Source organism: Heterodontus francisci, chromosome 21 (genome assembly GCF_036365525.1).
Source record: "Heterodontus francisci isolate sHetFra1 chromosome 21, sHetFra1.hap1, whole genome shotgun sequence".
In the NCBI taxonomy this organism is placed as follows: Eukaryota; Metazoa; Chordata; class Chondrichthyes; order Heterodontiformes; family Heterodontidae; genus Heterodontus; species Heterodontus francisci.
In genome coordinates this window covers 32743914-32888092 of record NC_090391.1, presented here as the reverse complement: position 1 = coordinate 32888092, position 144179 = coordinate 32743914, and the positions used below count along the sequence as shown (strand labels likewise).

Genomic DNA, 144179 nt, shown 5'->3' with positions numbered 1-144179 from the left:
AATGCAATAACTACTTGCAATGCAAAATCGGCATGCCATGCAATAGCTGCTTGTGGCTCCAAACTATCTTACAATGTGATGGAGTCTGAAAACCAAATAACCTCTTGCAAAGCAAAATACATTTGCATTACAAAAGCCCTGAAAAACACAACCTCACCTGGAGCACAATGAATCTGGTCAATGAAAAACTACTTGAAACGTAAGGGGCCTGGCAATGCATTATCTTGATGCAGTGCATTAATCCCTTCTAGTACAATAGCCACAGTCAATGCAATAGCACCTTGCGTTACAATAAGCGCTGGTAATGCAATAGCCGCCTGCAATGAAAATCCTCTCACAATGCAATACTTCCTTGCTGCCTAATAGTCAGTGTAGTGCTATAGAATTTGTAACCCATGAGACCCCTGGAATGCTGAAGCCTCTTTCAACGCAATCGCCCTGTGTATTGCAAGTGCCTCGTGCAGTACAATACCACCTTGCAATTCAAAGGCCTTTGGCAGTGCAGTTACACTCACATTGCAGCACTTCCTTTCAATTCATTAACCCAGGTACTGAAATAAGTAGCCCCTTGTAGTACAATTGCCGCTGGCAGTGCAACTGCCAAAAGCAAGGGAACATCCATTTGCATTGCAATAGACCATTGCAATGCAATAGTGTCGTGCAGTGGAAACACCCACTTACAATGCAATAGCCACTGACAGTACAATAGTCCCTTCTGGTGAAATGGTCCCTTGCAATACAATAGCTTCTTGCAATGCAACAGACACTTTGAAATATAACTATCACTTACATGGCAAAAGTCACTTGAGTGCAATAGACAATTTGGAAGGAACAATCCTGTTTAAGTGTAATGGCAGCTCGCAATGATAATATCACTTGCAGTGCAATAGCCTTTTGCAATAGAAATATCAGTTGCAATGCAAATCTCCTGAGCATAATGCAACCTTTCAATGCAAAAGACGATTGCAATGCAGGAGCCTACAGTGCCTTATAATGGAAATTATACTTTAGAAAGCAAAAGTCGATTGCAATGTAATAGCACCTTTGAATGCAACTTTCATTGCAGGGCAATAAGTCCATGCAACGTGAATGCCTGTTGAAGTGCAAGAGCCCCTACTGAACAAAATCCCTTGCAGTTTAGCAGGGAATTTACAATACAATACCTCCTTAAAGTGCAATCTCTCCTTGCAGTTCAATAGCCTCTTGGAATACAACAGCATCTTGAGTACAATAAAATTGTTCAACTTAAGAATGACTGAAAGGTAATGGATCTTGTAATGCTGTAGCTCCATGAAATATAATACAAGCTAACAAAGAAAAGCATCTTGCCATGTAAACGTCTCTTGCAGTGCAATGGCCAATTGCAATTTAATGGCCATTTGCAATGCAGCATCCGCTGGCAATGCAATAGCGCTGAATAATGCAATAACTACTGAGCACAGCAGAGCCTGGCAAAGCAAAATATTCTTTTAATACATTAGCCCCTTGCAGTCCAATAGATCTGCGGAGTGCAGTAGCCCCATGCAATGAAATAATCTGATGCAGTGCATTCCTCTATTTCAGTTTAATAGCATGTACAATGCTGTAACATCTTGCATTGCAATAGCCAGCCGCAATGCAATAAGCCCTTGGAACTCCAAAGTCTGTTGAAATGCAACACCCCCTTGCAGTGCGCTAGGCAGTTGTAGTGGAATAGTGCCTTTCAATGCAACATCCAGTTGCATTACAGCAGGCTGAACAGTGCAATAGCTCATTGAGAATATCAGACAATGGCGATGGAAAGTGCTCTTGCAATGCAATTACCCATTGCAATGTTTTAGCTCCTTGGAGTGCAATAGTACCATGCATTGCAATTCCTGCTTGCAGGGCAAAGGCATCATGCAGCGCCTTTGAATTTCTACCGTACTCAGATGCAATACAATACACAGTTGCTTTGCAAAATCCTCTTCTGCTGCTATATGCCATGCAATGCAATATCCCCTTTCATGGCAAAAGCCATTTGTGGTGTGGAAGCGCATTTGAATGCAATTATCACTTGTAATGCAACATCCACTTGCAATGTGTCAGGCAAGCCCCCCACCTACCAAGACTGAGGCACACATTATTTTGTCACATGAACATTAAAATTTATAATTGCAAGCCCTTGACTGGAAAGACATTTGCATAGTAACAGACAGTGCTGGAACAATGAGGAACCAGTCCCCGCCCCAATACACAGAAGAAACATGGTCAAACCAGTAAGTCACGTGGCCAACGGCTGGACAACTAGGGGAGTTTTAAATTGGAAAAACAGAACTTGAACTCAGAAAGCCATGTGCTCCCTGTTGGAACAGAACCTCCTCTCCAGTCTTGCCTGCCTCCATCTCTTTCCCACGGTACTGACTCTTGTGAAAACAGTTGAACCTCAAAGAGAGAAGCTTCCCACGTGAACAAGCTTTGAGAAGAACCGACAAACAGCAAGACTACATATCATCAAGTAAGCTCGAAGCGCAGCAAAAAAATGTTAGTGACTGCCTCAAACCTTTCAACTTATAATGACTTCTTCTCCTTCCTTTCCCTATCTGCATGTGTATAATGCATGTGCATGCTTGTGTGGGTGTGTTGTATACCAGAGTTATCAATCGCATTAGAGTTTAAGTAATTTTAATAACTTTCATTTTTCTTCTTTAAACCAAAGAAAGTCTGTTCAAGCTCATTTCTTTGCCTTATAATTGGAAAGCTGTGAACGAGGATTGACAAAGGGGAGCTCAAAACACAGTGTGTTTAAAAATTTAAGCCCTGTTATAATGAGACCAGGTGAAGACATCAAAAGACCCCTAGACAACTTTGTCACCTGTTCGTAACAAATGCAGCACAGACTTTAGTGCCCTAGATTTTTTTTGGTTTGCCAGAAACTCTGGAAATGCAATATACTTTGCAAAATAACGGGCTGTGGGCGTGCAATAGACCTGGCTGTGCAGTATCCACTCCAACTGAAGTAACCCCATTCAGGGCAATAGCCCCTTGTAGTAAAAAAGATCTAAGCAGTGCAATAACCACAGGCAGTGTTGAAGCCCCTAGCAATGCAACATCAATTTGCTGTGCAATAGATCCGTTGCAGTGTAGCGACTGTAATACTGAGTGACAGCTCATCGTGGAAAATTCCAGAATTTGCAGAGCGATCGCAGACATTTTATTTTATAGCGACCAATTGCAGTGCAATGGCTGTTTGAAGTGCAAGTGCCCGATCCAATGAAGCACATTGTGATGTAATACCTTGTGATGCAATATCCCTTTGTTGTACAATAGCAACCTGTGATGCAATATCCCCTTGCATTGTCGCAGCCACTTAGAATACAATAGCCCGGTGAAGTGCAATAACCTGTTGTAATGCAAAAGCCTTTCGCAATGCAATAGACATTTTGGAGGTCAATTTTCACTTGCAATGCAACATTCCCTTGACCATTGCAATGCAAAATACCGTTGCAATAAAATAGGCCCTTGAAATACAAAGCATCTTGCAATCAGTGCAGCTGCCCTAGCACTGCATCCTTCTATCACAATGCAACACCCCCTTGAGTGTAATAGAAAGTTTCAATGAAAATATCACTTGCATTTCACTATGACTTACAATGCAATAGCCGCTAGAAATTCAAATACCTCTTCAAAGTAAACACATATTGCTGCACAATAACCCCTTGCACTGCAAAGTCGTTTGCATTGCAACAGCCACTTGCAGTGCCACATCCACTTGCAATAATACCGCTCACTGAACACAACAGAGAATGGCAATGCAACAGACTCTTGCAATACTGTAGCCACTTGCAGGATTTTAGCAATATGTAGTGAAAGAACCCATTGCATTGGTATATCGTGATGCAATGCAGCAGCACCTTGCAATCAAATATGCCTTGCAATTTAGTAGCCCCTTGTCAAACAGAAAGCGATTTCAAAGTAAAGTTCTTGTAAATGTAATAGCCCGTTGTCTGTTATCGTGGAGGAGCCACTTTAGAGTAAAGCCTGGCTACCCAACCTGAACCCGATGACGTGTTGGGTTCGGATCGGGTCGGGTCGCTCTTTCGAGTCTAGCATTCGGGCTCAGGTCAGGTCGGGCTGGACAGTGCTGCATCTGGGAAGTAATCTTCAAAGCAACAGTAAGGTCAAGGCGCGAAATGTGAAGCCCAGACTCTACACTCTGGAGTGAAAGTCTCTATTTTTTATTTATTTTATTTAGAGATACAGCACTGAAACAGGCGCTTTGGCCCACCGAGTCTGTGCCGACCAATAAACACCCATTGAGACGAACCCTACATTCCCTATCACACCCACACCTTCACTCAATTCTCCTACCTGCATGAGGGGCAATTTATAATGGCCAATTTACCTAACAACCTGCACGTCTTTGGCTGTGAGAGGAAACCAGAGCACTCGGCGGTCAGAGAGAGAACCTGCACAGGCAGAACCCAGAACTGAACGCAAGTCACTGGAGCTGTGAGGCTGCGGTGCTAACCACTGCACTACTGTGCTGCCCTAACCATCATCATTTAAAATCATTGCGTTCATGCTGTCACTTCCATACATTAAAAGGTGATTCTACAGGACAGTCGACTGTTGATGTAAAACGAATGCTTTCTACTGGAGAATGTTTAGCAGTGGAAAACACTATAGCAGATAAAGGTAAAGCTTCCACTTGAAAACATTACAATGTTGATGTTTTCCACCATGCTGAAAGTACAAGTAGATTTGTACAATGCAAATCTTGCAAACTTCTAGTAAATATGAAAGCAGAAAGATGGGAAATTCATCTTTGCAGCGTCACACTGAAGAAATGTGTACTCGACGCGCTTCAGGGCCAAGTCAGTCCTACCTAACCTCATTTGTATAGATGAGCGAAAAAACATCCTCACTCACAAGAAATCAGAAATTGCAGACAAATGTGTGAGTCTCTGTTGCAAAGGTATTCGACCATTTCAGCCTGTCTCTGATGAAGGGCTTATTGAGCTAGCACAAGAGCTTATCAAGGAGGGTGCTACATACGGTCAAGTATCAGCATCAACTGTGTTATGAAATCCAAGTACAGTTTCAAGAAGGTGTCGTGATGTGGCCAAAGAAAAGAGAAAATAACTAATTTCTCAGATTACTGACATACTGAAGGATGTGAATGTGGGAACGGCAACTGACATGTGGACGGATGACTACAATAAAATCCATTATATGTCGGTAATTTGTCATTACATCACAGTAGATTTTAAACTTAATGTCAAAGATTTAACAACAGCAATGTTTCCACTGGAGGACGTCAAAACTGGTAAAAACATCAAGCAGGCGATTTTAAATCTGCTCGAAAATACATTTGGATGCGACCCAGCAAATTTACATAAACTAGTCTGGGTGACAGATCAAGGCACTAACATAGTGTTTGATCTTCGACCATATCGACTTCTGGATTGTCAGAACCATGTATATAACACGGTCCTTCAACATTCACTTGATCCAAAGGAATTAGCATCTGAAGCTCCGGATGTTGTAGAAACTATACATCATGCCAAAGACTTGGTGACATATATTAAACAGTCTGGTCTTGCTGCACAGTTGTCGAAAACTTTAAATCCAATGGAAGAAACGAGGTACAGTACTGTGTATCTGACACTGAATTCAATTCAGTCTGTTTATCATGAGCTGTACGAGAAACTGGAACAGCGTGGGGAAAGCTACAGGCTGGAAAACATCGCTCCTGATGTCTTGCAGTTTTTGGTGGATTTCCTCCGACCATCTTCTGAAGCTCAGAGGTAATATAATGTATAATGATATTTACTGAGACTTCTGGCAATTGCTGTGTTTATTTTAAGCAATACAGATGCTGGTACAGTGTGGCACAACTCCATGGGTTTCTGTTTAAGTCATGACCAAACAATCACTGACTTCGCGGCTCCAATCTTCATCTTTTTAAACATCCTTTCAAGTCCGATTAATACTGTGTTTGTCCGACCCGAGCCCAAGAGCTCGACCCGGAAGAGTGACCGACCCAAACCCGACACATGTTGTCAGGTCCTGTTGGGTTCGGGTCTGCAAGCAGGCCTTTAGCAGGTACTGGTCCTGGGACATGGAGTGAGTCGGGGGGAAGAGAGAGGTATTTCTCAGGCAGTGTCTGGACAGAGCGAGAGAGACAGAATGAGAAGAACTCACTATTGAAAATCATTGCTGCTTTCTGTCTCCAAACTGTAATGAATGTTCCTGGTTCAGATCCAGAGTCTCACTGTTCAATGTTATTGGACAGTGAACAGCAGAAAAAAATGGCTGCACTATAATGATGCGGCGGTTTTTTAAAGACTAGGTGAGATGTTTAAGGACACATTTTAAACAGTGTCTGCTTGTTTTCCTTTCAACAGTAGGACTTGGAAGTAGAAATCTAACTTAAAGCCTGGCTGCCTGACCCAAACACGACTAGACCTGACTACATGTGTTCAAAGGTGATTTTATATTACTGTACACTACGGATGTAAAACAAATGCTGTCTACTGGAAAATGTTTAGCAGTGGAAAGTCCTGTCGCTGGAAAACGTAAATCTTCTGTGTGGGAACATTTCAATGTTGTTGTTTTCCGCAATAGTAAAAGTTCAAGTGGATTTGTACAATGTAAATCTTGCAAACTTCTACTAACATATCACAGCAAAAAGACAGGAAATTCATCTTTGCAGCGGCACACTGTAAAAGGATGTACTCGACCCACAGCAGGGCCAAGTCGGTCAGATTTAACTTACTTTGTACGGACAGGAAAAAAAAACATACCCACTCACAAGAAATCAGAAATTATAGTCAAATGCATGAGTTTCTGTTGCAAGGATATTCGATCTTTCGAAACTGTCTGTGGTGAAGGGTTTGTTGAGCTAGCACAAGAGCTTATCAATGTGGGTGCGACATACGGTCAAGTATCCGCATCAACTGTGTTACCAAATCCATGTACAGTTTCAAGACGGTGTCGTGATGTGGCCGAAGAAAAGAGAAAACAAGTAATTTCTCAGATTACTGACAGACTACAGGATGTGAATGTGGGAATGACAACTGACATGTGGACTGATGACTACTGTAAAATCCATTATATGTCGATAACTTGTCATTACATCACAGTAGATTTTAAACTTAATGGAAACGTTTTAGCAACAGCTATATTTCCACTGCAGGACGGCAAAACTGGCGAAAACATCAGGTGTGAGATTTTAAAGCTGCTAGTGAAAACTTCTGGATTCGACCCAGAAAATTTAAATCTAATGGTCTGGGTGACAGATCAAGGCGCTAAAATAGTGCTTGATCTTAGACCACATCGACGTCTGGATTGTCAGTAGCACGTCGATAACAGGATCCTTCAACATGCACTTGATCGAAAGGAATTAGCTTCTGAAGCACGAGATGTTGTTGAAACTATACATCATGCCAAAGCCTTGGCGATATATGTTAAACAGTCTGGCCTTGCTGCACAGTTGTCTAAATCTATGAAAACAATGGGAGAACCGAGCTACAGTACTTTGTATCTGACAGTGGATTCAATACAGGATATTTATCATGAGCTGCACGAGAAGCTGAAACAGCGTGGGGAAAACTGTAGGCTGGAAAACATCGCCCCCGATGTCTTGCAGTTTTTGGCTGATTTCTTCTGACCATTTTCTGAAGCTCAGAGCGAACTCGAGGGAGACCGGTATCCTATATTAAACCTGGTAATTCCGTGGTTTGAGAAACTTAAACGACTCTGAATGCCACTATTTTCAGATACGCCAATGCAAGCAGTTGTCAGGGAACGGCACAGATAGTGGCTTCTGAGGAAAATTAAAATAAATGACGAGCACAAGATAGCAAAATTTCTGTGGACTAAATTTAATCAGCTGCAAACGTTGTCCAGCCATGGTAGGAAATAAGTTTGTTCTGAATTGCGCAGACTTATCAGCAACATAAAAACAGAGGACCCTGTGAAGGAAAGAAAAGTGGCTGATGATGAACCCAAACTGCCAAAAAGGCAGTGACTGCATTTGCTGAATGGGAGAATGTTCATGAAGAAATAGACACAAATAATGACGTGCAGCGGTATACAGCACAGAGACCTGTTGTGTCGGCGATGGAAAACGAGTATGATCTGTTGGGCTGGTGGAAGGAGCACAGTGTTACATACCCTAAATTGGCCAGGTTGGTGAGAAGTATACTTTGCATTCCGGCGAACAGTGGCAGCAGGGAGATGAAATTGAGCGTAGCTGGAAGCACAATCGATTAGCGGAAGACTGCCCTTAAACCTTCCCTGTTGACTATTTTATTTTACGTGTTAATTTATAAAACCTTCTGTTCTTTTCATTTTTTTTATGTCTGTAACTGAGACTAGGTATTTGCTATGTCTGTAACTGAGACGACTAACTCAAATATTCATTGAACATCCTATTGAATGCTTCGTTGGAGCAGGCTATTTGTTTTCGTTTTAATCAATGCTTTGATGCAATTTGTTTCAGTTTTATCTGGTTATTATCACAGTGCTGTTTGTGGGAGCTTGTTGATGGCTATGACTGCTGTATTTCCCACTTTACAACAGTGACGACAATTCACAAAGGCCTTCATTGGGTGGAAAGTGGTTTGGGACGTCCTGAGGTTGTGAAAGGTGCTAGAGAAGGGCAAATCTTTCTTTGTGAGCGAAAATGGATAATCACATTAGAAGACTGGTTAAAAATCATGAGGGAGTCAAGACGTTGTTTGAAACTCTCAAAAGAGACAAGCTGATATTTCTGACAGAAAAAAGAAATACTGTGTGTATTTGAAAGTTATCTACAAAAACTTAGCTAGGCTCCTAGAGTTAGAATCTTTAATTTTATGTACTCAAGGAGTTGGAAGAAAGATGTTCAATAAATACATAACTATATTTGATCACTGTTAGATTATTTGTTTTGCATTTTAATACTTCAAATCAGGGTTTCTGGGATGTTTTGTCGCTGCTAAGACTGAACTGTAATCTTATAGAGAACAAGACAGTCCAGTGTGTAAAAGCAATTAACAAGCAGCGCTTACTGATTGGTTATCTGGCAGTGCTGCAAAAACTTACAAAGATCACAAAGGGTAGATGGACAGTCTGAGAGCTTTGGAGGGTTGAGATTCATCCATGACATCAAATAATCTAGGGTAAGAATGTTTTTTTAAATTGACGCGAATCTTTATGTAAAATTGTTTAAAATGTCAATGCTGGAAATAGGTCAACATACTTTGCCAACATTAACTTTTAGTTTTGTTTTGTCGGCTGTTCGAGCTGCTGGCCATTATGTGTATGCTGATCAACCAGAAGTCTTCAATCAAACAATGCAGAAGATTGCACTACTGCAGACTAATAATTTGACAGCACCACAAAACTGCAGCACTGTACATTAACAATCAAACAGCACGAGGTAAACCTGCGATCAGCTCTGCCATTTTTCCAATCAATCAAAATTTCATTTCACTGAATTTAGCTTCCAGTCTGATCTCTCTGAATTGAATTCACTGAGCTTAGGAATTGCAGTATGAAAAAGATCATTGGCCTCTGTTTTACTCATGTTCAATCCCTCATGGCCTTGCACACCCACCGCCTCCCCGCCCCCCACACTTCCTCTGCCACCACTGCAAATCTCTGCAGCCTGACAACCCTACGAAAACTGCGTTGACTAAAAAAGGGAGGGGGTAAGGAAATCACTAGGTTTGGCCCACTGATCACTGTCCAATGAAATCGGACATAAAGTGCTCGTGGGTGAAAGTTAGAGGTGGGTCAGTTTGTTCATGGTAACGGGATCAGAAACAATTCCCTGCAACTTCATCTGCAGGAATAGCCTGTTGATGGACTGGAAAACCGGATCACAACATTGGGATAAGGTAGATTACAATAACCTGTTTGAAATCATTAACTTTATTATGATCGTCGGGTCGGGTCGGGTCAGGTGCAAAAAGTTAAAGTGCTCGCGCCTGGGTCTAGTTCCGGTTGGATGTGGTCAAGCCGGGCCCGGGTCGGGGGGTTTCAATTAAATACCCGAAGAGGCCTTTACCCTGGACCAGATAAGCTACATCCCAGAGTTTTGAAGGCGATGGCTATCGAGATAGTGAATGCATAGGCGGTTACCTTTCAAAATTCTATATTTTCTGGAAAGGTTCTGGAGACTGGAAAGTAGCAAGTTAACTATAATACTTAAGAAAAGAGGGAGAGAGAACACAGGGAATTACAAACCTGTTAGTTTTACTTCAGTAGTAGGGATAATGTTAGAATTATTTATAAAGGATGGGATAGCTAGACGCTGAGAAAATTATGATATGATTGGAAGAGTCAACATGGATTTGCGGAAGGGAAATCGCATTTAACAATCCTGCTGGAGTGTTTTGAGGATGGTCTTTGCAGCATAGATAAAGAAGAACGAGTGTGTGTGATGTATTTGGATTTTCAGAAAGCTTTTGATTTGGTCCCACGCAGGTGCTTATTAAAAACTATTCGAGCTTATGGGATTGGAGATAATATAATAGTATGCATTGATAATTGGCTAACAGGCATAAATAAGGCATGAGGAATAAGGTGTCATTCTCAGGATGGCAGGATGTTACTAGTGGGGTATAGAAAGGATCAGTGCTGTTCACAATCTATATAAATGATTTGCATATCGAGACTGAACGTTATATTTCCAAAATTTCCGATCACACAAAACGAGTTGGAAGTATCAGGTTTGAGGAGGATGCAGGGAGGCTTCGGTGTCCTGGACAGGCTGAGTGAATGGGCAGCAACATGGCAGATGGAATACAATGTGAATAAATGTGAAGTTATCCACTTTGGTACAAAAACAGAAATGGATGGCATTTCTTAAATGATGAAAGGCTGGGAATTGTTGATGTCGAAAGAACATGTCTCGAGTCATTATAAACTAGCATGCACATGCAGCAAAGACATAATAAGGCAAATGGCGTTTTGGCCATCATCGCAAGTGGTTTTCAGCACAGGAGCAAAGAAGTCTTGCAGCAATTATATGGAGTCTTGGTGAGACTGCACCTGGAATATTGTGTACAGTTTTGGTCTCCTCATCTAAGGAGGGATATACTTGCCGTAGAGGGATTGCAACAGAGGTTCAATGGAATAATCTGTGGGATGGTGGAACTGAGTGATGGAACTAGATTGAGGAAATTGGGCCTGTACTATCTAGAGTTTCGAAGAATGAGAGGTGATCTCATTGACACTTAGAAAATTCTTACAGGGGGTGAGAGGGTGGATGTAGATAGGATGTCTGCCCTGGGCGCTGAGTCTAAATCCAGGAGACATAGTCACAGAATAAGTTGTAGACCATTTATGACTGAGATGAGGAAGAATGTCTTCACTCAGAGGGTGGTGAAACTTTGGAATTCTCTAAACCAGAGGGCTGTGGAAGATCAATCATTGAGCATTTTCAGGACAGAAAGCAAAAGTTATCTGGTTAAGAATGATATCACGGGATATGGGGAGAGCGACGAAAAGTGTTACAGATGTAGACGATCCACCATGATCTTATTGAAAGACGGAGCAGTATTGATGAGCTGAATTGCCTACTCCTGCTCCCATGTTCCTAAAATTGAGGCGTGGTTTTCCTGTGAGCCATTGTATGTCAACAAGAACAGGGATGATGGGCGAACGGGACTTGATGTGAGTAAGCACATGGCAGCAGGGTTTTGGATGAGCTGAAGATTATGGACGGTAGTCTGTGGGAGACCAGTTAAATGTACAGTAGAATTGTCAATTTCAGATGAATCACAGGCAGTGATGAGGATTTCTGTAGCAAATGGGCTTCGGCATGGAGGGCGTTGAGAGATGTTACTGGAGCTGGAAATAGACCGTCTCAGGGACGGAGCTGAAACCTGGCCAGAGGCTCATTCGGGGTTCAAATATGACATCATGGCTGCTCACAGTATGATTCTGCCACAGATAGTTGCCAGGAATTGTGGTAGTGGCAGAAGTCAATGGCTTCTATATTACCGAAAATTAGTTCGAGGGCTCGACAGCAGTGATGGTGAGGTCGCGTTGGGTTTCCGCAATATAGAACAAAGAACAAAGAACAAAGATAATTACAGCACAGGAACAGGCCCTTCGGCCCTCCAAGCCTGCGCCGATCCAGATCCTCTCTCTAAACATGTCGCCTATTTTCTAAGGTTCTGTATCTCTTTTCTTCCTGCCCATTCATGTATCTGTCTAGATACATCTTAAAAGACTCCATCGTGCCCGCGTCTACCACCTCCACTGGCAATGCGTTCCAGGTGACCACCACCCTCTGCGTAAAGAACTTTCCACGCATATCCCCCCTAAACATTTCCCCTTTCACTTTGAACTCGTGTCCTCTAGTAATTGAAACCCCCACTCTGGGAAAATGCCTCTTGCTATCCACCCTGTCTATACCTCTCATGATTTTGTACACCTCAATCAGGTCCCCCCTCAACCTCCGTCTTTCTAATGAAAATAATCCTAATCTACTCAACCTCTCTTCATAGCTAGCGCCCTCCATACCAGGCAACATCCTGGTGAACCTCCTCTGCACCCTCTCCAAAGCATCCACATCCTTTTGATAATGTGGCGACCAGAACTGTACGCAGTATTCCAAATGTGGCCGAACCAAAGTCCTATACAACTGTAACATGACCTGCCAAATCTTGTACTCAATGCCCCGTCCGATGAAGGAAAGCATGCCGTATGTCTTCTTGACCACTCTATTTACCTGCGTTGCCACCTTCAGGGAACAGTGGACCTGAACACCCAAATCTCTCTGGACATCAATTTTCCCCAGGACTTTTCCATTTACTGTATAGTTCACTCTTGAATTGGATCTTCCAAAATGCATCACCTCGCATTTTCCCTGATTGAACGCCATCTGCCATTTCTCTGCCCAACTCTCTAATCTATCTATATTCTGCTGTATTCTCTGACAGTCCCCTTCACTATCTGCTACTCCACCAATCTTAGTGTCGTCTGCAAACTTGCTAATCAGTCCACCTATACTTTCCTCCAAATCATTAATGTATATCACAAACAACAGTGGTCCCAGCACGGATCCCTGTGGAACACCACTGGTCACACGTCTCCATTTTGAGAAACTCCCCTCTACTGCTACTCTCTGTCTCCTGTTGCCCAGCCAGTTCTTTATCCATCTAGCTTGTACACCTTGGACCCCAAGCGCCTTCACTTTCTACATCAGCCTGCCATGGGGAACCTTATCAAACGCCTTACTGAAGTCCATGTATATGGCATCGACAGCCCTTCCCTCATCAATCAACTTTGTCACTTCCTCAAAGAATTCTATTAAGTTGGTAAGACATGACCTTCCCTGCACAAAACCATGTTGCCTATCACTGATAAGCCCATTTTCTTCCAAATGGGACTGGATCCTATACCTCAGTATCTTCTCCAGCAGCTTCCCTACCACTGACGTCAGGCTCACCGGTCTATAATTACCTGTATTATCCCTGCTACCCTTCTTAAACAAGGGGACAACATTAGCAATTCTCCAGTCCTCCGGGACCTCACCCGTGTTTAAGGATGCTGCAAAGATATCTGTTAAGGCCCCAGCTATTTCCTCTCTCGCTTCCCTCAGTAACCTGGGATAGATCCCATCCGGACCTGGGGACTTGTCCACCTTAATGCCCTTTAGAATACCCAACACTTCCTCCCTCCTTATGCCGACTTGACCTAGAGTAATCAAACATCTGTTCCTAACCTCAACATCCGTCATGTCCCTCTCCTCGGTGAATACCGATGCAAAGTACTCGTTTAGAATCTCACCCATTTTCTCTGAGTCCAAGCATAACATTCCTCCTTTGTCCTTTAGTGGGCCAATCCTTTCTCTAGTTACCCTCTTTCTCCTTATATATGAATAAAAGGCTTTGGGATTTTCCTTAACCTTGTTTGCTAAAGATATTTCATGACCCCTTTTAGCCCTCTTAATTCCTCGTTTCAGATTGGTCCTACATTCCCGATATTCTTTCAAAGCTTCGTCTTTCATCAGCCGCCTACACCTTATGTATGCTTCCTTTTTCCTCTTAGCTAGTCTCACAATTTCACCTGTCATCCATGGTTCCCTAATCTTGCCATTTCTATCCCTCATTTTCACAGGAACATGTCTCTCCTGAACGCTAATCAACCTCTCTTTAAAAGTCTCCCACATATCACATGTGGATTTACCTTCAAACAGCTGCTCCCAATCTCCATTTCCCAGCTCCTGCCGAATTTTGGTATAGTTGGCCTTCCCCCAATTTAGCACTCTTCCTTTAGGACCACTCTCGTCTTTGTCCATGAGTATTTTAAAGCTTACGGAATTGTGATCACTATTCCCAAAGTAGTCCCCTACTGAAACTTCAACAACCTGGCCGGGCTCATTCCCCAACACCAGGTCCAGTATGGCCCCTTCCCGAGTTGGACTATTTACATACTGCTCTAGAAAACCTTCCTGGATGCTCCTTACAAATTCTGCTCCATCTGGACCTCTAACACTAAGCGAATCCCAGTCAATGTTGGGAAAATTAAAATTTCCTATCACCACCACCCTGTTGCTCCTACATCTTTCCATAATCTGTTTACATATTTGTACCTCTATCTCACGCTCGCTGTTGGGAGGCCTGTAGTACAGCCCCAACATTGTTACCACACCCTTCCTATTTCTGAGTTCTGTCCATATTGCCTCACTGCTCGAGTCCTCCATAGTGCCCTCCTTCAGCACAGCTGTGATATCCTCTTTGACCAGTAATGCAACTCCTCCACCCCTTTTACCTCCCTCTCTATCCCGCCTGAAGCATCGATATCCTGGGATATTTAGTTGCCAATCATGCCCTTCCCTCAACCAATGTACATATGTGCACTGATTTGTTTTTGGATGATGTCGCCGAGGAGCAGCATGCTGATGAAAAATAGGAGGGGCAAAGGACAGTTCCTCAAATGGAAAGCAAAGCCATTTCAGGTGGCCCTCTGGCTAAGATCAGATAGATAGGAATAAAACAAGGCACGATCAGTACCACACAGCTGAATGATAGTGGGGAGGCATTCGAAGAGGATGTTGTGGTAAAATGCGCCAAAGGCTGCAGACCAGCCAAGAAGGGAGAGGACGGACTGTCTACCGTTGCCAAAGTAACATTGAAGGTCATTTGTGACTTTGATATGAGCCGTTTCAGTACTGAGGCATGGACTGAATCCTGATTGTAGGGAAAGTTCAGCATGGATATGGCAGACGATAACACATTCAAAGACTTTGGAGAGGAAGCTGAAGTTGGAGATCGGGCAGTATTTTACAAGGACAGAAGCTTCAAGGGCTTTTTTATTTTTTTTCTTTTGAGAGGAGTATTGACAGATAGTTCCACGATAGAGGGGCAGTATCTAAGTGGACTGAACTGTGAACAATATCAGCTGAGATGGGAGCCAGGATGAGACTCAACCAGCTCTGACTGTGCAGCCGCCAAGCTGCAGATCCGACTGTCAGCTCCTATGCTGAGCGCATCCCCACTTCCTCAACATGTGTACGATATCCCCGCCCAAAACTCTCACTCATACAGATTGAATCAGGGATCGGGGTGGGGGGAGGGGAGAAACGGGGGCAGGGGGTGCTGTGGTATGGGTGAGTGTGACAGTGAGAGATGGAAATGACCAGTGGGGGAAATGGAACGGGGATGGAATCAATTAAGGTTCCAAAAGTAAAACAAACAACAATAAGAAACTAGCAAGGGAAGATGTCCAGCCTCTGCAACATTCAGCATTTGTTGGTCCAAGCTTTACTTTCTGAGCAGACGCGGAGAAACAAACCTGCGGAGACAATTCATTGGCTGCTGTTCCCTCTGCTGTCCTGAAGTGGACGCTCTGATGCATACCCCCCCACGCCCCGCCCCAACTTTCCACCTCCCCCAATCTTCAACGCCATACACCCCAACTCCCCGTGTCATTTGTGCATTTCGTGTTATCCAGCTGTCCGTCATCTCGTGGAGTAAATATTACATTCATTGATGAACTTACTGGGAACCGCCTCTAGATTCCTATCTGTTGTTTTGTCCTTTCATTAATTGAATAATTAATATCACCGGATATTTCACCACACTCTTGAGCTGTTCTCTGAACCTGGACTGAGGAGCGCCATAAATAAATGTGTTTGTGCAGCAACTTAAACTCAGCAGCATAAATCCAACTTGTAGAACTAAATTCTGAATCGTTGTAAACCCCAGGATCTCTTCCTGTAATGTTATAAAATAATAAATCTATGAAATATACCAACCACAGAAGTATGAAGTTGACAGAGATGGTAAAGAGTAATATCGCAGACTTCCTTCTGCTCTCCATTTCTGGGTCACTGCAATTCGCTCCCTTGCTCTGACACCTGAGTCCCTCACGGACTCGACTGGCCACTAAAATGTGCCTGACTGTCAGAGCATTGAGTAACAGAATTAAAGCAAATGGGAGTAATGGGGCTAAAACCTTATCAAACCAATCAAATCCCACCCATCCGGGCTCACTAAAATAGCTTGGCTTTGTATAACAGCCCCATGGTACATTGTCGGTTTTCTCTCCAGGGTCATGTGCAAAATAAAAGGGAATGTTTTTGAGACAGAGTCGAATGCAGGTTGTTGCTAAAACCACAACTGCAGTTTTCTCAGTGCAATATTTTGCTTTCAGCTTCTGGGAACAGATGAGCACAAATCGATCAAAAGTGAAAGCAACTGTGAACCAGACAGAACAGTCTGTGGCTGCATGACACAGGAAAGCGATAACACGACACACAGAAGGGATGTTTAGGTAAGGTGGCGGGAAATAATAATAACCGATAGTCCACAGTATCACCCTCGTGATAATGAAAAGCAGATCCGCTCTTGCCATCGTCACTAGGTAGCGAGTGGTGCAGGTTGAAAGGCCGCACTTTCCCCAGGACAGGATCACAATCGCCAGTAAATTAGCTGTAAGAGACAGAAAGAAAAATGATCCTTGACATTAATGATCAAACAAGCTCCGAGTCTAACTCAGACACTGAGGGCAGTATTTACATACCACAAACAAGTGCATTGAGTGCGGGTCAGAGGATAAAGAATCTCATCCAGGGATCTGACCCCGCCTCCAAGAGCCCTACTTCCCAGTTTTAACAGAGGCAGGACAAGGAGCAATGAACCGAGTGCTTTCAGGAGGCAGGTCAGCGTATTAACTATATGATTGAAGCCACCAGCCTCAAATTTCACGTGATTCGCAGGTTATTCTGAATACCCAGCTTTCCCCATTAGATCTGAACCCCAGCACAAATTCACCTGGGATGCATTGCTCTCCCTCCACCCAGTCTTGGAATGGAAATCCCCCACAATCTGAACCACCAGAATGTCTGGGATTGGACTCCATTCACCTTGTCTTTGATTGGATATTCCACGCTACCTAACCCACAAGTGTATCGGGGATTGGTCTCCCTCCACTCTGTCTGGAATTGGACATTCCCCATCATCTAAACCACCAGAAAATCGCGAATTGGTCTCCCTCCACCCTATCTGGGATTGGACATTCCCCGGAATTTAAACCACCAGAGTATCAGGGATTTGTCTCCCGACAGCCGGTCTGATATTGTATATTTCCTGCAGTCTAAACCACCAGCGTATCGGGGAATGGTCTCCCTCCAGCCTGCCTGGGGTTGTACATTCTCCGCAATCTAAACCTCTGGTGTATCAGGGATTGGACTACCTCCACCCTATCTGGGGTTGGATATTCCCCGCAGTCTAAACGACCAGAGAATCGGGGATTAGTCTCCCAACAGCCGGTCTGTGATTGGACATTCCCCGCAATCTAAACCACCAGAATATCGGGGATTGGTCTCCGTCCAGCCTGTCTGGGATTATAGATTTTCCACATTCTGATCCACCACAGTTTCGGAGATTGGACTCCCTCAACACTGCGTGGAATTGGCCATTCCCTACAATCTGACCCTCTGCAGTGTCGGGGTTTGGACATCCTGGGAGACCGAGTGAGAGCAGCGTTGTTTAAAAAGAGCAGCGACAGCGAGAAAGAGTGGTACTGAGTGAGAAAAAAGGTGTTTAAAAAGAGCAGCGACAGCGGAAAGAAGGAGACTGAGTGAGACCAACGTTGTTTAAAAAGAGCAGCAGCGGGAAAGAAGGAGACTGAGCGAGACCAGCGTTGTTGAAAAAGAGCAGCGACAACGGGAAAGAAGGAGCCTGAGTGACACCAGTGGTGTTTAAGAAGAGCAGGGGCAGCGGTAAAGAAGGAGACTGAGTGAGACGAGTGATGTTTAAAAAGAGCAGCGGCAACGCGCCTGAGTTTTGAAAAAAAAACAGTAATATCATAGGAGAGCTGCAAGTTGATTGATTGTTGAGTAGAAGCTGTTAGAATATTAAAAAAAAAAAGGAGTAAGCTTTTTTGTTGAAAATAAAATCTCTGGTGATGAGGTGACTATTACTGAAGTCTTTTTTTTTAAAGTACTTTAGATTGAAGCGGGTAGAACAAGGCCCCTATTCTAACTCGTATTTTTTAAATTAAGAGATAACAAATTAACCGAAGGGCAAGTCATGTCAGGAGAGCTCAGTCCCGTGATGTGTTCCTCCTGCGTTATATGGGAAATCGACCATGTGTGCAGGAAGTGTATCCATCTTCAGCTACTGGCTACCCGAATTACGGAGCTGGAGCTGCGGGTGGATTCAGTCTGGAGCATCGGCGATGTTGAGGATGTCGTGGATAGCACGTTTAGTGAGGTGGTCACACCGCAGGTAATGGCTGCACAGGCAGAAAAGAGATGGGTGACCACCAGACGGAGAAATAGGCATAGGCAGTTAATGCAGGAGTCCCCTGTGGCCATCCCCCTCCAAAACAGATATACCTCTTTGGATACTCTCCCGGGATGACCTCCCGGGGGAAAGCAGCAACAGCCACGTTTGTGGCACCACGGAGGTCTCTGCTGCACAGCAGGGGATGAAAAGGGTTGGTAAAGTTATAGTGATAGGGGATTCTATCGTAAGGTGTGCAGACAGGCGCTTCTGTGGCCACAAACGAGACTCCAGGATGGCATGTTGCCTCCCTGGTGCTTGGGTCAAGGATGTATCCGAGCGGCTGCAGGACATTCTGAAAGGGGAGGATGAGCAGCCATAGGTCATCGTCCATATTGGTGCTAACGACATAGGCAAAAAAAGAGATGAGGTCCTGCAAAGTGAATATTGGGAGTTAGGTAGAAGGTCAAAAAGCAGGACCTCCAGGGTTGTACTCTTAGGTTTACTCCCTGTACCACGTGCTAGTGAGGGTAGGAATAGAAGGATCAGGAAAATGAATGTGTGGCAAAGAGCTGGTGTCGGCGGGAGGGCTTCAGCTATTTGGATCATTTTCTGGTGCAGAGGTGATCGGTACAAGAAGGACAGGTTGCATCTAAACGGGAATCGGACCAATATCGTTGCAGGGAGATTTGCTAGCACTACTCGGGAGGGTTTAAACTATTCTTGCAGAGGGGGGGGGGGGTGGGGGGGGGTGGGACACCAAGTAGTAGTCTCTCAGATGAGATAGTTGAGGCAAATGTAGAGGTTAAAGCAAGCAAGTCCAGTAAGTAGGCGGGGCAGGGACAGGGCAGGGAGCGTGGAAGGTCTGGTAGGCTAACTGCATTTACTTTAATGCAAGAAGCCATACAGGTAAGGCAGATGAACTCAGAGCATGGATCAGTACATGGGATTGTGATATTATAGCTATTATGGAAATGTGGTTGAGGGATAGGCAGGACTGGCAGCTCCATGTTCCAGGGCACCTTTCTTTCCGGTGTTACCGAGGTGGAGTTAAGAGAGGAGGGGACGTTGCACTGTTGATTAGGGAGGACATCACGGCAGTACTTAGAGATGATATCCCGGCGGGAATGTCCAGCGAAGCCATATGGGTAGAACTTAGAAATAAGAAAGGGGTGATCACTTTGATGGGATTATACTATAGCCCTCCCCGCAATAGTCAGAGGGAAGTGGAGGAGCATATATTTAGGGAAATCACAGATAGGTGTAGGAATTTTAGGGTTGTAATAGGAGGTGATTTTAACTTCCGTAATATTGACTAGAATTGCCTTAGTGCTAAGGGATCAGTTGGGGAAGAATTTGTTAAGCGTGTCCAGGATAGTTTTCTGAAACAGTATGTGGATGGCCCTACCAGAGAAGGAGCTACAGTCGACCTCCTCTTATGACAAGAGGATGGGCAGGTGGTTGATGTGCCAGTGGGGCAGCACTTTGCGAACAGTGACCATAACTCTATTAGCTTCAAGATAGTTATCAAAAAGGATAGGAATGGTCCACACGTTGAAGTCCTAAATTGGGGAAGGCTAATTTCGATGACATTAGACAGGAGCTCTCAAAAGTTGAATGGGAGAGGCTGTTTACAGGTAAAGGGACGTCTAACAGGTGGGAGGCTTTTAAAAGTGAGATAGGAAGAGTTCAGGGTCTGCATGTTCCTGTTAGATGGAAGGGCAAGGCTAGAAAGTTTAGGGAACCTTGGTTGATGAGGGATATTGAGGGTCTGGTCAGGACAAAGAAGGACAAAGAAGGAGGCTTATGGCAGGTACAGGCAGCTGGGATCAAGCGAGTCCCTTGAGGAATATAGGGGATGTAGGACTACACTTAAGAAGGAAATTAGGAGGGCGAAAAAGGGCCATGAGATTTCCCAGGCAGATAAGATAAAGGAGAATCCTAAAAGATTCTTTAAGTATATTAAGAGTAAAAAGGTGACGAGGCAGAGATTAGGTCCCCTTAAGGATCATGTGGCAATCTATGCGTGGAGCCGCGGGAAATGGGCGAGGTCTTAAATGAATCTTTCTGGTCCATATTTTACGTGGAGAAGGTAATGGAAGCGAATGAGTTCAAGGGAGGGAACACCTATATCCTGGAGCATATCAACATTATAAAGGAGGAGGTGTTGGAGGTTTTGAAGTGCATTAAGGTGGATAAATCCCAGGGCCTGACCAGGTGTATCCTAGGGTGATATGGGAAGAAAGGGAGGAGATTGCTGGGGCCCTGGTATAGATTTTGCATCATCGTTAGCCACGGGCGAGGTACAGGAAGACTGGAGGATAGCTAATGTTGTGCCTGCATTTAAGAAGGGCAGCAGGGATAAGCCAGGGAACGACAGGCCGGTGAGCCTTACATCAGTAAAGTTATTGGAAGGGATACCGAGAGACAGGATTTATATGCATCTGCTTAGTTTAGAGATACAGCACTGAAACAGGCCCTTCGACCCACCTGTGGTAGGTCTGTGCCGACCATCAACCAGCCATTTATACTAATCCTACGCTAATTCCATATTCCTACCACATCCCCACCTGTTCCTATATTTCCCTACCACCTACCTATACTAGGGGCAATTGCTAATGGCCAGTTTACCTATCAACCTGCAAGTCTTTGGCATGTGGGAGGAAACCGGAGCACCCGGAGGAAACCCACGCAGACACAGGGAGAACTTGCAAACTCCACACAGGCAGTACCCAGAATTGAAACCGGGTCGCTGGAGCTGTGAGGCTGCGGTGCTAACCACTGCGCCACTGATTCGGGATAGCCAGCATGGCGTTGTGTGTGGGAAATCATGTCTCACAAATTTGATTGAGTTCTCCGAGGAGGTGACCAAGAAGATTGACGAGGGCTGGGCGATGGACGTTGTCTATATGGACTTTAGCAAGGCCTTTGACAATGTCCCGCATGTAGGCTGGTCCAGAAGCTTCGAACACATGGGATCCAGGGTGAGCTAGCCAATTGGATACAAAATTGTCTTGGTGATATAAGGCAGAGGGTGGCAGAGGAGGGTTGCTTTTCAGATTAGAGGCCAGTAGCCAGTGGTGTGCCACAGGGATCGGTGCTGGGCCCTCTGTTGTTTCTCATCTATATTAATGACTTGGATGTGAATGTAAGGGGCATGATTAATAAGTTTGCAGATGACACCAACATTGGTGGTATAGTGGACAGTGAAGAAGGTTGTCTAAGGTTACAACAGGACAGAGATCAACTGGAAAAGTGGGCAAGGCAGTGGCAAGTGGAATGTAACGCAGACAAGTGTGAAGTAATGCATTTTGGGAAGTTAAAACAGGGCAGGACATATACAGTGAATGGCAGGGCCCTGCGGAGTGTTGTTGAGCAGAGAGACCTTGCTCTACTCAAGAGGTAGTACATAGTAACCTGAAAGTGGCAACACAGTTAGACAGCGTGGTGAAGAAGGCGTATGGCATGCTTGCCTTCATAGGCCGAGGCATTGAGTACAAGAGTTGGCACGTCATGTTACAGTTGTACATAACGTTGGTTCGGCTGCATTTGGAGTACTGTGTGCAGTTATGGTCGTCGCACTACAGGAAAGATGTGATTAAGCTCGAGAGGGTGCAGAAAAGATTCACAAGGATGTTGCCTTGTTTGGAGGCCTTGAGTTATAAAGAGCGATTGGTTGGGCTGGATCTGCTTTCCCTGGAGCAAAGGAGGGTGAGAGGGGACATGACAGAGGTATATAAAATGATGAGAGGCAGATATAGGGTTGATATTCACAGTATGTTTCCCATGGTAGGGGTGACTACAACTAGAGGGCATAGATTTAAGGTGAGAGGGAGGAGGTTTAAAGGGGATCAAAGGGGTAAATTTTTCACACAAAGAATAGTGGGTATCTGGAATGAGCTGCCTGAGGAGGTGGTGGAAGCAGGGACAGTAGCGAAATTTAAGAGGCATCTGGACAGGTACTTGAATGAGCAAGGCATAGAGAGACGTGGAATTAATGCAGGCAGGTGAGATTATTATAAATAAGCATTCTGGTCGGGGTGAACGCGGTGGGCTGAAGGGCCTGTTTCTATGCTGTACGACTCTATGACTCCTTCCACGTTGCCTGCGATTGGACATTCCACGCTATCACACCTACTGCAGTGTTTGGGATTGTTCACCTCCACCCTGTCCAGTATTAGAAAGCTCACACGATCAGAATGACCGCAGAGTCAGAGATTGGACAACGTCCTCCCTATCGGGGAGTGGAAACCCCCCACAATATGAACCACTGCAGTATCATGGATTGGACACAGTCCACGCTGGCCAGGATTGGTCACAACTAACAATCTGAACACCCACAGTGTTGAGATTGGATTCCCTACACCCAGTCTGAGATTGGGCCCTTCCCACAATCTGACCCACTGCAGTCTTGGTAATTAACACCTTCCACCCTGTCTGGGATTGGACACTCCTGTGCAGTCTGAACCATAGCAGTGGTGGGGACTGAACTCCCTTCACGCTGTCTTGCATCTCCTCAGATCATGAAGAAATCTATATGCAGTAAAACTTTACAACCTCGAGGCTTTGAATGACAAATGGCGTGTATCATTGACGCCACACTGTTACCAGACAATGGTGGATTCCAAGATGAGGAAATCTAGCCATCTTCTCCTGATCTTCGTAGCGTTATGCTCTAAGAATCTCCCATTACCAACATGCTGAGTGTTACCAATGACCAGAAACTGAACTGGAGTAGCCATATAAATGCTGTGGTTTAAAGAGCAGATTAGAGATTGCGAATTACTGGCCGACTAACCCACCTCCTGACTCCCAAAATTGTGCCCCATCAACCACAAGGTACAAGTCAGTAGTGTGATGCAAGTATCTCACTTGCCTGGATGGTGAAGCTCCAAAAACTCCCAGGAAACACAATCCTACACAAAGCAGTCCTATTGATCGGCATCCCATCTACTGGCTTAAACATTTACTCCCTCCGCCACTGATGCACCGTGTCAGCAGTGTGTACCATTTTCACGATGCCATACAACAACTCACCAACCCTCCCTCGACAGCACCTCCCAAACTAGAACCTTTACCACCTAGAAAGCCAAAGGCAACAGAAGCATGGGAACATCACCACCTGCAATTCCCCTCCAAGTGACACCCCATCCTGACATGGAAATATATCGCTATTCCTTCACCATTGCTGGATCGAAGTCCTGGAGCTCCCTTCCTTACGGCACAGAGATTGTATTCGGACCAGATGGTTGCAGCAATTCAAGAAGGCAAGTCACCACCACCTTCTCAAGTGCAATTAAGGATGGGCGACAAAAGCTTTCCAGAGATGCCCACATTCTATGAAAGGAGTCAGGAACACTGCTCCGCAAATTTATCGCTCGGACACCGCACTTCACAAGATTTGGAGCAGTCCTCACAATAGGACAATCCCGCTCTATTTGGGATTTGTCATCCCTGTGTTTTGGACACCCCTCCCGGGTCTGTGGTTCCCAAACTTCTGGCATCAGACAGGCAGCCGCTCCTTCTTGCTGGTTCATCTGACAAGCTCTCCTTTGACAGGACAAGGCCAGTATTAACAGATAACATCTGGAATGGGCAGAAAATTAACACGCTTTATGGTTGTTTGCCTGTGAGTGTGATTTTACCATTTGAAGGAGATAGAATCAAGCGCTGCTGAAGTGTCAGAAAAGGACAGATGACCACAACAAAGCTCGCTTTCCAGAAATTCCATGAAGGGTCATATGAACTCCATTGTGTCGATTCATCTCGTTTGCTGCATTTGAAGAACCCGTGCTAAAAATGATTCTCAATGCTGCTTAAAGACAGCTGTCTCAGAGGGATCTCGATGGCTTTTCTGCATGTGCTTGGATGTTGGATGTTGGATTGTGTGCCAGTTTTGTGCGGCATGTCTCCTCTTTTTGTTTCAGAGGTAGGCAAATGATCGGCCTGGGTGTGTTTTGCGTCTGTAATAAAGCTCTGATATGAAAATCATTTTTTTTCAACTAACCGAATGCGCAAGTGTGAGTGCGAAGGGATAACGTAAAAGGGGACTTTATGATTTGGGTAAGGTGGAAAGGAGACTAATTCAACATTTAATGTTGGATTGAAAAAAAATATGCATGATATTCCTTTACTTCATTACTCGTTAATACGTGTTTTATGATAATCTTTTAATTTTGTTGTTCAGTAAAGAAACATGTTCGTGCATTCTATTCTGGGAAACATAGTGCATCTGATTGACTGTTTCAGGAAGTAGCAGAATTTTTAAAATATATTGTGACCTGGAGGGAAGTGGAACTGAATTAACAGTGCACTCCTACCGACTTGGTCGTGACTAAATCGACCTCAAAAAGACATTCTACAGCGGAAAAGGAAACCTTTGTCTATTATTGGCTGTTACAAAAATTGAACTCTATGTCCGCCACAGTTACAGAGAGACACTGGTATATACTGATCACAACCTGGGAACCTTTAGCAGTAAACGTTAACCAGAATGCCAGACTATTCCAATGGAGTTTACTGTTACAAACTTATCATTTAAGGGCTATCCACATTGTGGATAAAAATAATGTAATTGCAGATGCTTTATCGAGAATCTAACTTTGTTCAAGTTACTTGAATGAAAGGAGTGAATCAGAATGAGTGTGAAATTGTGTTTTCATTTTTTTTCCCACACTTTGCAATGAAACACATTTAAAATGGTATTTCGTCCTCCGAGGGGGGAGGTGTTATGAAAGTGGTTCTTTTTTGTTAAAATATTTTTAAATGAGTTTATATTTAAATTAAATAAATGTTTGAACACTTTTTTTTATGGAAGCCATCCAGGGGACTGAGGGAGCCGGATTGGCAACAAAGTTTTCACATGACTCGCATTAGGCATACAGCAAAAATACTGGTAACAGGGGTAGAAAAGTGTCATTCGGTCCTTTGGTTGGACAAGAGTTTTAGCAACAGAGAACACCTGGGATGGGCAAAAAAACCCAAAAAACTGAGAAGTTTTCTGTTTGTGTGTCAGGGTTTGTGTGTGTCAGTTTCCGGAACGAGGTAAAATCAAGTGCTGTTGAAGTGTCAAAACTGACAGATTGATTCCTAGAAATCCCATAAAGGACCCTGTAAAGTCCACGGTGTCGATTCATTTTATTTCGTGTATTTGAAAAAAAGTCTGGTAAAACTTAATTATCAAAATGCCCTGACGAGAACTGTCCCGGGGGATCTCGGTGACCTGTCTGCCTGTTCTCGGTGGTTGGACAATGTGACAATTTTGTGCAGCTGCGTTTCTCCACGGGTGAGCGACTGAGCGGCCCGGGTGTGCTTTGTTTTGTCTGTGATAGAGTTTTTTTTTATCGGTTAACTGGTGTATATGTGGGTGTGTGAGTGTAAGGAGACTACAGTAAAAAAAGGACATAAAAAATTGGTTACGGTAGAAAGGGGGCTTTAAAAAAATGTTGGATTAAAAAGATAGATCTGTATGATATTGTTTTGCTTCATTACTATTTAAGCCCTGTTTTATAATAAAGTGTGAACTTTGTTGTCCAGTAAACAAATCTGGCTAGCTCGCTATTCTGCAGAAACATAATGCATCTCATTCCCTGTTTCAGTAAGTGGGAGACATGTTTTTAAAGATGTTGTGACATGTGGAGAAGTGGGACTGAATTAACAGCGCACTCCTCTGCCTTGCCATACCAATAGATCGAGATGGTCAAGCATACACAGCATAGAGACGGATATAAAAAAGTTGCACCGAATGACTTGTTACTGTGCTGTAACTTTTATAAAATTCTCTGGAATTGTAATTATTAATAAGAGTCAGCAGTTATTTCATAGCATTGCAGATATTGATGCATTTTATCTACTGAAGCATTTCTCCTCAGAGTGGCACACCGCCCTAAGCTAAGGGCAAAGATCGCTGCAGGTGACATGTGTAGAGTCTCTGAGGTACAGAAAAAAAATCGATGGACAAACATTAATCAGTTACACAAGAGGAATACTCAATAACCACAGCCGAACATTCAACCTGCATAACAGCAAGATAATAAAACTCAGCATTTATGACCTACCAATTCTCAGGAACGTGATGGGTGAAGGAGATTAATTAACACTAAAATAACTGAAGTTAATCCAGTAACTATACTCAGAGCAAGAATAAGTTATTATACAGAGGATCTGAATACTGTAACAGTGGTATCCTGCTGCTTACCTGTCAGAAAGCAATGGATATCCGTTTCAGTTAGTACAGTTCCATAGGAAATAGAACAATATCAATGCAGTTCCCTTTATCAACTTATAACCAAACAACTTCAAGCAACATCAAAAATCTTCATCTTTGCAATTGACTGCATTCATAAATCATTAAGGCAGCTCCATGGAGTAGAGACAACAGTCAACTAAAAAAAGATTTAAAGTAGAACAGCACAGTGGGTGGCACAGTGGCGCAGTGGTTAGCACCAAAGCCTCACAGCTCCAGCGACCCGGGTTCAATCCTAGATACTGCCTGCGTGGAGTGTGCAAGTTCTCCCTGTGTCTGCGTGGGTTTCCTCCTGGTGCTCCGGTTTCTTCCCACAGCCAAAAGAATTGCAGGTTGAAACATAAATTGGCCATTATAAGTTGCCCCTAGTTTAGGTAGGTGGTAGGGGAATATAGGGACAGAAGAGAATGTGGTAGGGATATGGGATTAGTGTTGGATTCGTATAAATGGGTGGTTAATGGTAGGCACGGTCTCGGTGGCCCGAAGGGCGTGTTTCAGTGCTGTATCTAAAAATCTAAATCTAGAACCAGCTTGTTCCACTCAGGTTATTCACCATAGTCATTACAGTTCTACAGTAACCAACACTCCTGGTAATGCATGGTCACTGGGATTAGGTGTTCCTCTCCGGTTATTAACCCACTGACAGATACTCAAAGTAATGCATTGCCACTGGTAATAGGTGTTCCACCCTGGTTAGTGATCCACACACAGTATCATTCTACAGTGACAGATGCTCCCAGTAAAGCAAGGCAACTGGGATCAGCTGCTGCCCTCTGGTTAGTAACCCACAGTCAGTGCAACTGTTCAGTGACAGATACTCGCAGTGGTACATGGTCACTGAGATCAGGTACTCCACTTCGGTTAGTAAACCATGGTGGCTATGATTTTACACTGATTAATATTCCTACCAATACTTTCACACAGAGTGTTGCCTTCACTGAGGTCTCGTTCATGATTTTCCACTAAACTGGTCAATTCTGAGAGCCTGTGAGTTACAAACACGTGTTTGTGTTATAATTTGATAATGAAATAAAATCACAAAGATAATGAGGTACATTTGACTGAACGAAATTATGCCATATATCACTTGTCTTTATGATGGTGACTATTAGGTCAGCATGTGTTATTAATAGTCACAGATTAAAACCAAAAACCAGCTCACCATATATTTACGTAATTTGAATGGCGAAAATAACTTACCAGGAACACCAATGATGGCAATAATCAGGCAATATATTTTCTCGATACTGTTTAATATTTCATACATTTTCTTTGTGAAGTGATCTGTTCTTTGTGCTGCCCCTAGTCTCGCTGCATTAAACTCTAAGACGATACATTCTCAGAGCCTGTAATTTATACCCTGTGGGATCTCCACTGGGAAAATGAGGTTGCCACATCATTTAAACTGTTTCTTAATGGCACAAATTATGACATCGAGTTCAGTCTGTGTTTTTCTACAGTATATGTGGTCTAAGACTGAATTGAAAACTCCATACATCGGACAACGCATTTCACATGAATTAACTAATGAAACTTAGATCTGCATTCTCCCAGCAATGAGGTTGTTCGTTCAAATACCATCAGTCCTATCATTGGATCTCATGGTGTTTCAGTGATGTCCTTCTCTTGGGTGTGAGCATTCGGTAATTAAATGGCAAATGTTGGGTGCCTTACTCAGGGCTACTCTACTGCACAATGGTATGCGGCTGTCCCCTTTAACTGTGGACATTCAGTTAAGAAATTAAAGTGTTTTTGTGACTCGGCATTGGTAAATTCAACTAATACAGAATTTGCAACCAAAGCAACACCACAAGCGATACAACATCTCAATTTAATAGAACAGATAAAACTAATAAAGTCCTTTAAACAAATTGTGCACCTCAAGTGACGCATCAGTTCCAACTCATACCTGCCCTCTATGTAAAGCAATCCTCCAACTGACAGAGATATTCAAACTGATGCAGCATCTCTTAATCACACAATAACTGAAATAATCAATTATCTGGAGCAAAAACAGTTCTCAAACGAATAATTCACCTTGAATTAGGCAGAATCTTAGTTAATAAAGCAATTCAAACTTTTTACGCACGTACAATGTATGCATTACTTTCAATTGATAATGTATCTAGCCGTAATAGCTCAAACTAGCACAATAACTCAAAGTAATACATCTCCTCAAATTAATACAGTACACAAAATATGATAGAATTACAGAATCATTGAAATGTACGGTGCAGAAAGTGCCTGTGCCAAACAAGAAAGGAACAATTTAACCGCATACATTTTTCCAGCTCTTTGATTGTAGTCCTGTAGGTTACAGCCCTTCAGGTGCATCACTACTTTATGTTCAAATGAAATGAAGGTGCCTACAGCTACTAGCATCTCAGCCAATATGTTCTATAACCCCTCCACCGTCATCTTCCCTCCAATCCTACTACCAATTACTCTAAATCAATCCCCCAGATTACTTACCTCTTTGTTACGGGTAATAGGTATGTCATCTCTATTCTATTTAGCAGCCTCATAATTGTCTACAGCTGGATTAAAGCTTCCCACATCCTCCTGAGTTCCAAAGAGAACAGTCCTGTCGATCCTCTCTTTCCTCATTGCTAAAATTCTCCAGTCCCTGCAGCATCCAGTGTAAATCTCATCTGTATCTTTTCTAATTGGACCACATGCTTCATGCAATGTGGTGACCAGAACTGCAAACAGTTCTCTGATTCTGGTCTATGTTGTAGAGCACAGATTGGTCACAAATCGAGTGCGTCACAAACAAAGTGTAAAGTTTGTGAATTTGTTGCGTGGAAATTCGGTGCTGTGGAAAATCTGCTTTGTCTTCCACAATGTAGTGGTTCATTGCAGGTAAAGGTTTAATTTAATCGACTGTGCATTAAACTAGATGAAATAATTAGTGTAAAAAATAACTTGTCGTCATTTTATTTTTTCCTTTTCATATTATGTACTGGCCTTAAGGCACTAGTCCTGAGATAAAATAAAGCCCAGCAATTCTGTTGCGCCTTCCACATCACAGTGGTCATCCCAACCGGTTTTACTGCCAATGCAATACTTTTTGAAGTGAAGCCACAGGATTAATCTCAGGTGGATAATACAACTGAGAACAAGGCGGAATACAGAAGGTTTAGAGTGAAAGTGAAAAAAACACAAGTAAAAGAAGCAAGAGTATTTAAAGCGAACTGACAGCAAACATAAAAGGTAATTCAACAGTCTTCTTTAGATCATAAAACATTAACATGGTGGTAAAAGTTGGAGTAGGCCCGATTATGGACCAAAAAGGGGATTTGCACTTGGATGTAGGGTGCATGTCTGAGGTATTAAATGAAAAATTTACATCAGTCTTTCCCAACGAAGAAGATGCTGCGCAGGGCTTGGTGAGAGACGACGTAATTCAGACATTTGAAGGGATTAAAGTTGATAAGGATGATGCATTAGATAGGCTAGCTGTATTTAAAGTTAATAAGACGCCAGGACCTGATGTGATGCATCCAAGGATACTGAGGGAAGTAGAGTGGCAATTCAGAAGGCACTGACCATAATTTTCCAGTCTTCTCTAGCCTCAGGGGATAAAGGACTGGAGAATTGTCAAAGTTACATCCATTTTAAAGCAGCGTGAAAAGATAATCCCAACAACAGCAAGCCAGCCAGTTTAACTTCGGTGGTGCACACGTTTCCAGAAACGATATTTGGGACAAAATTAACGGTCACTTGTGCAAATTCGGGAAAGCCGGCACGGATTTGTAAAGGAAACTCGTTTTGTATCAGTCAGCTATGTGTTTTTTTCTTCTGGATGCGGTAACAGAGAAGGATTATAAGGTTAATGCTGTTGATGTGGTGTACCTGCACTTACAAAGAAAAAAAAAACATTTGATACAATAGACTTGTGAGCAAAGTTGTAACTCATGGAATAAAATGGACAGTAATGATATTTGATACAAATTGGTTGAGTGACAGGAAACAGAGAGTAAAGGTTAATGGTGTTATTTTTGTAATGGGGTAAGGTTTGCAGTGGAATTCCACAATGGTCGGTGTCTGGAGCCCTGCTATTCCTGAACTGTATTAATCACCTAGACCTGAACATACAGCGCACAATTTCAAAATTGGAAATATAAAATAAAGGGTGCAGTTCTCAAGCGCGTGCAGGAACAGAGAGACCTGGTTGTTTATTTGTATAAATCATGGAAGGTGGCATGTTAGGTTGAGAGAGTGGATAATAGACCAGACCGTATTCTATGCTTCCTTAACAGGGGCAGAGAGTACAAAAACAAGGAAGTTATGTTAAATTTGTAAAGAACATAGTTACAGCCACAACTGGAGCTGTGAAGGCGTGAAGGCATTAAGAGAGAGTGCAGTAAAGACTGACTGGAATGGTTCCAGTTATTAGGAATTTCATTTACGTGGATAGCTCGGAGAACTTGAGGTTGTTTTGCCTGGAGATGAGTAGGTACAAAAAAAAGTTCCCATTGATGGACAGATCGAGAATGAGAAGACACAATTTTAAGGCAATTGACAAAAATAAGCAATGACGACATGACAAGAAACATTTTCCATGCAGTAAGTGTTTAGGATCTGGAATGTTCTACCTCAGACTATGGCGGAGGCAGGTTCAATAGAGGCATTTAAGGGTGCATTGGATTGTTATCTGCAAAGAAATAATGTTCAGGGACATGGGGAGAAGACGGGGAAGTGGACCAAGGTAAATTGTTTTTTTTTTTTGGAGAGCTGGAACAACACAGTTCTTTCTCTTCTGTAAATTCTATATTTCCCCTGTTTACTGGTTGTCAAGTGCAACATAACAATTCACTGTAACATCATTCTCTTGTGGACTGATTATCAAACTAAATCTAATAATTAACTGCAAAATCGTTCCGCTATGTATTGGTTATCAAACCCAATAAAACAATAAACTGCAACATCATATACCCGTGCACCGGTTTGAAACACAATGCAACAATTAACTGGAACATCATTCCGCTGTGTACTGTATATCAAGCCCAGTTTAGCAATAAACTGTAATATCATTACCCTGTGTACTGCTTATGAAAACCAATATTACAATTAACAGTGACAGCATTCCTTTCTGTACTGTAAATAAACTCAATAAAACAATTAATTCTAACAATCGTTTATTAAATCCAATATATCAATTGAATGTAACCGTATTGCCCTTGGTACTTATTAACAGGCTAAGTATAACAATTCACCATGACATCATTCTGCTGCATATTGGTTATCGAAGCTAATATTATAATTCACTGTGACATCATTCCACTGTTCACTTGTCACCAAGCACCATGTTACAGTTAACTGTAATATTATTCTCCTATGTACTGGTTATCAAATCCAGTGTTGGAATCAAGGGTAATATCAGTCTCCTGTGTACTGGTCATCAAGCCTAATACATCAGTTCACTAGGACATGAGTCCCCGTGTTACTGGTTATAAAACACAATATATCAATTAAGTCATCACCCTCTATAAAAACAAAGGTGACCGCGGTGACTGCAACAACTACCGTGGAATCTCCCTGCTCAGCATAGTGGGGAAAGTCTTTGCTCGAGTCGCTCTGAACAGGCTCCAGAAGCTGGCCGAGCGCGTCTACCCTGAGGCACAGTGTGGCTTTCGTGCAGAGAGATCGACTATTGACATGCTGTTCTCCCTTCGTCAGATACAGGAGAAATGCCGTGAACAACAGATGCCCCTCTACATTGCTTTCATTGATCTCACCAAAGCCTTTGACCTCGTCAGCAGACGTGGTCTCTTCAGACTACTAGAAAAGATCGGATGTCCACCAAAGCTACTAAGTATCATCACCTCATTCCATGACAATATGAAAGGCACAATTCAACATGGTGGCTCCTCATCAGAGCCCTTTCCTATCCTGAGTGGTGTGAAACAGGGCTGTGTTCTCGCACCCACACTTTTTGGGATTTTCTTCTCCCTGCTGCTTTCACATGCGTTCAAATCCTCTGAAGAAGGAATTTTCCTCCACACAAGATCAGGGGGCAGGTTGTTCAACCTTGCCCGTCTAAGAGCGAAGTCCAAAGTACGGAAAGTCCTCATCAGAGAACTCCTCTTTGCTGACGATGCTGCTTTAACATCTCACACTGAAGAATGCCTGCAGAGTCTCATCGACAGGTTTGCGTCTGCCTGCAATGAATTTGGCCTAACCATCAGCCTCAAGAAAACGAACATCATGGGGCAGGATGTCAGAAATGCTCCATCCATCAATATTGGCGACCACGCTCTGGAAGTGGTTCAAGAGTTCACCTACCTAGGCTCAACTATCACCAGTAACCTGTCTCTAGATGCAGAAATCAACAAGCGCATGGGTAAGGCTTCCACTGCTATGTTCAGACTGGCCAAGAGAGTGTGGGAAAATGGCGCACTGACACGGAACACAAAAGTCCGAGTGTATCAGGCCTGTGTCCTCAGTACCTTGCTCTACGGCAGCGAGGCCTGGACAACGTATGCCAGCCAAGAGCGACGTCTCAATTCATTCCATCTTCGCTGCCTTCGGAGAATACTTGGCATCAGGTGGCAGGACTATATCTCCAACACAGAAGCCCTTGAAGCGGCCAACATCCCCAGCTTATACACACTACTGAGTCAGCGGCGCTTGAGATGGCTTGGCCATGTGAGCCGCATGGAAGATGGCAGGATCCCCAAAGACACATTGTACAGCGAGCTCGCCACTGGTATCAGACCCACCGGCCGTCCATGTCTCCGTTATAAAGACGTCTGCAAACGCTACATGAAATCGTGTGACATTGATCACAAGTCGTGGGAGTCAGTTGCCAGCATTCGCCAGAGCTGGCGGGCAGCCATAAAGACAGGGCTAAATTGTGGCGAGTCGAAGAGACTTAGTAGTTGGCAGGAAAAAAGACAGAGGCGCAAGGGGAGAGCCAACTGTGCAACAGCCCCAACAAACAAATTTCTCTGCAGCACCTGTGGAAGATCCTGTCACTCCAGAATTGGCCTTTATAGCCACTCCAGGCGCTGCTTCACAAACCACTGACCACCTCCAGGCGCGTATCCATTGTCTCTCGAGATAAGGAGGCCCAAAAGAATATCAATTAAGTGCAACATCAGTCCCCTGTGTACTTGTTATCATATTCAAATGAACAATGAATTCAAGCTTAATTCAGTGTGCATTGGTTATGATGACCAATTTTAAAGTGTTATACACTGTGTAATTGTTATCATGTCCATACTAAGAGTTAATAATATTTTTAACTCGCTGTGTTTGGGCTGGTGAATTAGTTTTAATAATTAACTGTAACATTCTAATTCCATGTATGAGGCATCCCGTCAAATTTAACAATTAACCGTCTTAATAAGCCTGTGTATTGGCTATAAATACCAATTTGATAAACAGGTGTAACATTGATATGCACACGAGATGTATAAAACCTAGCAGAGAGAGAGTGAGAGAGAGAGAGAGCGACGGGTTGAACGAAAGCGAAAGAAAGAAACTGGAGATGAGAGGAAGAGAGAGACGGAGTGTAAGAGATAGGGAGAGGGAAAGAGAGAGGGGGAGAAGGAAATGGAGAGGAAGCGAGAGAGGGAAACATGGATAGTGGGATCGAGATTGAGAAATCAGGCCAAAGTAAGACAGAAGATGTGTGTAATAGGGTTGCAATAGGAAGTGGGCGTGTGTGTGGTGGGGGCGGGGGGTGGGGTTTGCGGGTGGTGGGTGATAAATGTTTTTAAAGACGGCAGAATTGAACCATAAATAGAAGACATGTACCGGTATTGCATTTTGTATTGCGTTTGGTCATTCTCAGTTTGCCAAAGTGAGGACATGAACTATGTAATGAATCTCTCTGTGCTGTTTCACATTAATTCGTCACCTGGACCGTCTCCATCAGCCTCACCACTTTTGCGTCAAATACACGAAACAGCGACAGACTAGCATTAAATACAGAACAAACGTACCTCTGCATTGCCCTATTAAACAATTCGGAATAAATAAAACGTGGAGCTCAAGTTCGGTAAAGAATGAAGCTTAAACGACACTGTCCCATCAAACAGGGCCAGACCATGTGCATCGCCGCTAATTTATTATTATTATTATTATTTTTTAATTCAGTCATGGGATGTGGGCTTCGTTGGCCAGGCCAGCATGTATTGCCCATCCCTAATTGTCCTTGACAAGTTGGTGGTGAGCTGCCTCTTGAACCGCTGCAGTCTACGAGAGGTCGGGACACCCACAGTGCTGTTGGAAAGGGAGTTCCAGGAGTTTGACACAGCCACATTGAAGGAACGGCGATATATTTCAATGTCGGGATAATATGTGACTTGGAGGTGAACTTGCAGGTGGGCGTGTTCCCATGTAATTGCTACCCTTCACAGAAAATAAATTACTCCTCAGCTTCGCCTGAAATGTGCCCCTTGTACCCCCTCGTTCTAGATTCCCCATTGAGGGCAATCATCCTCTCACCATTCGCCTGTGAAGCTTCCTCAGAATTTTATAAGTTAATCTGTCTCTCATACCTCTAAACTCTTAAGTACATAGGTCAAAACTATTCAACCTTCCCGCGCAACACAGCCCCTTTCAACACCAGGAGTCAGGTAGTGAAGCTTCTCTGAACCTCTCTCAATGCATCTATATTCATCCTTAAATACGGAGGACAAAACTGAACACACAGTCGTCTCTGTGTGTTCCCACCAACGTTCTAAGAACAGGTTTCAGACCATCAGAGGTCGTGGAACTGACCTGGTCTGGTTATTCAATGTATTCTAGATAGATTTAATAGACAAGTTGTGGGAATGAGGGTCCACCCTACCTGAGTATATCAATGTCCTGGGTTATTTCTGGGATGTGAACACGATGAGGCCAAACAACATTCATTATGTCTACTAACAGTAGTTTATTCACAATGCTTAAACTAATTATACCTTTCATCTTTGCATTCTATGCAGACAACCACTAAATAATTATTCATGAAAGATACACATACTGGAATCATTTTATATGATGTGTTATTAAAGATCGGATTCTATATTGTTACATAAGATACTTGTATACTCTGGTGTTTAATGTAACTATTTGGATTAAATGAAGAAAGCACTCCAATGCAGGATGTAATTATTGGTGTGTCCCAGTGATTTGGACTGGGGACGCATCTTTTCACTGTTTTTCCATATAACTTGAATTAAGGATTCGAGGGCCATTCATCTAAGTTTGCTGATGACCTTACGTTAAGCGACTAAGTACATAGTATAGAAGCAAATAACAATGTGCAAATGTCTGTCGATAGTTTAAATGATTTGTTAAACTGTGGCATATGGAATTTAATGTGCGGAGTTATGAGGTCATTCTCCTTGTATCAAAGAGAGATAAATCAGAATACATTCTTAATTGTGAGAAGCAAGAAGCTGGGGACAATCTGAGAAGTTTGCTGTGGCCTCGTGGTTAGCTTGTCGTCTGTCGTGGGGAAGGTGTTATTATCGATCATTAAGGAGGTTATAGCTGGGGACTTTAAAAACTTCAAGGCAATCGGCATTGTTTTCAGAAAGCGAAAACATATTTTACGAATTTATTGGAGTTCTTTGAAGGTGCAGCGTGCTTTGCGGATAAAGGGGAGCCCGTTGACGTACTGTACTTGGATTCCCAGAGGGCATTTGACAAGTTGCCATATTAAATGTTATTGCACAAAATAGGAGCTCATGCTGTAGGAGGTAACATGTTAGCGTGGATAGAAGATTAGCTGGCTGGCAGAAAACAGATGCTATCCATGAATGGGGCCTTTTATGAGTTTCAGGATGTGATGAGTAGAGTCCCATAGGGGATTGTGTTGTGGGCAACGTTTAACAATTTATAAAAAAGATTTAGTTGAGGGGATGATGGCATAATGCAAAATATGCAGACGCAAATATAGGTAGTAATGCATGTTGTGAAGAGATAATAACGAGTTTACAGACCAATATAGCTAGTTTGAGTGAGTGGCCAAAAATCTGGCAGACGGTGTATAATGTGGGAAAATGTGCAGTTGTTCACTTTGGCAGGAAGATTTAAAAAGGGAAGAGTATTAATTAAACGGAGAACGACAGCAAAATCCCGAGGTGCAGAGGGTTCTACATGTTCTGGTGGATGAGTCACAAAACCTTGGTATGCAGGGGCAGCCCGAACAAAGAAGGCTAATATAATGCTGTCCTTTGTTTCGAGAGAAATTGGAAATAAAAGTCAGAATGTCATGCTTCAGTTATACCGGGCATTGTATGAGACCACATCTCGAATATTGTGTGTAGATTTGGTCTCCTAACTTAAGGATGGATGTAAATGCATTTGAGGCGGTTTAGATCAGATTTGCCAGATTGGTACCTGGAATGAACTTGTTGTCTTATGAGGACAGATTGGATGGACTGGACATGTTTTCAATGAAGTTTAGAAGAGTGAGGACGGACTTGATTTAATTATATAAGATCCTGAACGGTCTTCACAACGCAGCCTAGTGTTATATTCCGTGCTGCCACTTGCATTCTGCATGGTGCTACCTGTGCCCACTTACAACAGCAACTTGCATTTATAGAGCACCTTTAACGCATTACAAAAGTCTGAAGACATCTCCCAAGTGTACGAGCACATAATGTTTGGCACCCAGACACTTCAGCAGATATTCGGGCAGTCGACCAAGAGCTGTGTCATATACGTAGGTTTAAGGAGCATTTACAAATTGAAGGCTGAGACAGAGAGGTTCAGGGAGTAAATTCCAGAGCTTTGGGGGTAGGCAGATGATGGCAAGACCATCAATGGCAGAGTGGAGAAAATTGGGAGATGAGCAAAATTCCAGAATTTACATACATATACGGACTACTGCACTCGAACATCTCTCCTTGTTTGTCTCTCTCTTCCCCATCTCGCTCTCGCATTTTGTCTCTCCCTCCCCCGACAGGTCAGCGAAACTGTGCAGGATGTACAAGGAGAACCATTTAAGAATTTTGCTTAAGCAGTGTAATTCACGCAGACTTAAAAAACATAATTGGCATTCAGGTTTTATGCAGCATTCAGTCCAATGGAAGTGAATTGTTGCACATAAAACTGTCATGATGGATAGATAAGTGCAAATCGATCATCAGGTCATGAATGTTAAAAAATCCATTAGAACTACAACTCATAAACCTCCCTTTACAGACGCTAATGATACAAACCAACATATTTCAGGAAAAATATCTCTGGAAAGTTCGAGTCAACTCTCTTACAACATCCAATGTGCTCCATAAGATGGTGTTTACTAACAATATATCAAATATTTTCTCAGTATTTTGATGTGGATTTTTTTTCCTGGATTTTACTTTATCCTGAAACAGAAAACGATTTGTGAATCTTTTTCCATTACTATATATAGTGTGTGAGTGTGTGTGTATGTGTGCTATTCTTGTTTTTCTACGCACATATAGATAATAATAGCTGCTCTCATGTTGTGTATTGACTTATATTCACAAGGGTACTCTTTAGAAAATATATCCTAGATATGATAGTAGATTATTACTTCTTCCCAAATATGTCCAGCGGTTGTTTGGTTAATTTGAGGATTTTCTTACCTCAAGTGGGCTCGTGGTTGTCCATTCTGTTTGGAGAATGTTCAGTTTAGCCATTACAAATTATAATAATCTCTTCTACTGACCGCCATGTGAGAAGGCAATGAGTTCAAGTATCACTACAGAGTCTTGAGCTCAATTGCCAGACTGGCAATGCTGTGCAGTATTCATTGTATGCTCCACTGTTGGAGAGGCAACATTTCTTTTAAGGCGTTCATGTGAAGTCTCCTAGATGTTAGAATTAGAATTAGAACATTACAGCGCAGTACAGGCCCTTCGGCCCTCGATGTTGCGCCGACCTGTGAAACCATCTGACCTAGACTATTCCATTTTCATCCATATGTCTATCCAATGACCACTTAAATGCTCTTAAAGTTGGCGAGTCTACTACTGTTGCAGGCAGGGCGTTCCACGCCCCTACTACTCTCTGAGTAAAGAAACTATCTCTAACATCGGTCCTATATCTATCACCCCTCAACTTAAAGCTATGTACCCTCGTGTTTGCCATCACCATCCGAGGAAACAGACTCTCACTATCCACCCTATCTAACCCTCTGATTATCTTATATGTCTCTATTAAGTCACTTCTGCTCCTCCTTCTCTCCAACGAAAACAACCTCAAGTCCCTCAGCCTTTCCTCGTAAGACCTCCCCTCCATACCAGGCAACATCCTAGTAAATCTCCTCTGCACCCTTTCCAAAGCTTCCACATCCTTCCTATAATGCGGTGACCAGAACTGCACGCAACACTCCAGGTGCGGCCTCACCAGAGTAAAATATATTTCGGCTGTGGGAGATTCTTGTCAATTTTTATCCTTCAACTAACGCCATAAACAGATTAGCTGGTAATCAGCACATTGTTGTTTGTGAGACCAGTCAGCATGCAATATGGATGCAATTTTTTCTGCAACGAGCACTGGCTGCACTTCCAAAGTATTGCATTGTCTATTAAACTTTGGGAAGCACTGAGAAAAAAAATCAAAATCCCTCATGAACTATTGAAATTTAACATATTAATATTAATATATTAAATATTTAACACATTACTATGTTAATATTCATTTAATCATTCAGTCCCGTTTATTTAATTAGTATGAGATAGATATGTTGGTCAATCGTAGTTCCTGTTTTCAATATACACTGATGAGCAATTTTCGATAGAGTGCTCCAGCGCCAACATAAATATCGACTGGTGTCAAGAGCTGGTCATAAGCGCCGCCAGTGCCTTGAAAATATATTGTGACTGGGAAACATAAAGATAATTTAATAGTCTTCTATCAGTTTACTCGTTCTTCATGAAGCAGGGATACGTCTTGCTTTATATCCTGTTTATGAATATAAATCGCAATTACCATCAATAAGAATGCAATAAGATTTCTTCTGAAAGCAATATAACCTTTCATAAAACTGGAATTTCTGATTGGTATTCAACAAATCCAATCAGACTCTTTGTCTAGCGGCATATGCCTGAATAAATGCTTCAGCAGTTGTACGCACCTACACATGCATTCACACTGTCCCGGCAGAGACCACCCTGCCGTGCTCTTTGCTGCTGTTTCCAAATAGAAATTGATGACTCATCTCAGGTGCAGCTATAGTTATATCATTTTCGCCACATACACACATTTTGATACAATATGTTGCACGCAATCATAAACACAGCCTCACAGACTTACACACAGGCTCTGTCTCTCTCTGTCTCTCTCTCACACACACACACACACACACACATAGACACAAACAGACACACGCCCACACACACAGACATATACACATGCACATTAACACAGATAATCTCCGACACACACACACACACATATGAATATTTAATCTTGTATGACACCTTAGGATGGAAACCATTTAGATGATCATTTGAAAGTATCTCGACCATCAGAGAAAGCTAGAGGAGCAGATATGTCTGCAAATTTCGGAGAGGTGTAAAAAAAGGGTAATCATTGTGGTGGATTTCAACTTCCCAGATTAACTGGGATAGAGTCACAGAATCAGAAATTTATGGAGCTTTCCAGCACATAAACAGGCCCTTCGGCCCATTGTGTTTCGGCCGGCCATCAAGTACCTATCTATTCTAATCGCACTTTCTGGCACTTGGCCTGTAGACGTGTATGCTATGCAATTTCAAGTATTCACCTAAATACTGCTTAAATGTTATGAGGGTTCCTGCATCTACCACCCCTTTAGGTGATGTGTTCCAGATTCCAACCACTATCCAGGTGATTTATTTTTCCTCAAATCCCCTCTAAACCTCCAGCCCCTTACCTTAAATCTATGTCCCCTGGTTATTGATCGCTCCTCTAAGGGAAAAAGTTTCTTCCTTTAGCTCCTATCAATGCTCCTCATAATTTAGTATATCTCCATTATGTCGCCCCTCAGCCTTCTCTGCTATGAGGAACACAGAATCACAGAATAATACAGTGCAGAAGAGGCCCTTCGGCCCATCGAGTCTGCACACAACCCTAGCCTTTTCAGTCTCTCTTCATAGCTGAAATTCTCCAGCCCAGGCAACATCATGGTGCATATCCTCTGGACCCTCACCAGGGCAATCACATCCTTCCTATAATGCGGTGAGCAGACATGTGCACAGTACTCGAGCTGTGGCCGAACTAGCGTTTTATACAGCGCCTTCATAACCTCCCTGATCTTATATACTACGACTAGGGTAACAAAGGCAAATATCCCATATGCCTTCGGAACCAGCTTATCTACCTGTGCTGCTATGTTCATTGATCTATGGACAAGTACATCAAGGTCCCTCTGACCCACTTTACCTCCGAGGTTCCTTCCATCCATTGTACATTCCCTTGCCTTCTTAGTCCTTCCAAACTGCATCACCTCACACTTCTCAGGATTAAATTCCATTTGCCACTACTCCAGCCATCTTACCAGCCCATCTATATCGTCCTTTAATCTAAGGCTTTCCTCTGCACTATTTATGATTACACCAATTTTCATGTCATCTGCGAACACAATGATCGTACCTCCTATATTCACGATTAAATCATTCCCAGACACTACAAACAGAAAGGGTCCCAGCACCGATCCCTGTGGTACACCACTGATCACAGGTTTCAACTCACAAAAACAACCCTCGACTATCGCCCTCTGCCACCTGCCACTAAGCTAATTTTGGATCCAATTTACCAAATTTTCCTGGAACCCATGGTCTCTTAGTTTTTAACCAATCTCCCATGCGGATCTTATCAAAAGCCTTACAGAATTTCATGTCGACAACATCAACTGCCTTACCTTCATCAATACATCTAGTCACCTCCTCAAAAAATGCAATCAAATTTGTTAGACATGATCTCCTCCTGACGAAGCCAGGCTGACTATCCCTGACTAATCCCTGCCTCTCCAAGTGGAGATTAATCCTGCCGCTCAGAATTTTTTCCAATAGTTTCCCTACCACTGAGATGAGACGCACCAGCCTTTAATTACCTGGCTTATCCCTACTACCCTTCTTGAATATTGGTATCACATACGCTGTCCTCTGGCACTTCTCCTGTGGCCAGACAGGATATCAAAATTTGTGTCAGAGCCCTTGCAATGTCATAGCAGCCTGGGATGCATCTCATCTGGGCCTGGGGATTTACCCACTTTTAAGCCCGCTAAAACAGCTAATACCTCACCCCTTCCATTGCTAATTTGTTCAAGTATATCACAATCTCCCTCCCTGATCTTTAGACCTGCATCAGCCTTCTCCATAGAGAACACAGATGAAAAGTAATCATTTAAAACCTAACTTACGTCCTCCGGCTCCACACACAGATTGCCACGTTGGTCCTTAATGGGCTCTAAACTTTCCCTGGTTATCCTGTTGTCCTCAATATACTTAAAGAAACGCCTTGGGATTTTCATTTATCTTGCTCCCCAGTGTTTTGTCCTCCTCCTCTTTGCTCTCCTAATTCCTTATTTAAATTACATCCCCCCCGCCCCCTTTACACTTTCCATACTCCTCTCGGGCCTCCCCTGTTTCCAGCGCTCTGAATCTGCCATAAGCTTCTTTTCTCCGAATCTATTCCTCTTTATCCCTTGACATGCAGGGTTCCCTGGATTTGTTGTTCCTACCCTTCAACTTTACGGGAACATGTAGGCCTGGACTCTCACTATTTTATTTTTGAATGACCCTGTAGTTGAGGCTAAAACAATTGATGCATTCTACATTTCCGTGCCAGCTGAGAAAGAGATCTTCAGCCTAATCCTACCTTCCAAATATTAGTCAGTAGCCTTTTTGATTACGTGCATGTGTGCATATCCACATGTTTATGTTTCATGTGTTGACGGTTTCTGCCTCTACCACCATTTCAGACATTGATATTCAGACTCTTACCACTCTCTAGGTGACAAAATACCGCGCAATTAAAGATGGTGGCTTTGGTGTTATCTATAGTTACTTGGAGAGAAATCTCCAAGTCTCCATCTCATGCAAAAGAGAGAGCTGTAGTTTCAGTTCAGAGAGGAGGTTGAGGGTCGAGAAAGATGTTGGTCATAAGATGTTGGGTGCTGTCAGCACATATTTGGAAGATTACACCATGTCTCTAGTTGATGTTGCCATTCGAAGCATGTAGATGTGAAGGAGGAGGGGGCACAAAGTGAAAGTTCTGGGACCCACGATTCAATGGTGCTGGTATGGAGAAAGGAAATCACTTTCGGAGATGCTTTGGCTATGATCGTATCGCTAAGACAGGAATCAAGCACGGGTAGTTGTAAAGAAAGAGACCACAGTCACGGGAATGCGAGATCATGTATGAAGTCGGCTGCATATTTGGAGGAGAGAGTGGAGATTGTTCGGCTGAGACCATGAAGAGATTTAATCCGAGGTGGAGAATTTGAAATTTAACGCTTTGGGCAGATTGACATCTGATAAGGGGCAGTGACAGCAATGTTGACATGTGAGTGGAATCTAGTGAGAGCTGCATATGTAATGCAGAGTTTTGTATTGAAGGAAAATGGACATTGTTTTGCAAGTCAGGAAAGAACTAGAGGAAGAAAGTCACGACGTGGCATATTTCTAAATTTACTGGAATCTTTAACTACTTGAGAGTAAACTGGTAAATATCTGCAACAGAATAGGAGAGAGAGGAATGTGAACATTCAGTGACCACACCTTAATATCACCCTCAATAATTTCTCAGCTACAATTCTGCACTTGGATTTAACTGCGCTCATGTCAAAGTTCACATTTTAGCTGTTTGTGTCCTTGGACTTCATGTATATTGCGGAGAAATCTATAACATTTTTCAAATGAATCTTCAGGGGTGAACATTGTCATTACACTTATTTCAAACCTGTAAATGAAGCCGTTGATTATTGTGGGATTGGGCCTGTATGATTACAGCTTTCAGCCTTATCCTCGTGAAAAATCTGATGTTTAAAAATTCATTCATGGGATGGAGGCGTCACTGGCCAGACCAGCATTTATTGCCCATCCATAATTACCCATGACAAGGTAGTGTTGAGCTGCCTTCTTGAACCGCTGCAGTCCATGTGGGGTAGGTATACCCACAGTGATGTTCGGAAGGGAGTTCCAGGATTTTGACCAGGCAACAGTGAAGGAACGGCAATATAGTTCCAAGTCAGGATCATGTGTGACTTGGAGGGGAACTTGCAGGTGGTGGTGTTCCCATGCATTTTCTGCCCTTGTCCTTTGCGTTGTTAGAGATCGAGAGTTTGGAAGGTGCTGTCTAAGGAGCCTTGGTGTATTGCTGCTTACTATAATTTTCTGGACTTGGAGATGCCTGTGTTGAATGCATCGCTTTGTTACTATGGTGTAAAACGTCTGTTGTAATGTGTTTGTTCAAGTGACTGTCACTAATAGGAATGATCAGGGGTATAGACATGTCAGTGGAGACTTATCCACTGTGTTAATAAGGGCCTGTTAGAATGTATCATCTCAGTGTACCTCCCGGATCTGTAGTCTTCAAACGAGCAAAAGTCACTTGCTGTCACAGAAATGGAATATCCAGTAATACTTCAGATACAAGCTATTTACCCTCCTGTTCTTGCAGCCATTGGAGTTTCTGGTAAGCCACTACCTGCAGATGATAATGGAGTAAATCAGTATTAAATTGACAGCCTTATTGGCATGGCTTGAAATGCTTTGGTTAACACAGCTAATTGTTCAGCTCTCTCAGATGATTGATGGAATATCCAAAGGTCTCGGACCATTCGGTTTTGTAGCAGCTGCTTTATATTGTAACTATCCATTTTTTACCCATTTTTTATCCATTATTACTGGATTATTCTCTGTAATGCATGCGTTCTTGGAGGGTGGAATGCCCTTGGCTTCAGCATGTTGGGTCTTGTATCATATTCTTTATTTTTTAATGATCTATATTAATTCAACCTTGAGAATGTTATTAGGATATTGTACTGTATATCTCTACTTGGGATCCGGAGCTTGGGATAAGCACTTAAGAACATAATAATGCAAGAACAAGGATCAAGACATATCAAGCAATATGGCCCGACGGGCCTTTACTGATCTTCACTTTCGTCATGGCTGATTTGATCTTGGCCTGAACTTCACATTCTCGCTGGTTCCCCATAACCCTTGACTCCCCTGTAGTTCAAACATCTCTCTGCCTCACCCTTGTATTATCCAATGACTCAATCTCCACAGCTCTGGGTTTAGGGAATTCCCAAAAACTACAACCCCCACCCCCCCCCCGAAAGAAGAATTTCCTCCTCATCTCCTTCTTGAACGTAGGCCCCCTTGTTCTGAAAATATCTACCCTAGTTCTAGACTCCCTTGCGAGGGGAAACATCCTCTTAGCATTCCCCTGTCAGCCCCCTCAGAACTGTATATGTTTCAATAAGATCACCCCTCAGTATACTATAGTCCAAAGAGTATAAGATCAACCTGCTCAACCTTTCCTCATTAGACAACACCTTCACCCCAAGAGTCAACCAATTGGACATTCTCAGTATTCTCAACAATGCAAGTGCATTCCTCCTTAAATAAGGGTGTGTGGTCTGACCAGTAACCTAAGGGCAGGTATCTCACCATGAGGAATTGTTCACAGTTTCACTTTGTCGAACTAACCTGTCCTGGAATATTACTTCATCAATCTATTTTCGGCGATTTATAATGACACAACCCATAGTTTAGATTTTAAGGAGTTAGCATATTGTCCTCCCTCCCGAAAAACATGTGTTGGTTTCAATGGAATGTCAATGCTTCATCGATTGTCACTGTTATGAAATACTATTTCCTTGTGTGCATATGATGCTGCTTCTGAGGTCTGGCTACTGATCTAAGTTTGTTGCTAATACTTTCACATTTTCTTCTCTCATTCAGTGTAGATGAATTCACGAATTGTCACTGGAATTTGTTATAACTGTTGATGTCATACAGTATCACTTTTCACTCTGTCTGTTGGAATCACGAGCCATTTTGGTTACTTGCAGATTGTAACTTGCAGCGTTTATGTTGTCGTTTTGTTAATTGAACAAACCAACCTTCTAACTATGCATGCTATAATCACAGGAGTTGGAAGTTCGATTTGTGTGAGGTCTGTCTGGCCGATTTATTCGATTATGTGCATTGCAGATAGATTGAACAGTGCATGTTATGGGAACAAAGTTTCACATTACCTACGAACAACGATGTCCTGGGTTTTTTGTAGGAATGCAGTCAATGAAGGGAAACAGCTTTCTCTTGAGCATGTGATTTTTTTTAATAAGTTGGACAAGGGCAACTTTGAAAGTTGTAAAAATGTGTCGAACTCACTCATCTATCCACTTGATACTGTGTGGAATTTCAGTTTGGTCACTTGTGTTGATAGTAATAAAATGAAGTGGACCATATAACCATGGTAGCAGAATAATTTAAAGAGATTGAGAGGAGCGAAAAAAAGCTTTGTGTCTCCATGTTTTTATTCAGATGTCCTTTTCATGTACCTTTGATTCACTATTGTTTAAGGGTATCATGCCTGGAATGTAGCGAGCAAATATATAATTCGGTTACGAGTTGTGAATATACTACTGTATGTTGTAATCATGTTGGATTGTGAAGGGTAGTGATGTGGTGTTCCAGTGTACTCATGTTGGATCGTTTAATAAGAGTTAATTACAGATATGCATGCACATAATGGAATCGTGTTGTGTGATTTCTCATTAAAGGCATGATTCTGTATTGTTACGCCTGATGCATATGCATTCTGTTGTTTAAGGTAACAAAATAAATTCAAGCAAGAAAGAAATCCCACACAAGTGAAAAAGCTGGACATTGGATCATATACAGAAACATCAAACTGTTAAAAAACAAGCGTTGCCATTGATCAAACTAACACAGACAACGGAGAATGCCTACTTATGGGGATGGTGAACAGAATGCAAGCTCAGGATGATAACGATGGGTCAGATGGTAAAACGGGCACTGAAAAAATGATTGGACAGTGTAAAAACTGTGCAGCGATATGAAGTTGAGTGAGAGGCGGCAACAGAGAAGAAATAGGGAAAATGAAAGTGAAAGTGAGAAAAGGCATAGGGGTAGAGAGAGGTAAGAAAGCGAGGGAGAGAAGACATATGGTGAATTATTCACGAGGATGAACTGTTGCACTTTCCATAACAATAATAAGAGCAACTGTGTTGAAGGCATGATTTGGATGTTGCTAGATTGGATGTACTTCACTGCTGTATTCGCTTCCTGTGTGTTTAATCTCGGTCAGGGCTTCAATATATTTTGTGTGATGCTCCTTTTTCTTATTAATAAATGTACATGAGGTAGGTATTCACCGATCAAAACGATTTATTAGGACTTTAATAACGTTTTAAATTCAATGTAACTCAACTTGCAAAAAAAGATACGCATATTTTGCACTCAGCGAGCAATCCTACTACGAATAGCAGCAGACATCAATGTTGAATATATTAATTCTTCTGCCATTATGGGATCTGTAGAGTAGATTTGCTCTAACTCACTGTTGCAGTTTCTGTCTCCAAGATTCCAACCTCTCCTCCTATTGCATCTAATCTGCTGCTTCATTTTGTTCAACTTCCCAAACCTTCCGTCTGTCAATTTCCAACACCAGAATTTTACGCCGCCCCAGTGGCGTAGGGGTGGTGTAAAATTGAGTGGCAGCCTCCGGGAGACTTAACCGCCCCGCTTCTACCTCTGACCAAGTTTACGAGGTCCGGCAACTTAAGGACTCTCGCCCATCCTCTACGGGTATTTTACCCGTGGCAATCCGGGGTGCCGGGGACGCGAAAGGCCGTCCAGCTATAGCTGCCGGCCTTTCGCACGGGGGTGGGGGGGGGAGCGGGTACTGCCTGGCAATCCCAACCCAACCCCGGGATCCAAGACGCCCCCCTCCCCAAAACGACCACCCTAGCCTCACCAGGGCACGATCGATTCCCCTGCTGAGGCTGCCCGAACTTACTTTCTGTCCCGGTTCCATTGCCTCTTCCTCGGTAGGCTGGGCTGCAGTCTCAGCAGTGGCCACCGCTCCCGCTGGCGCTGCTGAGACTAAGAGCTGCCGGCCCGCTGATTGTCCGCCGCTCATTGAGGGGGGAACCTCCTCTCTCAAGCGAGTGGATGTCCCGCCTCGGGCCAATTAAAGCCTGGGGATCCGTAAAATAGGGGATGGATCCCCAGGCTGGGCGGGAGCGTGATTGGCACCCACATTTACGTCGTTGTCTGGCTCTCGTCCGCCCAGCGTAAATTTACTGCCATGATTCACTCTTGTCTGCCTCCAATCTCACTCACTGCCTCAGTGTCCTGCTGTTTCTTCCAAGGTCTTTCAACTTTTTGCCAGTATTCCAGTGACAAAGCCACAGTACTTCTCCCGTCACTTCACATTCCCGGGAGTTTGTCTGGAGTCCACATCTGCATTTAACACGTTTCATTATTTTTTTGCTAAACCGTTTCTCCCTTCTCCACTGGCATGGCATCCTCATTCGTCCGTTCCACTAAACCTGTTGCTCATTTTGTTCAGCATTATTTTTAAATGCTATTTCCCCATTAACAAAATATTTCTCAGCCGGCAATTGCTCAATTCATCAGTTTACATTATTGACGCTGCAATAAAGCTGTAAATTTTATCTCAGATCCTATCAAACTGGACTTTATTTCTAGGTATGATTAATAATTTCTCTGCTTCGTTTTTTCTTATCTCTTCCAGTTAACTTGGTGGCGATTGTTATCCTGTCCAGAGGAAAGTGTGGTCTCTCCAAATGTATCACTCGCTACCTGGTGGGAATGGCCGTGGCCGATTTCCTCGTAATTATCACAGATCCCATATTGAGAGGAACTCGTTTGATATATTTCCCAGATTCATTTCTGCGCATTACTCCCATCTGTAGTTCCATTATGTTCCTGGCGTTTGCAACCACGATGATTTCGGTCTGGCTGACAGTCGCTTTCACCTTTGATCGATTTGTGGCCATACGTTGTGAGAAGCTGAAGACAAAATATTGCACTGAGAGAATAGCGGCTGTAGTTATAGGAACAGTGAGTGTACTGGGCTCTTTAGAATGTGTTCCCTGGTACTTTATTAATGAACCTGAATATATAATTGATACAGTTCCGTGGGGGTGTATCATTAAACAGAACTTTTTCATTTCCCCTGCATGGACCGTGTTTGAGTTGTTTCACCGCATTTTAACTCCTTGTATCCCATTCTTTCTGATTTTGCTGCTCAATGTTCTGACAGTCAGAGGTATTTTAGCGGCCAGTAGAGTTCGCAGGGGACTCCGGGGCCTCAGCAGTGGAGAGAACCGCAATGACCCAGAGATGGAGAACCGAAGGAAGTCCATTATTTTACTCTTCAGTATATCCGGCAGCTTTATACTGTTATGGGTGACACAGGTTATATTTTACATCTATCAGCGAATTACAAAAGAATATCCTTCCTGCGTCACTGACCCTCTTTATGTCACTGAAGACATAGCAGTAATGTTGCAGCTTCTCAGTTCCTGCACTAACACGTGTATTTACGCTGTGACCCAAACTAAATTTAGACAGGAGCTGAAGAACGCGGTAAAATACCCATTCACTTTAATTGTTAAATTAGTTAAATCATAGAAACAGCTGACGATTTTCAAACTTCGGAAATAAATAACATTCCGTACTCCACAGCCTACACTCCCCAGAGAGCAATTCATTTCATAGTCACACCACAGAGCCTTAAGATGATCGTAAACATGACTGTGGTGTATTTTATTCATCATCGGACCTCATGAGGCGGGCCGTGATTGCGCATGGCAGAGGAATTGTTTTTCAAAATGGCAGAGCTAAAGAGCATAAACTGAAGCAGTTGCCAGTCAAAACTGTTTATAATTCCCTGATGGCAGAATGACAGAGATTTATGGGAAGATATATATATATATATATATACATATATACGCACACAGCACAGAATCACTGAACTTCAGTGAATTACAGCACAAATAGAAGCCATTCGGCTAGTCGTTTCTGTACTGGCTCTCTGAAGGAGCAATTTACCTAGTGCCACTGACCCACCCCATCCCGATAGCCCTGCACATTTTTTCTTTTCAAATAACCATCCAATTCCCTCTTGCGTGCCGCGATTGAACATGCCTCCAACAGTACACTCCGGATCCCAGCCACACGCTCCATGAAACTGTTTTTCTTCATGTCGCCATGGCTTATTTTGTCAATTACCACAATTATGTTCCCTCTTCTTCTTAATCCTGATGTTAATTGGGCCATTTTTTCCAATCCACTCTATCCAGATCCCTCTTGTTTTTAAATACCTCCATCACAGCTCCTCTCAGTCTTCTCTTCTCCAAGGAAAACTCCCAACTTTTCTAATCTATTTACGTAATGGGCGTTCTTCAACCTGGAGATACTCTTAGTATGATAAGATGTAGAAAAATGGAACCGGGCAAGAGCAATCTCACCCAACTAGACGACAGTGGCAAGGTGCAGGAGGAGAATGGTATGGTCAACTGTGTCAAACGGCATAACAGCCCTTGCACTTCGAATGCAATTCTTTGTATAAAGTGTCCAGAGATATATACATGTAATTGTAATATATGTAGATAGGAAGACAGGCAGATAGATAAATAGAAAAACAGAGAGACTGGTGGAGAAATACATGGGGAGATGATTGAGGAAGGAAATTAACATCTGGACATATGAAGAAAAAACAACCAGAGGGATAGGCTGAGAAATACTAAATACCAAAAAACAAAAACCTTGACAACGTGAGAGCAATATGTACAGAGAAGGAGGGAAAAGGGCAATAGAGAGAGGGGGGATAGAGCTCGAGATAGAAAGAGAGATGAAAAGTGATGCAGGAAGTAAGATTCATGGAAAGGGTGGAGATGAAAAGAGGGAGAGTGAAACAGAAATCGACAGGTGGAAATTTAATCGCAAAAAACAGTAGAGAGTAAAATATAGAAACAAAAATGCAACAAGGCAAAAAGGGAGATTCTGATATAAACAGAAACGAGACATTCAAAAATATACAGGTTGAAAAACAGACGACATGAAGGAGAACTGTGCAGGCATAAAGCGGCATGGAGTGACAGAGAAAGAAAGAAAGGGAGAGAGAATAGGAGAGATATGAAGTAAATGCCATAACGAGACGAAAGGAGAGAAAGGCAGAAAGGAAGAGAATATACAGGAGAGCAGGATATAGGCACAGGGACGGAAAAACAATAAGCAGATATTAGTATGAGCCTGGGAGAGCTGAGAGGGAGACAGTGATGAAGAAAGAAACAGAGGGGTATACTTAAGCTTAGATAGAGGGTGAGCGAGATGCACAGGGAAGTGAAGGGATAAATAAGTAAATGGAGTTAAAGTGAGACAAGAAAATCAACGAGGGAGGGATAGAAATACAGATTATTCCAACAGAGATGGACCAGGAGTGACAATCAAAGACTCGCTACAAAGGGAGGGAACATACGAGCATACGAATTACGAGCAGTAGGCCATTTGGCCCTTTGAGCTAACTGCGCCATTCAATTAGATCATAGCTGATCTGTTTATGTTTCAAATTCCACACTCCGATCTGCTCCAGGTAACCTTTTATTGCGTTGCCTAACAAGAATATATTGACATCCGCCTTAAAAATATTCAGTAACCAATAACCCCGCGTCCACCACCATCTGAGGCAGAGCGTTCCAAAGTAGCACATGCCTTTGAAAGAAAGAAAAAAAATCTCCTCATCTCTGTCCTAAAATGGCGAACCCGAATTTTAAAACACTGCCCCATAGTTCTGGACTCACCCACAAGAGTATACATCGGTTCCACATCCACCTTGTGAAGACCGTTCAGGATCTTATATAATTAAATCAAGTCTCTCCTCACTCTTCTAAACTTCATTGAAAACATGTCCAGTCCATCCAATCTGTCCTCATAAGACAACAAGTTCATTCCAGGTACCAATCTGGCAAATCTGATCTAAACCGCCTCAAATGCATTTACATCCATCCTTAAGTTAGGAGACCAAATCTACACACAATATTCGAGATGTGGTCTCATACAATGCCCGGTATAACTGAAGCATGACATTCTGACTTTTATTTCCAATTTCTCTCGAAACAAAGGACAGCATTATATTAGCCTTCTTTGTTCGGGCTGCCCCTGCATACCAAGTTTTTGTGACTCATCCACCAGAACATGTAGAACCGGCTGCGTTTGCTGACAACGCAGATGCAACCTGTGCCATTAAAACGTCACAGTCTTCGACGTCTGGCAGCTGCCAGGACTAAAGATGGCGCTGCTCAAATAATCACACGAAGGGAACCGAAACACATGGAAGCACATAATGGCCAAAGGGAGAGAGCGACTGGGCTTTCCGTTCACTGACGAAATGGCGTTCAACGGCTTTTCTGGCAGAGAAGAGCGCGCAAGCGCCCTTTGGGACATTCACAATCAGCGGTGGGGCGGGACTGCACAACGCATGCTTCATTCGGCAATACTTTAAAAAACAAAAATAAATTGGAACTTTCTCCAGTTCAGTTTTATATCATTTTGAGCAATGGAACCGGGACTGTGGGCGAGATTAGAGAAGGTTTCCAGTTGGAAGATTACCCCTTTATCAGGCTCAACTTGAGATCATTCTCTGTACTATGTCTGCTGTTCATTAGCTCGAATTCTCAAAGCGATCCTCCGAGGCAGTCGATGTGTTTGCCGGAATGGCGCAGGAGTTAATATCTGACAGTTACAGTCACAGATCAATTTAACTAGATTGAAACTGTCTGTCACTGAGAGTCATTGCGAAGCATTTGAGCTGAGAGATTGCAGAGAGTTCAACAGGGCACAGAAAGCTACACTTGGGACATTGTATGCCTCACTTTCTGACACTTTGCCGGATTGTGAGATTAATAATGTGTCCTCCTCTGGCACCATAGTGAAAGATGAGATTGTAATGTATGTTTCACCGGGTGGATCTTTCGAGATAAAACGAATCGTACAGTGAAGCTGACTGCTCAATAATTCCAGGCAGGTCAGTCTAAACTCAGTAGTGGGCAAATGCAACAAGGTGGATGCAAAATTGGCTCAGTGGCAGGAAACGAAGAGTAATTGTTGACGGACACTTTTGAGGCTGGAGGGCTGTTTCCAGTGGTTTTCCCCAGGGGTCAGTAATGGATCCCCTGCGTTCCTATGGTTTATATGAACAATTTGGACACAAATGTTGGGGGGCACGATCAAGAAGTTTGCAGACGGCACCGTGTCGTAGATAGCGAAGAGGATTGCTGTGGACTAGATGAAGATGTTTATGGTCGGGTCAGAAGGGCAGAAAAGTGGCACATGGAGTTCAACTCATAGAAGTGTGAGGAGATGCAATTGGGGAGGTCAAACAAAGTAAAGGAATGCACGATTAATGAGAAAATACTGAGAAGTGCAGAGGAGGTGAGGGACCTTGGAGTAAATGTCCACAGATCCCTGAAGGTAGCAGGCCAGGGCGATAATGTTGTGAAGAAGGCATATGGAATCCTTTCGTTTATTAGCTGATGTATAGAATATAAGAGGAGGAAGGGTATGCTGGATCTTTATAATCATTAGTTAGGCCACAACTTGAGTACTGTGTGCAGTTCTGGTCACCACATTACAGAAAGGATGAAATTGCACTCGGGGAGATTTACCAGGATGTTGCCAGGACTGCAAAATGCAGCTATGAGGGAAGATTGGATAGGCTGAGGTTGTTTTCCTTGGAACAGAGAAGGCTAACAGGAGATCTGATTGAAATGTGCAAAATGTTGAACGGCCTGAATAGAGTGGAGCTGAAGGGTCTATTTACCTCAGCAGAGATCAATCTCCTTTGTACCCTCTCCAGTGCAATTGCATCCTTTCAGAAATGAGGTGACCTGAACTGCACCCAGGACTCAAGTTGTGGCCTAACCGATGAGTTATACAGTTCCCGCATAACCTCCCTGATCTTGCAATCTATATCTTGGCTAATAAAAGAAAGGATTCAATATGCCTTCTTAAACAACTTATCGACCTTATGAGACCGTCAGCACTCCCTTCCCTGGGCTCATCATCCACCAAGTCCTTCTCTTTGGTGAATACTGATGCAATGCACTCATTTAGCACCTCGCCCATTTCCTCTTGCTCCACACACAGATTCCAATTTCTGTCCTTGAGTGGGCCAACCCATTCCCTGGTTACCCTCTTGCTCTTTATATGCGTATAAAACGCCTTGGGATTTTCCTTAATTCTATTTGCCAATGACTTTTCATGACCCCTTTTAGCCATCCTAACTCTTTGCTTAAGTTCCTTCCGACTGTCTTTATATTCCTCAGGTGCTTCGTCTGTTCCTAGCCATCCAGCCGTTACAAATGCTTCCTTTTTCTTTTTGACGAGGCTCACAATATCCCGCGATATCCAAGCTTCCTGAAACTTGCCAGACATGTCTTTCCTACTCACAGGAACATGCTGGTCCTGGATTCTAATCAGCTGACGTTTGAAAGACTCCCACGTGTCAGATTTTGATTTACCCTCAAACAGCTGCCCCCAATCTAAATTCTTCAGTTCCTGCCTAATATTGTTATAATTAGCCTTCCCCCAATTTAGCATCTTAACTTGAAGACTACTCTTATCCTTAACCACAAGTACCTTATAACTTATGGAATTATGGTCACTGCTCCCGAAATGCTCCCCGACTGCAAATTCGACCACCTGGCCGGGCTCATTCCCCAATACCAGGTCCAGAATGGCCCCATCCCTTGTTGGACTATCTACATACTGTTTCAAGAAGCCCGACTGGATGCTCCGCACAAATTCTGCCCCATCCAAGCCCCTAAAAGCAACAACGAGGATGGAGAACGGTGTGGCTGCACTCCCACCTCGCCAGTTGTGTACACAGCAAGTGCATTCACATTTGTGCTACCACGGGACACGGCATGCTTGTTTCTTTTCGTGCTCAGTCTCTTCTTGCTGTATGTTTCCCAAGTGCTTGACAGCTTTGGACGACCTGCCTGCTTGACCGGCAGCAGCTGGCAATTACGGAGTCTCACAAGGCTCTGCATGGTTGTTTCAAGGGCGGATGGGGAAACAGATGGCTGTGCATTGACTGCACACAGCCCCAGACAATGGAAAGGATTTTAGTGCATTACATTGGACTGGAGCACAGTGTGGCACAGTGGCGCAGTGGTTAGCACCGCAGCCTCACAGTTCCAGGGACCCGGGTTCGATTCTGGGTATTGCCTGTGTGGAGTTTGCAAGTTCTCCCTGTGCCTGCATGGGTTTTCTCCGGGTGCTCCGGTTTCCTCCCACAAGCCAAATGACGAAAGACTTGGAGGTTGATCGGTAAATTGGCCATTATCAATTGTCACTAGTATAGGTAGGCGGCAGGGAAATATAGGGACAGGTGGGAGGAATGTTTGGTAGGAATATGGGATTAGTGTAGGATTAGTATAAATGGGTGGTTGATGTTCGACACAGACTCGGTGGGCCGAAGGCCCTGTTTCAGTGCTGTATCTCTGAGCTAAAAAACATGCAGTGGCCCAGACAATGGACATGTTTTCTGTGCAATTTACAACAGAGACTGGAGCACATGAGTGTCCCAGACAACGAAAATGTTTTCAGAGTCAATTACAACAGGGAATGGAGCATATTTACTGCCTGCACACAGCCCCAGACAATGGAAAGGATATTAGTGCAGTGCAGTGGACTGGAGCACATGTGGTGCCCCAGACAATGGAAATGTTTTCAGAACAACTTAGCAATCTCCTCTTTCTGATAAAAATGAACAAAGAACAAAGGAAATTACAGCACAGGAACAGGCCCTTCGGCCCTCCAAGCCTGCGCCGATCCAGATCCTCTATCGAAACATGTCGCCTATTTTCGAAGGGTCTGCATCTCTTTGCTTCCTGCCCATTCATGTATCTGTCGAGATACATCTTAAAAGACGATACCGTGCCCGCGTCTACAACCTCCGCTGGCAACACGTTCCAGGCACCCACCACCATCTGCATAAAGAACTTTCCACGCATATCCCCCCTAAACTTTCCCCCTCTCACTTTGAACACGTGACCCCCAGTAATTGAATCCCACACTCTGGGAAAAATCTTCTTGCTACCCACCCTGTCGATACCTCTCATGATTTTGTACACCTCAATCAGGTCCCCCCTCAACCTCAGTCTTTCTAATGAAAATAGTCCTAATCTACCCAATCTCTCTTCATAGCTAGCGCCATCCATACCAGGCAACATCCTGGTGAATCTCCTCTGCACCCTCGCCAAAGCATCTACATCGTTTTGGTAATGTGGCGACCAGAACTGCACGCAGTATTCCAAATGTGGCCGAACCAAAGTCTTATACAACTGTAACATGACCTGCCAACCCTTGTACTCAATACCCCGTCCGATGAAGGAATGCATTCCGTATGCCTTCTTGACCACTCTATTGACCTGCGTTGCCACCTTCAGGGAACAATGGACAGAAACAACCAAATCACTCGGCACATCAATTTTCCCCAGGACTTTTCCATTTACTGTATAGTTCACTCCTGAATTGGATCTTCCAAAATGCATCACCTCGCATTTGCCCTGAGTGAACTCCATCTGCCTTTTCTCTGCCCAACTCTCCAATCTATCTATATTCTGCTGTATTCTCTGACAGTCCCCTTCACTATCTGCCACTCCACCAATCTTAGTGTCGTCTGCAAACCTGCTAACCAGACCACCTATACTTTCCTCCAAATCATTTATGTATATCACAAACAACAGTGGTCCCAGAACGGATCCCTGTGGAACACCACTGGTCACACGTCTCCATTTTGAGGAACTCCCTTCCACTGCTACTCTCTGTCTCCTGTTGCCCAGCCAGTTCTTTCTGCGTCTAGCTAGTACACCCTGAACCCCATGCGACTTCACTTTCTCCATCAGCTTACCATGGGGAACCTTATCAAACGCCTTACTGAAGTCCATGTATATGAGATCTACAGCCCTTCCCTCATCAATCAACTTTGTCACTTCTCAAAGAATTCTATTAAGCTGGTAAGACATGACCTTCCCTGCACAAAACCATGTTGCCTGTCACTGATAAGCCTATTTTCTTCCAAATGGGAATAGATACTATACCTCAGTATCTTCTCCAGCAGCTTCCCTACCACTTACCTCAGGCTCACCGGTCTATAATTACCTGGATTTTCCCTGCTACCCTTCTTAAACAAGGGGACAACATTAGCAATTCGCCAGTCCTCCGGGACCTCACCCATGTTTAAGGATGCTGCAAAGATATCTGTTAAGGCCCCAGCTATTTCCTCTCTCGCTTCCCTCAGTCACCTGGGATAGATCCCATCCGGACCAGGGGACTTGTCCACCTTAATGCCTTTTAGAATACCCAACACTTCCTCCCTCCTTATGCCGACTTGACCGAGAGTAATCAAACATCTGTCCCTAACCTCAACATCCGTCATGTCCCTCTCCTTGGTGAATATCGATGCAAAGTACTCGTTTAGAATCTCACCCATTTTCTCTGACTCCACGCATAACTTTCCTCCTTTGTCCTTGAGTGGGCCAATCCTTTCTCTTGTTACCCTCTTGCTCCTTATATATGAATAAAAGGCTTTGGGATTTTCCTTAACCCTGTTTGCTAAAGATATTTCATGACCCATTTTAGCCCTCTTAATTCCTCGTTTCAGATTGGCCCTTCATTCCCGATATTCTTCTAAAGCTTCGTCTTTCTTCAGCCTCCTAGACCTTATGTATGCTTCCTTTTTCCTCTTCGCACGTCTCACAATTTCACCTGTCATCCATGGTTCCCTAATCTTGCCATTTCTATCCCTCATTATCACAGGAACATGTCTCTCCTGCACGCTAATCAACCTCTCTTTAAAAGCCTCCCACATATCAAATGAGGATTGACCTTCAAACAGCTGCTCCCAATCTACATTCCCCAGCTCCTGCCGAATTTTGGTATTGTTGGCCTTACCCCAATTTAGCACTCTTCCTTTAGTTCCACTCTCGTCTTTGTCCATGAGTATTCTAAAACTTACAGAATTGTGATCACTATTCCCAAAGTAGTCCCCTACTGAAACTTCAACCACCTGGCCGGGCTCATTCCCCAACACCAGGTCCAGTATGACCCCTTCCCGAGTTGGACTGTTTACATACTGCTCTGGAAAACCCTCCTGGATGCTCCTGACAAATTCTGCTCCATCTAGACCTCGAACACTCAGTGAATCCCAGTCAATGTTGGGAAAATTAAAATCTCCTATCACCACCACCCTATTGCTCCTACATCTTTCCATCATCTGTTTACATATTTATACTTCTATCTCACGCTGGCTGTTGGGAGGCCTGTCGTACAGCCCCAACATTGTTACCACACCCTTTCTATTTCTGAGTTCTGCCCATATTGCCTCACTGTTCGAGTCCTCCATCGCGCCGTCCTTCAGCACAGCTGTGACATCCTCTTTGACCAGTAATGCAGCTCCTACGCCCCTTTTACCTCCCTCTCTATCCCGCCTGAAGCATCGATATCCTGGGATATTTAGTTGCCAATCATGCCCTTCCCTCAACCAAGTCTCAGTAATAGCAATAACATCATACTCCCAGGTACGAATCCAAGCCCGAAGTTCATCTGTCTGACCTACTACACTTCTTGCATTCAAACAAATGCACCTCAGACCACCAGTCCCTTTGCGTTCATCGTCTGATCCCTGCCTACTCTTTCCCTTAGTCACGCTGACTTCACTATCTAGTTCCTTACAGGCTTTAGTCACAACCTCCTTACTGTCCACTGACCTCCTCATTTGGTTCCCGTCCCCCTGCCACATTAGTTTAAACCCTCCCCAACAGCGTTAGCAAAAGCACCCCCAAGGACATTGGTTCCAGTCCGGCCCAGGTGTGGACCGTCCAATTTGTAATAGTCACACCTCCCCCAGAACCGGTCCCAATGTCCCAAAAATCTGAACCACTCCCTCCTGCACCATCTCTCAAGCCACGCATTCAGCCTGACTAGTCTTTCATTTCTACTCTGACTATCACGTGGCACTGGTAGCAATCCTGAGATTACTACCTCTGAGGTCCTACTTTTTAACTTGGCTCCTAACTCCCTAAATTCTGCTTGTCGGACCTCATCCCGTTTTTTACCCATATCATTGGTGCCGATGTGCACAACGACAACTGGTTGTTCACCCTCCCCCTTCAGAATGTTCTGCAGCCGATCTGAGACATCCCTGACCCGTGCGCCTGGGAGGCAACATACCATTCGGGAGCAACAAAAACAAGAAATGCTGGATTCACTCAGCAGGTCTGGCAGCATCTGTGGAAAGAGAAGCAGAGTTAAAGTTTCGGGTCAGTGACCCTTCTTCGGAACCATTCGGGAGTCTCGTTTTCGACGACAGAACCGCCTATCTACTCCCCTTACAATCGAATACGCTATGACTATAGCCGTTCCCCTGCTGCTGCCTTCCCCTGGTGAGCCATCTCCCTTAACAGTATCTAAAACGGTATACCTGTTTTGGAGGGAGATGACTGCAGGGGACACCTGCTCTTCCTTCCTGCTCTTTCTCTGCCTTTTGGTCACCCATTCCCTTTTTCCCTCAGCAATCCTAATCTGCGGTGTGACCAATTCGCTAAACGTGCTATCCACGACCTCCTCAGCATCGCAGATGCTCCAAAGTGAGTCCACCCGCAGCTCCAGAGCTGTCATGCGGTCGAAGAAGAGCTGCAGCTGGACACACTTCCTGCACGAAGCTGACTGAAATCTGCAAAACGACTAAATAATTGCGATAAAATGCGATGAAATGTCCCACAAAGTCTCAACTCCTTCCACTTTCAGAAACTGGCGCCGAAAGTTGACACCTGCGTCAATATCCTTTGATGTTGCATAAAACGCATGCGCAGAGGCCGAACAGGCGCGTGTCATCAGCGCATGCGCCAACCGGTCCTGGCAAGCCGGAAGGCTGCGCGTGGGCACAGAGCAAAAGACCGTCTGCGCATGTGCCCACTGTGGCGCAGCCTGATGACGTCAGCGTCGGCCAGCGTTGTGAGGGATCACTTTGTATTTTAAACGGTGATAGAAACACTTCAGAGGACGTTTCAATCCAGATTAAATACGATATCGAGAGAAAAAGAAACAGATGTGGATGGGGTGGGAGTGGGAGCAGGAGAAGGACAGGGAGAGGGTTGTTTGAAATTTGCACAATGCAGGAATGTTCCTCCCTCTGTGATCTCCAAAATTACGTCTCTAAGAACAGATTATCAGCATATTATCATGTTGCTGCCCGTGGGATCTTGCTGTGCTCAAATTGCCTGCAAGTTTGCTGCATTGCAGCTGTGACGAGCACTTTAGAAAATAATTCACTCAGTGTCAACTTCACCCGAGGGCCAACCATTACAAAAGCTGAACGGGAATCTGTATAAAGGCTTGTTATAAGTTTATAGATGGATTCTCGCATTTTCTGAGGACTGTGATGGGATATCAGGCTGTTGTCACATTATGGGATCCTGCTGTGCATACATTCCCTGCATCAATTCCTACATTACAACACTGTGGCAGAAAGAGATGCAGAGAAAAAGAGGGAGAGTGAGAAACAGCTGGAGGTGGGAGGTTAAACGCAGAGAGAGAGAGACAGAGAGATAGGCGGAGTCTGGGTGAGGGAGGGAAGGCAGAGAAAGATGGAGAAAGAGAGAAAGATAGAGAAAGAAATCCACACTGAAAACCTTGGATTGCTGAATTTTGAAGTGTCACCATTGCTGGGATCTTGCTGTGCACAGCTTGCTGCAGAATTCGCTGCATTGTAACAGTGACTGCATTTTAAAAGTGAATTCATTATGTGTATCTCCTAAAGGCCTGGAATTAATGCCCCGAGTTTGAAGCCTGTATAATTCCCGAATAATGCTCGTGTTTTTGAATGTGGCTGTGAATTTGACAGTGAAATGAAACAGATTTTCTGGGATCAGAATGTGGATTTCTCTCTTTATCCTTACTATGGGTCAGGGGATGGGGGTCACCAGTGTTTGTGTGTTTTTACATTGAGCCAGAAACAGATGTAGAGACACACAGAGAAATAGAGGGGGAGTGAGAGAGACAGCTAGAAATGACGGGGGAAACACAGAGGGAGACACACAGGCTCTGGAGGGTCTGCAATGTATAGTCATGCCCAGCTCACAGCCCCTATGGAGAAGATCCCCCCGCCCAGCCCAACTACATCTCCCACCCTTGCAAGGAAAGCGGTGGCGTGCTGAAGTTGTCCGTGGATTCATAACCCACGAACGTCGGTATTGCTGGGGATATGGATTTGAATCTCACCAAGCAGAAGGTGGGATTCAAATTCAATTAATAAATTTGGAGTTTAGAAGCTAGCCTTACGTTGGCCGTGAAACCATTGTTGATTATTGTAAAACCCCACCTAATTCACGAATGTCCTTGAAGAAATGTTGCTGTCTTTACCTGGTCTGGCCTACATGCGACTCCAGATCCACAGCAATGTCGTTGACTCTTAAATGACCTAGCAAGCCACTCAGTTCGAGGGCAATAAATGCTGGCCTGGCCTGTGCCGCCCACATCCCATGAAAGAATATATAAAAAGCTGTCTTGTTTTTAGTTGAATTAAATTCTGGGGCAGTGATTAAGTGTTGGCACATTCATTTCAGTTTAAAGAGAGAATTTCACAGTGTTTGGGAACAGACTGGAGATGATTGCTGGAAATGTCTGCAAATGGCAGGAATGTTTTCCACAATGGGGTTTGGAGTGAAAGGTTTGCAGGTCATCAGGAAGCAGCTGCTTGTTATGTCTCTGCTCAAACCTGGCTCTGTTACCTGGAGTAAGAGGACAATGGGCAGGTACTCAGTTGCTAAAACCCTGTAACACATTCCAGTCACTTCCCATTCTCTGGTTCTGCATCGGGGGATGTATCTTTAAGGTGGGAAGTCACTGAGAGATTATTTCATGTCACTGAGTGAGAGAAAGAGCCCTGGGCTCTTGCTGTGATTTATTTCGGTTCAAAAATGCGTTGCGTTGTTTGAATCAATGTTATTTCTCTATTCCCAAGAAGAATTAGCTTTGGTGACTGCAGCTTTGACAGCAGCGGAGGTGCGGGAGCGAACTTACAGCTGGGAAGTCAATTTCAGTGTAAGTTTAAAAGTTAATTCCCTTTTGTTTTCGGAGGACCAGGGGACTGCTGGGTAAGTAAAAACTATATATTTAGGTGGTGGCCCCAAGGCTATCAAGGAGCCTACAGGTTAAGATAAGGTAGAAAAGCAAAGCTTATGTCTGGCACCGAGAACTCAACACTACAGGAAGCCGAGAGCAGTATAGAAAATGGAGGGGTGAAATAAAAAAAGGAAACGAGGAAAGCAAAGAGAGGGCATGAAAGAATATCGGCAAGCAAATTCAAGATGAACCCAAAGATGTTTTAGCAACACATTTTTTGGGGGGGGTTTCAGTCGATTTGTTGGGAATTTAGAATAGTCGGAATGGAAGTTAAGGCAGTTGTATGTTCCTCCTGCAGAATGTGGGCATCTCTGGAAAACATTTGTTGCCCATCCTTAATTGCACTTGAGAAGGTGGTGGTGAGTTGCCTTCTTGAATTGCTGCAGCCATCTGGTCCGAATACACTCTCTGTGCTGTTTGGAAGGGTGTTCCAGGACTTTCATCCAGCAACGGTGAAGGAATAGCGATATATTTCCATGTCAGGATGGGGTGTCACTTGGAGGGGAACTTGCAGGTGGTGGTGTTCACATGCATTTGCTGCCTTTGACCTTCTAGGTGATAAAAGTTCCAGTCTGGAAGGGCTATCGAGGGAGGGTTGGTGAGTTGTTATAGCGCATCGTGCATATGGTACACACTGCTGACACGGTGCATCAGTGGTGGGTGGAGTAAATGTTTAAGGCGGTTGATGGGGTGCCGATCAAAAGGGCTGCTTTGCCCTGGATTGTGTTTCCTGGGAGTTTTTGGAGCTGCACCCATCCAGGCAAATGAGAAACTTGCACCACACTACTGACTTGTACCTTGTGGTTGGTGGGGAACAATTTTGGGAGTCAGGAAGTGGGTTAGTCGGCCAGTAATTCACAATCTCTGATCTGCTCTTTCAACAGCAGCTTTTATATGGCTGCTCCAGTTCAGTTTCTAGTCAATGGTAACACTCAGCATGTTGATAATTGAGGATTGATCGAACGTAATGCTACAAAGATCAAGAGAAGATGGTTAGATTCCCTCATCTTGGAGTCCGCCATTGCTTGGTACCTACGTGGCGTCAATGCTACACGCCATTTGTCAGTCAAAGCCTCGAGGTTGTCCAGGTTTTACTGCATATAGATTTCTTCATCATCTGAGGATCTGTGAGACAGTGTGGAGGGAGTTCAGTCCCTGCCACTGCTATGGTTCAGATTGCACAGGAGTGTCCGATTCCGGACAGGGTGGAAGGTGTCAGCTACCAACACTACAGTGGGTCAGATTGTGCGAAGGGTCCAACCTCAGACTGGGTGTAGGGAGTTCAATTACCAACATTGTGGTTGCTCAGATTGTGGTTGTGAGCAATCCTGGGCAGGGTGGATGGAGTCCAATCCATGACACTGCAGTGTTTCAGATTGTGGGGGGTGCCCACTCCCGGATAGGGAGGAGGGTGTCCAATACGTGACTCTGCAGTCATTCTGATTGTATGAGGTTTCTAACACTGGACAGGGTGAAGGTATCCAATCTCAAACGCTGCAGAGAGTGTGATTGTGGGTAATGTCCAATCAAAGGCAGGGTGGAGGGAGTGCAAACCCCGACACTGCAGTGGGTCAGATTGTAAGGAATGGCCAATTCTACACAGTGTTGAGGGAGTCCAATCTCCGATACTGTGGTGGATCAGATTGTGGGAATCTCCCAACCATGGGCAGGGTGGAGGGAGTCCAATCCTCGAGAGTGTGGTTGTTCATATTGTGGGGAATGTCCAATCCCAGATAGGCTGGAGGGAGACCAATCCCCGATAGTCTGGTGGTTTAGATTGGGGGAATGTCTAATCCCATACAGGCTGGAGGGAGACTTATCCCATGTACTCTGGTGGGTTATATTGTGAGGAATATACAATCCCAGACAGGGTGGAGAGAGTAAAATCCCCGAAATCTGGTGATTTAGACTGGGGAGAACGTCCATTCACAGACAGGCTGGAGAGAGTCAGTTCCCTGATGCTGTTGGTTTAGTTTGCGGGGAATTTCCAATCAATCCCAGACAGGCTAGAGGGAGTCAATTCCCCGATACTCTGGTGGTTTAGATTGTGAGAAATGTCCAATCCCAGACAGGGTGGAGGGAGACCAATCCACGATCCTCTGGTGGTTCAGATTGTGGGGATATCCAATTCCAGACAGGCTGGAGGGAGACCAATGTATCCCAGGTGAATTTATGTCGGGGTCCGGATCCAATGGGGAAAGCTGGGAATTCATAATAACCGGTGAATCACGTTAAATTTGAGTCCGGTGCCTTCAATTATATATTTAGTATGCTGACCTGCCTCCTGAAAGCACTCGGTTGATTGCTCTTTGTCCTGCCTCTGTTAAAGCTGGAAGTAGGGTTCGTAGAGGCGCGGTGAGATCCCTGGTTGAGAATCTTTATCCTCTGACCCACACCCAATACACTTGTTTTTGGTTCGAAAATCCTGCCTTTACTGTCCGGGTCAGACTCAGAGATTGTTTTATCAGTAATTTCAAGGACAATTTTTCTTTCTTTCTCTTGTAACTAATTTACTGGCGATTGTGATCCTGTCCTGGGAAAAGTGCCGCCTCTCCACCTGCACCACTCGCTACCTGGTGACCATGGCCTTTACTGTTCATTATCACTGAGGTGATACTGTGGACTTTCGGTTATTATTATTTCCCGCCACCTTACCTAAACATGCCTTCGATGTGCCGCGATATCGTTGTCCTGAGTTGTGCAGCCACAGACTGTTCTGTCTGGTTCACAGTTGCTTTCACTTTTGATCGATTTGTGGTAATCTGTTACCAGAAGCTGAAAGCAAAATATTGCACTGAGAAAACTGCGGCTGTGGTTTTAGCAACAACATGCATTCTGCTCTGTTTCAGAAACATCCCCTTCTATTTTGCAAATGAACCTGGAGAGTTAACAGACAATGTACCATGGGGCTGTTATACAAAGCCAAGCTATTTTATTGAGCCCGGATGGGTGGGATTTGACTGGTCTGATAAGATTCTAACACCATTGCTCCCATTTGCTTTAATTCTGTTACTCAATGCTCTGATGGTCAGGCACATTTTCGTGACCAGTCGAGTCCGTAAGGGACTGAGGGATCAGAGCAAGGAAGCGAATCGCAGTGACCCAGAAATGGAGAGCAGAAGGAAGTCTCTGATATTACTCTTCACCATATCTGGCAACTTCATACTTCTGTGGTTGGTATATCTCATAGATTTCTTATCTCATAACATTACAGGAAGAGATCCTGGGGGTAACGACGATTCTGAATATATATTTCAACATATATATTTCTATATATATCAGGATGCTGCAGAATTTAAGTTAGAACATAGAACATAGAACATTGCAGCGCAGTACAGGCCCTTCAGCCCTCGATGTTGCGCCGACCTGTGAAACCATTGACCTACACTATTCCATTTTCATCCATATGTCTATCCAATGACCACCTAAATGCCCTTAAAGTTGGCGAGTCCACTACTGTTGCAGGCAGGGCGTTCCACGCCCCTACTACTCTCTGTGTAAAGAAAATACCTCCGCCATATGTCCTATATCTATCACCCCTCAACTTAAAGCTATGTCCCCTCGTGTTTGCCATCACCATCCGAGGAAAAAGGCTCTCACTATCCACCCTGTCCAACCCTCTGATTATCTTATATGTCTCTATTAAGTCACCTCTTCTCCTCCTTCTCTCTAACGAAAACAACTTCAAGTACCTCAGCCTTTCCTCGTAAGACCTTCCCTCCATACCAGGCAACATCCTAGTAAATCTCCTCTGCACCTTTTCCAAAGCTTCCACATCCTTCCTATAATGCGGTGACCAGAACTGCACGCAATACTCCAGGTGCGGCCGCACCAGAGTTCTGGACAGCTGCAGCATGACCTCGTGGCTCCTAAACTCGATCCCCCTACTAATAAAAGCTAACACACCATATGCCTTCTTAACAGCTCTATTAACCTGGGTGGCAACTTCCAGGGATTTATGTACCTCGACACCAAGATCTCTCTGCTCATCTACACTACCAAGAATCTTCCCATTAGCCCAGTATTCTGCAATCCTGTTACTCCTTCCAAAGTGAATCACCTCACACTTTTCATCATTAAACTCCATTTGCCATCTCTCAGCCCAGCTCTGCAGCCTATCTATGTCCCTCTGTAACCTACAACATCCTTCGGCACTATCCACAACTCCACCGACCTTCGTGTCATCCACAACTTTACTAACCCACCCTTCTACACCCTCATCCAGGTCATTTATAAAAATGACAAACAGCAGTGGCCCTAAAACAGATCCTTGCGGTACACCACTAGAAACTATATTCCAGGATGAACATTTGCCATCAACCACCACCCTCTGTCTTCTTTCAGCTAGCCAATTTCTGATCCAAAGCACTAATTCACCTTCAATCCCATACTTCTGTATTTTCTGCAATAGCCTACCGTGGGGAACTTTATCAAACGCCTTACTGAAATCCACATAGACCACATCCACGGATTTACCCTCATCCACCTGTTTGGTCACCTTGTCAAAAAGCTCAATGAGGTTTGTGAGGCACGACCTACCCTTTACAAAACCGTGCTGACTATCGCTAATGAACTTATTCTTTTCAAGATGATTATAAATCCTATCTCTTATAACCTTTTCCAACATTTTACTCACAACCGAAGTAAGGCTCACAGGTCTATAATTACCAGGGCTGTCTCTACTCCCCTTCTTGAACAAGGGTACAACATTTGCTATCCTCCAGTCTTCCGGCACTATTCCTGTCGTCAATAACGACATAAAAATCAAGGACTAAGGCTCTGCAATCTCCTCCCTGGCTTCCCAGAGAATCCGAGGATAAATCCCATCTGGCAAAGGGGACTTATCTATTTTCACACTTTCCAAAATTGCTGACACCTCCTCCTTGTGAATCGCAATCCCATCTAGCCTAGTAGTCTGTATCTCAGTATTCTGCTCGACAACATTTTCTTTCTCTGCTGTAAATACTGACGAAAAATATTCATTTAACACTTCCCCTATCTCCTCCGATTCCACACACAACTTCCCACCACTATCCTTGATTGGCCCTAACCTATCTCTAGTCATTCTTTTATTTCTGATATACCTATAGAAAGCCTTAGGGTTTTCTTTGATCCTATCCGCCAATGACTTCTCGTGTCCTCTCCTTGCTCTTCTTATCTCTCCCTTTATATCCTTGCTGGCTAGCTTGTAACTTTCAAGCGCCCTAACTGAGCCTTCACGTCTCATCCTGACATAAGCCTTCTTCGTGCTCTTGACAAGCTCTTCAACTTCTTTAGCACAAACTCGTTTATTTATGGGGCTACTCAGTCCAAGTTCAGAGAGCAGTTGAAGAGTGTGCTGAAACATCTGGTCACATTAATTATTCAATTAATAAAAGAACAAAACAAGTGACAGGATTCCAGAGGAGGATCCCAGTGATTTCATCAATGAATGTAATATTTACCCCGAGAGAGAAAGATGACGGACAGCTGGATGACACGAAATACACGAATGACACGGGGAGTTGGCGTGTTTAGCGAGGGGGTTTGGTGGGGGGGAGGGATGTTTGGTTTGCACTCAGACATGCCAAAGAGCAGAGTGATGGCAAACTCGAAGTGAAGTTTATCGAACCAGAAGGAAGGGGTGGGAGGAGCTGGAGAGTCAGAGCATCGACTGCAGGACAGCAGAGGGAAAAGCAGCCAAAGAATTTTCTCCGGAGGTTCGATTATCAGCGTCTGCTTAGACAGCAAAACTTGGACCACCAAATGCTCAATGCTGCAGAGGCTGGAAATCTTCCCTTGTTAGTTGAATATTATTGCTTGCTTTGCTCTTGGAAACTTAATTGATTCCATCTCCTTTCCATTTCCCCCACTGGTTATTTCCATCTCTCTCTTTCACACTCACCTGCACCCCGCCTCTCCCCCCCCCGCCCACCCCCCCCCCCCCCCATTCAATCTATGTGTGTGAGGGTTTTGTTCGTACACATGTTGAGGAAGTGGGGATGGGCTCAGCACAGAGGCTGACAGCCGGATCCGCAGTTTTGCGGCTGCTCAGTCGGAGCTGGTTGAGTATCTTCCTGGCTCCCATATTCGCTGATATTGTTAACAGTTCACTCCCCATAGAAACTGCCCTCTCTCCTGGAACTCTGTGTCAATACCCCTCTCAAAAGGAAAAAAAAAGCACTTGAACCTCTGTCCTTGCAAAATGCTGCCCGATTTCCAACTTCATTTTCCTCTCCAAAGTCCTTGAATCTGCTGTAGTCTGGCACTGCCATGCCTAACTTGCCCTCCAATCAGGATTTAGCCCCTGCCACAGTACTGAAGTAGCTCATATCAAAGTCACAGATGACCTCCAATGTCATTTTGACAACCGTAGAATATCCCTCCTCTCCCTTTTTGGCCTGCCTGCAGCCTTTGGTGCATTTGACCACAACATCCTCTTCGAATGCCTCTCCACTATCGTTCAGCTGTGTGGTACTGATCGTGCCTTGTTTTATTCCTGTCTATCTGATCTCAGCCAGAGGACCACCTGAAATGCCTTTGCTTCCCATTCACCCAACTGTACTTTGTCGCTCCTATTTATCATCAACATGCTGCTTCTCGGCGACATCATCCAAAAACAAATCTGTGTACATATGTATATTGAAGACACTCAACTCGACCTCACCATCACTGTTGTCGAGTCCTCGAACTAATTTTCGGTACGATAGAAACCATTGACTTCTGCCACTACTACAAGCTATGTTTCCTAGCCACAGAGTCCTCCCTCTCCCTGCCTGTGGCTGAATGATGCTGTGAGCAGCCATGATGTCATATTTGAACCCAGGATGAGCCTCTGGCCAGATATCAGCGCCGTCCCTGAGACGGTCTATTTCCAGCTCCAAAACATCTCTCAACACCCTGCATGCCACAGTCTATTTGCTGCAGAAATCCTCAACACTGCCTTTGATTCATCTGAAATTAACAATTCCACTGCACATTTGACTGGTCTCCCACGGACTGCCGTCCATAATCTTCAGCTCATCTAAAACACTGCTGCACATGTGTTTACTCACAGCAAGTCTCGTTCACCTATCATCCCTGTGCTTGTTGACCTACAATGGCTCCCAGGCAAGCAACACATCAATTTTAGGAACATTGCAGCAGGAGTGGGCAATTCAGCACGTCAATACTGCTCCATCTTTCAATAATATCATGACGGATCGTCTATCTCAATGCCACTTTCCAGCACTCTTCCCATATCCTTTGATGTCATTATTAACCAGATAGCTTTTGCTTGCTGCCATGAACATACTCAATGATTGATCTTCCACAGCCACCTGGTTTAGAGAATTCCAAAGTTTCACCACCCTCTGAATGAAGACATTCAAGGAACAAAGAACAGTACAGCACAGGAACAGGCCAATCGGCCCTCCAAGCCTGCGCCGATCTTCTTGCTTGCCTAAACTAAAACCTTCTGCATTTCTGGGGTCCGTATCCCTCTATTCCCATCCTATTCATTTATTTGTCAAGATGCCTCTTAAGCGTCTACATGGTACCTGCTTCCGCCACCTCCCCTGGCAACAACTTCCAGGCTCTCACCACCCTCTGTGTAAAGAACTTGCCTCGCACATCCCCTCTAAACTTTGTCCCTCTCACCTTAAACCTATGTCCCCTAGTAACTGACTATTCCACCCTGGGAAAAAGCTTCTGACTATCCACACTGTCCATGTCGCCCATAAACTTGTAAACCTCTATCATGTCGCCCCTCCACGTCCGTCGTTCCAGTGAAAACAATCTGAGTCTTTCCAACCTCTCCTCATAGCTAATGCCCTCCAGACCAGGCAACATCCTGGTAAACCTCCTTTGTAACCTCTCCAAAGCCTCCACGTCCTTCTGGTAGCGTGGTCATGTGGCGACCAGAATTGCACACAATATTCCTCCTCCTCTCAGTCATAAATGGCCTGCAACTTATTCTGTGAGGATGTCTACTGGATTTAAACTCAGCGCCCAGGGCAGACATCCTATCTACATCTACCCTCTCACGCCCTGTTCGAATGTTCAAAGTGTCAATGAGATCACCTCTCATTCCTCAAAACACTAGATAATACAGGCTTAATTTCCTCAATCTGTTTCCATCACACAATTCCACCATCCCACGGATTATTCTGGTGAACCCCTCTTGCACTCCCTCTGTGTTAATTCTATCCTTCCTCAGATCAGGAGACCAAAACAGTACACAATATTCCAGGTGTGGTATCACCAAGGTTCCATGTAATTTCAGCAATACTTCTTTGCTCCTGTACTGATAACTGCTTGCGATGATGTTCAAAATGCCATTTGTCTTTCTTATTCTTTGGTGCATGTGCATGCTACTTTTTAGTGACTCGCGAACAAGTCTTGGCACGTCCTTTTGACATCAACACTTCCCAACCTTCCATCATTTAAGAAATGTCATGTATTTCTGTTTTTGCACCGAAGTGGATAACTTCACACTTATTCGCATTGTATTCCATCTGCCATGTTGTTGCCCATTCACTTCGCCTGTCCAGGACCCCGAAGCCTTCTTGCATCCTCCTCACAGCTGATATTTCCAACTATTTTTGTGTCATCGGAATATTTGGAAATATTACATTCATTCTCGATATCCAAATCATTTATATAAATTGTGAACAGCTGTGGCCCCAGCACTGATTCTTTCTGTACCCCAATAGTAACAGGCTGCCGTCCTGAGAATGACACGTCATTGCTCATGTCTCGTTTATGCCTGTTAACCAATTATCAATGCATACTATTCTATTACCCCCAATCGCATAAGGTCTAATGGTTTTTACTAACCACCTGTGGAGGGCCTTATCAAAAGCCTTCTGAAAATCCAAATGCATTTACACCCACTCGTTCTCCTTTATCTATACTACTAATACCATCCTCAAAACACTCCAGCAGGATTGTCAAATGCGATTTCCCTTCCACAAATCCATGTTGACTCTTACAATCAAAGCATAACTTTGTCAGCGTCGAGCTATCACATCCTTTATAATAAAACCGAACATTTTTCCTACTACTGACGTCAAACTAACAGATTTGTACTTCCCTGTGTTCTCTTTCCCTCCTTTCCTAAGTAGTATGGTTAACTTGATACTTTCCTGTCTCCGGAACCTTTCCAGAATCGATAGAATTTTGAAAGAGAACCGCCAATTTATTCACTACTTTTATAGCTACGCCATCAAAACTCTGGGATGTAGCTCATCTGGTCCAGGGTAAAGACCTCTTCGTGTATATGGTTGAAACCCGACCCTAGCCCGGCTTGACCACATCCAACCAGAACTCGACCCAGGCCCGAGTCCTTTAACTTTTTGCATCTGACCCGACCCGACCCGACCCGACTATTGGAATAAAGAGAATAATATCAAACAGGTTATTGTGATCTACCTTATCCCAATGTTGTGAGCCGGTTCATCCGATCCAGCAGCAGGCTATTCCGGCAGATAGGGAATCTGTTTCTGATCCCGTTACCATGAACCAATGCCCCCACCCCTAACTTTTACCCACCAGCACTTCGTGTCCGATTTCATTGGACAGTGATCAGGGGGACACACGTAGTGATTTCCTTACCCACTCCTTTTTTTAGTGAGCACATTTTTCGTGGGGCGGTTGTTATGCTGTAGAGATTTGGAGTGTTGGCAGAGGAGGTGGGGGGGGCGGTGGGTGTGCAAGGCCATGAAGATTTGAACATGAGCAACACAGAGGCCAATAATCTTTTTCATACTGCGATTTCTAAGCTCAGTGAATTCAATTCAGAGAGATTAGACTGGAAGATAAATTTCAGTGAAAAGAAAGATTAATTGATCGGAAAAATGGCAGATCAGATAGCAGGTTTACCCCGTGCTGTTTGATTGTTAATGTACAGTACTGCAGTTTTGTGGTGTTGTCGGATCATTATTCCACAGTACTGCAGATCTGCAATGTTTGATTGATGACTTCTGGTTCATCAGCATACACATAATGGCCAGCACCTCGAATAGCCTACAAAGTAAAACAAAAAAAGGATATGGTAATGATGACAAAGTACGTTGACCTATTTCTAGCATTGACGTTTGAAACAATCTTACATAAAGCTTTGCATCAATTAAAGAAATACATTCCTCTCCAAGAATATTTGATGTCATGGGAGAATCTCAACCCTCCAAAGAACAAGAACCAAGAACAAAGAATAGTACAGCACAGGAACAGGCCATTCGGCCCTCCACATCTGTGCCAATCTTGATGCCTGAATAAACTAGCACCTTCCACACTTCCGGGGCCCATATCCCTCTATTCCCTTCCTATTCATATATTTGTCAAGATGTCTCTTTAACGTCGCTATCGTATCTGCTTCCACCACCTCCCCTGGCAGAAAGTTCCAGGCACTCACCACCTTCTGTGTAAAAAACTTTCCTCGCACATCCCCTCTAAACTTTGCCCCTCACACCTTAAACCTATGTCGCCTAGTAACTGACTATTCCACCCTGGGAAAAAGCTTCTGACGATCCGCTCTGTTTATGCCGCTCATAACTTTGTAAACCGCTATCATGTCGCCCCTCCACCTCCATCGTTCCAGCGAAAACAATCCGAGTTTTTCCAACCTCTCCTCATAGCTAATGCCCTCCAGACCAGGCAACATCCTGGTAAGCCTCCTCTGTACCCTCTCCGAAGCCTCCACGTCCTTCTGGTAGTGTGGCGACCAGAATTGCACGCAATATTTTAACTGTGGCCTAGCTATGGTTCTGTACAGCTGCAACATGACTTGCCAATTTTTATACTCTATGCTCCGACCGATGAAGGCAAGCATGCCGTATGCCTTCTTGACTACCTTATCCACCTGCGTTGCCACTTTCAGTGACTTTGGACCTGTACGCCCAGATCTCTCAACCTGTTAATACTCCTAAGGGTCCTGCCATTTACTGTATACCTCCCACCTGTATTAGACCTTCCAAAATGCATTACCTCACATTTGTCCACAGTGGTTAGCACCGCAGCCTCACAGCTCCAGCGACCCGGGTTCAATTCTGGGTACTGCCTGTGTGGAGTTTGCAAGTTCTTCCTGTGTCTGCGTGGGTTTCCTCCGGGTGCTCCGGTGTCCTCCCACTTGCCAAGACTTGCAGATTGATAGGTACATTTGCCATTATAAATTGCCCCTAGTATGGGTAGGTGATAGGGAAATATAGGGACAGGTGGGGAAGTGGTAGGAATATGGAATTAGTGTAGGATTAGTATAAATGGGTGGTTGGAGGTCGGCACAGACGCGGTGGGCCGAAGGGCCTGTTTCAGTGCTGTATCTCTAAACTAAACTAAACTAAACTCTATCTGCCATTTCTCTGCCCAAGTCTCGAACCGATCTGTATCCTGCTGTATCCTCTGACAATCCTCATCATTATCCGCAACTCCACCAACATTTGTGTCATCTGCAAACGTACTAATCAGGCCAGCTACATTTTCCTCCAAATTATTTATATATACTACAAACAGCAAAGGTCCCAGTACTGATCCCTTTCAGAGTTCCCATCTATCCTTTGAGATCTTTGAAAGTTTTTGTGGTACTGCCAGATAAACAAGCAAGCTTTTACACACTGGACTGTCTTGTTTCTCTATAAGATTGCAGTTCAGTCATAGAAGAGATAAAGCTTCCCAGAAGCCATGATTTGAAGTATTAAAATGCAAAACAAATAATCTGACAGCGATCAAATTCAATTCTGTATTTATTGAAAATCTTTCTACCAACTCCTTGAGTATATAAAATGAAAGAGGCCAACTCTGGGAGCCGAACTGACTTTTTCTCGATAATTTTCAAGTACACACAATATTTATTTTTTTCTGTCAGAAATATCAGCCTGTCTCTTTTGAGACTTTCAAACAACGTCTTGACTCCCTCTGGATTTTTAAGCAGTCTTCTCATCCATTTTCTCTCCACAAAGAAAGACTTGCTCTTCTCTAGCACCTTTCACAACCTCAGGACGTCCCAAACACCACATTCCACTTAATGAAGGTCTTTGCGAATTATAGTCACTGTTGTACAGTGAGAAACGCAGCAGCCATTGCCCACAGCAAGCTCCCACAAACAGCAGTGTGATAATAACCACATTAAACAGAAACAAATTGGGTCAAACCATAGAGTAAAAACAAAACAAATAGCCAACTCCAATGAAGCACCCAATAGGTAGTTAGGTAAACATGTTATTTAGTAGCCTCAGTTACATTCATAGCAGGTAAGTAGTCTCAGTTACAGACATAGCAAGTAAGCAGTCTCCATAACAGACATAGCAAGTAAGAAATCTCAGTTACAGCCAGAGAAAGTAAGTAGTCTCAGTTGCAGACATAGCAAGTAAGTAGTCTTTGTTATCGACATAGCAAAGAAACAAAACAAAAATAGCAACAGGTCTTATAAATTGTCATGTAAATCAAAAATTGAGTCAGCAGTGGAAGGCTTAAGGGCAGTCCACCGCGGTTCGATTGTACTTCCAGATACGCTGAAGTTCCTCTCACTGCTGATCCTGCTTGCCGGAATGCAAATTATATTTCCAACCAGCCTGGCCAATTTAGGGTATTCAACATTGTGCCCCTTCCACCAGCCCTACAGATCACGTTCGTTTTCTCTCGCCAGCAGAACAGGCCTCGTTGTTGTGAACTGCTGCACTTCATTATTTGTGTTCATTTCTTCATGAACTTTCTCCCATTCAGCAAATACGGTCACTGCTTTTTTTTTGGCAGCTGTAGGTTCATTATCAACCACTTTTGTTTCCTTCACAGGGTCTCCTGCTTAAAGTTGTTGATAAGTCTGCACACTTCAGAACAAACTTCTTCCTTATCGTGGCTGGACAACATTCGCAGCTGATTAAATTTTTGCCAGCGAAATGTTACTATCTTGTGCTCGTCATTTAATTCGACTTTCTTCAGATGCCACTCTATTTGCCGTCTCCTGACAACTGCTTGTATTGGCGTATCTGAAGAAAGTGGCATACAGAATCGTTTAAGTTTCTCAAACCACGGTATTACCAGGTTCAATGCAGGATACTGGTCTCCCTCGAGTTCCCTCTGAGCTTCAGAAAATGGTTGGAGGAAATCAACCAAAAACTGCAAGACATGGGGGCAATGTTTTCCAGCCTTTAGTTTTCCCCACGCTGTTCCAGTTTCTTGTGCAGCTCATGATAAATATTCTGAATTGAATTCAATGTCAGATACACAGTACTGTACCTCGATTTTCTTATTGGATTTACAGTTTTAGACAACTGTGCAACAAGACCAGACTGTTTAACATATGTCACCAAGGCTTTGGCATGATGTATAGTTTCAAAACATCTAGAGTTTCTGAAGCTAATTCCTTTGGATTAAGTGAATGTCGAAGGACCATGTTATATACGTGGTCCTGACAATCAGTCATCGATATGGTCTAAGAGCAAGCACTATGTTATTGCCTTGATCTGTCACGCAGATTAATGTATTTAAATTTGCTGGGTCGAATCCAAAAGTATTCATTAGCTGCTTTAAAATCTCATGCCTAATGCTTTCGCCAGTTTTGGCGACCTCCAGTGGAAAAATTGCTGATGTTAAAACTTGGACATTAAGTTTAAAATCTACTTTGATGTAATGACAGGTTATCGACATATAATGGATTTTACGGTAGTCGTCCGTCCACATGTCAGCTGTCATTCCCACATTCACATCCTTCAGTATGTCAGTAATCTGAGAAATTTCTCTTTCCTTCGGCCACATCACGACACCTTCTTGAAACTGTACTTGGATTCGGTAACACACTTGATGCTGATACTCGACCGTATGTAGCACACACATTGACAAGCTCTTGTGCGAGCTCAACAGAGCCTTCAGCAGAAACAGCTCGAAAATGTCGAATATTCTTACAACAGAGACTTACGCATTTGTCTGTAATTTTTGATTTCTTTGGAGCATGCATTTTTTTCCCGCTTGTCTGTATAAATGAAGCTAGATCTAACTGAGGTAATCCTGCTGCGGGATGAGTAAAACATTTTTCAGTGTGCTGCTGCCAAAATGAACTTCGAATCTTTTTGCTATCATATTTTTGTATAAGTTTGCAAGACTTGCAACGCACCAATGGTGGCACAGTGGCGCAGTGGTTAGCACCGCAGCCTCACAGCTCCAGAAATCTTGGTTCAATTCTGGGTACTGTCTGTGTGGAGTTTGCAAGTTCTCTCTGTGTCTGCGTGGGTTTTCTCTGGGTGCTCCGGTTTTCTCCCACATGCCAAAGATTTTGCAGGTTGATAGGTAAATTGGCCATTAGAAATTGCCCCTCGAAAAGGTAGGTGGTAGGGAAATATAGGGACAGGTGGGGATGTGGTAGGAATATAGGATTAGTTTCAATGGGTGGTTGATGGTCGGCACAGACTCGGTAGGCGAAAGGGCCTGTTTCAGTGCTGTATCTCTAAACTAAACTAAATCCACTTGCAATTTTACTATCGCGACAAACAAGATAATTAGTAAGTTTCCAAATGAAAGATTTACCTTTTCCGGCTACAGAACTTTCCTGCTAAACATTCGCCAGTCGACAGCATTCGTTTTACATCTATCGTGTACTATAGTGCAGAGTCATCTTTGGATGCATGGAAGCTCCTGCTTTAGCGCCATGACGTCATAGAATCGCTCACTCGCTCACTGCAGAGAGCGAGTCCAGGACTGCACGTTTCCCACCTTGACCTGAATGTTCAATTAAATATTACACCCTATAGCAAGGCAGCACTGTCCACGTGCAGCCGCCCCGACCTAAGCCCGAATGCTGGACTCAGAAGAGCGACTAGAGCCGAAGCCGACACATTTTGTCAGGTCGAGGACAGCAGCCAGGCTTTAATCTAAGCCTCTCCTTCTTCAAGGAAAACGTCCAATCTTTCTTCATAACTGATGTTCCTCATCCCTGGAACCATTTTTGTGAATCCTTTCTGTCGTCTGTCCAATGCTCTCACATCTTTCCTGAAGTGTGGTGTCCAGAACTGGACTCAATACTCCAGCTGTGGGCGAACTGTTATCTTATACAAGTTCAACATAACATCCTTTCCCTTGTACTCTCTGATCCTATTAATAAAGGCCAGGATATTGTATGCTTTATTACCTGCTCTCTCAACCTGTCCTGCAACCTTCAATGATCTATACACATATACACCTAGGTCCCTCTGCTCCTGCACCCACTTTAGAAGTTTACCCTTTATTTTATATTGTCTCTCCATGTTCTTCAGACCAAAATGAATCACTTCACATTTCTCTGTGTTGAATTTCATCTGTCATCGAACTGCCCGTTCCACCAACTTGCCAATGCCCATTTGCAGTTCTACACTATTCCCCTCACAGTTCACAATGCCTCGAAGTTTTGCGGGTAGGCGGTGGCGTCGTGGTATTACCACTTGATTAATAGCCCAGAAACCCAGGTGTCCTCTCTGAGGACATGGGTTCAAACCCCACCACAGCAGAAGGTGGAATTTGAACTTAATAAAAATCTGTAATTAAAACTAGTGTAATGATGACCATGAAACCATTGTCGATTGTTGTAATCTGCTGTCCTTACCTGGTCTGGCCGACATGTGACTCCAGACCCACAGCAACGTGGTTAACTCTTACATGCCCTCTGAAATGGCACAGCAAGCCACTCAGTTGTAACTAACCGCTACAAAGTCTATAACAAGGAATGAAACCGGATCGACCTAGTCACCGGAAACGACTACGGCAAACCCAGCCCCGACAACCCTTCAAAGTCCTCCTTACTAACGTCTGGGGGCTTGTGCCAAAGTTGAGAGAGCTGTCCCACGGACTAGTCAAGCAACAACCTGGCATAGTCGTACTCACGGAATCATACTGAACAGACAATGTCCCAGACACTGCCATTACCATCCCTGGGTACGTCATGTCCCACCGGCAGGACAAACCCAGCAGAGGTGGTGGCACAGTGGTATACGGGAGGGAGCTGCCCGCGACACCGGAAATCATGAAGTCTCATGGCATCAGGCCAAATAGGGGCAATGTAACCTCCTACCGATTACCACCTACCGCCCTCCCTCAGCTGATGACTCAGTACTCCACCATGTTAAGCAGCACTTGGAGGAAGCACTGAGGGCGGCAAGGGCACAAAATGTCCATCACCATGAGTGGCACGGTAGCACCACTACTGACCGAGCTGGTCGAGTCCTAAAGGACGTGGCTGCTATACTGGGTCTGCGGCAGGTGGTGGGGGAACCAACACGAGAGAACAACATACTCGACCTCGTCCTCACCAATCTGCCTGCCGCAGATGCATCTGTCCATGAAAGTACTGGTAGGAGTGAGCACCGCACAGTCCTTGTGGAGACGAAGTCCCGCCTTCACATTGAGGATACCGTCCATCGCGTTGTGTGGCACTGTGATCGTGCTGAATGGGACAGATTTTGAACGGATCTAGCAATGCAAAACTGGGCATCCATGCGGCACTGTGGGCCAACAGCAGCAGCAGAATTGCACTCAACCACAATCTGTAACCTCATGACCCGGCATATCCCCCACTCTACCATTACCATCAAGCCAGGAGACCAATCCTGGTCCAATGAAGAGTGCAGGAGGGCATGCCAGAAGCAGCATCAGGCTTACCTCAAAATGAAGTGTCAACCTGGTGAAGCTACAACCCAGGACTACTTGCATGCCAAACTGCTTAAGCAGCATGCGATAGACAGAGCTAAGCGATCCCTTAACCAACGGATCAGATCTTATCTCTGCAGTCCAGCCACATCTAGCGGTGAATGGTGGTGGACAATTAAACAACTAACTGGAGGAGGTGGCTTCACAAATATCCCCAGTCTCAATGATGGGGGAGCCCAGCACATCAGTGTGAAAGATAAGGCTGAAGCATTTGCACCAATCTTCAGCCAGAAGTGCCGAGTTGATGATCCATCTCGGCCTCCTCCTGAAATCCCCAGCATCACAGATGCCAGACTTCAGCCAATTCGATTCACTCCACGTGATATCAAGAAACGACTGAAGGCACCGGATACTGCAAAAGCTGTGGGGCCTGACATCATTCCTGCAATAGTACTGAAGACCTGTGATTTGGAACAAGCCGCGCCCCTAGCCAAGCTGTTCCAGTACAGCTACAACACTGGCATCTACCCAGCAATGTGGAAAATTGCCCAGGTCTGTCCTGTACACAAAAAGCAGAACAAATCCAACTCGGCCAACTACCGCCCCATTAGCCTATTCTCAATCATCAGGAAAGTGATGGAAGGTGTCATCAACAGTGCCATCAAGCAGCACTTGCTTAGCAGCAACCTGCTCAGTGATGCTAAGTTTGGGTTCCGCCAGGGTCACTCATCTCCTGACCTCATTACAGCCTTGGTTCAAACATGGACAAAAGAGCTGAACTCAGGAGGTGAGGTGAGAGGGACTGCCCTTGATATCAAGGCAGAATTTGACCAAGTATGACATCAAGGAGCCCTTGCAAAACTGAGGCCAATGGGAATCAGGGGGAAAACCCTCCGCTGGCTAGATTCATACCTAGTGCAAAGGAAGATGGTTGTGGTTGTTGGAGGTCAATCATCTGAGCTCCAGGACATCACTGCAGGAGTACCTCAGGGTAGCGTCCTAGGCCCAACCATCTTCAGCTGCTTCATCAATGACCTTCCTTCAATCATAAGGTCAGAAGTCGGGATGTTCGCTGATTATTGCACAATGTTTAGCACCAGTCGTGACTCCTCAGTTACTGATGCAGTCTGTGTAGAAATGCAGCAAGACCTGGACAATATCCAGGCTTGGGCTGATAAGTGGCAAGTAACATTCGCGCCACACAAGTGCCAGGCAATGACCATCTCCAACAAGAGAGAATCTAACCATCTCCCCCTGACATTTAACGGCATTACCATCGCTGAATCCCCCACTATCAACATCTTAGGGGCTACCTTTGACCCAAAATTGAACTGGAGTAGCCATGTAAATACCGTGGCTACAAGAGCAGGTCAGAGGCTAGGAATCCTGAGGCGAGTAACTCACCTCCTGACTCCCCAAAGGCTGTCCACAATCTACAAGGCACAAGTCAGGAGTGTGATGGGATACTCTCCACTTGCCTGGATGGGTGCAGCTCCAACAACACTCAAGAAGCTCGACACCATCCAGAACAAAGCAGCCCGCATGACTGGCACCCCATCTACAAACATTCACTCCCTCCACCACCGACGCACAGTGGCAGCAGTCTGTACCATCTACAAGATGCACTGCAGCAATGCACCAAGGCTCCTTAGACAGCACCTTACAAACCCGTGACCTCTACCAACCAGAAGGACAAGGGCATCAGATACATGGGAACACCACCACCTGCATGTTCCCCTCCAAGTCACACACCATCCTGACTTGGGACTATATCGCCGTTCCTTCACTGTCGCTGGGTCAGACTCCGGGAACTCCCTTCCTAACAGCACTGTGGGTGTACCTACCCCACAAGGACTGCAGCGGTTCAAGAAGGCAGCTCACCACCACCTTCTCCAGGGCAATTAGGGATGGGCAATAAATACTGGCCTGGCCAGCGACGCCCACATCCCGTGAATGAATAAAAAATAAACACCCACAAACTTTGAAATTGTAGCAGAGGTCCAGGTCTGTAATATATATCAGGAAAATCTGGGGCTCCCAATACTGATCACTGCGGAACTCCACTACAAACCCTTGTCCAGCCCGAAAAACATCCTTTAAACAATACGCTTTGCTTCTCGTCACTCAGCCAATTCCATACCCATGTTCCTACTGTCCCTTTTATTCCATGATCCATAAGTTTTTTCACAAGTCTGCTGTGTGTCACCGTATCAAATGGTTTTTGAAAGTCCATGTACACCACATCAACAACATTGCCCTCATCAACCCTCCCTGTTACCTCATCGAAAAACTCCAGCAAGTTAAACATGATTTTCCCTTCAGAAATCCATGCCGGGTTTCTATGATTCACTTACATTTGTCCATGTGACGCTTAATTTTGTCCAGAATTGTTATTTATTGAGGTTTCCCCACCACCCAAGTTAAGTTGACTGGCCTGCAGTAGCTCGGCTGATCTTTGCACCCTTTTTAACACAAGGGTGCAACGTTTACAAATTTTCCAGTCCTCTGGCACCACCCCGAGTCTGAAGGCGACTGAAGATTTATGGCCAGTGCCTTGAAATTTTCCACTCTCACTTCCTTCATTATCTTTGGATTCTTCTCATCTGGCCCTACCGTTTGATCCACTTTAAATACAGACAACTTATCTAATAGCTCACCCTTATCAATGTTTAACCCTTCTACTGTCTGAATTACCTCCTCTCAGCATTGCTTACATTGTACCTTCCTCCTTGTGTTACGAGCAAGGGGGGAAGCGTGCACTGTTAATTCAGTTCCACTTCTACACAGGTCAGAACATTGGAAAAGAAATACACTTACTGAAACAGTTAATCAGATGCACTATTTTCCATAGAATAGAAGACGCTCACCAGATTAATCTAAGAAACAACAAACTTAACAGTTTATTATCAAACAAGACTTAACTAGTTATGAAAGAAAACAACATCACACAGATCAAAATGTTAAAAATTCAGCATTTTTTAAAGTCCCCTTTCCATCTTAACCAAACTTTAAAGCCCCTTTTTACCTAACCAAATTTTAAAGTTCCGTTTTACCTTCGTCCCTTCACACTCACACACATATACATTGGTTAACCGAAAAGAATTAAAAAATAAAAATATTTTTTAGATCTGAGCTCTGTTACAGCAAAAAAAAAACATTTGGGTTAACTACTTTCTCATTTTTGAAGGAAACAGCAGATTAGGTATGTTGTTCCAAACAGGCATACAGTCTGACTTCTGAGCACACAGAGACAGCTTACCAGACAACAGTTCTCTTCAGGTGGCTTTGAGAATTATTTTTAACAGGCTTTCTTCAAATACAGGAAACAAGATGATTTGACGCAGTGGAATTCACAGTGTCTGTTGTAGAATTTCTGGAATGCGAGCTGGGTTGTGGTATTCACTTCTTCCTTGACTTTTTTTTTCATCTTTATCTCCTTCCAGAAGGTAAAACCATACATACACTGACCGACACTCAGAAAGCTTGTCTGTTTTTCTGCCCATCCCAGGTGTTCTTCGTTGCCACTGGGCCTGTCAAATCAAAAGAGCGCTTGTAACTTTTCTGCCTCTGTTACCAGGGATACAGCTTCATCTCCAACCCGATCCATGTGAAAACCACCAATACAGGTGCCAATCCGTCTCTCTCTCATTGCTTGTCACTGGCCAGGACCTGGTGGACGTCAATGCTCCCTGTCTCCAGCGGCCCCCACATGTCAGTGTCTATACCCGCTATCGTGCTCTTAGTCTTAGAGAAATACGGCAAAGAAACAAGCCCTTCAGCCCAACGAGTGTGCGCCAACCATCAACCACCCATTTATACATTCATCCCATCTCCCCTCTCACATCACCTCAATTCTCCTACCACCTATCTGCACTTGGGGCAACTTTCACAATGGCCAATTTACCTATCAACGCGCACGTCTTTGGCATGTGGGAGGAAACTGGAGCACCCAGAGAAAACCCACACGATCACTGGGAGAACTTGCAAACTCGGCACAGATAATACCCAACACCGAACCCGGGTCGCTGGAGCAGTGAGGTTGTGGTGCTAAACACTGCACCCGCGCTCTTGACCGGACTGATCTGACCTATATCTTGTTTTAAGTTGAGGGAACATGCGACCAGGAGAACTTGTTTAAGGTCTTTCCCTTCTAATTCAGGGTAAGTTACTTAAAAACAAAATCCACTTTGGTATCAGATCGAGAGAGCTGCAGCTCATATCCATCATTCCCAGTTCCTGCTTTGCAGCCCTAGAATCAACGGGGGTAAGGGACCTTTGTGTGGTTATGGTGGTGGCATCTCCCTCGCTGTCAGTGACTGTGGATGGTTGCTCACTAACCTCATCTATGTCAGTCCTGTTTTAGGCTGGCCTGTAGCTCTGGTCGCGGTTACAACACATCCTGATATTTTCCCAATTATCTTTCTGTTTCCATTATGGAGGAGGTCAAGCTGAGGGTGGGAGGCTCCCAAATATGTCATCCCAACAAGAACCGAGTATCCCACTTTGTGTTTGGAGACAACAGCCACTACTGCCCACTGTTGACTGATTGCTTCTGAAGCAGTCAGATTTTAACTAAACTCAGAACGTGGTCAGCTTCAGAGGAGGCAGAGCTTTAACACTGGTCTAATTCTCTCAAAGTCGCTCCTCACATCTTCTAACTCCTCATCTAGTTTGATGTTTTATGGCTGTAACTCAATGTTTTGGCCTCCCATTTGTTCTAATTTTCTCTGCAGGTAATGTACTCCATCATGTGGCTCCTGCTCCCAGAATAAGTGATTGTGAAAGATGAAAATGCTCTCCTGACAACCTTCATTTTCATTCTGTACCTTGTCCACCTGCTCCTTCAATTATTTGTGTCTTTTGTTTATCCATCAGTCACACAGGTGTGACTCATAGCCCAGCTTATCTCTGCCTTTTTTGTAGCTTAAGTTAGAATTTCTGGATGTCCTCAGACATTCTATCGAGAATGAAATCGTGATTCCCATTATACTCCTTTAAATTCTTGAGGCTGTCCATCTCCCCAGACGCATCTTTTTTTTTGTTAGTTTTGTTTTGCTTGTTTTTCTCTGCCAGGTTATCTGTTCCCTATGATATTCTAATGACATTGTACTTGTGGCGTTACTTATTCAAAAACAGCTCAAAGTTCCCAACCTTTCTAAGCGATGAACAGACACGTTTGACCAAGTGTAAACTCTCTTTCTGTCGAGACATTTCATAACCAGTCCCAACGATGATCACACGTGTTTGAGTATACATTCTCTCCCTCTGTCTCAGCTTCCTTGCTTGTCTTAGCAATAACCACAAGTTTTTGACAAATTGTAAACTTTATGTCTGTTTCCAAATGTCCAGTTCTTCCCAGCAATGATCGCTCATGGCCAACTGAGTTTGTTATTTCTCATAAACCAAAAAAAACAAACTTTTATCCCGCCCTGTGTATTCCCTCTCCTACGCCACTGTAAGATCAGATCGAACGTCACAGGGTACCCAAAATGAGGGCGAGAGGTCACGAGGATTTTATTGAGGATCCACATTTCAAATACTATCACTACCCCTTTAATCCATAGAGTTCATTTTTCATAACCCGTCTATTGAATGTCACTTGATCAAACGCCTTTTGAATATCCATATATATATAACTGCAATCACACCATCCTCATCAACCATCTCCATTGTTTTCTCAAAGAATGTCATCAAGTTTACCTCATCACGACCTCTCTCCACTCCTCAGAAGATAGTCTGTTTGCAACCTCGGTGTCTTATTTGACCACGAATTGAACTTCCAGCCATATATTCGTTCCATCACTACAGCGACCTATTTCGAGCTCAGTAACACTGCCGACTTCCCCTCTGTCTCAGTTAATTTGCTGTTGAAACACTCAGTCGTGTTTTTGGTACCTTTGAACTTGACCATTCCTTCTTTTAATTTTACTTTTTTCATGAAACGCGGGCTTCGCTGACAAGGTCAGCATTTGTTGCCCATTCCTAATTGCCCTTGACAACTGAATGGCTTGCTAAACCATTTCAGAGGGCAGTTAAGAGTCAACCACATTGCTGTGGGTCTGGAGCTGCAGTCACGTGTAGGCCAGACCAGTTAATGACAAAAGATTTCCTTCCCGAAAGGACATTAGTGAACCAGATGGTCTTTTACAAAAAAATGATGATAGTTTCATGGCTCCATCACTGACACATGTGTTCAATTACAGATTTGAATACACTCCTGGTCTCTCACATCCTTGGTAAACCTGAGGTCATCCAAAACTCTGCTGCCCGTATCTGAACTCGCACCAAATCTTGTTTCCCGTTCACGTTGGCTCCCAGTCAAGCTATGACTCGAGTCTCAAATGCTCAATCTTATTTTTTTAGATCCCTCTATGGTCTCGCTCCCTCCCTATCTCTGTAATCTCCACCAGCCCCACAACTCTCCAAGGTATCTGCACTCCTCCAATGCTGGCCTGTTCTGCATCCCTCATTTTAATTGTTAAACCACTGGCCATCGGGCCTTCAGCTACCAAGCCCCAAAGTTTTGGAACATCCTCCCTCTTGCTGTCTGCTTCTCCACCTCGCTGCCCTCCTTTAAGACACTCCTTCAAACCTACTTCTTTGTCCACGCTTTTGGCTTTCTGACCGAATATCTCCTGTTATGTCTCGGTGTGATACTTTGTTTTATAATGCTCCTGTGAAGCACCATTTGATGTTTTATGGTGTTAAGCGCGCTATGTAAATACAACTGGTTGTTCATGTTTGCAGACAAGATTTTACATTAGCATATCTGTGCTGCTTGTGAGTTATTATCCCATGTTTATTGAACCAATCCTGGGTTGTGACCTCCAGAATTTTTCTCAGCAGAAATGTTAGACTGACTGGGCTATAGTTGTAGGGGTTACCTCATCTCTTCTTTTTTTAAAATAGCGTTTAACATTTGTAACCCTCCAGTCCTCTGTCAACACTCACACATCCGAAGATGATTGAAAGAGTCTGGCCAGTGACTCCGCTATTTCCATCATTCTTGCACTCAAATATCCCATCCGGAATGGATAATGTTCTACTTTGTTATGGTGCAAAAAGCGTTGGATTATAAGGGGTTAACTGAACCTGTTTGTTCAGTGACTGTAACTAATGTCAGCCTCGACGGACCTTAATTGTGCCACTGAAGTGTTTTTCTCTTCTATTAATAAGAGACTCCTTTGTATGTGCTATCCCGTGGTATCAGCGGGAGCATCAACACCGACACTCACAGGGATCCGCAGGTCCAGAGAGAGAGAGTGGATAGATCAGAATTAGATAATAATAGTTTGGAATGCTACAACAATGGATCAGAAGCTGAGAACAATAGATTGGAATGTTACAACAATGGATTTGTATCTGAGAACAGTCGATTTATATGTTACAACAATGGACAGGAGTTTTGTTACAACAAGAGGCAGGACTTTATCCTGGGATGTTTATTATTTTTCTAAATATCATGATCAGCTATCATTAAAATATCGGATGTATCTGACACTTCGTATTATTCAATACTTTTACTATCCCATCCTCGCCATCATTGGTGTCCCCGGAAAATTCTCACTCGATCCAGCTATTAATTTCATAAACTATGTGTAACGGCATTACTGTCCTGGGCGATTACAGTGTCCTCCTTGTTGCTGCCGTTATTCCTCAAAAATAGTTATATCCAGCTTTAATTTCTATAAAGCATTGCTAGAATGTATTGGAGCCCTTTGTATTTACTCAATCAACTTTGCTGCTTTGCTGCCATGGTAACTCTTTATTTCCAGCTTTGAGATTTGTAAGCTCTGATCCAACGCAATATTGTACTTGTAATTTCAAATTTGGGAAGGCTGTAGTCAGTGTAGATGTAGAAAAAGAGTCAAGCCAGAACAGCATAACAGTAACATGGGAAATGAAGGTCAGACAATAGCAGGAATGGAGAGAGAGAAAACTCGAATCTTAATACCACACCAACAGTCAAAACTGGATGTTACAACGATAGCAAAAAAAATGCTAAAGACTGTGTATGTGCTTGGAATGCACTGAGCTTTCATAAAAAAATAGATGCACGTGCACATTAACGTAAATAAATATGATCTGATAGCAATTACAGAGACAGAGCTGCAGGGTGACAAGTGTTGTGTCCTGAATATTGAGGGTGATATGCCATTAAAGAAGGATATGAAGCTTGGTAAAAGTGGAAGGGTAGCACTGTTAATCAAGGATGGCATTGGTGCCATAGTTCTAGATGACCTTGGTTCATGAGATCAGGATGTCGAATCGGTTTGGGTGGAAATGAGAAATAGTACGGGAAAAAGGTCACTAGAGGGGGTGGTATACAGGCCCCTAACAGTAATCACACTGTAGGACAAATTATACACGAAGAAATATTGGTTGCTTGTGAGAAAGGGATGGTAATAACCAAGGGTGTTTTAATCTACATATTAACTGGAAAACTCAGATTGGCATTAATAGCCTGGATAAGGAGTTCATAGAATGGATTCAAGATAGTTTCCGAGTGCAGCACGTTCTGGAACCAACCAGAGAGCAGGTTATATTAGACTTGATATTGAGTAATATAACAGGATTAATTAATAGCCTCAGAGCAATGGCACCTCACGGTATGAGAGACGACAATATGATTAAATTTTGTATCCAGTTTTAAAGGGAGAAGAGTGGGTCTAAGACTGTTATTTTAAACTTAATTAAGGGCAACTATGTGGGCATGGACGCTGAGCTAGCTAAAGTGAACTGGGTTATGGGGCTAGGAGATAGATCAATCGAGAAGCAGTGGAAGAATAGAGAAGACATTTAAGGGGATATTTCAGAATGCTCAGCATAAGTTTATTCCTATTGGAAATATATATTCAAAGAGGAAGACCCACCATCCATGGATAACTAATGAATTTAAGGAAAGCATCGAACTTAAGGGAAAAAAGCATATAATTGTGCAGATTGTTCAGAATATAAAGTACAGTAGAGAATGACAAAAGGGTTAATCATGAGAAATAAATTAAAGTATGAGAGGAAACTCGCTAGAAATGTAAAATCAGTTTCTACAGGTATTTAAAACAGAAAACAATGTAAGTAAAGTGAGTGCTGATCCTGTAGAGAGTGAGAATGGTGAGTTCATAGTCGATAATAAGGAGGTGGGGGATGAAATGAACACACATTTTGCTTCTGTCTTGATTACAGAGAATACAACAAACATTCCAGTAATAGGTATAAATCAGGAGGTGGAAGAAAGAGAGGAACCTGGGAAAATTACAGTCATCTGTAAAGTGTTACTCAGCAAACTGATGGAGCTGTGGATTTAAAGGCACCCGGGTCCTGATGGGCTTCAGGGTCTTAAAAGATGTGGTTAACGAGGTCGTCGATGCGTTGTTGTTATTTTTATCAAAATTCGCTGGATTCATAAAAAGTTCAATCAGACTGGAAGGTAGCAAATATAACGTCTCTATTCAAGAAGTGGCGTCGGGGTGGGGGGGGGGAAGGGGGAGGGTTGTTGGGTTGGGGAGGGGGTGCAGAAAACATGCAACTATAGGCAAGTTAGCTTGACGGATATCGTGGGAAGTTATTAGAATCGATGATTCAGGAGGCTAGAGCTGGGCACTTAGAAAAAGTCAAGGTAATCGGGAATAGTCGGATTTTGTGAAAGAGAAATCATGTTTAACCAATTGATCGACGTTTTTTGAAGGAGTAACATGCGCTGTGGACAGAGGGGAGCCAGTTTATGTACTGTTCTCGGATTTCGAGAAGGCATTTGATAAGGTGCCACATCAAAGGTATTGTGCAAGGTGGAGCTCATATGTCGGGGGTAACATATTATCATGGAGAGAAAATTGGCTGGCTGGCAGAAAAAAGAGAGTACGTTTAAATTGGGCCTTTTCTGATTGGTAGGGTGTGACGAGTGGAGTCCTGAAGGGGTCTATTCTGTGGCCTCAACCTTTTACAATTTATATCAATGACTTCGGAGAGCAATGCCATGGTAGCAAAATTTGTAGATGACACAAATGTAGGGTGGAAACTTTGCTGTTAAGAGAATATAAGGAGGTTGCATTCCGATACATGTTGAGTGAGTAGGTAAAAATCTGACAGATCGAGTACAAAATGTGAAAATGTGAAGTTGTTTACGTTGTCAGGATGGATAAAAAGGCTGTGTATTACTTATATGGAGAACGAATGCAGAATTCCGAATCGCAGTGGGATCTAGCATTTCTCGTACTAGAGTTGCAAAAAGTTAGTATGCAGGTACAGCAAGTCATAAAGAAGGCTAATGCAATGTTATCCGTCATTACGCGAGGAATTGAAAATAAAAATAAGGATGTTATGCTTCATGTATACAGGGCATTGGTGAGACTACGTATCGAACTTTGGTGCAGTTTTGGTCTCTTTATTTAAGGAAGGATGTAAATGCATTGGAGGTGGTTCATGCGAGGTTTACAATTAGAATTAGAACATTACAGCGCAGTACAGGCCCTTCGAAACTCGATGTTGCGCCGACCTGTGAAACCATCTGACCTACACTATTCCATTTTCATCCATATGTCCATCCAATGACCACTTAAATGCCCTTAAAGTTGGCGAGTCTCCTACTGTTTCAGGCAGGGCGTTCCACGCCCCTACTACTCTCTGAGAAAAGAAACAACCTCTCACATCTGTCCTATATCTATCACCCCTCAACTTAAAGCTATGTCCCCTCGTGTTTGCCATCACCATCCGAGGAAAAAGACTCTCACTATCCACCCTATCTAACCCTCTGATTATCTTATATGTCTCTATTAAGTCACCTCTCCTCCTCCTTCTCTCCAACGAAAACAACCTCAAGTCCCTCAGCCTTTCCTCGCAAGACCTTCCCTCCATACCAGGCAACATCCTAGTAAATCTCCTCTGCACCCTTTCCAAAGCGTCCACATCCTTCCTATAATGCGGTGACCAGAACTGCACGCAATACTCCAGGTGTGGTCTCACCAGAGTTTTGTACAGCTGCAGCATGACCTCGTGGCTCCTAAACTAGATCCCCCTACTAATAAAAGCTAACACACCTTATGCCTTCTTAACAGCCCTATTAACCTGGGTAGCAACCTTCAGGGATTTATGTACCTGGATACCAAGATCTCTCTGCTCATCTACACTACCAAGAATCTTACCATTAGCCCAGTACTCTGCATTCCTGTTACTCCTTCCAAAGTGAGTCACCTCACACTTTTCCGCATTAAACTCCATTTGCCATCTCTCAGCCCAGCTCTGCAGCCTATCTATGTCCCTCTGTACCCTACAACATCCTTCTGCACTATCCACAACTCCACCGACCTTCCTGTCATCCGCAAATTTACTAACCCACCCTTCTACACCCTCTTCCAGGTCATTTATAAAAATGACAAACAGCAGTGGCCCCAAAACAGATCCTTGCGGTACACCACTAGTAACTAAACTCCAGGATGAACATTTGCCATCAACCACCACCCTCTGTCTTCTTTCAGCTAGCCAATTTCTGATCCAAAGCTCTAAATCACCTTCAACCCCATGCTTCCGTATTTCCTGCAATAGCCTACCGTGGGGAACCTTATCAAACGCCTTACTGAAATCCATATACACCACATCCACTGCTTTACCCTCATCCACCTGTTTCGTCACCTTCTCGAAAAACACAATAGGTTTGTGAGGCACGACCTACCCTTCACAAAACCGTGCTGACTATCGCGAATGAACTTATTCTTTTCAAGATGATAATAAATCCTACCTCTTATAACCTTTTCCAACATTTTACCCACAACCGAAGTAATGCTCACAGGTCTATAATTACCAGGGCTGTCTCTACTCCCCTTCTTGAGCAAGGGGACAACATTTGCTATCCTCCAGTCTTCTGGCACTATTCCTGTCGACAATGACGACATAAAGATCAAGGACAAATGCTCTGCAATCTCCTCCCTGGCTTCCCAGAGAATCCTAGGATAAATCCCAACTGGCCCAGGGGACTTATCTATTTTCACACTTTCCAAAATTGCTAACACCTCCTCCTTGTGAACCTTAATCCCATCTAGCCTAGTCGTCTGAATCTCAGTATTCTCCTCGACAACATTTTCTTTCTCTACTGTAAATACTGACGAAAAATATTCATTTAACGCTTCCCCTATCTCCTCTGATTCCACATACAACTTTCTACTACTATCCTTGATTGGCCCTAATCTAACTCTAGTCATTCTTTTATTCCTGATATACCTATAGAAAGCCTTCGAGTTTTCCTTGATCCTATCCGCCAATGACTTCTCGTGTCCTCTCCTCGCTCTTCTTAGCTCTCCCTTTAGATCCTTGCTGGCTAGCTTGTAACTCTCAAGCGCCCTAACTGAGCCTTCACGTCTCATCCTAACATAAGCCTTCTTCTTCCTCTTGACAAGCGCTTCAACTTCTTTAATAAACCACGGCTCCCTTGCTCGGCCACTTCCTCCCTGCCTGACAGGTACATACTTATCAAGGAGACGCAGTAGCTGCTCCTTGAATAAGCTCCACATTTCGATTTTACTGGATTGATACCTGGAATGAGCGGGTTGTCTTATGTGGAAAGGCTAGATAGAATGGGTTTGTTGTGACTGGAATTTAGAAGAGTGAGGGGAGACTTGCTTGAAGTATATAAGATCCTGAACGGTCTTGAGAAGGCGTATGTGGAAAGGATGTTCCCTCTTATCCAGAACTAGACGGCACTGTTGTAAAATTAGGGGTCGCACACTGAGGACAGAGATGAGGAGATTTTTTTTCTTACAGTGCGGTGTGCAACTTTGGAACTCTCTGCCTTAGAAGGTGGATGAGGCGGGGCCATTGAATATTTTTCAGGTGAAGGTAGATAGATACTTGTTAGGCAAGAGAATCAAAGGTTATCGGGGGTACATGGGAGTTTTCAATTCGAGACACAAACAGATCTTATTGAATGGTGGAGCAGTTTCTGAAGGCTGAATGGCTTATGTCTGCTCCTAACTCAGATGTTCTTGTGCCATTGGTCTCCGTCACAAAATCCACGCCCTATCCGTGAACTGCATACACCACCCTGGCCACAGTCTGAGGCTGATTAAGACTGTAAGCAACCTGTGCATTCTATTTAACCCTGTGTTGAGTTCCGATCTCACAATCTGCCCATCTGTAATACCACCCCTCTCCATCTCTGCCTCAGCCCATCTGCTATATAAGCCCTTATCCATGTTATTGTTAAATCCACACTTGACTGTTTAAGTTTCTCCATCGCCTCACCACTCCAATTCGTCCCATTCACCTGTCAATTTCCGAAAGTCCTACAATTCTTCTGCCTTCAACATATTTTTTCCATTTCTATTACAAAGTGAATTTCTTTTCCTCTGCATCTGACACTGGCCGTGATTGTCGCTTCCATGGCACTACTGGTGCCAAAAATATAGAAGCCTGGGTCAATAAAACAGTACGAGTTGATCTTCCAGCCCCCTCCACCCTGTAACTTTTCAAAACGATTTTCTCTTTCCCTTTCTATCTTCCCCGGGTGTGATTTTTGGCTGTACAGCGCCGCTGGTGCCGATACTACGAAGGCCTGGATCCAAAAAATGAGGGGATCTACACAGCCGTACACTGATAGCGTGACCTTCACAGTGCCCCATACTGGACATAGCTCTAGCCTGGACACACAAATCATGTGCGGTTAGTGTGAGAAGAAGTTTGAATGTCCCATCAGTGCACTATTCTGAAAACTTAAATGCACCTCTTTGTAACTTGGTCTGTGCGTGTCCACTGACTGCCTGTGTTAGTCACTCTCAGCTGAACATATGCTCAGCAGCACGAGGAGCACCTCTAGCTTTATTTAAAAGTATCTGACATCCAACTTGTAGATGAGGAGCATATGAATTATTTCTACTATTGTAAAGTGAGTGGAGTTTCTGTAGATATTTTGCTGGAGGTTGAGTTATGAGCTGCTGTAGATATTCAGGGAGGTCAGAGGATTTGTTGACCCAACTCTAGACGAGGTAGAAAGACTGTAGTTACAGTGTCTCTGCGTCAGCAACATGACCACCAAATGGAGAAGAGGCTGCAGAGAGGGGAAGCTCTGTAACGAGGGAGGAGGAGGGGGCTCTGCCCTACCCATCCAGGGTTCTTCAGGGCATGTTTCCTACCTGCAGCTAACCCAGGAGCAGTGTGTGAGACAACTCTGATTCAATAAGGATGTGGTCACTAAACTGTGCCACCTCCTGCAACACGACGTGAAGCCTAACACCAGTGTGAGGACACTGCTATCAGTGACCTTTAAGGTCAGAGTTTCATCAAATTTCTATGCATCCGAATTTTTCGAGGTAGGAGCGGACAACATATCCAACACTGAGTCATGGAGAGTCATAATGTCATACAATCATTTCCGGTACAGAACGAGACCATTCAGCCCATCGAGTACATGACAGCTCTCTGTGGAACAATTCATTCAGTCCCACTCCCTCGCTCCATCCCCGTAGCCCTCAGGTGCCCATCCGTTTCCTTTTGAAAACATTAATTGTCTCCCCTTGCACCACACCCGTGGACAAAGAGATCAAGGTCGTTACCACCTGCTGCATAAACAAAAATCTTCCTCATATTCTCTCTGTATTGCTGTGTCCAACCTGACAATCTGTGTCCCCTACTCCATGTTCAATCTGTCAATGGGGAAGTGGTGGCGTCGTGGTAATGTGATTAGATTAATAATCTGAAAACTCCGGGTCGTACTCTGGTGACATCTGTTCAAATCCCACCAGGGCAGAATTCACTTGATGCATCTCGAGTTATAAAGCTATGTGACGATGAAACCATTGTCAATGTTTAGATAAATCCAACTAGTTCGGCCATGCCATTTCGGGAAGGAAATCTACTTTCCTTACCTGGTATAACCTGCATTTGATTTCGGATGCAAAGTAAGTGGTTGACTCCTAAATGGCCGAGCAAGCCACTCAGTTCATGGGCAATGCTGCCCTATCCACTGACACCCACATCCCACGAACAAATGTGAAATGCCTGATGAGTGGTGTGTGGAAATATAGATAGGAAAAAAAGAACTGTTTACACTGGTGAAAGTATCAAGAATTAGAGGGCACAGATCTAAGGTAATAAAAAATATTTAGTGCTGGGAAAACTCAGGAGGTCTAGTCGTATCTATGAAGGGAGAAAAAGTCTTGCTGGGTATTTCCAGCACTTGCTGTTTTTATTTCAGTTTTCCAGCATCAAAAATATTATGGTTTTACAGATTTAAGGTAATTGGCAAAAGAAAAAATGGCACCATGAGAAAATAAAATCATGCAGTGAGTGGTAAGGATGTAGAGAGTGTGATGGAGTCAGCGTCAATCGAAGCATTCAAAAGGGAATGACATAGTCACCGGAAAAGGAAGAATGCACAGGAATATGGGGAGAAAAGGGCGAAATACCTCTAAGTGAAATGTTCACTTGGAAAATCAAACCAGACACGATGGGCTGAGAGGACAGCAGGTTCGTGTTACATGGAGCCACTGCCACTCCCATGGGGTGACACCTCAGAAATCCACGTAATTTACTGGATCACGGATTGCTGGATTGCTGTGAGAGCCTGAAAACCCCTTTGAGCAATGAGATCCAAAGCCATCATGGGAGCCATGATGATCCTGCATGGCAGCAAGCATGGATCTCATGACCTCAGTCTCAACTTCTACTGCAGCACTGAAATGTTGGGTATCTGCCGCCTGTGCTGCAGTGGAAGCTGAGACAATGGCCACCAGACGCTTTATCATGGCTGGCTCCTGTCATGTTGTCATGGAATTACCGACCACTTCCACAGGGGAAAGAAGGGAATCAAACTCTGTGCAATGTCCTGCATCATGTTGGATCTGGAGTCCTCCATGCTCCTTGACAGTGAAAACAGACTGTCTGAAAGGCCTGTCAATGCACAAAACATCTTAGCATGCATGCCCATTGATGTTCTCCTGTTTGCTGCTCCAGCAATGTTCTCATCTGAGTCCCATGTATTATAACTTGTATTTGACCTTGCCTCTGTTGAACTGGTGTATGAACTATACTTTCCCCCGACCTGTCTGCAGCCCATTATTGCTCGGAGAATCTCACGTGTAAATTCAGACTCGATACTCGTCTCTCAGGTACACGCAGTGTGACATTTTGAGCTGATGGCTGCGAATGTCAAACCAAATGATGGGGCTTCACCATCAGTGCTGTGCTGATGCTCTCTGCTCCCTCTCTCTCTGCCTTCTGGAGCAGCTGTGACAGGAAAACGGACAGTTTTTGATTGTCATTGGACAGTATAAGATCATAAGGGGAGAGTTGAGGTGAGGGTTTGGGGTTGGATGGAAAGCAGAAGGTCCATGGTCCCACCACCTGCAGCTTCCACATCATCCCGGACAACAGGATGAGGGTGAGATGGGAGTTCAGAAGAGGCATAAAGCAGGAACATAGCGTCATCGTGAATAATCTTGGTGATGCCGGATGCTACGAGCCAGTTTCATACGCAGTTAGGCACCTGTTGAATATGCTGGCAGTAGGCAGCACGAGTCACAAGGGGCGGCACATAGAAATTATGGAAATGAGGAGGCAGCATGAAGATTGTCTGTCATCTGACTCAACAGGAAAAGGCATGGGAAGATCACGAATCACAATCCATAGGCCTGAACAGAAGCACAAATGTGCCTTTCCCTCCTTCTCTATTTTCCATTCTCTCTTTCACCTCCTCACCCTCTAGTTGTCATTTTCTGTCTCGTGCTCATAAAATCAGAGAATAGTGCAACGCAGAAGCGGGGTATTTGGCCCATTGTGTCAGTGCTGTCTCTTTGAAAGAGCTATCTAATTAGTTCCACTCCCCTACTCTTTTCACAGGCTCCTGCATTTTTTTCCTTTTCAAGTATTTATTAAATTCCCTTTTGAAAAATCTGCTTCCACCATGTTTTCAGACAGTAAATTCCAAAGTGCTGCATCTTGCTGCGTAAGAAAATTCCCCTGATTTCTCCTCTGGTTCTTTGCCAATTACCTTCAATCCGTGCCTGTTTAATATTGAACTTTCTGACACTGGAAACACTTTCTCCTTCATTACCCGATCAAACCCCTTCATGTTCTTGAACTTCCATTTGAAATATCCTCTTACCCTTCACTGCTCTAAAGTGAACAATCCCAGCTTTTCCAATCTCTCCACGTCACTGAAGTCCTATATCCCTGGTACTGGATGATTACAATTCTACGTAATATATGATATGCTCTCAGACGTGGTGTGGTGCTTTCTATATATATATTTCCAGAACTTCCTCTCATTTTGTTTTCTGTGCCTCTATTTATAAAGCCCAAGATCCCATATGCTTTATTAACAGCTGTGTTATCCTGTCATATGACCGACAAAGATTTATGCAGCACCCAGGTCTCTCTGTCCTTGCACTCCATTTAAAGTTGTAACATGTAGCTTGTATTGTCTCTGCACTTACATCCTTCTAAAATGTATTCACTTACACATCGATAGCAAAAACAAAATACTCTGGATGCTGCAAATTTGAAATAAAAGGAAAAGTAAGTCCTGGAAAGTGGAAGGCGCAGAATGTACTCTCGCTGGGGGACTTCAACGTCTATCACCAAGAGTAGCTCGGTAGCACCACTCGTGACAGATTTGGCCGAGTCCTAAATGCTAGACTGACGATGCAGCAGGTGGTGAGGGATCCAACAAGAGGGAAAAACAAACTTGACGTCGTCCTCACCAACCTGCCTGCCGCAGATGCATCTGTCCCTGACAGTACTGGTAGGAGGGACCACCGCACAGTTCTCGTGGAGACGAATCCCGCCTTCACATTGAGGATACCGTCCACTGTGTTGTGTGGCACTATCACCGTGTTCATTGGGATAGATTTTTAACAGATCGAGCAATGCAAAACTGGGCATCCATGATGTTCTGTGGGCCATCAGCAGCAGCAGAATTGTACTCAACCACAATCAATAACTTCATGACCCGGCATATCCCGCACTCTACCATTACCATCAGGCGAGGAGACTAACCCTAGTTCAATGAAGAGTGCAGGAGGGCATGCCAGGAGCAGCACCAGGCATACCTCAAAATGAGGTGTCAACCTGGCGAAGCTACAACACGGGACAACTTGCGTGCCAAACTGCGTAAGCGGCATGCAATAGACGGAGCTAAGTGATCCCAAAACCAACACATCAGATCGAAGCTTTGAAGTCCTGACACATCAAGCCGTGAATGGTGGTTGGCAATTAATCAATTAACAGGAGGAGGTGGTTCCACAAATATCCTCATCTTCAATGATGGGGGAGCCCAACCCATTAGTGCAAAACACAAGGCAAAAATATTTGCAACAATCTTCAGCCAGAATTGACGTGGTGATGATCTGTCTCGGTCTCCTCCTGAAGTGCCCAGCATCACAGATGCCAGATTTCATCCGCATGATATCAAGAAATGGCTGAATGCAATGGATACTGCAACGGTTATGGGCCCTGACCATATTCCGGCAATAGTATTGAAGACCGGTGCTCCAGAACTTGCCGTGCTCCGAGCCAAGCTGTTTCAGCACAGCTACAACACTGGCATCTACCCGGCAAAGCGCAATATTACCCAGATGTGTCCTGCACACAGAAAGCAGGCCAAGCCCAACCCAGTGAATTACCGCCCCATCAGTCTACTCTCAATCATCAGTAAAGTGATGGAAGGTGTCATCAACAGTGCCATCAAGTAACACTTGCTCAGCAATAACCTGCTCAGTGACGCTCAGTTTGGGTTCCGCCAGGGCCACTCAGCTCCTGACGTCATTCCAGCATTGGTTCAAACATGGACAAAAGAGCTGAAATCAAGAGATGAGGTGCAAGTGACTGCCCTTGATCTCAAGCATTTCACCGAATATGGCATCAAGGAGCCCCAGTAAAACAGGAGTCAGTGGGAATCAAGGGGAAAACTCTCCACTGGTTGTAGTCACAGCGAATGCAAAGGAAGTTGGTTGTGGTTGTTGAGGGTCAACCACCTGAGCTCCAGGACATCACTGTAAGATTTCCTGAGTTTAGTGTCCTAGGCCCAACCATCTTCAGCTGTTTCATCAATGACCTTCCTTCTATCATAAGGTCAGAAGTGGGGATGTTCGCTGATGATTGCACAATGTTCAGCACCATTAGCGACCGCACACATACTGAAGCCGTCCGTGAGGAAAGGCAGCAAGACGTGGACAATATCCAGGCTTCGGCTGATAAGTGGCAAGTAACACTCGCGCAACCAATGTACCAGGCAATGACCATCTCCAACAAGAGAGAATCTAACCATCTCCCCTTGACATTCAATGGCATTACGATCGTTACTAATCCCCCACTATCAACATCCTAGGAGCTAATATCGACCAGAAACTGAATTGGAGCAGCCATATAAATAACATGACTACAAGAGTAGGTCTGAGGCTAGGAATCCTGCGGCGAGTAACTCATCTCCTGACTCGCCAAACCCTGTCCACAATCTAAAAGGCACAAGTCAGGAGTGTGATGGAATACTGTCCACTTGCCTGGATGGGTGCAGCTGCAACAATACTCAAGAAACTCTTCACCATCCAGAACAAAGAAGCCCGCTTGATTGGCATCCCATCCACTAACATTCACTCGCTCCACCACCGACGCACAGTGGCAGCAGTGTGGACCATCTACAAGATGCACTCAGCCACGCACCAGGGCTCCTTCGACAGCACCTGTCAAACCTGCGACCTCTACCAACTAGAAGGACAAGGGCAGCAGATGCATGGGAACACCACCAAGTTCCCCTACAAGTCACACACCATCCTGACTTGGAACCAAATCGCCATTGCTTCACTGTCGCTCGGTCAAAAGCCTGGAACTCCCTTACTAACAGCACTGTTGGTGTCACTACCTCACAGGGACTGCAGCTGTTCACGAAGGCAGCTCACCACCGACTTCTCAAGGGCAATTAGGGATGGGAAATAAGTGCTGGCCTGGCCAGCCACGCCCACATCCCATGAATGAATACAGCAAATACTCAAAACTGATGAAAGACCACAGATCTGAAACATGACGTCTGTTCCATTCTTTGCAGATGCTGCCAGAAATGCTGACAATTTCCAGCACTCTCTGTTTCTACCTCACACATTTGCTGTGCCAATAAAACATTGAGAAGATTTAAACCATTGTCTTCAGTCCCCATTCTCGAGCTAACGACTGAATCCCTCTCCCTGACAACAATGTGAGACTAAACCAGACTGTTCGCAAAGTTGTCATATTTAACCCGAAGATGAGCTTCAAACCACATATCTGCGCTTTCACTAAAATGGGCAATTTCCAGCTCTGTAACAGCGGCTGACTTTGCTCCTGTCTCAGCTCCTCTGCTCAAAACTCTCCATCATGCCTTTGTTACCTCCAGACTGGACAATTCCAATGCCCTTCTGCTGATCTCCCACATTCTACTCCCTGTAAACTTCAAAGAAGAACAAAGAACAAAGAAAGTTACACCACAGGAACAGGCCCTTCGGCCCTCCAAGCCTTCGCCGATCCAGACCCTCTATCTAAACATGTCGCCTATTTTCTAAGGGTCTGTATCTCTTTGCTTCCTGCCGATTCATGTATCTGTCTAGAGACATCATAAAAGAAGCTATCGTGCCCGCGTCTACCCCCTCCGCTGGCAACGCATTCCAGGCACCCACCACCCTCTGCGTTAAGAACTTTCCACGCATATCCCCCCTAAACATTTCCTCTCTCACTTTGAACTTGTGACCCCGAGTAATTGAATCCCCCACTCTGGGAAAAAGCTTCTTGCTATCCAACCTGTCTATACCTCTCATGATTTTGTACACCTCAATCAGTTCCCCCTCAACCTTCGTCTTTCTAATGAAAATAATCCTAATCTACTCAACCTCTCTTCATAGCTAGCGCCCTCCATACCAGGCAACATCCTGGTGAAACTCCTCTGCACCCTCTCCAAAGCATCCACATCCTTTTGGTAATGTGGCGACCAGAACTGCACGCAGTATTCCAAATGTGGCCGAACCAAACTCCGATGCAACTGTAACATGACCTGCCAACTCTTGTACTCAATACCCCGTTCGATGACGGAAAGCATGCCGTATGCCTTCTTGACCACTCTATTGACCTGCGTTGCCACCTTCAGGGAACAATGGACCTGAACACCCAAAGCTCACTGTACATCAATTTTCCCCAGGACTTTTCCATTTACTGTATAGTTCACTCTTGAATTGGATCTTCCAAAATGCATCACCTCGCATTTGCCCTGATTGAACTCCATCTGCCATTTATCTGCCCAAATCTCCAATCTATCTATATACTGCTGAATTCTCTGACAGTCCCCTTCACTATCTGCGACTCCACCAATTTTAGTGTCGTCTGCAAACTAGCAAATCAGACCACCTATACTTTCCTCCAAATCATTTATGTATTTCACAAACAACCGTGGTCCCAGCACGGATCCCTGTGGAACACACGTCTCCATTTTAAGAAACTCCCTTCCACTGCTACGCCCTGTCGCCTGTTGCACAGCCAGTTCTTTATCCATCGAGCCAGTACACCCTGGACCCCATGCGACTTCACTTTCTCCATCAGCCTGCCATGGGGAACCTTATCAAACGCCTTACTGAAGTCCATGTATATCACATCTACAGCCCTTCCCTCATCAATCAACTTTGTCACTTCATCAAATAATTCTATTAAGTTGGTAAGACATGACCTTCCCTGTACTAAACCATGTTGCCTATCACTGATAAGCCCATTTTCTTCCAAATGGGAATAGATCCTATCCCTCAGTATCTTCTCCAGCAGCTTCCCTACCACTGATGTCGGGCTCACCGGTTTATAATTACCTGGATTTTCCCTGCTATCCTTCTTAAACAAGGGGACAACATTAGCAATTCTCCAGTCCTCCGGGATCTCACCCGTGTTTAAGAATGCTGCAAAGATATCTGTTAAGGCCCCAGCTATTTCCTCTCTCGCTTCCCTCAGTAACCTGGGAGAGATCCCATCCGGACCTGGCGACTTGTCCACCTTAATGCAAAGAACAAAGAACAAAGAACAAAGATAATTACAGCACAGGAACAGGCCCTTCGGCCCTCCAAGCCTGTGCCGATCCAGATCCTCTCTCTAAACATGTCGCCTATTTTCTAAGGTTCTGTATCTCTTTTCTTCCTGCCCATTCATGTATCTGTCTAGATACATCTTAAAAGACTCCATCGTGCCCGCATCTACCACCTCCGCTGGCAATGCGTTCCAGGTGCCCACCACCCTCTGCGTAAAGAACTTTCCACGCATATCCCCCCTAAACTTTTCCCCTTTCACTTTGAACTCGTGTCCTCTAGTAATTGAAACCCCCACTCTGGGAAAAAGCCTCTTGCTATCCACCCTGTCTATACCTCTCATGATTTTGTACACCTCAATCAGGTCCCCCCTCAACCTCCGTCTTTCTAATGAAAATAATCCTAATCTGCTCAACCTCTCTTCATAGCTAGCGCCCTCCATACCAGGCAACATCCTGGTGAACCTCCTCTGCACCCTCTCCAAAGCATCCACATCCTTTTGATAATGTGGCGACCAGAACTGTACGCAGTATTCCAAATGTGGCCGAACCAAAGTCCTATACAACTGTAACATGACCTGCCAACTCTTGTACTCAATGCCCCGTCCGATGAAGGAAAGCATGCCGTATGCCTTCTTGACCACTCTATTTACCTGCGTTGCCACCTTCAGGGAACAGTGGACCTGAACACCCAAATCTCTCTGGACATCAATTTTCCCCAGGACTTTTCCATTTACTGTATAGTTCACTCTTGAATTGGATCTTCCAAAATGCATCACCTCGCATTTGCCCTGATTGAACTCCATCTGCCATTTCTCTGCCCAACTCTCCAATCTATCTATATTCTGCTGTATTCTCTGACAGTCCCCTTCACTATCTGCTACTCCACCAATCTTAGTGTCGTCTGCAAATTTGCTAATCAGTCCACCTATACTTTCCTCCAAATCATTAATGTATATCACAAACAACAGTGGTCCCAGCACGGATCCCTGTGGAACACCACTGGTCACACGTCTCCATTTTGAGAAACTCCCTTCTACTGCTACTCTCTGTCTCCTGTTGCCCAGCCAGTTCTTTATCCATCTAGCTAGTACACCTTGGACCCCAAGCGCCTTCACTTTCTCCATCAGCCTGCCATGGGGAACCTTATCAAACGCCTTACTGAAGTCCATGTATATGACATCGACAGCCCTTCCCTCATCAATCCACTTTGTCACTTCCTCAAAGAATTCTATTTAGAATACCGAACACTTCCTCCCTCCTTATGCCGACTTGACCTAGAGTAATCAAACATCTGTCCCTATCCTCAACATCCGTCATGTCCCTCTCCTCGGTGAATACCGATGCAAAGTACTCGTTTAGAATCTCACCCATTTTCTCTGACTTCACGCATAACTTTCCTCCTTTGTCCTTGAGTGGGCCAATCCTTTCTCCAGTTACCCTCTTGCTCCTTATATGTGAATAAAAGGCTTTGGGATTTTCCTTAACCCTGTTTGATGAAGCTATTTCATGATCCCTTTTAGCCCTCTTAATTCCTCGTTTCAGATTGGTTCTACATTCCCGATATTCTTTCAAAGCTTCGTCTTTCTTCAGCCTCCTAGACCTTATGTATGCTTCCTTTTTCCTCTTAGCTAGTCTCACAATTTCACCTGTCAACCATGGTTCCCTAATCTTGCCATTTCTATCCCACATTTTCACAGGAACATGTCTCTCCTGCACGCTAATCAACCTCTCTTTAAAAGACTCCCACATATCAAATGTGGATTTACTTTCAAACAGCTGCTCCCAATCTACATTCCCCATTTCCTGCCGAATTTTAGTATGGTTGGCCTTCCCCCAATTTATCACTCTTCCTTTAGGACCACTCTTGTCTTTGTCCATGAGTATTCTAAAACTTACGGAATTGCGATCACTATTCCCAAAGTAATCCCCTACCGAAACTTCAAACATCTGGCCGGGCTCATTCCCCAACACCAGGTCCAGTATGGCCCCTTCCCGAGTTGGACTATTTAGACACTGCTCTAGAAAACCCTCCTGGATGCTCCTTACAAATTCTGCTCCATCTAGACCTCGAACACTAAGTGAATCCCAGTCAATGTTGGGAAAATTTAAATCTCCTATCACCACCATCCTGTTGCGCCTACATCTTTCCATAATCTGTTTACATATTTGTACCTCTATCTCACGCTCGCTGTTGGGAAGCCTGGAGTACAACCCCAACATTGTTGCCGCACCATTCCTATTTCTGAGTTCTGCCCATATTGCCCCACTGTTCGAGTCCTCCATAGTGCCCTCCTTCAGCACAGCTGTGATATCCTCTTTGACCAGTAACGCAACTCCTCCACCCCTTTTATCACCCTCTCTATCCCGCCCGAAGCATCGATATCCTGGGATATTTAGTTGTCAATCATGCCCTTCCCTCAACCAAGCCTCAGTAATAGCAAAAACATCATACTCCCTGGTACTAATCCAAGCCCTAAATTCATCTGCCTTACCTACTACACTTCTTGCATTAAAACAAATGCAGCTCAGACCATCAGTCCCTTTGCGCTCATCATTTGCTCGCTGCCGACTCCTCCCCTTAGTCACGCTGACTTTATTATCTAGTTCCTTACAGGCTTTAGTTACTACCTCCTTACTGTCCACTGACCTCCTCATTTTGTTCCCATCACCCTGCCACATTATGTTAAACCCTCCCCAACAGCGTTAACAAAAGCACCCCCAAGGGCATTGGTTCCAGTCCGGCCCAGGTGTAGACCATCCAATTTGTAATAGTCCCCCCTCCCCAGAACCGGTCCCAATGTCCCAAAAATCTGAACCCCTCCCTCCTGCACCATCTCTCAAGCCACGCATTCATCCTGACTATTCTTTCATTTCTACTCTGACTATCACGTGGCACTGGTAGCAATCCTGAGATTACTACCTCTGAGGTCCTACTTTTTAACTTGGCTCCTATCTCCCGAAATTCTGCTTGAGGACCTCATCCCGTTTTTTACCTATATCATTGGTGCCTATGTGCACAACGACAACTGGCCGTTCACCCTCCCCCTTCAGAATGTTCTGCAGCCGGTCTGAGACATCCCTGACCCTTGCTCCTGGGAGGCAACATACCATTCGGGAGTCTCCATTTCGACCACAGAACCGCATATCTACTCCCCTTACAATCGAATCCCCTATGACTATAGCCCTTCCACCCTTTTTCCCGCCCTTCCGAACAGCAGAGCCAGCCACGGTGCCATGAACCTGGCTACTGCTGCCTTCCCCTGGTAAGCCATCTCCCTCAACAGTATCCAAAACGGTATACCTGTTTTGGAGGGAGATGACCGCAGGGGACACCTGCGCTGCCTTATTGCTCTTTCTCTGCCTTTTGGTCACCCATTCCCTTTCTCCCTCAGAAATCCTAATCTGCGGTGTGACCAATTCGCTAAACGTGCTATCCACGACCTCCTCAGCATCACGGATGCTCCAAAGTGAGTCCACCCGCAGCTCCAGAGCCGTCTTGCGGTCTAACAAGAGCTGCAGCTGGACACACTTCCTGCACGTGAAGGAGGCAGGGACATCGGCCGTGTCCCTGAGCTCCCACTGTGAGCAAGAAGAGGTCTGAGATCTCCTGTCATTTTTAATCTTAAGCGTAACTTAGTTTTTCCTTAAATAAATGAAAAAGGAACGATCACACGGTAAGAAAAAATAGAAATAGAAAAAGCCTTACCTTATCTGCACACCACCAGTCCTTTTTTTTTTGGTTACAGGAGGAGGGCGGGTGGGAGACACTACATGTGTAGTGTCTCGGGTTCAGAAACGGCCCAAATATATAGGTTTTTACTTACCCAGAAGCCCCCTTGTCCGCTGAAAACAAAAGGAAATTAAGTTTCAGTTGAAACTGACCTTCCCAGCTGATCATTCGCTCGCACTCTCTGCTCCCGAATAAGTTGCTGCAATGAAAGGAAAGTTATTTTAAACGGCCCAAATATGTAGGTTTTTACTTACCCAGAAGCCCCCTGGTCCGCCGAAAACAAAAGGAAATTTAGTTTCAGTTGAAACTGACCTTCCCAGCTGATCACTCGCTCGCACTCTGCTCCCGAATAAGCTGCTGCAATGAAAAACTCCGCTGCTGTTGTCTTAACTCACTTCAACTCCCGTTCATCAATCACTCCTGTGATCGCTGACCTAGATTGACTGTCGATTAAGAAACATCTTGATTTTAAAACTCTCATCCTTATTTTCAAGTTCCTCCATGACCTCCCCACATCCTGTGTGGGAGTTTAGGGTCCCCCATGAGTCGAGGTCGATGGCGGGGGGCGGGTGGGGCGGTGGGGGGTGGTGGGGGTGGGGGTGGGGTTGGCGGCGGTGGTGGAAGAGAATCCCAAACAATGGCGTGCATTGAGGGCCCATTGTTGCTCCACCGCCAAGTGATCTTGCTGGGAGTTGGATGAGCCGACGATGACCTTCCAAACGAAAGGCCACTTGAAGACATTAAGGGCCTCCCCCGCCCCCGCTGGGATTTAACCAGTGTTGCGGGTCGGGGGGGTGGGGGGGTGGGAGTGTGGTCTCTGCAACGTGGGGAGGGTGAACTGTAAATTGGGGCAACCTCCCTGTGGGCTTGGGGGTTTCCCTCCTCCATTGGCAATCTGTGGCCCACGGAGGGCCCGGCCTGGGAACAACTGAACTTCTCAGGACATCTCTCCCCTGGGCGTTATAACCAGCCCTCCAATTTCCCTTGCCTGGGCCTTCCAGATTGGCCCTGGTGATCTTGCCTCGCTCACCTTGTGCCCGGGTTCCAGCGTTGGGCCTGGTCCAAGACCTCTGCTGTCCTCGCAGTTGTCACTACTCCCACTGATGGTGCTGAAACTGTCTATGTACTGGCCATCAGATAATACTTAGTTATTTCTATTTGCACTCTCAGTTCATCTGTTTTGTTTCAAATGCTATGTGTATCAGATACAGAGTCTTTAGTTCTGTCATTTTATTACTTTTGTAACCTCTAGCCTTATCTATTGATTTCGTCTTAGGTTTGCCTAATCCAGATATTATTACCTTTGAGGTTCTGCTTCTTAATTTGGTGCCTAGTTCCTCATACTAACTATGCAGAACCTCTTTCCATGTCCTTCCTATGTTTTTGGTAACGACATGGACCACGACGACTGGATTCTCCCCCTCCCACTGCAAGTTCCTCTCCAGCCCTGAGCAGCTTTCCCGAACCCTGGTACAGGGCAGGCAACATTGCCGTCTGGGCTCTCGCTGTTTGCTGCACAGAACAATTTCAATCCCCCTAACAATACTATCCCTTACTACTACTGAATTCCTTTAATCTCCCTCCACTTGAATGGCTTCCTGTACCATGGTGCCATGATCAGGTTTCTCATCCACCCTGAAGCCCCCACTCTCATCCAAACAAGCTGAAAGAACCTCAAACCTGTTGGACAATCGCAAAGGTTGATGCTCCTGCACTCCTCCCCTCTGGGTCCCCTTACCTGCCTCAGCTGCTGCCACACTCTCTTGTCCCTGACCACTTCCCAAATCAGAATACCCTATCCGAAGGGATGTGACCACCTCCTGGTACAAAATGTCCAGGTAACTTGCCCATCCCTGGTGTATCTCAGTGCCTGCATCACGGACTCCAGTTCAATAACTCAGAGCTGAAGCATTTTGAGCTGCAAACAGTTCCAGCAGACGTGTTTGCCCTGCATCACACAGGCATCCAAGTGCTCCCACATGCTGCAGCCATGACACATCACCTGTCCTAACATCCTTAATGTGTTTTAATTAACTACTTAATTATTGCATTCAATAATTTATTTTGTTTCTCTTTTTTAATATATTTTATTATATATTTTATTAAGCTTACCTCTAGTTCCACTACTATTTTAAACGTTAGGATTAGAATGGACCTTAATCACTTCGCAGGTCCTCACCAAATAGGTAGTTTCTTCCCAAACCGATCACCTACCTGCTTGCCTATGATGTTTGATTCTCTGTTTTATTTACATGAAATTAAAGTGAAAGCTTACCTCTACACTCACCCCAGCAGCTCTCTGTTTCCGTGCTCTCACTGCTGATTGTGACCTCACTATGATGTCACTGCTGGAGCCGTGCTCCTCTCTCTCTCCACTCCCGCGGTGCTCCTGTCTCTCTCTCTGCTCCCGCCATGCTCCTTTCTCTCTCTCTCTGAACCCGCCGTGCTCCTCTCTATCTCTGCTCCCGCCATGCTCCTCTCTCTCTCCCCGATCCCGCAATGCTCCTCTCTTTATCTCTGCTCCCACCATGCTCCTCTCTCTCTCCTCGATCCTGCCCTGCTCCTCTCTCTCTAGCTCTGTCTCCGGTCCCTGACTGGCTTTGAAACCTCGCCACACTTACTTAGGGTGTGGGGCTCCAGCAGCACATCTGGTTCCAGGCCTGGCGTAGCACCAGAAGTGAGCCCCATTCCCTGACTGCCAAGCCCCCATCACCGAAACCCCTACACTGATCTGGGGTCCGGGACTCCAGAATAGTCTAGGTCCCAAAACTGCAGTGGATCTGGCAGTGGTTCCCACTTGATGACTGGCCCCAGTGACCCCAAAACACTTATCTTGGTTCCATGCTGTGGTAAAGTGGGCGCAGGCTCGGGCCTGGTGTAGTACCAGCAGTGCCTACCCCTTCCCTCGTTGCTACTCCATTCCCTGACATGCCCTGGCGAACTTGCCGCACTTACTTGGGTTATAATGAACCTGCAGTGGTCCCAGACATGCTATAGTACAGGCAGCATTGCACGCTCCCTGACTGGCTGCCACATCCGTCCCCAAACATATCTGAAGTCCAGGTATCCCTCACAGGTCCTGGTCCCAGGCTGGCGTATTACTGGCAGTAGCCCCCACTGTTGGACCGGCCCCGCTGTCCTTATCACACTTATCTGGGTTGCATGAATCCAGCGATGGTACTGGTCCCAGGCCTGGTGTAGTACCAGCTGTACCCACCCCGCCCGCATTTCCACTCGCTGAATGGCCCCGGTGTCTTCGCCACACGTACTTGAGTTCTGGAGGTCAAGTGGCAGTCCTAGTCCAGAGCCCGGTGTATTACTGGCAATGCCCCCCACTCGTTGATTGGCCCCAGAAACCGCATCACACTTACCTGAGGTCCAGGAACTCCAGCAATGGTCCTGCCCCCAGTTCTGGTGTGTTGGTGGCAGTGACCCCACTCCCTGGCTGGTTCCAGTTTAGTCGCCACACTTACCTTGGGTCTGGGGTTCCAGTCATGGTTCTGGTCTGAGGCCTGGTGTATGACTGGCAGTGGCCCCACTCCCAGACCAGCTACAGTGTCCTTGCCGCACCTACCTGTGTTGAGGCTCTTCAGTCATGGCCCTGCCCTGGCCCCAGGCCTAGTGTGTTACCGGCAGCGAACCCGACGATCTGACTGGCTGCGGTGTCCACACGTACCTACGGTCCAGGGCTGCAGCGATGATCCTGAACCCAGGCATGGTTTAATAATGGCAGTTCCACTGCTCCCGGTGGCTTTGCTGATACTACTGAGCTGCTGGCCCTCTGATTGTTCAGCAGCCGTGGCAGGCGGGGTCCCCATCCTTAAAGGAATGTGGACCATGGCACCAGGCAATTAATGGCTTGAGCACAATTGACTTGCGCCCGTTCCGACCTCTGAATTGCCAAGATGCGGTCCCACTCATCTCTTGGTCAGGAAGCCGGCTGGCTCTAGTATCTTCAGCTCCCTGTCTCCAGAAGAAATCCCTGTCTCTGCCGTCATAATCAAATACAGTGACGCAGTGGTTAGCACCGCAGCCTCACAGCTCCAGCGACCCGGGTTCAATTCTGGTTACTGCCTGTGTGGAGTTTGCAAGTTTTCCCAGTGTCTGCGTGGGTTTCCTCTGTGTGCTGCGGTTTCCTCCCACATGCCAAAACCTGCAGGTTGATAGTTAAATTGGCCATTAGCAATTGCCCCTCGTATAGGTAGGTGGTAGGGAATGGGATGGGTAGGAATATGTAATTAGTGTAGGATTAGTATAAATGGGTGGTTGATGGTCGGCACAGACTCGGTGGGCCGAAGGGCCTGTTTCAGTGCTGCATTTCGAAAACTAAAACTAAATATACACTGAATGCACTATCAAATGTACACATATCACCCCGAACTCATTCAAGCAGTTGTTTTTACTTCCAACCTAATGTATAATTTCATGATCATTTCCCTTTTTTATAGTTAGCTTAGTGACGATTGAGATTATTTGTTTCATTGGTGTTTCAGTGGACACATTTCCAATTATTGTTTGAAAATGATTGAATTCCATGTTGCCTGTCACAGGTGAGGGAGTGTCTCAGTCAATCGTACATTTAGGTTTACATACAAGAGAAAGGTGCTGTAGAAGCTGCAAATCTGAAATAAAACCAAAAAATGTTGGACATATTCAGCAGCTCTGGCCGCATCTGTGGAGAGAGAAACAGAGTAAATGTTTCAGGTAGATGACCTTTCATCAGAACTGGGAGAGATTAGAGACAGAACAGTTTACAAACCAGACAAGGAAAGAAGGGAGTGGAGGATTATGATCAATATTGAGATGAACAATTTCAGTTTCATTTTTTTGTTATTTAATCTCTCTAGGCTTCCACCGTTTCACAGACCTTCCCGCTTGTTATTTCACGTCCAATCATTTCAATGCAACACTGGATGCAGCAACACATTTGTAAATCTCAATGTGTCCTCAATTAAACGCGTAACTTTGCGCTGAAACAGATATTGAATTGCTCTGTATATTTCTCTTCCTCACAGTTTACTTGCTGGCGATTGGGATCCTGTCTCGGGAAAAGTGCGCTCTCTCCAAATGTGTCACTTGCTACCTGGTGGCCATGGCTGCGGTGGATCTACTGGTCATTATCCTCGACCTGATATTGAGGCACATTCCAATTGTTTATAAGAAACAGTTTCAATTCCTGAGCTCTTCCGTCCCGACGTGTAATATACACGCCGTGCTGCTTTATGCAGCCACATGACTGTTCTGTCTGGTTCACCGTCACTTTCACCTTTGATCGATTTGTGGCAATTTGTTGCCAGCAGTTGAAACGTAAATATTGCAGCGAGAAAACGGCGGCTGTGGTTCTGGGAACAGTGACTGTGTTGAGCGGTTTAAAGAACATCTTTTGGTATTTCATGTTAACAGATTGGTATTGGCTGTATAACGAACCCTGGTTTTGTGCGATAGCAGGGGATGTTCGATCCTCTCTGATCTGGGGAACAATGGAGTTCCTCCACAACATTTTAACCCCGGGGGTCGGATTTGTACTGATTTTGCTGCTCAATGCTCTCACCGTCAGATACATTTTAGTGAGCAACAGATCACGCAGGAGGCTTCGGGCTTTAAGCAGTGGGGACAGTCGCAGAGATACAGAGATGAGGAGCCGAAGGAAATCTATAATTTTGCTGTTAGTTATCTCGGCCAATTTCATGCTGTTATGGGCAGTGTTAATGCTGTCTTCGATATGGTGGTGGATGTGGTCGTTTGGGTATAGGTCTGTAATACTAACTAAGTTTCTGCGGGAATTAGGCTTCATGCTGCAGCTCCTCAGTTGCTGCACAAACACTGCGATTTATGCCGTGACCCAGACTCAGTTCAGGCAGCAATTGAAGAATGTGCTGAAATATCCATTTACTCAAATTGTTAGACTCTTTCAATGATGAGAGGAGCTGAATCGTTGACTATTCCTAGCAGCTGCGAAGCGGTACCTATCGCTATGGTGACAGATCGGGGCGGGGCCTGTCGCTATGGTGACAGATCATGGCGGGGCCTGTAGATGTTGAGACAGAGCGGAGACGGGTTCTGTCATTTAGGAGATTCCACGGGAGGAAGTGGGCGGGACACACTGGTGAGGGGCAGTGGGGCGTGATATCTTCCCATAGTGGCGAACAGCCTGTTTGGACAGGGAGACTGCGGTCGGGGCCTGTTCCACCTGCTGACGGGATAGTGGAGATGGAACCTTTTTCCTATGATTACGGTGATGAGGGGGCAGGGGCTGCTCTCAGCGATACAGCCAATGGAGTCGGAGCATGTTCCACATGCTAACGGGGAGTGGAGGCGGAGGCTGATCTCCTTGCTGACAGTGATGTGGGAGCGGGGCATGTTCCATATCGTGACGTGAAGCTGCAGACAGAATTCTTCATATTACTTTATAATACCTTCATGATACTTAGCATTCCTTCTGTTTCTTTACAAGAATTCATAATAATTTGTACCACACCCCACCCCGCAACCTTTAATGCTATAATTCTTTAAAATACTCCATTGTCCGTTTCGCTGTTTCTCATTCTTTATAATTCTTTACAATACGTTATAATTCTTTTTAAATCTTGTATAACCCTTCGCAATCGTCTGTAACCCTTTATAACCCTTAACAAACATTTATTATTTGTTTATAACCCATAACATCTCATACATTCACTGCCATTGATAGGTAATGCTTAAAGTACCACCATAGTAGAGTCCCATTTTAAAATGGCTGCAGTGCATGTCACTTAAAATGTCACAGTGAATCTTTTAAATTGGCGTGAACGATTGGCAGTTAAAATTGCGGTAGTGAAAACCAATTTAAATGTGTCGCAGTGCGTTTAACTTTAAGTGACCTCACATGATATTTAAAATGGCCGCAGTGCATATCAAATAAAATGGCCACAGTGCATATCACTAAAAATGGCGGCAGTGCTTGTCACTTCAAATGGCCACGCCGCATATCATTATAATGGACACGGTGCATGTCACTTGAAATTGTCGCACTGCATGTCGATTAAAATGTCCGCAATGCATGTCAATTAAAGTGGACGCAATGCTTGTCACTTAAAATGGCGTCAACGTATGTCACTTTCAATGGCGTCAGTGCATATGAGTTAAAATGGCCACATGGCAAGTTACTTTAAAGGGACGGAGTGCATGTCACTTAAAATGGCCCCATGGCAAGTTACGTAAAATGGACACATGGCTTGTCTCTTAAAATGGTCACAAGGCATAACATTTAAAAAGGATACACTGCATGTCATTTACAATGGCCGCAGTGCCTATCACTTAAAAGGGCCACAGTGAATGCCACTTGAAATGGTCACAGAATACAGCTCTTACAATGGCTGCTGTGCATATCAGTTAACGTTGCCACAGGAAATGTCACATCAGCTGGCTGCAGTGCATATCACTTTAAATGGCCGCACTGCATATTACTTAAAATGGTCGTATCTCATTTAATATTGCCCCAATGCATGTTACTTAAAATGGTCATAGTTGATGTCACTTAAAATGCAGGCATTGCATGACACTTAAAATGGTCGCACTGCATATCACTTAAAATGGCCACAGTGCACAAGATTTAAAATGACAATAACAAATATCACTTAAACTGGTTGGACTGTATTTCACTTACAATGGCCACGCTGTGTATCACTTACGATGGTTGCACTGCATATCACTTAAAATCGTTGTACTGCATCTCAATATTAAATTACCTCACGACATATAACTTAAAATGATCACAGTGCGGGTCAATTAAAATGGCCTAATGCATACCACTTAAGTTCCGGCAGTGCACATCGCTTTAAATAGTCACAATGCATGTTGCCTAAAATTGTCGTGTTGTAACTCACTTAAATTGGCCTCATGGCAAGTTACTTGAAATGGCAACACGTCATCTCACTTAAAATGGTCGCAGAATTAATCACTTTAAAATGGCATCAGCGTCTATCGCTAAAAATGGTCATGGTGGAAATCATTCAAAATGGCTGCAGTGCTTTTCACTTAAAATGGCCACATGGCATGTCTCTTCAAATGTTCGCAGCGCCTATCACTTAAAATGTATACAATGCATATCACTTACAATGGCCGCAATGCATGCCACTTAAAATGGCCGCCGTAAAAGCCACTTGAAATGGCCACAGAGCATAATCCTTACAATGGCTGCTGTACATGTCACTTAAAGTGCCCACACTGAATGAAACTTGAAACGGTAGCACTGTATATCATTTAAAATGGCTACAGTGCACATCATTTAAAATGACAATATAAATATCACTTGCAATGGTCGCGCTGCTAATCACTTTAAATTGCCACACTACTCAGAACTTAAAATGGTCACAGAGCATGTCACTTAAACTGGTCGCACTGCATGTCACTTAAAATGGTCGTACACATATCACATCAAAAGGGCACAGTGCATACCATTTAAAATGGCCATAACAAACATAATTTAAAATGACCGCTATGCATGTCACGTAAAAGGTCCACACGGCATATCTTTTCCATTGATTAGGGAGATGTGGGCGTTGCTTGCCGGGCAGTGAGAAGCTGATGATGAGCTGCCTCTTGAACTGCTTCAGTCCTTCGGGTGTAATCACACCAACAGTGCTGCTGCAAAGCAAGATCCAAAATTTTGACCAGTGAAAGTGAGGGAACTGCGATGTAGTTCCGAGTCAGGATGTAGCGTGGCTTGGTTTGAAGCGTGGTGGTGGTGTTCCCATGCATCTGTTGCACTTGTCAGTATGCGTGGTTCGTGGGTTTGTAAGTTGCTGTCGAAGGAGCCCTGGGGAGTAGCTGCAGCGCATCTTGCAGATGGTCCACACTGCTGCCACTGTGCATCGGTGGTAGAGGGAGTTTAAACTACTACCACAGACAGATAACACTTAAAATGACCACCGTGGATTGCTCTCATTTAAAAAAAAATACTGCCATGCATAGCACTTAACCATGGACTTCATTCCATTGCCTGGAAACAGAAGCTTTCTTCTGGAATTAAAAGACACCTTCAGACGGGTTCAATTTATGAGTTTAATCTCCTCTCTGTGAGGGTGGGCACGCCCAATTCTGCATCGTGGATTAGCAAGCTTGTGTCAAATTGAAAGGTCAGGTCTGAATTAACGAAAGGTTTCAATCACTTTAAAACTCAAGGTTCGCAACAGGAACATGGTTTACTGTAGCACTGAACCCCAGAGTCCTGGAGAGGAAATTCATCCCCAGTGTAAGAAACAGGCACAAGTGTACAGAGTCCCATTGGATGCTGCCTCAGGGTGAAGGCCTCTGCCCGAGGAACAGGAAGAACCTGTCCAATAGAATTCCTCATCCCAAAACTCACTCACACCCCTTATATCTTATCATAGCAATATTCAAAATAAAAGCAAATGTCCCCTGGAGGAGAGGTAAAACAAAGAAATTGGATAAATCAACGCAAAAGATTCATAAGCAAAAGTATAGGAAGATCCCAGAGCTTCCCCTCTCAGTTACAGTTCTATTCTCTCAGAAATATCCCATTAGAAACAAATTCATCTTCGAAAACAGAAGATTGAAAGTGATAAAGATTGAGGTAGAGAGACATTGAGACCATACAACCCAAACACACCATAGTGAGGGAGATGTCCCTTCCCCTGAAGAGAGAAAGGGAGAGAGAAGGGTTTTGCATTGGGACAGGGTCCCCTCCCACCCAGACACACATCAGGTCAACAGTGTGCATCTCCCACTGAGTCTGTCACACGTTGGAATGTCTCTCATTCTGTTCGCTGGTTTCCTGTCCATTGTCACCTTAATGCAAGAAACTTCAGAACATTTTGTCTTCCTTTCAGATGTTACGGAACGCAAACTCCACCAACTCATGGGTGCCAACACCCCTCCAGATCTTTCTTCCACTTCTATCCCTTTGACCCCATCCCTTCTTGTAATCTCATCCCTTGACGTGTATTCACAATACCCTTTGGCCTTCCCCTTTCTGATGCTGAATGATCTGTACACAGCAAAGTACTTAGTTTTATCCCCTTTCGCCACCACCTCAATCAATTTCACACTCGGCATAACTTTGATCTCTTCTTCCAGCGCTTTCACCTCTGGCTCACTTCTTTGTCCAGAGATCCTCACCCGACCAGCAGACTCATTCACCCACCTCCAGTATTCTTCTTCCTCATGGACCCCTCCCTCTGGGCTGTTACACACTCTTCATCTTTTCATTGAGAACTCTGAGCATGATATCATCCGTCTCAATTTCTCCACTCCGTCGCTCTCTATCATCTCCCTCTGAACTGGCTGCACTCCGTTCACTCAGATCTAACCCCGACATTGTGATCAAACTTGCTGACAAAGGTTGTTGTTGTCTGGTGTACCAACCTCTACCTTGCTGAGCGCCAACTCTCAGACACTTCTTCCTACCTCCCCCCAGACCATGATCCCACCACAGCACTTCAAGCTACTGTCCACTGGACTGTCAATGACCTCATCTCCTCCAGAGATCTTCTCTCTACAGCTTCCAGTCCCGCCACGTCGGATAGCCCGCTTCTACCACCTTTCCAATATCCACTAACAGGACTGTGCTGGGAGACCCATCGTTTCAGCCTGTTTCTGCCTCACTGAACTTATTTCTTCCTAACATGACTCTATCTTTTTTGCCCCTGGTCCACCTACATCCGTGAATCTTCTGACGCCCTACGTAATATTGACAGTTTCCCGTTTTCTGGCCCTAACCTCCTCCTCTTCGCTTTGGACGCCCAATCTCTCTGCACTTCCACCAGGATGGTCTGAGGGCTCTCCGCTTCTTCCTTGAGCAGAGCCCCAACGAGTCCACCACCTGGTTGAACTTCTTGTCACAGTGAACGACTTCTCTTTCAACTTCACTCACTGCCTCTGAATAAAAGATGTCACGATGTGTGATATGTCGAACATTCCTTGTTCCAGTCCTGCACAAGCCCTATTCCTCGCCTCTTTTTCCATTACATTAAGGACTGTATTAATGCCGTTTCCTGCTCCTGTCCCAGACTGGAAAACATCATCAACATCACTTCCAATTTCCACCCTTCTCTCACGCTCATATGTTCCATCTCTGACACTTCCCTTCCCTCTCTTGACATCTCTGCCTGCATTTCGGGGAAAGGATGACTTTCGGCAACGTTTGGGTGGCACAGTGGCGTAGTGGTTAGCATTGCAGCCTCATAGCTCAAGCAACCTTGGTTCAGTTCTGGGTACTGCCTGTGCAACGTTTGTACGTTCTCCCTATAACCGCGTGGGTTTCTGTCAGGCACTCTGGTTTTCTCACACAGCCTAAGACATGCCGGTTGATTGGTAAATTGGCCATTGTAAATTGCCCCTAGTGTAGGTACATGGTAGGGAATATAGGATTAATGTAGGATTAGTATAAATGGGTGGTTGTTGGTCGGCATAAACTCGGTGGGCCGAAGGGCCTGTTTCAGTGCTGTATCTCTCTATGACTCTAATGTTTCGACTTTTCACCTTACGCCCCCACGTCCGAGACTCTGCAGCCAGTGGGAAAAGGTTTACTCTCTCAGTTTCCATTATGTTGAAACCTTTGATCAAATCATCCCACAACCTTCTAACTTTCAAGGACACAGTGTCAGGCTCCATCTACACTTTCCCATTAAACAATCCACAAGCCAAGCAGTGTTGGGTCATGCACAGAGTAATTCTCCCTCTGCACTGTCCCATCAAACACTCCCAGGGCAGGGGCAGTATGGTTTCCAATACCAAATTAGAAACACGACTGATTGTATTATAAACAGAAATGGATTTGTGCAGAACAAACTAAGCCTGGGTGAAATGTTGCATAAACAGAGAGATGTCCTGCTGGAACAAGCTTAATCATTGCCTAGTAACGTACGAACTGGGAGAACGTCTAGTGCAGTAATAATTGAAACAGACTGTTCGTGCTACGCAGATAAAGACAGGGCTGTTCATCGTAGGGCTAAGTGCGTGGAGGATGTTCAAAGGACCAGAATTAAAGGATGTCAGAAATCTGCCAATGCTGTCGGAGTGGAACAGTTTAAAGGGATGTAGCGGTTACAGGCTAGTTAGGGATTTGAACTAAAAGATGAAAAATTTTAAAATCCAAGTGTTGTCGAGTTTGGGAGCCAATGTACATCAGCAAGCTTAGGTGTGATGAGGAAAGTGGACTTGGGGTGAGGACTGAAAGGGGGCAAAGCACAGAGAGATGGAATAAATGGGTCTTTTGCAGGTTGGTCGGCTAATATTAGTGGGTGCATCAGGGATCAGATTTAGAGCCGCAGCTACTTACAATGCATATCAATTATGTAGATGCTGTGATCGATGGTAATGTATCCAGCTTCCTGAGGCCCACACACTGACATTCAATCTGCAGCCGAGTGCTGAGCTAATCTAATCGCTCACTCCCTGAGTGGGGTACTGAGTTCCACGCACGCATACGTAATCTCCAGCCTAGTGCTGAGCTAGTCTGATCCCTCACCACCCATCCCCCCCATCCCCCGAAAAATGGCACTGAGGCCTGTAAGATAGAGTTCTCACCACTTGGTGTAAGATTAAAGTTTATGCTGTATGTTATAATGTCTTAAAATGCATAAGCTATTTAGAAGTGATGATGATAGCTTACAATGCTTGCAACTATTGTTAAAGTAACCAAAATATGTGTAAGCTCGGTTGCACATGGTACGACGCTGACAAAAAAAATCATGATAGCCCAACCTGATGTTAAAAGCAAAGCAATGAATATGTTGAGGCAAGGTTATGCTCAAAACAAGCTGGCAACGAGGAAATGAACCTTGGGGCAATATGCAAAGAATGTTGTGATAATGAAAGACAGAACCTCAATTAAGTTACAATTTTAAAAAATGTTTACAGTTTCTGAGATCTGTTACCACCAGATTAACAGATATTGCTACTACTCATGTTCCAACTGTTTATATGAAGTTCCTAGATAAGGAATAACTAAGTTACAAGAAAATGGACCAACGTGAATAGATGAGCACCAACTGTAAATTGTGTTGTGTACATTTAAGCATTAATGTCAAGCACTATTTTATTCAGCATGTTAAGTTCTAGCTGTGTTCCAGTTCTTAAAATGGAGGAGAAAGATCATGGGACAGCAACTTGAAGGGGTCTTGTCATAGGACCCAGGAATACACATTATTCTGCCAATCTGGATTTGAAACTGTAGGGTACCACAAGTTTTCAGAAGTCATAACTGCTTCATTCAGTTTAGCACCCGAACTGTCTTCTCTACAATCCCCCCTGAGGCGAAGTCTGCAAGAAGCCAGAACATTATATTAGACAAGGTCTGCAAGAAGCAAGGAAATTAAAGTAGACAAACTGCAAAACCTGAAGGAAAACTTATTTCTACGAGTGTCCTCTCTGTCAAAGAGATGAAGATGACTCCAGCAAATTTGGCTGCCTCCATTTATATCTGAAAGTGCAAGAAGTAACAATTTGTAAGAGAAGAGGCATTTCCAACAGCACCTCCTCCATTCGGCATTTCCAGCTGGTGATCTCCATTTTGTTCTGACCTTTTGATAATTCAAGTTGAACTCCAGTTTTAACTGAAATTCATGTTAGTTTATAGTCCTACTTTGTAACTGTCCTGCCTTTTCATGCCTTTAACCTTTCCTTGTACGTCTGCAAGTGCATTGCGAAGTTAATTCCCCTTCCCACCGCTAAGAGTCTGTGTTAATAAAAGCTATTTCTTTGTTTTAACTTTAATAATGTTGTTGTTGCTGTCATTTACAAGTGAGAGTTTAAAGGAGGGTAAAAAATTCAAACAATAATCTGTTTACAGATAGGTGGTTGGAATAAGAGTTTTTAAAGAAAAGATCAATTAACCACCTCGTAACATAGAAATTGGGAGCTCATGTCTGCGACAAACCCATGCAAGTCCAAATCTAAGGAGGGAGCTTAATCAGAATTTTAAATAAACGGATTGGAAGCTAAAAGAGGAAATTCGGATAGCCGAAAAGATTGTTAAAAGAGATAAACGACCGCAGCAAATCCTTCTTCCTCTAACACTAGAACATTGCACATTTTCATCCAGAGATGTTTTTGGAGTAAGGTGAAGTATTTGCTGAAACTCTGTCACCTCCGAGCAGCTTAAAGCTATAGCTTGGGAGATTCAGGTGAAACTGTCTCGGAAGGTGAAAAAAGATAAGGTCCGAAAGGTGCTGGATGAGCACCGAGGACACAGTCCCATTCTGGAACAGGTAGATGAGCAATTAATCCTGAAACTGACCTATCTCCCTTAGCCACTGGCAAAATTCAGAATACTACTGGATTTTTAGGAAGGAGACAGGGAGAGAGAAAGGGTTTTCAGGCTGTGAAATTTGGAAATGGAGCTGAAGGCTCAAGAAGAGAGTGAAGCGAGTCGGTTGAATGCTGCCGGAAAAGTCTTTCTTCAGCCTATAACTGCCTAAATCTCCCGAACCCAGAATCAGGCTTTGAGCCTCGAATCTATGCTGAGTTTGTAACACAATTTCAAGAAAGTGAGGTGGAATCATTTCTGGCACTTTTGACGAGGTGGCAGGACAGCTACGATGGCCAATAGAAATGTGGACACTCATAATTCAGTGTTAGTTAACACGGACGGCTCAAGAGGTCTATTCTATGCTGGCCCCGAAATGTCTGCTAATTACGAGCAGACCAAAGCTGCCATCATTCGTGCTTATGAGTTGGTCCCAAAGGCATATTGCCAGCAATTCAGGAATGCTCGAAAGAAACCCCATTCAAAGTTATTTAGAATTCTAAAGGTGAAAGCAAAACGCTTTCGACCGTTGTGTCAGATCTGTAAAATTACAGCGCACCTATGATGTACTATGCGAGCTAATATTGATGGAAGTACTCAAACATTGCCGACCCCGCAACCTGAGAGTTCACTTAGAGGAACAGAGAGTCCACCCAGCTGGAGAGACTGCAGTCATTGCCGATAGCTATGATCTCATGCATAGGCCTGGCAACTGAGGCAGATCCTTACAAAGTCACCCCAAAAGCAGTGGAATCATAAAAAGCAAGAGTGAATATCAGGAATACAGTGGGTAATATAGGAAAGGAGCGACACCCCGAAAGGGGAGTACAAACGAGCGTGTGAAGTGGCCATGCAAAGAAAACAAACAGAAATCCCGGAGATCAGTGTGCTTCTACTGTAACTTTATTCCAGCCCGGGAAACACAGCGAGGGGGAGGGGAAGTGGGGGAAATTATCCTCCAGCTCCATTTCGCAATTCATTCATTCTATTGCACCCTGTATTCCTGATATTGAATTAATCAAATATCAGTAACTTTTGGTGTATGTGAGGGAACAACAGATTGACTCAGAGATATAAAGTTTCAAAGTACCCACTTTTGGAATTGCCTTCGGAAATGGCCTACCAAGCAATTCAGCTGTCAAGGGCAATTACGGTGGGCAAAAAAATGAGGCCTTTCATCAAAGAATAAAAGATAATCGCCTGCAGCTATATTTTGGCGGTATGCAACACAATATAGAAACTATTGGACAAAATGTCTCATTCATATATAGATCCATACATAGTATTAGGATGCCGTTTAATTACAAATCATTAAGTTTTTCTTCCATTTATTTTCAGTTGCCAACGGCTTGTGAAATTGTACTTTTCCCAGAAATCATTAAATCGGTAAAACTGTTCGCTGACAGGAAACTTTAGGATTAATATGTTAGGTTACTATTTAGTTTACGCCTCTGTTTAGCTTCAGCTTAAAGTACATATGTTATTCGTATTGGTATGACTACATGCTTCCAATACATTGCGAAACAAGATGGACACAAGATGGTGAGAGGAAGAGGGACAATGTGCTAGAATGGTACACTGCTTATCATGTGGTGTTTTGCAGGAACTGCTTAATTTTTTGACGTTTTTGCTCACAACTATTTCAGGATATAAAGCCTCGTCTGGGACCGTGTGCGTGACTAGAGGCCTAAAAAAACGTCGAGCAGTCCTTCACAAATCGCGTAGAGAAACAGGAATGAAAGATTTGATGAAAGTACTCAGAGGGGAATCAGCGTAATTGTGATTATTTCTTTGTATTACCACGACTTGGAGACAGTGGGTGCTTCAACAACTTGAAGGAACACAATAAAAGGATTCAGTTGCATTCCATATTTGGTTTCAGATTCGAGTGTGTTTGGTCCCGCTAAACATTGAAATGCTAAACATGCAGAACCGTACACAGAAATTGATGCATTGTTTCCTTAAAATGTGAATCTGCGCTATCATATTTTAAGAGGGCATTTATTACAAAAATGCCATTGTCACGAACCTCAATGTTTCATTGAATCTTTCCTGTGTTTTGTTCATTATGCAGGAACGTCGCTTTGAATATCGCTGGCCAGGAGGCGCTGGAAGACAGTGAAAGCCACGGATAACATTGTAATGTTTTACGTTTGCTAATTAAAAGGCTTTATATTTTTCTCCTGGCAAAAATGTTAATTTCGGATTAATTTCAAATTTGACAGAAAGTCATCTTCCAATCGTGTAGCAACCAGCTCACTGCTTATCAAACTATAAACATATTGCAATGTTTTGAGAAGTAAAACTGTGCATGCTATGAAATAAAGCTTCATGAAGAATAGTATGCATGTTATATGTTTGTGCTTTGACTATGAACTCTGATGCTGCAAAATACACACAGTTCTGGCAGTGTCTGTAGAGCAGAGAAACAGAGCTAGCGTTTCAGATCGATGAACTTTTCTTCCAATTGGTAGGAGTTAGAGATTGACTGATTTATAAGCAATGACAGCACCAGGGTTCTGTGCCTGCTCATAAACTGGCTCTGTACTTATTTACAGACATTAAAATCACCAGCTGCCCCTCATTTTGAACAAGGATTAACTCCTTGCAATCTCGGGAAGCTCCAATTCTCTCATTACCGAACACCTCTTTCCCTTCACAATGAAACCACCCAGGTTCTGCCCCCAAATAAACACTGATGTTGACACAATCAAAAGTGTCGCCTGGATTAGGTGGTTTGTTCATGGCTCACAAAGATAGGACCTAATTAAAGATGCTGCAACGTGCAAGAATAAAGTGTGACTATTAGTTCGCAAATTCAGTGTCCTTACAATTATGATTAGATTAGATTAGAGATACAGCACTGAAACAGGCCCTTCGGCCCACCGAGTCTGTGCCGAACATCAACCACCCATTTATACTAATCCCATATTCCTACCAAACATCCCCACCTGTCCCTATATTTCCCTACCACCTACCTATACTAGTGACAATTTATAATGGCCAATTTACCTATCAACTTGCAAGTGTTTTGGCTTGTGGGAGGAAACCAGAGCACCCGGAGAAAACCCACGCAGACACAGGGCGAACTTGCAAACTCCACACAGGCAGTACCCGAAATCGAACCCGGGTCCCTGGAGCTATGAGGCTGCGGTGCTAACCACTGCGCCACTGTGCCGCCCTAAATTCTGTTTCAAAACCTCTCCATGGCTCTTCGGCTCCCTACTTCTGTAACCTCCTCCAGCTTCAACAAAACTCTGAGATGTCTGTGCTCCTCCAGTACTGGCCTCGTGCACATCCCCGATTTTAATCACATCACCATTTGCGCTCTTCAGCTACCTGAGCTCTGAAATTCCCTCCCTCAACGTCTTTGCCTCTCTCCTATTACAACACGCTGCTTATTACCAAGTAGTTTTCCCAGACTTTGACCACCTGTCATAATGTATTTACGTACATTTGTTTCAAATTCTGTTTGATATTTGATCCGGTGCAGCGTTTTGGGAAGATTTACTGCTTTAATTACGCTTTATATATGCAAGCCTTTGTTGGCATTACCCGAATCAAAATATTAAACACCGTCTCCCATATCCCGGTCAGTGTTACTGGGTCAGGATGTTAAACACCTTCTCCTGTCTTTTGGCCGGTATTTCTGGCTCTGGGTATTAAACACAGGCTCCCTCAGCTCAGGCTGTATTACCGGGTCAGGCTATTGAATAATCCCTACCTTGCGTCGGTAGGTGTTTATGCATCAGAATACTAATCACCATTACTTTGCTCAGTCGGTGTTAGCAGGTAAGGATATCAGAGAACTGTCTCCCGCACTTCACTCCATGTTATCTCAAGATATTAAACACTGTCTCCCTTGCTTGGTACGCAGAACTGGGTCAGGATGTAAAATCTCGCCTCGCTTGTCTTGGATGGTTGTAACGGGACAGGCTATTAAACACCATCTCCCTTATCACTTCTGGTGTTTGGATCATGATATCTAACATTGTCTCCCGTGTCTCCATCACATTACGAGGTCAGGATATTCAACACCATTGCCCGTTTCACTGCGTCAGGATATTAACCACATTCTCCCATGACTGTCAGAATTACCCTTGACCCGGTCGGGATTACCAGTTCAGGATATTAACCATCTTCCCCCGTGTCTCACTCAGCATTCTTTTTTCCTTTGGCCTCCTTGTTTCGAGAGACAATGGGTAAGTGCCTGGGGGTGGTCAGTGGCGTGTGGAGCAGCGCCTGGAGTGGCTATAAAGGCCAATTCTAGAGTGACAAGCTCTTCCACAGGTGCTGCAGAAACATTTGTTTGTCGGGGCTGTTACACAGCTGGCTCTCTCTTTGCGCCTCTGTCTTTTTTTCTGCCAACTGCTAAGTCTCTTCGACTCGCCACACTTCAGCCCCACCTTTATGGCTGCCCGCCAGCTCTGGCGAACGCTGGCAACTGACTCCCACGACTTGTGATCAATGTCACAGGACTTCATGTCGCGTTTGCAGACGTCTTTAAAGCGGAGACATGCACGACCGGTGGGTCTGATACCAGTGGCGAGCTCGCTGTACAATGTGTCTTTGGGGATCCTGCCATCTTCCATGCGGCTCACGTGGCCAAGCCATCTCATGCACCGCTGACTCAGTAGTGTGTATAAGCTGGGGATGTTGGCCGCCTCGAGGACTTCTGTGTTGATCCTGCCACCTGATGCCAAGTGTTCTCCTGAGGCAGCGAAGATGGATGAATTGAGACGTCGCCCTTGGCTGACATACGTTGTCCAGGCCTCGCTGCCATCGAGCAAGGTACTCAGCATTATTGGTTCAGGATATTAAGCACCGTCTCCAATGACGTGGTCAGTGGTACCGGGTATCTCCCTTGTCTCTGCATGTGTGTATGGGTCATGATAATAAACACTGTCGCCCTTGTCTCGCTCGTTGTTACCAAGTCAGGATAATAAACATCGTTCTCCCTTGTCTCGCTCGTTTTTACCGGGTCAGGATATTAAATCTGTCTTCCGTGTTTCTGTCAGTTTGATAGGTCGAGATATTAACGACCGTCTCTCTTGTCTCAGTCGGCGTTACGAGATCAGGATATTATGTACATACATATGAACATGTAAATTAGGAGCAGAAGTGAGTCATTCGGCCACTCGTGTTTGCTTTGCCATTCAATAAGTTCATGGTGTATTTGTTTGTCTTTCGAATTCCAAACTCTTGTCGACCAGCAACTACCTTTGATTGTCTTAGTCCAACAAGAATCTATCGACCTCCGCCTTCAAAATTTTCAATGACCCCGCCTGAACCACCTTCTGAGGCAAAAGGTCACCCAACCCTCTGAGCGAAAAAAGACTCCTCATTTCTGTCCTAAAAGGGCGACTCCTAATTTTAAAACAGTTCCCCCTAGTTCTGGACTCAGCCACTGGAGGAAACATGGGTTTCACATCCAACTTTTCAAGACTGTTCAGGATCTTAGATACTTCAATCAAGTCCACCCTCAGTCTTCGATACTCCAGTTAAAACCAGCCCATTCTATCCAATCCTTCCTCATAAGACAGCCCACTCATTCCAGGTATCAATCCAGTAAACTTCCTCTAAACTGTCTCCAACACATTTGCATCCTTTCTTATATAAAGAGATCAAAGCTGCACACAGCATTCGATATGGGGGAGGAGGGGGGATGGGTGGAGGAGCAAAAACGGGTGGGGGAGCGCGAGGGGAAGTTGGTGTGGGTAATGAAAGGTGGAGGGAAATGGATATTGTCGTGGAAATGGGAGCGAGAGAGGGAGGGGAAATGGGCGATGAAGGGGCAAGGGAAGGGAATGGGGGGATTGGCAGGTGGCAGTGGAGGGGGAGGGGTAATGGGAAGCAGAGTAGAAATGGGTAGGGGAGGGGAAATGGGTAGGGGAGAGGGAGTGCAAGGTAATGGGGATAATTAGAGGGGGACAGAACTAGGTGGGGAGGGGAAATGGGTAGGGAAGGGGGAACTGGTGGGGGTGGAGAAATCGGAGGGGGCGTTGGATGGGAAATGGGTGGTGGAGGGGGAGGAGAAGTGCTTTGGGGGCGGAAAATGATTGGGGGTGGAGATGGGTGGGGAAGGAGGTGGGAACATTGGTGGAGGTTATGGGTGGTGGAGGGGAAATGGGTGGGGGAGGGGAATTGCGTGGGTCAAGGGAGAGCGAGGGGAAATAGGTGGGGAGGGGAGGGGAATGGATGGAGAAAGGGAGGGGGAAGAGGAGGGGAAATGGGTGAGGGAGGGAGGGGTAGGGTAGGGGAAATGGGCGGGTTTCTGGAGGCAGAACTGGTGGGGAAATGGGTGGGTGAGGGGAATTGTGTGTGGGACGTGTAGGGGAACTGGGTTCGGGAGGAGGTGGGGAAGTGGTGTGGGCGGGGGAGGGGGCAATTGGTGGGGGAGGGCGTGGGGAAATGGGTGTGGGGTGAATAGGCTGGTGGAGGTGAGGGGAATTGGTGGGTAAGGAATGGGGCATTGGAAATGGATGAGGGGAATGGGTGAGGGAGGGGAGGGGAAATGTGTGGTGGAGAGGGAATGGACATGCACTCCCAGATCTGTCACCTCTTCTAACCCTCTCAATATCCTCGCATTTATTGTGTCAATGGGAACAGTTTCTTTCCATCTCCTCTCTCCTGGGCCTTCATGGTTTTGAACACCTCTATCAAATCACCTCCCAATCTTTTCTTCTATAAGGATAACAACGCCAGCTTCTCAATGTACCTGCACCCTCCCTAAAGCCTACACATCCTTCCTATTGTGCAGTGCCAAGAATTGGACATAATACTCCAGCTGAGGCTGAACTAGCGTTTTATACATGTTCATCGTAAATTCTGAATTGCTTCAATCATTCATCAATTGTTTCATTGGATATTGACTTCGTACCTGGGACCAGGGTAATGTTTCATTAATTGCAGCTAGTGGCTATGATTACTGGGTCAAGACTGCACATGAGTAGGGAGAACATCCTACTCTCTTCAGAGACATTGACTGACTCGCTGCATGTATTTACCATCTGACTGTTCTCAGCTGGCCCATGGAGAGCTTCTGTACAGTTCAGGACTGAATCTCTGCCTTTGAATTTCTCCAACTCAATGGAGAATGTCTTAAAACATCAGCCACTCAACAGACTGTTGCATTGGCAGTTTATTTCACCCCAAGAGCTGCTTCACAGCCCTGTGCAGGGGGATTGAAGCAGTACTTCACAGGGGTTGAAAGGAGGTTTCAGCGGAACTGGTTAGGAAGGGAAAACATCCAGCAAGTCCTGGGAGGGAATCGACATTTAAATCAGGAACATGAATCAACAGAGGGAAAATGATTTCAGAAAATCAATGTGCTTCACTGTATCTAGTTAATTCTGTCTCTGATCCAAACTAATGGTGATAAATGATAATTATTAATAGGAAAGGACATACATCACCGATCAGCGTAATGACTGTGTGAGGGAATGCTAAGAGAAGAAGGGCAGTCTCACCGACAGACCAGTGACTTTTCCTCTATTTCAGTGCATACCGTGGTTGCACTGAGTCTTTGGGAAATGGACTTCCTGATTACATAGATGGTGTTTGTGAATAGTGTCAAGAGATGAAATCTGATTGGGTAATTAAAGACATGGCATTGTGGCATCAATCCCCAGTTACCTAAACATAATGTATATAGAAATTGGTGGGATTTTATCATCAACTCTGGCAGTATCTGTGGAGAGAGAGAGAAAGCCAGTGACTCCATCAGGTCCATGTACCTTCCAGTATATTCTGTGAGCTCCAAGTTATAGGTGTTGCTATGGGTACCCGCATGGGTCCTAGCTATGCCTGCCTTTTTATGGGATCTGTGGAACATTTGTTTTTATTTTATTTTAGATTGTTTAGTTTGTTTCTACTGTGCCTCCCCACTTCTTTTTATGTTTGTGCTTCTGGCTGTTCAGTTTTCAGTCCATTACCAACCTATCTTTTCTAATGCTTTGTATTTCAGCACACCATTAACATATAGTTTGCCTCTGCTCCATGACCTTCTGGACAGCTATGCTGTGACTTTGTCCTATCAATGCCTTCCCTTTTGTGCTCTCTTGCTCCACACCCGCTTTAATAACTTAAAATCTTTTACATTTCTTACATCTGCCAGTTCTGAAGAAGGGTCACTGACCAGAAAGGTTAACTCCTCTTCTCTCTCCACAGATGCTGCAAGACCTGCTGAGCTTTTCCAGCACTTTCTGTTTTTATTTCAGATTTCCAGCATCCACAGTATTTTGCTTTTATTTTAGAGGTTTTGATGGATTTGTATAAAACGCTAGCTAGGCCACAGCTGGAGTGCTGTGTCCAGCTCTGGGCACCTCACTTTAGGAAGGATATGAGGGCACTGGAGAGGGTGCAGAGGGGATTCACCAGGATGTTGCCTGGGCTGGAGCATTTCAGCTATGAAGAGACTCTTAAAATGCTAGGGTTGCTTTCCTTAGAGCAGGGAAGGCTGAGGGGGGACATGATTGAGGTATTAAAAATTATGAAGAGCATTGATAGGTTAGACAGGAAGAAACTGTTCCCCTCAGCTGAGGGGGTCAATAACCAGGGGGCGTATATTTAAGGTAAGGGGCAGGGGATTTAGGGGGGATTTGAAGATTTTTTTTTCACCCAGAGAGTGGTTGGAATCTGGAACGCACTGCCTGAAGAGGGGGTAGAGGCAGGAATCCTCACAGCATTTAAGAAGTATTTGGATGAGCACTTGAAACGCCAAAGCATACAAAGCTATGGGGCAAGTGCTGGAAAATGGGATTAGAATAGTTAGGTGCTTGATAGTGGGCACAGACATGATGGGCCGAAGGGCCGGTTTCTGTGCTGTATAAATCTATGACTCTATGACTATAGCTCTGTGACTCATTATCACATTGCTTTTAGTGGGAGCTTGCTGTGCACCATTTGATGTACTGGCTCGATCCTCGGGGTGTGTGTGGGGATGGAGGGTGTGGTGTGAGGGCATCTATTGAGGGAGGACTCACAGACTCTAGGGAGCGGGATGGGTGGACAGGAGAGTCTGATGCTTGAGGGAAGGTGCAAGTGCAACGCGTTGGGCGGGGTGGGGGTGTGCGTTGAACAGTGGTTACCATAGAATAAGTCGATCATCTCCCTGTCTCCCTGTAAATGGTAGTTCCAGCGATTTCAGCCCGCAGTGCAAGATGGCAGAGTGATAGCATGCCGGGTCGACTGGCGATCGAAGGGATCGAGAGCGTACATGTGAGTGAGAGGGACCACGGCCGTGTAAAAAAACCCTCTTGCGTCTATATCCAAATAAAGTAAAATATTGTCTCCCTGAATGAATGTCTGTGGATTGCTTCTCCACAAGAATTCTCTCAATTATTTTCCATTCTGTGTTTTTAGCACCGTTTCTTTGGGGCAGTGCGGCGGGTTCTGAACCCCACATGCACAGAGCAGGAAAATCACAGGCTTCATCCCACAAGCCTATAGTAATTGCGCTGATCTCGCCCAATGAGGTAGTGACTGATAACCTGCTGTTCCTGTGTAACAGGATCAATAGGGCTGAATGACCATCCGATGTACCTGTATAACAAGCTCGATAGGGCAGAATGGTCTTCTAGTATTCCTGTGTAATTAAGTATGGATGGGCTGAATGACCTCCTACACTTCCTGTGTAACAGGATCGAGAGAGCTGATTGTCGTGCTGCTCCTCTGTAAGAGGCTTAGGGGATTAATAGCCTCTCCCTGTTCCTGTATAACAGAGACTAGACGGTTGAATGCCCTCCTCTTGCCCTGTAACAAGCTCGAGGGGATTGAATGACTTCCTCCTGTTTCGGCCTAACAGGCTCGAGGTGATCGACTGACTTCCCCCTTTCCCAATAGGGGCCAATCTATGCATTTGTCAGTGTATATGTGTGCCTGAGTGTTATATGTGCTTGTGTGTAACTTTATACCGGAGTTTCGGTTTGTGTGTGAGTGTGTGTCTATGTGTTTGTATTTGTATGTAGATACTGTCACCAAGCTGCAAGTCCCAGACCTGCAACCTACAGCATCGAGAAGGACCAGGGTTGCAGGTTCAAAGGGACGCCATCATCTCATATTTCCCCCTCCGTGCTTTGCTCACCATCTCAACTTGTTAGTAAATTGGTCATTCCTTCATTACCACTGCGTCAGAATCATGTGATTCTCTGCCAAACAGCGCTATTGGAGTACACACAACACACAAACTGCAGTGGTTCATGAAGGCACCTCACCACCATATTCTCAAAGGGAAATGAGGGATAGTCAATAAATGTCAACCTTGACAGTGATGCGATCATCAAGACATATGAACACATAAATAAAGAAAAGGACGGTGGATGAAGCAGTCGTTGCGATATTAAGGCTCCACCTACTAGGGAGAGATGCACAAAGCCATGACAACCACAAGGGAGATTGAAAAGGCTGGGGCTATTTTCTCTAAACAAATGAGAAGGTTGAAGGGTGACCAGATAGAGTGTTTTAACATTGTAAAAGTTTCTATAGAATCATCGTAGAGAAGATGGGTGGCACAGTGGCACAGTGGTTAGCACCACAGCCTCACAGCACCAGTGACCCTGGTTCAATTCTGGGTATTGCCTGTGTGGAGTTTGCAAGTTCTCCCTGTGTCTGTGTGGGTTTCCTCCGGGTGCTCCGGTTTCCTCCCACATGCCAAAGACTTGCAGGCTGATAGGTAAATTGGCTATTAGCAATTGCCCCTAGTGTAGGTAGGTGGTAGGGAAATATAGGGACAGGTGGGGATGTGGTAGGAATATGGGATTAGTGTGGCATTAGTATAAATGGGTGGTTGATGGTCAGCACAGACTCGGTGGGCCGAAGGCCCTGTTTCAGTGCTGTATCTCTAAACTAAGCTAAAAGATATTTCCACTTTGGTGTGAGCCCAGAACTAGGGGGCCACTAACAAAACATAGTAACCAATAAATACTATCAGGAATGCAGGAGAAATTTCATTCCGCAGAGTGTTGAGAAAGTGGATGTTGCAACCACAGGTAGTGGTTGAGTTGAATAATGTCGATGTATTGAAGGAGAAACTGGATCAACACATGGGTGTGAAAGGAATAGAAAGATATAGCTGTTGGATGAGAAAAGGAAAGCTGGGGGAAGTACCAAGTGGACTGGCGGGTTGAATGGCCCTTTTCTGTGCTGTAAATGCTATGTGATGCCTATCATGGCCAATATCCCAAAGAAGGGAAGGTGCGGGTGTTCAAGGTATTCCCCACACCACCCCTCCACAAACAATTGGGATGGCACCCATTAACCAGTGAAGAGAATGGGTCACACAGATCTTTAAATTAACCTCCAACTGAAATAGGAATACGCCCCGCCCTTCAGTCTATATTTTGCAACAGGGCACATAGCCGGATATTGACAAAGAGCTGCGGTGCGGTGGGCAAGAGGTGACCGTCGAAGGACCAGACCTACAGGTCCTGGAGCAGGTATAGAGTGCCTTCTGCAGGACAGGAGGAAAAACTTCGGTCACAGTCTCGCCATCAACTCCATTGGTTCAATTCCCAGCTGCCTACATCCGCTCAGATAGAAATAAATGTGTCCCTTCAAAAGCCAAAATGCTGCAGATGTAACAATCTTCTCGTGTGCATTTCGCATTATTTCCTTTATGCTTGGACGCACTTTATTGAGTCCATCTTACAGAATGTTTTTTTGCAGTGAAGGAGGTTATTCATCCCTTCATATAAGTGCTCGGCTGTCTGCAAGAGCAACTCAGCTCGTCCCACTGCCATTCCCTTTCGCCATGCAAGTTTGTTTATCTGCAGGTGCTTATCCAATTCTGTTTTCAAAGCCGTGATTGAATCTGCTTCCACGTTAGCCTCCAGATCCGAAACACTCACGGCATAAAAATATTCATGCTCGTATTACTATTGGAATGGTTGACAATCACTTTAAATCAGTGTTGTTTGTATCTCGATCCTTCAACCAATGACAGCATTTTCTCAAATGCTCCAATTGAGTCCAAACCAAATGTGCCATAAAGCTTTAAGATAACTTCCTTACGTTTGTACTCTTTGTCTTTATTTATAAAGCCCACCATCCCATATGCCCTCTGTACCACTTTCTCAACCTGCCATGCCACCTCAACAATTTGTGTCCCTATACCCAAGGATACTTTGCTACTGCACCACTTAAGCGAAGTGTACTTTATTTTATATTGCTTTCCCGTTCTTCCTATCAAAAGATATCATTACATCATTTTCTGCATTAATTTTTCCTGCCACATGTCAGCCCATGCCACAAGCCTATCTATGTTCTCTTGATGTTCATCACTATCCTCCTCACAGTTCAAAATACTTCGAAGATTTGAGTCAGATGTAAATTGTGAAATTGTGCTTTGTCCCCCCATGTCTAAGTCATTAATATGGATGACGAAATACACTAGTCCTAATACACAGAGAAAGTTCGTGCACTGATCTGGAAAACAAGGGATTGAGAGTTAAGTTTCTCTGGTGACAGCTTCATTTTGTTTTTTGTTTTCTAAATTCAGTTAGCTTGCAATATGCTTGCACCATCAACAAGAACCAATCACTCGACACTTTACAAACTCCATCTGCAGTAACTCGACGTTCTCACATCGAATCTGCGCCCCATCTTTATATCCTGAGATTTCACATTTCCTGCCTTCATAGTTTTTATTCTCAAGATGTGGTGAGGGATGTAGAATGATCTGGTGGGGGTTTTAACCAATAATTTATCCTGTATAGATTTGCTTTACTCCTGGTGCCAGTCTGTATAATATGGTACACACTGCTGCCACTTAACGTCAGTGGTGCAGGGAGTGAATGTTTTGGAAGGGGTGACAATCAAGCGGGCTGCTTTGTCCTGGATGCTGTTGAGCTTCTTGAGTGTTGTTGGAGTTGGACCCATCCAGGCGAGTGGAGAGTATTCCATCACACTCCTGACTTGTGCCTTGTAGATGGTGGGCAGGCTTTGTGGAGTCAAGAGGTGATTTACACGCCACAGGAATCCTAGCCTCTGACCAGCTTTTGAAGCCACGGTATTTATATGGCTACTCCAGTTCAGTTTGTAGTCAATGGTAACCCCCAGGATGTTGATAGTGGGAGATTCAGCGATGGTAATGCCATGTAATGTCGGGGTAGGGGGCGTGGTTCGGGGTGAGGGATAGATTCTCTCTTGTAGGAGATGCTCATTTCCTGGCACTTAAGTGGAGTGAATGCTACTTGCCACTTATTAGCCCAAGCCGGAATATTACCCACTTCAGACCTTATGATTGAAGGAAGGTCATTAATGAAGCAGCTGAATGTGGTTGGGCCGAGGACTCTACCCTGAGGAACTCCTGCGGTGATGTCCTGGAGCTGAAATAATTGACTTCCAATAACACACCATCTCTCTCCCCAACCAGTGGAGAGGTTCCCGCCCACCCCCAACCCCCCCCACCCCCCCACCTCCCCAGCACCGCTTCTAATTGACACCAGTTTTACTCAGCGTCTTTGTTGCCATACTCGGTCAAATGCTCTCTTGATGTTCAGAACAATCACTCTCACCACACCTCTGGAGTTTAGCAGGACTTTGACTGCAGAGCCTCAACTCTGGTAGGTGTGGCAAGGACACTATAGCTGGTCAGGGAGTGGGGCCACTGCCAGTAATACACCAGGCCTCGGACCAGAACCATGACTGGAGACCCAGACCCGAGGTAAGTGTAGCGAAAAAACTGGAACCAGTCAGGGAGTGGGGTCAATGCCGCCACCATACCAGAACTAGGGGCAGGACCATTGCTGGAGTTCCTGGACCTCAGGCAAGTGCGATGCGGTTTCTGGGGCCAATCAACGAGTGGGGGGCATTGCCAGCAATGCAGCGGGCTCTGGACTAGGACTATCGCTGGAGCTCCAGAACTCAAGTACGTGTGGAGAAGACAACGGGGCCAGTCAGCGAGTGGAAAGGGGGGGGGGGGAGCACAGCCAGTACTACCCAGGCCTGGGACCAGGCTAATTCCTGGAGCACTGGCGCCCAGGTAAGTGTGGCGAGAATACCGGAGCCAGTCGAAGAGAATAGGAGGGGCGTGGGGGCAGGTGGCAGGTCACTGCCTGTGCTACACCAGACCTGGGACCAGTACCATCGCTGGATTCCTGGAATACAGGTAAGTGTGATAAGGACCGAGGGGCCAGTCCCAGAGTGGGGGATACTGCCAGTAATACACCAGCCTGGGACCAGGACCTGTGCTGGATACCTGGACTTCAGATATGAGTGGGTACGTATGTAGTAGCCAGTCAGGGAGTGTGGGATGTTGCCTGTACTACAGCAGGTCTGGGACCACTGCAAGTTCCCAAAAACCTAAGTAAGTGTGGCGAGGTGGCCAGGGCATGTCAGGTAGCGGGGTAGCAGGGGGGGAAGGGGTAGACACTGCTGGTACTACACCGGGACCGAGCCCACGCCCACATTTGCACAGCATGGAACCACGATAAGTGTTTTGGGGTCGCTGGGGCCTGTCAGCGAGTGGGGACCACTGCTAGATCTGCTACAGTTCTGGGACCTAGACTATCCTGGAGTCCCAGACCCCGGATAATTTGAGGGATTTCGGTGGTGGGCGCTTGGCAGTCAGGGAATGGGTCCCAATTCTCGTGCTATACCAAGCCTGGAGCCAAATGTATTGCTGGAGGCCCACACCCGAGGTAAGTGTGGTGAGATTTCAGGGCCAGTCAGAGACTGGCGGCCACCGCCAGTACTATGCAAGACCTGTGATAAAGACCTTCAATGGAGGACGGACCTTAGATACGTTTGGTGGATCAGTCATGGAACGGGGGCAACTGAAGTAATGCAGCTGGATGGCACCATAACCATCGCTGGACAAAATAAGTGTGGCACTCTCGCCTGTGACTGTAAGGAGTTGGGGGGGGGGGGTGGGTGGTGCACAGCCAATATAAGAATAGGTGTGGGACCATGCCCATCCTGGCGAACTGCACCTCAGGTATGTGTGTCAGTGTACCTGAGATAGCCACAGAGGAGGGGGAACTGATCGCAGTGCACCCGCCTTGGGATAAGGAGGCATCGCTGGAGCCCCAGACCGCAGGTAATTGAGGTTGGGCAGCTGGGGCCAGTCATGGAGCAGGAGCCATTGCTGTATATTACACCATGCCTGGGACCAGGAGCAGCCTTGGATTCCCAAACCCCAGATAAGTGTGGTGGGTCACACGCACCAGTCCGTAGCCCCTGGAAGGCGGGTGAGGGTGCACGTTCAAGGGTGTTTAACGGAGAGGTGGCCTTGGCTGCAAGGGGTCCATCCATGGGCCATAGTTTACACTCGGAGGAGGACCCTTCCAATCCCAAAGGTAGGCTGCCTTGTTTTACTGGGTGTCCTGCACAAGTGGCGGGGCTCCCACCAACTGCTCGTGTAATTCCACTTAAAGGCCTCAACTGATCTCCGGGAGACCGGAGACAGAACGAGACAGAGAGGAGCACGGCAGGACCGGAGGTTTAAGAAGCACGCCAAAAGCCCAGAGTTGGAGACAAGAGATTGGGCGAGAGAGAAGAACACGGCGGGAACGGAGGTTCTAAAAGCGCACCAAAAAGCCAAAGTTGGAGACCAAAAACAGAGCTCGAGAGAGGGGAGCAGGGTGGGATTGGAGAGAGAGAGAGAGAGAGAGAGAGGAGCACGGTGGAATCGGAGAGAGCGAGAAGAGCAAGCGGGAAATGGAGTTTTAAAAAGCGTGTCAAAAGTTCAGAGTGAGAGACTGGAGACAGAATGAGTGACAGAGAGAGAGGGGAGCACGGCGGGAGCAGAGGTTCAAAAAGCACGCCAAAAGCCTAGATTCGGAGACCAGAGATAACGCTAGAGAGATGAGCATGGCGGGAGCAGAAGTTTAAGACGTGCCAAAAGCCCAGAGTCAGAGAGCAGAGACAAAGGTAGAGAGAGAGGAGCAGAGCGGGTTTGGAAAGAGGGGGATGAGCAATGCGGGATCGAAAAGACAGAGAGAGGAGCACAGCGGGAGCAGAGACAGAGAGAGGAGCACAGCAGGAGTGGCGAGAAAGAGAGGATCACTGCGGGATCGAAGAGAATGAGGATCATGGCGGGATTGGAGAGGGAGAGAGGAGCCCGGCGGGATCGGAGAGAGAGAGGAGCACTGAGCTAGCAGCGGGAGCAGAGCAGGAAAGTAATGGAAATGTGACATCAGAGTGAGGTCACAATCAGCAGTGAGAGCAGGGAAACAGAGAGCCGCTGGGGTGTGTGTACAGGTAAACTTTCAGTTTCATTTGATTCAAATCAAACAGAGAATCAAACATCACAGGCCAGCAGGTAGGCTATTGGTTTGGGAAGAAGCTACTTGTTTGGTGAGAACGTGCTAAGTGATTAAGGTCCATTCCAATCCTAACGTTTAAAATAGTAATGGAACTAGTGATAAGCTTAATAAAATATATAATAAAATATATAAAAAAGGGAAATAAAATAAATATATTAATAAAATAGTTAAGTAGTTAATTAATACATATTGAGGATGTTAGGACAGGTGATGTGTCAAAGCTGCAGCATGTGGGAGCTCTTGAATGCCAATGAGATCCAGGGCAAACGCGCCTGCAGTAACTGTTTGCAGCTCGAAAAGCTTCAGCTCCGAGTTATTGAACTGGAATCCGAGATGCAGACACTGTGACACATCAGGGAAGGGGCATGTTACCTGGACATTTTGTACCAGGAGGCGTTCACAACCCTTAGAATAGGGTCTTCTGATTTGGTCAGTGGTCAGGGACAGGAAAGTGTGGCTGCAGCTGAGGCTGGTAAGCAGACCCAGAGGGCAGGGGTGCAGGAGCCTCAGCCTTTGCGATTGTCCAACAGGTTTGCGGTTCTTTCAACTTGTTTGGATGAGCGTGGGGGCTTCAGGGTGGATGAGCAACCTGATCATGGCACTATGGTACAGGAAGCCATTCAAGTGGAGGGAGATTGAACGAATTCAGTGGTAGTAGGGAACAGTATAGATAAGGGGATTAAAACTGTTCTCTGCTGCAAAGAGCGAGAGTCCAGACGGTTGTGCTGCCTGCCCGGTGCCAGGGTTTGGGACATCTGCTCAGGGCTGGAGAGCAACTTTCAGTGGGTGGAGGAGGATCCAGTCGTCGTGGTCCGTCCAGGTCCCAAAGACATAGTTAGGACAAGGAAAGATGTTCTGCATAGTCAGTATGAGGAACTAGGCACCAAATTAAGAAGCAGAAACTTAAAGGCAATAATATCTGGATCAGACAAATCGAAGAGTAAATTAACAGATAAGGCTAGAGGTTACAAAAGTAATAAAATTGCACAACTAAAAGCTCTGTATCTGAATGCACATAGCATTAGAAACAAAACAGATGAACTGAGAGTGCAAATAGAAATAAATAAGTATGATCTGATAGCCATTACAGAGACAGTTCAGCAACATCAGTGGGAGTGGTGGCCACTGTCGGTACTGTCGAGGTCTTGGACCAGGCCCAGCGCTGGAACCCGGACCCAAAGTGAGCGAGGCAAGGGCACCAGGGCCAATCTGGAAGGCCCAAGCAAGGGGAATTGGAGTGCTGGTTATCTCTGGGTAGAGATGTCCCGAGAAGTTCAGTGTTTCCTGGGCGGGGCCCTCCTGGGCCACAGATTGCCAATGGAGTGGGGAAACCCCCAAGCCCGCAGCGAGGTTGCCCCATTTTACAATTCACCCTCCCCACGTGGGAGAGAACACACCCCACCCCGACCCGCAACGCTGGTTAGATCCTAACGGGGCCCGAGGAGGCCCTTAATGGCTTCAATTGGCCTTTGGTTTGGAAGGTCATCGTCGGCCCATCCAGCGCCCAGCAAGATCACTTGGCGGTGGAGCAACATTGGGCCCTCAATGTACGCCACTGTTCGGGATTCTCTTTCCAACACCGCCCCACCCTCACCCCCTCCCCCACCCCCCGCCATCGACCTCGACTCATAGGGGACCCTAAACACCCACACAGGGTGTGGGGAGGTAATGAGGAAACGTGAAAATAAGGATGCTCTCTCTCTCTCTCTCTCCTTCACCCTGCCACTCTCTCTCTCGCCCTCGCGTGTCTTTCTCTTATTCCCTCTCTCCCCCTCACCCTTTCCCTCCCTTCTCTCCCTCACTCTGTGTGCATGGACACTCTCTCCCTCACTGTCTCTCTCTCTATCCTTCACCCTCTCTCTGTCTCTCACCCTCACCCTGTCCTTCACTCTCTCTCTCTCTCTCTACCCTCACCCCATCGCTCTCTTCCTCTCTCTCTCTCCCTCACCCTGTCTGTCTCTCTCTCTCTCTCTGTACCTCACCTTCTCTCTCTCTCCCCCCATCACCCCGTCTCTCTCCCTCTCTCTCTCTCTCTCTCTCTCAGTCCTTCAACCACTCTCTCTCTCTCTCTCTCTCTCTCTCTCTCTCTCTCTCTCTCTCTCTCTCTCTATCTATCTATCTATCTATCTATCTATCTATCCCTCACCATGTCTCTCTCTCTCTCTACCTCCCCCATCATGCCTCTCTCTTTCTCTATCTCTCCTTCATCCTGTCTCTATCTTTCTCTCTTTCTCTCTCTTTCTCCCCCACCCTGTCTCTCTCTTTTTGTTTCTTTTCCCTCTCTCCCTCTGCTCACCATGTTTCTCTCTCACTCGCTCCACTTTAAACGTAGAGAGGGAGCTCCCTCCACTTTAAACGTGGAGAGGGAGCTGCCTCGACTTTATCCATAGAGAGGGTGCTCCCTCCACTTTATACGTAGAGAGGGAGCTCCCGCCACTTTATACGAAGAGAGGGTGCTCCCTCCACTTTATACATAGAGAGGGAGCTCCCTCAACATTATACATAGACAGAGAGCTCCCTCCACTTTATACTTAGAGTGGGAGCTCCCTCTATTTTATACAGCTGCCATGGTAGGATTTGAGACCCAGTCGCCAGGCCTCTGGATTACTAGCCTACTGATATTATCACTCTGCGACTGCCTCTGTAATGGACGTGGACGGTGTCTATCCCGTAATATCAACCACAATAGTTTTTTAGGCTGTAACCCTGAACATGGTCTCGAATCAGAGACTCAAACTTCACATTTGAACTGGGAAAAGTCAAGAACAGTGTGAAACGGAATTGCTTTGTTCCTGGATTCAGTGTCCACTGCAGACAGATCAGTTGCCTTTGCAGTAGAAAAACGAGGAGTGAACAAGGCCAATACAATAATATGGAAAATGTAAATGATGCCATTCATAATTGTAGCATCCATCCCGTATGAATACAGATTTCAGGTTTATTCCCGAGAGAGATCTTACGACGAAAATGTCATTGACATTGAAATGATTGTGCTTTATTCACAACATTATTTACATCAGTGTCCAACCTGCTGGTGCAATGTGTTTGTTCAGGTGAGTGTAACTAATAGCAATGATCAGGGGTATATTCGTGTCAGTGGAGCCGAATCCCCTGTATAAATCAGGACCCATTGGAAAAGATCAACGCAAAGTGCCAGCTGGAGTTGTGGATTCCAGGCGAACAGAAGTCTCTGCTTCTCACATAAATGGGATATCCAATAATCTATCAGATAGAAGACATTTACTATCCTATAGTTGCAGCAATTGGAGTGCCTGGTAAGCCAGTAATCTCAGTTGTTAATGGTGTAAATCGATGTTAACTGTGCTGTTGTACTCGATTTCATTTTCCTCTGTGTGTGTTACACAGCCAGCTGTTCTTTTCCAGCAATTCACTGAGGGAATCGCCTCATTCTCTACTCTTGCAGTCTTGCAGGAGCTGCATTATGCCATAATGGTATTGGTTTCAGTAACGGTGGCATTGTTACTGAATTATTCTGTGTATTAAATGTATTTGAATGAGATTTTTCAGTTAGGATCAAGAATCAGACCATCAGGAGCTTTTAACAGTTTCATGGTGTGGGTGTAACCGGTCTTGGAATATTTTTATGGATGTTTATTTTTTCCATTGATTGATAATGCGACATCTCACGGTCTCAGTGTTACAAAGGGACGGCACAACGTCCTCCCTCCCCAATAACATGGCTCAGTTTAACTGGGATTTCAATGTATTTATTGGTTATCAGTTATTAAATGTTATTTCATTCAGTAAGTGCGACGCTGCTTCAGAGGTCTGGTAACTGAACTGAGTTTGCTGCTGACACTTTCACATCTCCTTCTCTGCTTCACTGTGAAGCCTTCACTGTCACTGGACTACATTGTATAATAGGAAGTATTGATGTGATGATTTATTGGTTTACACTCTATCAGTTGGAATCAAGCGTCTTTCCATTTATCTGTAGATTATCAGTTGCAGCGCTGAAGTTGGTGTTTTATTAATTAAACAATCCTGCACTGTAACGGATAACTTTATAATTCCTGGAGAAGGAATTTCAATGATTGTGAGGTTTGATTGGAAGAAGCTTTCGTTCCTGTTTATTCCATGTATTGTAGATGAAGTGAAGAGTGTCGCTGAACAGGTGGAGATTTGGGTGCTCTGTAGATACAATAAATCATTCACAGAGGTTTCACCATTGAACAACTGACTCTGAAAATAGAATCATTGGACCTGGGGGGTTTGAAAAGAACACAGGCGCTGAAAGTCAGGAATCTGTGAAAAGTTTGCAGGGTAAGAGTGCTCCAGAGAGATAGGGTAGGAGAAGAGGAGCAGGGAGAACGAAACCAAGAGGAAGAGATAAGCAGAAGTAAAGAGAAAGAGAAAGAAGCATCAGTGTAAATAATTCACTATCATTAAGTGCTGGAATGTCCAGAACAGTTAGTGAGAGATATTGTGAGTTGATGTTGTCTGTTGTCAGATTGTGTTTATTTTCCAGTTGGACACAGATCCTCTGTGTTGATTACTGTCAGGTCCTCAATTTCCTTTGTTGGAAGTTCCTATTCCTTACGTAGTGAATGAATAAACAGAATAGAATCAGTTCTATACTGATGGTATTTCATTATTTAAATACTCCACTTTAAATTCTCTGTGAATGCTGAATTCAATGAAGAGCAGAGCTGATATCAGAAATATATTTAAATTTATATTTAACTGCCTGTTCAAACTAAATATGTTCACTGTATTGTATACAAAAACGAGCTGCTCTCCAACACCAATAACCACAGGGATTATTGTTTGAATGTATTAATTGAGTTGTATTACTGGGATCTATAGATTAGATTTCCTCTAACACTCTGCTGCAGTTTCTCCCTTTGAATCTCACCCTCTCCTCTTATTGTATTGAATCCTCAGTCTCCTCATCCATTGCTTCAGTTTATCCACTTTTCCAAACCATCTGCTCCAGAACCCCCTCCTGCTCCAACATGTCCTTTTCTTTCTCTCCCTCCCAATCTCGCTCGATGGCTCCATTTCCAGCTGCCTTGTCCAACCTGATAGGAATACAGAAACATAGCAGCAGGAGGAGGTAATTCAGCCTTTCGAGCCTGCTCCGCCATTCTAGATCATGGCTGATACACAAACTCAGCTCTGCAGTTTCAAGCCTTTTCCCATTTATTAACACTCCCTGTCTGTTCCCTGAACCCAGAGCAACACACCAGCTACATATCCCGCTCTCCCCAAACTTCCCAACCAACAGTCTGGAGACAAATTCCCAATTAACGTATTGGATGCCATGTCTGTAAAACCCCTTCTCATTTCCCCACTGGCACTGCATCCACACTCAGTACTTCCAGTAGATCCTGTGCTGACTTTATTCACTTTCTGTATCAATTTCCCAATTCATTATTAATAACTGTGTTTTCAAACATTTCACTGCAGCAAAGCACTGCCCAGGTCAATGAATCAATCTTCACTGCTCGATGCATCAACAATGCTGGAAATTGCAGCCCAGATCCTGTCAAACTGCTGCTTTGTCTCCAGGTCTGATCAGTAATTTCTCTGCTTCCTTTTCTCTCTCTTACAGTTAACTTGGTGGCGATTGTTATCCTGTCCCGAGGACAGTGCGGTCTCTGCAAATGTATTACTGTCTACCTCGTGGGAATGGCAATGTCTGATCTCCTGGTCGTTATCATTAATCCCATATTGGTTTGGATTGTTTCAATTTATTTCCCAGATTCATTCCTGAACATTACTCCTGTGTGTTCTCTCATTTTGGTCCTGCTTTCTGCGTCCACAGTTATTTCTGTCTGGCTCACAGTCACTTTCACCTTTGATCGATTTGTGGCCATTTGTTGTGTGAAGCTGAAAATAAAATATTGCAAAGAGAAAACGGCGGCTGTGGTTGTGGGAACAGTGAGTGTGCTGGGCTGTTTAGAGTCTCTTCCCTGGTACTTTACACTGGAACACAAGAACATTATTGATAATTTCCCCATGGGTTGTGTTAATAAACTGAGCTTCTATACTTCCCCCATATGGGGGGCATTTGAATTGTTTAACCGCATTTTAACCCCTTGTGTCCCGGTCTTTCTGAATTTTCTGTTCAATGTTCTGACTGTCAGACGGATTTTATTTTCCAGTAAAGTCCGCAGGGGATTCCGGGGCCACAGCAAAGGCGAGAATCACAAGGACCCAGAGATGGAGAATCGCAGAAAATTGATTATTTTACTCTTCAGTATATCGGCCAGTTTTATACTGTTATGGATGCCACTGGTTGTGTTTAACATTTACAGGCGAATTGCAGATATTCAGTATTATTCCTCCAACATTGACCCTCTCTTTATCACAGATCAAACATCACAGATGCTGCAGGTTCTCAGTTCCTGCACCAACACATGTATTTACGCTGTGACCAAGACTAAATTCAGAGATGAGCTGAAGAAGGCGGTAAAACACCCTATCAATCTCATTGTTAAATTCGTGAAATCATGGAAAGAGCTGAAGGGTTTCAAACACTGGAATCGTGAGAGGAGGCAGTAACCGCAGTGAGCCAGGGACACCACATGATGGAGATGGTGAGAGGGGGCAGTAACTGCAATGAGACAGGGACACCGGCAGATGGCGATGGTGAGCCATTACTGATGGCGATTCTATGTTCGAGAGTTTGAAAGTTTTCACAAGTTTGAGGAATTTACTTTATTGTAATGTTGAGATGCTGACTAAAATAATTTCAATGCAACTTTTGTCAACTTTTTCTACTATATGAATACTTGCAACATGAAACTCGTTCCTGTTTGGAAACTTATTTTGAGTGATTAAAGGAAACGCATAAATAAAACAACGGCATCAAATCAAACTCAAACAATTATTTATAATTAAAAAACTCTCTCAAACTTTGTGTTGAGTTCATCATCACTAACGTTAAGACATCTCACACTCTCTCTCACTTCTCTTTCTATGCCCCGTAAAACCCCTACACTAAACCACCCAATACAGAACTGGGCAGACACTGGCCATTGTTACTGATTTTCTGTTGGCCATTTGCACTGACATCAGCGTGGATTGTTGGGCCTGTGTGTGTCTGTGTCTCTGTGTGTCTGTCTGTGTTTGGGCCTGTGTGTGTGTGTGTGTGTGTGTGTCTGTCTGTCTGCGTGTGCGTGGCTGTGTGACTGTGTGTGTGTGTGTGTGCCTGTCTGTCTGTCTGCGTGTGTGTCTGCTGTGTGTATGCGTGTGCCTGTCTTCGTGTGTGAGTCTGTGTGTGTCTGCATTTTTGTGTTTGGGTGAGTGTGAGTGAGAGACAGAGTGTCAGAGTCACTCTCTGCATCTCCATCTCTCCCTGTCTCTGTTTCTCCCTCTATCTCTGTCTCTCCCTCTCTCTCAGTCCGCCTCTCTTAGAGAAACATAGAAAATAGGGCAGGAGTAGGCCATTCGGCTCTTCGGGCCTTCTCCGCCATTTAAAAAAGATCATGGTTGATCTTCTAATTCACTACCCTATTCCCACTTTCCCCCATATCCCTTGATCCCTTTGGTATTAAGAAATATATCTGTCTCCTTCTTAAATATATTTAATGACTTGGCCTCCACTGCCTTCTGCGGTAGAGAATTCCACAGATTCACCAGCCTCTGAGTGAAGACATCGCTTCTCATTTCGGATCCAAATGGTATACCCCTTATCCTGAGACTGGTTCTGGACTCCCCAACCATCGGGAACATCCTCCCTGCATCTAGCCTGTCTAGTCCTGTTAGAATTTTGTAGGTTTCCATCAGATCTCCTCTCATTCTTCTTAACTCCAGTGAATACAGGCCTAGTCCACTTATTCTCTCCTCGTACGTCAATCCTGCCATCCCAGGAATCAGCCTAGTGAATCTTCTTTGCACTCCCTCTATGGCAAGAACATCCTTTCTCAGATAAGGAGACCAGAACTGCACACAATACTCCTCATGTGGTCTCAACAAGTCCCTGTATAACTGCAGTAAGGTATACTTGCTCCTGTACACAAATCCTCTTGCAATGAAGGCCAACATAGCATTCATCATCATAACTGCTTGCTGCACCTGAATGCTTGCTTTCAGCGACTGGTGTACAAGGACTCCCAGGTCTCATTGCACCTCCCCTTTTCCCAACCTAACAACATTCATATAATAATCTGCCTTTCTGTTTTGGCAAGCAAAGTGGATAATCTCACATTTATCCACGTTATACTGCATCTGCCATGCATTTGCCCACTCATCCAACTCGTCCAAATCACATTGGAGCCTCTTTGCATCCTCCTCACAATTCAAAGTCCCCCCCAGCTTTGTGTCTTCTGCAAACTTGGAAATGTTACAGTTAGTTCCCTCACCTAAGTCATTCATAGATAGTGTGAACAGCTGGTGTCCAAGCACTGATCCATGCGGTATTTCGCTAGTCACTGCCTGCCACCCGGAAAAAGACCCGTTTATTCCTACTCTTTGTTTCCTGGCTGTCAACCAATTCTCAATCCGTGCCAGTATATTACCCTCAATCCCATATGCTTTAATTTTGCACACTAACCTCCTATGTGGACCTTATCTAAAGCATTCAGAAAATCCAGATGCCCCACATCCACTGGTTCACCCGTTATATTTTCTACTAGTTACATCCTCAAAATAAAAAGACTCAAGTAGATTTGTTAAGCATAATTTCCCTTTCGTAAACCCATGTTGACTTTTTCCAATCCCGTTTATGCTTTCCAGGTGTTCTGCTATCACATCCTTTAAAATAGACTCTAGCATTTTCCCCACTACTGATATAAGCCTAACTGGGCTGGAATTGCCTGCCTTTTTCTCTCCCTACTTCTTAAAATTGAGGGGCTAGATTTGCCACCCTCCAATCTGTAGGAACTGCTCCAGAGTCTCTCTCTCATTCCATCGCGCTGTCTTACCCTTTCTTTTTTTCTTCACCCTCCCTCTCTCTCTTCCTCACCCTGACTCTCTCTCTATCTCTCGCCCTCACCTTGCGTCTCTCTCCCTCTCTCTCTCTCTCCCACCCTGTTGCTCCCTTTCTCTCTCTCTCTCTCCATCGGCCTGTCTCTCTCTTTCTATCTCCGTTACCCTGTTTCTGTCTCCCCCTCACCCATTCTCTCTCTCTCTCTCTCTCTCTCTCTCTCTCTCTCTCTCTCTCTCTCTCTCTCTCTCTCTCTCTCTCTCTTTCTTTCTCTCTCTCTCTCTATCCCACAACATGTCCCACTCTTTGTCTCTCCATCGCTCAGTCTCTCTAACTCTCACTCCCTCTCTCTGTCTCTCGTTCTCTCTGTCT

General features: G+C 44.8%; 1 protein-coding gene across 1 annotated transcript; it reads right to left on the bottom strand.

The window, feature by feature from the left end:
• Positions 1 to 15978: 15978 nt before the first annotated feature.
• LOC137381081 (neuropeptides capa receptor-like) lies at positions 15979 to 18643 on the bottom strand. The gene is made up of 2 exons (XM_068053471.1): positions 18592 to 18643; positions 15979 to 16898 (listed from the first exon to the last, which is right to left on the bottom strand). Exons 1-2 carry the CDS (start codon positions 18641 to 18643, stop codon positions 15979 to 15981), a joined length of 972 nt encoding a protein of 323 aa, XP_067909572.1.
• Between the last annotated feature and the right edge of the window lie 125536 nt (positions 18644 to 144179).

Coding starts and splice junctions, on each gene's coding strand:
- LOC137381081 (XM_068053471.1), bottom strand. CDS start 18,643: ATGCTCCAGACTGAATCCACCCGCAGCTCCAGCTCCGTAATTCGGGTA. Junction 16,899..18,591: donor CTCCGTAATTCGGGTAGCCA/GTAGCTGAAGAT, acceptor TGTCTCTTACAG/CTAATTTACTGGCGATTGTG.